The 121,896-nt window shown below is 40.9% G+C and overlaps 1 protein-coding gene and 1 long non-coding RNA gene across 4 annotated transcripts; one reads left to right on the top strand and one right to left on the bottom strand.

Annotated features, from left to right (window-relative positions):
* Positions 1-20,275: 20,275 nt before the first annotated feature.
* Positions 20,276-121,676, bottom strand: RFTN2 (raftlin family member 2). 3 transcript variants are annotated; one of them, XM_001169323.6, is made up of 9 exons: positions 120,962-121,676; positions 92,068-92,251; positions 89,745-89,859; positions 79,293-79,572; positions 76,581-76,790; positions 65,505-65,626; positions 63,591-63,694; positions 47,968-48,046; positions 20,276-21,756 (listed from the first exon to the last, which is right to left on the bottom strand). In XM_001169323.6, the coding sequence occupies exons 1-9, from the start codon at positions 121,098-121,100 to the stop codon at positions 21,484-21,486; spliced, it is 1,506 nt and encodes a 501-aa protein (XP_001169323.2). In that variant the 5' UTR covers positions 121,101-121,676; the 3' UTR covers positions 20,276-21,483. The 3 variants fall into 3 exon arrangements, with proteins under 3 accessions (XP_001169323.2, XP_054535167.1, XP_054535168.1); XM_054679192.2 differs by having other exon boundaries at positions 79,293-79,521; positions 120,962-121,230; XM_054679193.2 differs by lacking the exon at positions 20,276-21,756 and adding an exon at positions 37,382-37,498.
* Positions 28,252-62,087, top strand: LOC134808059 (uncharacterized). Its single transcript, XR_010150179.1, has 3 exons — positions 28,252-28,386; positions 42,494-42,585; positions 61,999-62,087. It is a non-coding gene; the product is annotated as an uncharacterized LOC134808059 (long non-coding RNA).
* Positions 121,677-121,896: the final 220 nt, after the last annotated feature.

Genomic DNA, 121,896 nt, shown 5'->3' on the forward strand with positions numbered 1-121,896 from the left:
CTGTCTTGCACGAGTTTTCAAATGAAATGCTTCCAGTTTTTACCCATTCAGTATGATATTGGCTGTGTGTTTGTCATAAATAACTCTTATTATTTTGAGATACATCCCATCAATACCTAGTTTATTGAGAGTTTTCAGAATGAAGAGCTGTTGAATTTTGTCTAAGGCCTTTTCTGCATGTATTGAGATAATCATGTGGTTTTTGTTCTGTTTATGTGATGGATTATGTTTATTGATTTGCATATGTTGAACCAGCCTTGCATCCCAGGATGAAGCCAACTTGATCTTCGTGGATAAGCTTTTTGATGTGCTGCTGGATTTGGTTTGCCAGTATTTTATTGAGGATTTTTGCATCGATGTTCATCAGGGATATTGGTCTAAAATTCTCTTTTTTTGTTGTGTCTCTGCCAGGCTTTGGTATCAGGATGATGCTGGCCCCATAAAATGAGTTAGGGAGGATTCCCTCTTTTTCTATTGATTGGAATAGTTTCAGAAGGAATAGTATCAACTCCTCTTTGTACCTCTGGTAGAATTCGGCTGTGAGTTGTCTGGTCCTGGACTTTTTTTGGTTGGTAGGCTATTAATTATTGCCTCAATTTCTGAGCCTGTTATTGGTCTATTCATGGATTCAACTTCTTCCTGGTTTAGTCTTGGGAGGGTGTATGTGTCCAGGAATTTATCCATTTCTTCTAGATTTTCTAGTTTATTTGCATGGAGGTGTTTATAGTATTCTCTGATGGTAGTTTGTATTTCTGTGGGATTATTGGAGATATCCCCTTTATCATTTTTTATTGTGTCTATTTGATTCTTCTCTCTTTTCTTCTTTATTAGTCTTGCTAGCAGTCTATCTATTTTGTTGATCTTTTCAAAAAACGTGCTCCTGGATTCATTGATTTTTTGAAGGTTTTTTTGTGTCACTATCTCCTTCAGTTCTGCTCTAATCTTAGTTATTTCTGGCCTTCTGCTAGCTTTTGAATTTGTTTGATCTTGCTTCTCTAGTTCTTTTAATTATGATGTTAGGGTGTCAATTTTGGATCTTTCCTTCTTTCTTTTGTGGGCATTTAGTGCTATAAATTTCCCTCTACACAATGCTTTGAATGTGTCCCAGAGATTCTTGTATGTTGTGTCTTTGTTCTCATTGGTTTCAAAGAACATCTTTATTTCTGCCTTCATTTTGTTATTTACCCAGTAGTGATTCAGGAGCAGGTTGTTCAGTTTCCATATAGTTGTGTGGTTTTGAGTGATTCCTTAATCCTGAGTTCTAATTTGATTAAACTGTGGTCTGAGCGACAGTTTGTTGTGATTTCTGTTCTTTTACATTTGCTGAGGAGTGTTTTACTTCCAACTATGTGGTCAGTTTTGGAATAAGTGTGATGTGATGCTGAGAAGAATGTATATTCTGTTGATTTGGGGTGGAGAGTTCTGGAGATGTCTATTAGGTCTCCTTGGTGTAGAGCTGAGTTTAAGTCCTGGATATCCTTGTTAACATTCTGTCTCGTTGATCTGTCTAATGTTGACAGTGGGGTGTTAAAGTCTCCCATTATTATTGTGTGGGAGTCTAAGTCTCTTTGTAGGTCTCTAAGAACTTGCTTTATGAGTCTGGGTGCTCCTATATTGGGTGCATGTATATTTAGGATAGTTAGCTCTTCTTGTTGCATTGATCCCTTTACTGTTATGTAATTTCCTTCTTCGTCTCTTTTGATCTTTGTTGGTTTAAAGTCTGTTTTATCAGAGACTAGGATTGCAACCCCTGCTTTTTTTTGTTTCCCATTTGCTTGGTAGATCTTCCTCCGTCCCTTTGAGTCTATGTGTGTCTCTGCACGTGAGATGGGTCTCCTGAATACAGCACACTGATGGGTCTTAACTGTTTATCCAATTTGCCAGTCTGTGTCTTTTAATTGGGGCATTTAGCCCATTTACATTTAAGTTTAATATTGTTATGAGTGAATTTGACCTTTTTTTTTTTTTTGAGATGGTTTCTCGCTCTGTTGCCATGCTGGAGGGCAGTGGCATAATCTCGGCTCACCGCAACCTCTGCCTCCCAGGTTCAAGTGATTCTCCTGCCTCAGCCTCCTGAGTAGCTGGGACTACAGGCACATGCCACCATGCCCAGCTAATTTTTGTATTTTTTAGTAGGGACGGGGTTTCACCATGTTGGCCAGGATGGTCTTGATCTCTTGACCTTGTGATCCACCCTTCTTGGCCTCCCAAAGTGCTGGGATTACAGGCATGAGCCACTGCGCCTGGTTGAATTTGATCTTGTCATTATGATGTTAGCTGGTTATAAATTGACTGAGACCTGGCCGGGCGTGGTGGCTCATACCTGTAATCCTAGCACGGAAATAAAAAATTGTGTACCCCAAATATCTGAAACAGGTCTCAGTCAATTTATTTATTTATTTATTTATTTATTTATTTATTTATTTATTTATTTTTGAGATAGAGTCTCGCTCTGTAGCGCAGGCTGGAGTGCAATGGTGCGATCTCGGCTCATTGCAACATCTGCCTCCTGAGTTCAAGTGATTCTACTACCTCAGCCTCTTGAGTAGCTGGGATTAAAGGCATGCACAACCATGCCTGGCTAATTTTTGTATTTTTAATAGAGACACGGTTTCACCATGTTGGCCAGGCTGGTCTTGACCTCCTGACCTCAAGGGATCCACCTGCCTCGGCCTCCCAAAGTACTAGGATTACAGGTGTGAGCCACTGCGCCCGGCCAGGTCTCAGTCAATTTATAAAGTGTATTTTACCAAGGTTAAAGACTTGCCCGTGACCCAGCCCGTGACATGTACCCAAGGTGGTGGGGGCACTGCTTGGTTTTAAACATTTTAGGGAGACATATCAATCAATATATGTAAGATGTACATTGTTTCGGTGTGGAAAGGTGGGACAGGGGAGAGGGCTTCCAGGTCATAGGTGGATAAGAGGCAAACAGTTGCATTGTTGTTTGTTTGTTTGTTTTTTGTTTGTTTTGAGATGTAGTCTTGCTCTGTTGCCCAGGCTGGAGTGCAGTGGCGTGATTTCAGCTCACTGCAACCTCTGCCTCCTGGGCTCAAGTGATTCTCCTGCCTCAGCTTCCCGAGCAGCTGGGACTACAGGCGTGTGCCACCACGCCTGGCTAATTTTGTGTATTTTTAGTAGAGATGGGGTTCCACCGTGTTGGTCAGGATGGTCTCTATCTCCTGACCTCGTGATCCACCCGCCTTGGCCTCCCAAAGTGCTGGGATTACAGGCGTGAGCCACCGCTCCTGGCCTAATTTTTGTGTTTTTAGTAGAGATGGGGTTACACCATATTGGTCAGGCTGGTCTGGAACTCCTGACCTCAGGGGATCCACCCACCTCGGCCTCCTAAAGTGCTGGGATTACAGGTCTGAGCCACTGCTCCTGGCCTAACAGTTACATTATTTTGAGTTTTTGATTAGCCTTTCACTGAATGCATGATTTATAGGAATAGTCATTAAGCCTTAGTCTGGCTTAGTGAAATAAGGCAAAGGAAGCAATCAGATATGCATTTGTCTCACAGGAGCAGAGGGATGACTTCGAATTCAGCCTGTCCTTTGTCCACAGTGAATTTCCTTGTGGGCAAATCATGAGGGAGGTATGTAGCTTTTAAAGGTCTTTGTAGCTAACTTATTTAGGAATAGAATGGGATGCAGGTTTGCCCCAGGAAGTTCCCAGCTTGACTTTTCTCTTTGGCTTAGTGATTTGGGGGAGATTTATTTTCGTTTCACAAAATCATTACTCAGGTACAATTAGAATGAAGCGTGAAAAAAGGCAAAGATGAGTGGCTTAGAAATGTAGTAGTGGTGGTGAAAGGGAGGCCAAGTAGAGGAAAACTGTTATAGATTTCTCTCTCTTTTTTTTTTCTCTAACATCCCCATGGACACCAGGCAAGGAATAGATTTCTTTTAATGCAAATGTTCTGTGGCCTGCAGAAGAATTTTTCATCCTTGTGAGTTCTCTATTGCTAGCCCCCTCCCAATGCCTGTGGCACCTTCTATCTACCAACAAGAAGCCCTCTGTACTCCCTGATCTTAGTCCTGACACAGCTATCTGCTGTTCTGCACACTCAGATCCTCCGCCCTGAACTTCCCCACTTCTTAAAATCGGACAATTTTAAGACGATTAAGACACACAGCCAGGCAATGTGGCTCACTCCTGTAATCCTAGCACTTTGGGAGGCCAAGGCGGGAGGATCACTTGAGCTCAGTAGTTCGAGACCAGCCTGGGCAACATGGCGAAACCCCGTCTCTACCGAAGATACAAAAATTAGCTGGGCATGGTGGCATGCACCTGTGGTCCCAGCTACTTGGGAGGCTGAGGTGGGAGGATTGCTTGAGCCCAGGGAAGTCGAGGCTGCATTGAGCCATGATTGTGCCACTGCACTCCAGTTTGGGTGACAGAGGGAGACTCTGTCCCCCCCACCAAAAAAAACTGAACAGTGTTTTCGTAATTGGTTTTTAAGAATTGAGCACTTGGCTGGGCGCGGTGGCCCACACCTGCAATCCCAGCACTTTGGGAGGCCGAGGCGGGTGGATCACGAGGTCAGGAGTTCTAGACCAGCCTGGCCAACATGGTGAAACCTCGTCTCTACTAAAAATACAAAAATTAGCTGGGCGTGGTGGCGCATGCCTGTAATCCCAGGTACTCGGGAGGCTGAAGCAGGAGAATCACTTGACGGGAGGTTGCAGTGAGCTGAGATCGTGCCATTGCACTCTAGCCTGGGTGACAAGAGCAAGACTCTGTCTCAAAACAAAACAAAGAATTGAGCTCTTGTTGGTCACTTGGTTTATAATTGGCCATGGTGTCTCATCAATACAAGCTGAGTATCCCTTATCTGAAATGCTTGGGACCAGGAGTATTTTGGATTTTAGATTTTTTTAAAATTTGGAATGTTTGCATATAGATAATGAGATCATCTTGGGGGTGGGACCCATGTCTACACACAAAATTAATTTATGTTTCATATACACGTATATAGATAGCCTGAAGATAATTTTATAAAATATTTAAAGAATTTTATGCATGAAACAAAGTTTGTGTTAAGTACTTATGTGTGGAGTTTTCCACTTGTGACACCATGTTGCTCAAAAAGTGTTGGAGGGAGCATTGTGGATTTTGGATTAGGGATGCTCTCAACCTTTATCACATAGTCTCTGGAATTCCTTTGAATTGAGAAAAGTTAAATCTACAAATTGTTTTCTAAATTAATGGTATTTTTGTGACTGTGACAGGGAATACTGTTGGTATATGTTATTCTATATAGCCATGTAATTTAAAATTTTAGTTTTACAGTTTTAATATTTTAGAGCCAACATATATATTTTTTACAACTCTCAATTCTTTTTTGGGGGCCCCTAAAAAATTCGTAGGTCTTCATGTGTAAAAATGATTAGTTCATAATTTTACAACACTGTTGGGGCTCAGAAAATGATACCTTAAAGTCTGGGGCCTTGGCATGCTGAGTTTTTTTTTGTTTTTTTTTTTTTTTTTAGACAGAGTCTCACTCTGTTGCCCAGGCTGGTATGGAGAAGCGCATTCTTGGCTCACTGCAACCTCTGCCTCCTGGGTTCAAATGAAAAATATCATTTACTCAGGGAAACCTTCCCTGACTTTGAGTACAGTAGGTTCTTCTATACGTGCTCCTGGCAAAATTTGCTTCCCTATACGAGTATTTCCATCAATGACATATGACATAATTATTTGTATAATCATTCACTTACTATTTTTCTCCTCTGGTAGCCTATTGATTCCATAAGGACAAGACTGTGTCTGGAAGAGCATCTGACTGAGAGCCAATAAACATTTGTTACATAAGTGAATGGATGAGAAAGTAAACCTGAATCCTATCACAGGGATTCTATTTCAGGATGAGGCCTTTATTCAGACCCTGAGCACTGAAAACTAAAAAGCATTCTTTTTTTTTTTTTTTTTTTTCCTCACTCTGTTGCCCAGGCTGGAGTGCAGTGGTGTAATCTTGGCTCACTGCACCCACCACCTTCTGGACTCAAGCTATTCTCCTGCATCAGCCTCCCGGAGTAGCTGGGATTACAGGTGCCCGCCACTACATCCAGCTAATTTTTGTATTTTCGGTAGAGATGGGGTTTCACCATGTTGGCCAGGCTGGTCTCAAACTCCTGACCTCAAGTGATCTGCCCACCTCAGCCTCCCAAAGTGCTGGGATTACAGGCGTGAGCCACCACATCCGGCCAAAAGCATTCTTAAGATATCTCTTCCTCCTCTGTCTTTTATTGAAGACGTGCCATTTGTGGCATTTGTGCCTGTAGTGATAGCAGCATGGTCTTCTGCAGATACTTTCACAGCATGGTTTGTTCTTGGCTGCTTAGCATCCAGTCTTGGCCCTTTGGAGACCCTATGAACTACCTAATATACCTGGCAAAGTAGCGATGAATCTTTTTACTAACCACATGGAAATAAATGTCTGTGGATATTATATTCTAATTTTAAAGATGCCTTGTATTTATTCTATTGTTTCCCCAAACATAATCTTGTTCTCTCTATGAAAAAGAACTTCTTTGCAAACTTAAAACCAGACCTTAAAAAAAAATAGTTTCAATTCATTGAGCCCCTAACCAGATGTCAGGAACTGTGTCAAACACATTCCCACATTATCTCATTTTATCCCCAAACAGTAACATTTGTTATCATCCCCAATTCATATACAAGTAAGTCAAGCTTCCAAGTAGCTGTGCAGTGTCCACAGGTTTAAGTAGCAGGGTCAGGATGAGAACTGAGTCCTGGCTCCAAAGCTCAGCTTCCTCTTTCTGCTATGCTGCCTCTTACGGTCCTGAACACTGCTGCTACCCATCTTTGGAAACCTCCCTTCTGTTTAATTTTATTTATTTATTCATTTATTTTTAAGAGATGAGGGTCTTACTGTGTCGCCCTGTTGCTACCCATCTCTGGAAACCTCCCTTCTTTTTAATATTTATTTATAAATAATATTTATAAATTTATAAATCATATTTATTATTTATTTATTTTTAAGAGATAAGGGTCTTACTATGTTGCCCAGGTTGGCCTTGAACTCCTGGGCTTAAGCAATCCTTCTGCCTCAGCCTCTCGAGTAGCTAGGACTACAGGCATGTGCCACCACACCCAGTTAATTTTTAAAAATTGTTTTGTAGAGGTGGAGTCTCACTAGGTTGCCCAAGCTGGACTCGAACTCCTGGCCCCGAGTGATCCTTCTGCCTTGGCCTCCCGAAGTGTTGGGATTACCCCACTGTTGCTAATAGGATGTTTTGCTGCAGAGAAGTTTTAAATGTTTTTGTAGTCTTAGTATTTACACAGTCTTTTCCTTTATGGCTTCTGGGTTTTGAATTATGCTCTAAATATTTACTCATATATTATTTCGGTTTAAAATCTTTTTATTTTTGTTTATTTATTTATTTAGAGATGGAGTCTCACTCTGTCGCCCAGGCTGGAGTACAGTGGCTCAATCACGGCTCACTGCAACCTCCGACTCCCTTGTTCAAGTGATTCTCCTGCCTCAGCCTCCTGAGTAGCTGGGATTACAGGCATGTACCACCACGCCCACCTAATTTTTGTAATTTTAGTAGAGACGCGGTTTCACCATGTTGGCCAGGATGGTCTTGATCTCCTGACCTCGTGATTCACCTGCCTCAGCCTCCCAAAGTGCTGGGATTACAGGCGCAAGCCACCGCGCCTGGCTCAGTTTAAAAAACAATTTTTTTTTTTGAGACAGTCTTGGTCTGTTGCCCTTTTTCTATTGCTGCTGCACAAATTAAAAACATTCTTTTTAATTTAAAAATTTTTTTAGAGTTGGTGTCTCACCCTGTTGCCCAGGCTGGAGTGCAGTGATGTGATCACAGCTCACTGAAGCCTTGAACTCTTGGGCTCAAGCGATCCTTCCACCTCAGCCTGTCAAGTAGCTGAGACTGCAGGTACGTGCCACCATACCTGGCTAAATTTTTTTTGAGACGGAGTTTTGCTCTTGTCACCCAGTCTGGAATGTAATGGAGTGATCTCGGCTCCCTGCAACCTCTGCCTCCTGGGTTCAAGTGATTCTCCTGTCTCAGCCTCCTGAGTAGCTGAGGCACGCACCACCACGCCTGGCTAATTTTTGTATTTTTAGTAGAGACGGGGTTTCACCATGTTGGCCAGGCTGGTCTCGATTTCCTGACCTCAGGTGATCTGCCTGTCTTGGCCTCCTAAAGTGCTGGGATTACAGGCGTGAGCCACTGTGCCTGGGCTTTATACTGGGCTAATTTTTAAATTTTTTGCAGAGACTGGGTCTTGCCATATTGCCTAGACTGGTCTCGAACTCCTGACCTCAAGTGATACCCCTGTCTCGGCCTCCTGAGTTGCTTGGATTACAGGTGTGAACCATCATGTCCAGCTATTTCGTATTTTTATAGCTTTTTTTTTTCACTTAAATCTAATTCATTTGGAGGATATTTTGGAATAAGGAGTGACCCTCATTCATTTTAACTTGGGTTCATGGAAGTAGCTCTTCACGTGAAGACGTGGGAAGAAAGAGAGAAACACACAGAATGTCAGGCTGCAGCTCTATGGTAAAGCTGGAAATTTTGAAAAATGGAATCCTAACTAATTAGGATTCAAAGGGCCTTAAAAAAGGAAGAAAAATCTTGAGACATATGGTTTCCTAGAAGAACAAATTCAAAAGGATGACATGTGGTTAAGGAACTAATGGTTACAGAAAAAATATGAAATGTTAAAACCCACTTTTTGTATGTGTGGATGAAATTACAGTTCTGACCTGGGAAAGAAAAAGGAAATGTAAATAAAAAGCCCAGATCTGGTGTGTTTCAGTTTTATGTTAATTACTGAAATTAAAAAACATGCTCTGCTTTGAGACATAAAAATCATTTTATCATATCTCTTACAATGATGTGAGTGGTTCTCTTTTTGAAACTTTAACATGTTGAAAATAACTCTTCCTGTGGATTTAGTATGTCCATTAAGGCATAAAGAAAATTATAAGCGTGGTGTTTTGTAGGTTTTTGCATAGCCAACAAAATAAATTCTTCCATTAGAAAGCCAGGAGGCCAGGTGCAATGGCTCGCGCCTGTAATCCTAACACTTTACGAGCCCAAGGCGGAAGGATTGCTTGAGCCCAGGAGCTGGAGACCAACCTGGGCAACATAGCAGGACCCCATCTCTACAAAAAATAAAAAAATTGGCCAAGCATTGTGGCGTGCACCTGTGGTCCCAGCTACTTGGGAGGCTGATGTGGGAGGATCACTTGAATCCAGGGTGTTAAGGCTGCAGTGAACCATGACTGTGCAATTGCACTCCAGCCTGGGTGCTGGGTGACAGAGGAAGACCTTGTCTAAAAAAAAAAAAAGCAAGCCAGGACCCGACCCAGATGCCCATTTAGGTGGTTCTTGGCCAGCCCAAGCCAGGGACCAGGCCTCCTCATGACTCATGGACAATGATGATTAGAGGGAGGACATGACGAACCCTTGATTGAAACTTTTATAATTGATTGAAACTTTCTTTCCATGCAGGCAAGTCTTCTTATTCCCCTCGCTGTTTTATTTAGTGATTCCATTTTTGATGAGAAAATAAGAATAACTCGATTTCCATTTTGTATTTTTTTTCATTGATTTTTTTGCCTTAGTGCACCCTTTGGAACTTCTTTTGCAGCAATTGAGATAATGTTTTGCAGGGAAACGACTCAATAGGTAGAAGAAGTGTCAACCTAAAAATAATCAGAAGGGTCAGAAGCTAGTTGAAAGAGAGTTTATGCAAGTGCAAAGTTTGAGGATGGCTGCCCAGGAAGCACAGGTTCCAAAGAATGGACATCAGTGTTCCAAAGTGTAGAAGTTTGGGATTGTTTATACAGACAAAGTTTCGGGAAGCTTAACAGAATTTCAACATCTTTTTATGTAAGGCTTGATGCATAGTTACAAGTTACAATGATCTGATTAGTTGAGGTGGTCTTTTTCTTTCAGGAAACACTGAGGATGTAACATCCACGCTGAGGCTGTAAAAGTCATGGGGTCTTTTGTGCATTCTGGTCTGAGATAGATACAGGACCGTGTAGGAGGCAGTTAATGTATAACAAATATCAGTGATTGGAAGGGAAGGATGTCTGGTCTCTGCTCTCTCTTAGTCACTCACTTAATAGAACAAGAAGTATTTAAGAGAGTAAATCTACAATCTAAGAAGCAGAAGTTGCAAACATGCTATGTGACTCAGTCTCCAAGGCTTACTTTCCCCTTGGCATAATAAATTTAGGGGTCTTGAAAATTTATTTTTTTTTCAGAAGTGAAAAAAAAAGCATTCTTGACCTTGCATGGTGGTTCATACCTGCAATCTCAGCACTTTGGGATGCTGAGGTGGGTGGATCACTTGAGCCCAGGAGTTTGAGGCCAGCGTTGGCAACATGGTGAAACCCTGTGTCTACTAAAAATACAAAAATTAACCAGGTGCAGTGGCGCACGCCTGTAATCTCATAATCCCAGCTACTTGAGGGGCTGAGGTGGGAGGATCACTTGAGCCCGGGAGGTCGAGGCTGCGAGCCATGTTCACACCACTGCACTCTGGCCTAAAAAAAAAAAAAAAAAGGCATTCTTATATTACTAGAACTGATTTTCCTTTGAAGTGGCTGTCTAGATATAGCAACAATAACAACTAAAGTGACAGATGCTGCATTTGTGCAATTATGAAATAGATACTGCTACCATCCCCATTTTACAGATAAAGTAAATCTCAAAGAGGTTAAGCAACTTGTCCAAGATCTCACATCAAAGACAAGGACAACTGGTCTACCATCACCTCGGAAGGATGTTCTTAGATGGTGATCTCCTTTTTCATTTGTTCCTATGTCTCTTTTTCCTATTTCCCAAATGTGAGCTTTCCTTCATTCTTTTCTTTTTACTGTTACGGAATGACCAATCACATTGTCCTTGAATTTCTCCCTAATCAACCAACAGTATTGGCAATCTCACTGTGTGGCCTGATGGTTTGTTAGCGAGCTGGAAGTAGACATGAAAAGAGTGTTGATATATAGACAGTTTTAGCATTGATATATAGAGTTTGGTAGCAGTCAGGTAGATTAATCAGTACTTTGCATTATCTATTGGATTCTCTCTCTAGCTTGAATGATTCCTAATTAAATGCTTGGAACAGAGAAGAACAAAGGAGAGATACTCTATTGAGTTGGAGCATCTAAGTACTTCTCAATGATCAGGGGACTTGGAATCAAGCCACATTCTGAGTTCTAGTTTCCCCACTTCAAATCTATGCATCATTAGCGATGTACTTAAACTTTCTGGGTCTGTTTCCTCATCTGTGAACTGGGATAAAGTCAACCTTAGCTGACTGTTTTGAGGATGTAACTGCGTGTGCAAAAGCTCATGACCTCGTATCTGGTAAATAGTAGACACTCAATAGTTTGTCTCCTTCCTTCCTTTAGGACTTGTCTTTTTTTTTTTTTTTTTTTTTTTGAGACGGAGTCTCACTCTGTCACCCAGGCTGGAATGTAGTGGCACAGTCTCAGCTCACTGCAACCTCCGCCTCCTGGGTTCAAATGATTCTCCTGCCTCAGCCTCCTGACTAGCTGGGACTACAGACATGTGCCACCATGCCCAGCTAATTTCTGTATTTTTAGTAGAGATGGGGTTTCGCCATGTTGGCCAGGATGGTCTTGATCTCTTGACCTCGTGATCTGCCTGCCTCATCCTCCCAAAGTGCTGGGATTACAGGCGTGAGCCAATGCGCTGGGCCTTGACATCTTTTTATTCTGCAAATTTTACAGGATTTAGTACAAATATTTTATAGCATACTTATTTATTTATTTTTTGGGATGGAGTCTCACTCTGTGGCCCAGGCTGGAGTGCAGTGGCGTGATCTCGGCTCACTGCAACCTCTGCCTCCCAGTTTCAAGTGATGCCCCTGCCTCAGCTTCCCAAGTAGCTGGGACTACAGGTGCATGCCACCACACCTGGCTAATTTTTTGTATTTTTAGTAGAGATGGAGTTTCACCTTGTTAGCCAGGATGGTCTCGATCTCTTGACTTCGTGATCCGCCTGCCTTGGCCTCCCAAAGTGCTGGGATTACAGGCGTGAGCCACCACACCTGGCCTATTTATTTTTTATTTTACTTTATGTTACATGCACAGAACGTGCAGGTTTGTTACATAGGCATACATGTGCCATGGTGGGTTTGCTGCACTTATCAATCAACCTATCATCTAGGTTTTAAGCCCCACATGCATTAGGTATTTGTCCTAATGCTCTCCCTCCCCCTTCCCCCACCCCCTGACAGGCTCTGGTGTGTGATGTTCCCCTCTCTGTGTCCATGTGTTCTCATTGTTCAACTCCCACTTATGAGTGAGAACATGGCGGTGTTTGGTTGTCTGTTCCTGTGTTAGTTTGTTGAGGATGATGATTTCCAGCTTCATCCATGTCCCTGCAAAGACATGAACTCATTGTTTTTTATGGCTGCAAGCATTTTTAATATCCTTAATGGTCCTTCTAACATGGTGTAATAAACAGGATCCGTAACCAAACTGGTGAAGATAAGCCTTATCTATGATACCATGTGTCTGTCCCTAAATGAGACCCAGGACCAAGACCTTCTAGGTCATGAGTTTGCTTTTTCTTTAAAGCAAATCTGATTGAAGGTCATTATTTGTAGTAAATATGTTGATATGGTTTGCATCTGTGTCTCTGCCCAAATCTCACGTTGAATTGTAATCCCCAGTGTTGGAGGTGGGGCCGGGTGGGAGGTGATTGATCATGGGGGAGGTTTCTAATGGTTTGGCATCATCCCTTGGTGCTGTTCTCATGATAGTGAGTGAGTGAATTAGCATGAGATGTGGTTGTTGTTGTTGTTTTTTGAGATGGAGTCTTGCTCTGTCACCCAGACTGGAGTGCAGTGGTGCGATCTTGGCTCACTGCAACCTCCGGCTCCTGGGTTCAAGTGATTCTCCTGCCTCAGCCTCCTGAGTAGCTGGGACTACAGGCGCCCACCACCACGCCTAGCTAATTTTTGTATTTTTAGTAGAGACAGGGTTTCACCATATTGGCCAGGCTGGTCTCAAACTCCTGACCTTGTGATCCCCCTGCCTCAGCCTCCCAAAGTGTTGGGATTACAGGTGAGAGCCACCGCACCTGGCCGAGATATGGTTGTTTTGAAAGTTTGTAGCACCACCCCACCTGCTCCTGCTCCAGCCATGTAAGAGGTGCCTACTTCCCCTTTGCCATCTGCCATGATTGAAGGTTTCCTGACGCTTCCCCAGAAGCTGAGCAGATGCCAGCCCGTACTTCTTGTATAGCCTGCAGAACCGTGAGCTAATTAAGCCCCCTTTCTTTATTAATTACCTAGTCTCAGGTATTTCTTTATACCAATGCAAAAACAGACTAATACACAGGTGTCATGTTTTCTGACTGACTGGTGACTTTTAAATATGTGTGCCATGTTTGGGGAATCTTGAGCCTGATGAGTTCTGCTTACTCAGAACCCAAAATACTCATATTCTGTGTATTCTGCATTCTGCAGAACGAGAATACTCCCAAGCTAGAGCTCAGGCTCCATCATGCAATACTCAGGTCCACAAGTGAGGCATGAGAGGAAGAAAGCTGCACAAAGGACAGCCATTTTGCTGGCCAGGGTGGCAACAGAAACATTTGAGTTTTGAGTGTTGGGGGTGTGTGGTCCTGCAAAGGAGCTGCAGTTTTAGACTGAACAGCTGGATTCCTGGCAGCTGTGCTTGGTGCAACCAACAGGCTTGTTCTCTTATGTAGGTGTGCACATTGTTCCTGGAAGCTTAGCATTGAGCTTGGTTACCTAGCTCTTCCAACAATTCTGTGAATTCCTCAATAAATATTTTTTAAATTAAGGTATAATTTATGTATAGCAAAATATACCTATCTTAAGTGTACAGAGTTCGATGAGTTTTGGCAATTGTATATACCGCTGTTCACTTTCAACCAAATAGATAGGACATTTCTATCACCCCAGAAAGTTCCCCTGAGTGCCTTTGCAGTCAACCAGCTCCCACCCACAACCCCCACAACCACAAGCAGTCACTATTCTGATTTCCATCACTATTGTTTTACTTTCCCAAATCTGTAAATTTATGTCTCTTATCAAATTTGGGAAGTTTTCAGCCATTAGTTCTTCAAGTGCTTTCTCCAGTCCTTCCACCATAACTCTAATGGTATGAATATTAGATCTTCTTTTGTTAACTTCTAATGGTGCAAGGTCCTGAGGGTCTGTTGGTTTTTTGTTTTTTTTTTTTGAGATGGAGTTTCGCTCTTGTTGCCCAGGCTGGAGTGCAGTGGCGCAATCTCAGCTAACCGCAACGTCCACCTCCTGGGTTCAAGCGATTCTCCTGCCTCAGCCTCCCAAGTAGCTGGGATTACAGGCATGCGCCACCACGCCCAGCTAATTTTGTATTTTTAGTAGAGAAGGGGTTTCTCCATGTTAGTCAGGCTGGTCTCAAACTCCTGACCTCAGGTGATCCGCCCACCTTGGCCTCCCAAAGTGCTGGGATAACAAGTGTGAGCCACCGCGCCCAGCCCAGTCGGTTGGTTTTTTGGAAGCAGCCTATTTGTTCTTTGTTGTACAGACTGGGTGATTTCTATATTGTTCTATCTCCTAGTTCATAGATTTCTTTTGTTCCCTCCATTCTGCTGTTGAACTTATCCACTGAGATTTTTATTTTGGTTATTGTATTTTTCAGTTCTAAAATTTCTACTTGGTTCTTCTGTTTCTCTGCTGAGGTTTTCTATCTTTTAATTTGTTTCATAATTATTTATTGAAGCATTTTTATCATAAGTACTTTAAAATTTTTAAAAGATAAGTCTAACATCTCTGCCATCTCAGTCGGTGTTGGCATCTCTTTATTGTCTTTATTCATTTAGTTTGGCATCTTCCTGGTTATTGGCATGAGTAATTTTCTATTGAAACCTGGGCATTTTCATATTACTTACGAGACTCTGGGTCTTATTTATGCCTTTTGTGTTACTTGGCTTTTTCTGACTCCACTCCAGCAGGGGAATGGGGCCTACTGCCTAGTTACTACCAAGTGGGGGTGGAAGACCCGTCTTCCCACTCAACATCTGCTGACAGTCTTCCCACTCAACATCTCCCTTAGGGAAAAGGAGGACGGTTCCTCCCTACTGTAGGCAGAAGTGGGCATGCTAGCTCTCTATCATCTCCATTGACACCTCAGTGGTAGTGGCAAGAATCAAAGTCCTGACTCTCCATTAAGCCTCCTCTGACATTACCCCCGTGGAGAGAAGAGGGGTGCTTCATTACTCTGGTGGGGGTGAAAGTTCAACCTCCCTGCACGATCTCCACTGACACTGTGGCATGAGGGTTGGGGGGCTTGCTACTGTCTAGCAAGGATGAAAGTCCCAGCTCCTTACTCATCCCTCTCTGTTACCATCTTGGTGGGGTGTTAGGGCCCCTTGTTATAGTGTCCTGAGGGTGGAACACTAGGCTCCCCACTTGGCTTTTGCTGGTGTAGGTGGGGATCGGCCACAGGTTCTTCTGTGGTATTTGGCTGGAGTAGAGTGGTTATTGTCTAAATATTTGCTCTTACTAGGCTTTTGCTGGAGATTTTTGGTCTGGAACATTGGTATTTCCAAGTTGCTGGCTTCTTCAGCTCCAAGTCTGAGATAAATGAAGCAAAAATAAAGCCAAGGAACTGACCACTGGTCTTCTTATGTTTGTTTTACATACAATGTTCAGGGTTTTTAGTTATAGATCACGGGAGGAATCTATTCCATCTTTCTAGAAGCAGAGGTCTGTATATTTTCTTATGTGAAGTGTCTATTTAGGCCTTTTGCCAATTTATAATTAGGCGCCATGTCTTTTTATGATTTTATAGGAGTCGTTTCTATATTTGTGATATGAATCCTCTGTCATATATGCTTTGCAAATATAGTCTCCCAGTCTGTGGCCTGCTATTTCTTAAATTAGGAGTGTTGATTAACAGAAATTTAATTTTTTTTTTTTTTTTGAGACAGAGTCTCACTCTGTCGCCCAGGCTGGAGTGCAGTGGGGCAATCTCAGCTCACTGCAACCTCTGTCTCCCGGATTCAAGCAATTCTCCCACCTCAGCCTCCTGAGTAGCTGAGACTACAGGCACATGCCACTATGTCTGGCTAATTTTTGCATTTTTAATAGAGATGGGGCTGGGCGCAGTGGCTCACGCCTGTAATCCCAGCACTTTGGGAGGCCGAGGCGGGCGGATCATGAAGTCAGGAGATTGAGAACATCCTGGTTGACATGGTGAAACCCCGTCTCTACCGAAAATACAAAAAACATTAGCCAGGCATGGTGGCGCATGCCTGTAGTCCCAGCTACTTGGGAGGCTGAGGCAGGAGAATGGCCTGAACCCGGGAGGCGGAGGTTGCAGTGAGCCGAGATCGCGCCACTGCACTCCAGCCTGGGAGACAGAGTGTGACTCTGTCTCAAAAAAAAAAAAAAAAAAAAAAAAAAAAAAATAGAGGTGGGGTTTTGCAATGTTGGCCACACTGGTCTCGAACTCCTGGCCTCAAGTGATCCACCCGCCTTGGCCTCCCAAAGTGCTGAGATTACAGGCGTGAGCCACTGTGCCCGGCCAGAAATTTAAAATTTTGATGAAGTCCAATTCCGGATATTTTTTTGGAGGTGGGTGGGTGGTGGCACAGGGTCTCACTGTGTTGCCCAGGCTGGAGTGCAGTGGTGCAATCTTGGCTCCCTGCAACTTCCACCTCCTGGGCTCAAGTGATTCTCCCACCTCAGCCTCCTTAGTAGCTGGGACCATAGGCACCAGCCACCATGCCCAGCTAATTTTTGTATTTTTTGTAGAACAAAAGTCTGGAACTGCTGGCCTCAAGTGATCCTTCCTCCTCAGCCTTCCAAAGTGCTGAGATTACAGGTGTGAGTGACTGTGTCTGGCCTCCAGATATCTTTTGAAATAAACTCCTTTATTGGGCTGGGTTCGGTGGTTCATGCCTGTAATCCGAGCACTTTGGGAGGCCAAGGCGGGAGGGATTGCTTGAGCCCAGGAGTTCAAGACCAGCCTGGGCAACATGGTGAAACCCTGTCTCTATAAAAAATACAAAAATTAGCTGGGTGTGGTGGCATATGCCTGTAGTCCCAGCTACTTGGGAGGCTGAGGATCGCTTGAGCCCAGGATGATTGATACTGCAATGAGCTATGATAACACCACTGCACTCCAGCCTAGGTGACAGAGTGAGACTGTCTCAAAAAAACAAAAAATAACAAAAACCAAAAACCCACAAAAAACCAAAACAACAAAAAACTCCTTTATTGCTAAATAAGCCAAGTTAAGTTCTGTTGCTTACAGGTAATAATGTGGCTTACATAAACCTTCAAAAACTCACCTTGGCTGGGCGTGGTGGCCCACGCCTTTAATCCCAGCACTTTGGGAGGTCGAGGTGGGTGGATCACTTGAGGCCAGGAGTTCAAGACCAGCCTGGCCAACATGGTGAAACCCTACTTGACTATAAATAGAAAAATTAGCTGGGTGTGGTGGTGTGCACCTGTAGTCCCAGCTACTCGGGAGGCTGAGGTGGGAGAATTTTTCTTGAACCCAGGAGGCAGAGGCTGCAGTGAGCCGAGATCATGCCACTGCACTCCAGCCTGGGCAACAGGGTGTGACTCTGTCTCAAACAAACAAACAAAAACAAACAAACAAACAACAAACTCACCTTGATACTTATACATTTATCTTACACATAAATGATTCATTTATTCCCTCTATTGATTTAATTACTTGGTATTTTTACATACAAAAATTTGAATGCTCAAAACATGTTTAGAACCCATTTCTTTTGCAGTCGTCTTCACCAAAACTTTATGAACCTCATCAAAACTGAGGCTCATCATTTTACAGTTTTGCCTAATTTTCTGCCTCAAACACCATCTCAGAACTTAAACATCTGACAGACCTGGTTCTGCAAACTTTGCACTATTACACAAATAAAATTCATTCTCAAGGGATGATAGATTACCAGCAAATGTTATTTAAATTGATATGTTACAAGTTCTGATGAGTAACATTTAGCTAGTTTTTCTATGTATCCACTAGTACATTTTTATATAATGTGTGCTTAGTTATATACTATCCCCATTGTTAGCAATTTCACTTCATTTGATTCTCCATCTGAATTTACACTTTCCATACAGTACTACTCTGGGGCTCTGAAGAGTTAAGAGAAAGAAATCCTCTTTAGCCATATGGGGAGGGAAAGGGCCACAGTCCTTCCAGCCAAGAAGGAATGGTGGTGAGGAATCAATAACAGGCAAGGGCGGGAAAACGGGACAGCTCCTCCGGCACTCCAGAATGAAAGAAATGAAAATGCATCTGTTACATTTATATTCAAATATATAAACACCTGCTCCTGATAACACAAATGATTTGGAGATAGTTGTGATTTGAATAGACTGTAGCTCTGTCTCCTGCTTCTCCTCCTCCTAAAAGCCCTAGAATCTCTCAAAGAGGGTGACCTTTCCTTTTCTCTGTTACTGAAATGAATTGTAATGACACTGATAGATCTGATTTCCCTGGTGATTAGGTAGGTGTTAAATGTGTCCATGAAAGATAACAAGGTGGTATACAATCCAAAGGGGATGGAATTAACACTTGGTATTGAAAACGAAGATGAAAATGCCATAGATACTACACCAAGGGGAATGGCAGATCTTCACCCAACATCTGGGATCTTGATACCTTTCATTATAACTTACAGGTTTTAAAAATTCACATGCCAGAGCCCCTAAGGAAATCATAGTGTTATAAAAAGAACTGAATATACAACTGGCAGATAATAAAATTAGACATATTTAACTCCTTAGGCACAGAGATCCCAAGTTTTTTTCTTTTTTTAAAATAATAGGCTTAGAGCTATTTACACACATTTAAAATACTGTAGAACCACTTGATCATAAATTATTCACTATCATACAAATTCATCACATAACTTAAGGGTAATTGTTGGAGCAAATGCTTCTAAAACAAGTTTTGAGGATATGACAGACTAGTAAGTTTATTTTAATAAAAGTTATTTTAATAAGAAGAAATAACTCATTAAAAATAAAAGGGAGGGGAGAAAAAAATAAACTGAGAAAGTATGCTTACACAAATTTTTTAAAAAAGCGATTGCTTGGCTGGGTGCAGTGGCTCACGCCTGTAATCCCAGCACATTGGGAGGCCAAGGTGGGTGGATTGCTTGAGGCCAGGAGTTCGAGACCAGCCTGGCCAACATGGTGAAACCCCATCTCTACTAAAATTACAAAACTTAGCCAGGCATGGTGGTGCAGGCCTGTAATCCCTGCTACTCAGGAGGCTGAGGCAGGAGAGTCACTTGAACCTGGGAGGCGGAGGTTGCAGTAAGCCGAGATTGCAGCCTGAGTGACAGAGTGAGGCTCTGTCTCAAAAACAAAAACAAAAAAAAAGTTATTGCTATATTTCTGAGTTTTTTCTTAGTCAAATATAAATTCCTATCTCTGTTTTTAATTTACTACTTCCAATCCCCTATGTATACGGGCTGAATGATAAAGAAGTCTCTACCTCTTGTAGACCCTGGAATTGGGAAAAACAGATCTTTCTGATTTGTTCTTTGTGCTTCCTAACTTCATTACGTTTTATGGACTCCTGAAGCAGTGATTGTTTCTACCAAAAATCCACTAACTCTTGATTATGGAACTCAAGTCCATCTAAAAGTCAAAACAAAAACCATTTCTGCAAATATTGTTGACAGCTATTGCTATAGAATAAGACTGAGAAGAATATTCTTAAATTCCTTTATACTGTACTTCTGGATGATAAAAGTGGAATAATTCCTGTTAATTTTATCAGCAATTAATGGAGATTGACTTAGTTTAGATACACTATATAATTGATAACATGTAATACATATCTGTTATATGTATAAAACATATTATATGAAGGCCAGGCATGGTGGCTCACGCCTGTAATCCCAGCATTTTGGGAGGACAAGGCAGGCAGATCATGAGGTCAAGAGATCGAGACCATCCTGGCCAACATGGTGAAACCCCATCTCTACTAAAAATACAAAAATTACCTGGGCGTGGTGGTGCACACTGGCTGTAGTTCCAGCTAATCTGGAGGCTGAGGCAGGAGAATCACTTGAACCCAGGAGGTAGAGGTTGCAGTGAGCTGCGACTGTGCCACTGCATTCCAGCCTGGGTGACAGAGTGAGACTCCGTCTCAAAAAAAGCCACAAAAAACCCCCAAACCAAACATATTATATGAATATTTGTGTTCAATAAAACAATAACACAATAAAAATGATGTTTTATTATTAAAATGATCTTACAGTGTCAACATCAATGTTAATAAAAATATATAACAGGCTGAATTCATCAATGATAGAGTAAGTTGTAATTCACTTGGAGGTTCCATCTTTCAAAGTAAGCCTTTCATAGATAAATGAAAATCCTCTATTTTGTAGAATTTTAAAGATCGTTAAAGGCTGGGTCAAGGCAAAGCCACCTCTATTAGAAGGGGGGAAAGAAAAGCAAGATGAAACAAAATAGGTTATCATACATATCGCGTGTGCTATGAGCATCTTTCTACTCCTGCCAGATTGAAAATTCTAGGTTTCAACATTCTTCAGGATTTAACAAGTCAAAATAAAAGCAGAATTCAAATCTAGACAGATGTAAAAGACTTCAGTTTCAAATTGAAGTTGATGTTTTTCCTCTTCATAGTATTTGGACTTTAAAATAAAAAAAAAATAAATCTTACTCTCTACTAAGGTATTTATGTATTGAGATTATGGGTTCTTTTCATATTGAATTTTAAGAGATGCTGCTTTGCTGTCTGCATTTTTAGGCTTTTAGGAGCAACAACATTTATGTGCAATGAATCAGTACAGGGTTGGTGACATGACCCTTTAAAAGCAAAGATATATAAAAAAGATTTTTTTCAAAAAATATTTTAATACATAGGGGCTTGCTTTGTATATACATGCTATAGTTAAAGACAAAATGTGGATTAATTATTATATTTGGGAAATAGATATTTATTTGCACTAATTAGCTGTGTGTGTGTATGAGAGAGAGAGAAAAAAAGAGAGAGAGAGGTTATTTTTCAGCTTAAATAAGACTGTAACTTCCTGAGAACTCTCTCTAATTAGGTAAAATACTGATTGAGATATTCAGTCTCCTTACCAGGAATTGTAACAAAGTCTACTTTGTACATTCATGAGAAGCTGAAATAGATTATTGTGTAATAACTGAATGGAACATCTGTTTAACCAGATGTTTTAGTTGAGAGAAGTGTAAACATGATTCTAAATGTATAAATATGTTGGTTATTCTTCCTTGTCTGGGAGGTTGTGCCAAAGTTCACATAGATTAAAGGAAAGGCTGGGTCTGGAAAAATTCAAAAATATTACATAAATGCAGAGAAAGCAATACAATAAGGTCAGTTGGCAATGATTTTAACAATTATTTACAGGGCCTTCCTTTGCTTCACCTCACGGCTCACATACAAGTGACCTGAGTCACTCCATCTTCCTGATCAAACTGTCCGTCGTCTAATTCCCGGAGGACGCTGTCACTGCTGCTGAACCCAGAGAAGCTGTTGTGCTGTGCCAGCCTTCCCTCCTTTGTCCAGCATTCCCGGGAGGGAGAAAGGCGGCACTCCTCAGGCGGGTGTCTGCTCTCTGCAGGTTGTGACGAGGTTGTGTCTAATCCGATGCTTCTACTAGTGGCTTTATTCTTGTCTTCACCTTTTATGTGGCGGCTGGCTTTCTTCTGAAACACAAGACATTGGCGACCAGGAGAGTTAAAAAGATGGGTGTTTCCTGTCCCTCTGGTCTAGCACATGCTGCCTTTCTGCCTCCAGGAATGTCTTTTTCCCCAGCTCTTCAAAATCCTGCTCATCTTCAACAACCAGCTCAGAGCCACCTCCACATTCCCCTCTCCACCCAAATACAAATGAACTCCCTTCTCCCTGTTTTGTAACTCTTTGTAGGTTCCTGGCACATCATTCTTATTGGTGGGTATGTTATGTACACATCTCGGCCCTCAGTGACATCTCTAAGGAAGGAAATTTGTTGAAATCATATTTTGGGAGAACAAAGCAAGGTATAAATAGTAATATATTTTTCTTCTTAGTGTTAGTTTGGATCTATAGAGCAGAAAAGGTGCTTTGATGGCCACCTTACACCCATGTCATGTAGGCACAGGCTGCACAGAAGAGTCACAGTGATATGGTTTTGCTGTGTCCCCACCCAAATCTCATCTTGAATTGTAACTCCCATATTTCCCATGTGTTGTGGGAGGGGCCCGGTGGGAGGTAGTCAAATCATGGGGGTGGGTCTTATTCCATGAATAAGTATCATGAGATCTGATGGTTTTATAAAGGGGAGTTCCCTTGCACATGCTCTCTCTTGCCTGCCACCATGTGAGACATGACTTTGCTCCTCATTTGCCTTCTGCCATGACTGTGAGGCCTCCCTACGTGGAACTGTGAGTCAATTAAACCTCTTTCCTTTGTAAATTACACAGTCTCGGGTATGTCTTTATTAGCAGGATGAGAACAGACTAGTACAGTAAATTGGTACTAGTAGAGTGGCGGGGGTGGGGGGTGCTATAAAAATACCCAAAAATGTAGAAGCGACTTTGGAACTGGGTAACATGCAGAGGTTGGAACAGTTTGAAGGGCTCAGAAGAGGACAGGAAAATGTGGGAAACTTTGGAACTGCCTAGAGACTTATTGAATGGCTTTGACCAAAATGCTTATAGTGATATGGACAATGAAGTCCAGGTTGAGATGATTTCAGATGGAGATGATGAACTTGTTGGGAACTGGAGCAAAGGTGTCTCTTGCTATGTTTTAGCAAAGAGACTGGTGGCATTTTGCCCTTGCCCTCAAGATTTGTGGAACTTTGAACTTGAGAGAGATGATTTAGGGCATCTGGCAGAAAAAATTTCTAAGCAGCAAAGCATTAAATAGGTGATTTGGGTACTGTTAAAAACATTCAGTTTTATGTATTCACAAAGATATGGTTTGGAATTGGAACTTATGTTTAAATTTGCAGACTGATGATACCATAGAAAAGAAAAACCAATTTTCTGAGAAGAAATTTAAGCTGGCTGCAGAAATTTGCATAAGTAACAAGGAGCCAAATGTTAATTGCCAAGGCAATGGAGAAAATGTCTCCAGGGCATTTCATGGCAGCCCCTCCCATCACAAGCCTGGAGGCCTAGGAGGAAAAAATGTTTTTGTGGGCCGGACCTAGGGCCTTGCTGCTTTGTGCAATTTTGGGACTTGCTGCCCTGCATCCCAGCCATGGCTATATGGGGCCAATGTAGAGCTCAGGCTGTTTCTTCAGAGGGTGCAAGCCCCAAGCCTTGGTGGCTCACATGTTGTTTTGGGCCTGTGGGTACACAGAAGTCAGGAAATGGGGTTTGGGAACCTCTGCCTAGATTTCAGAGGATGTAAGGAAACACCTGGATGTCCAGGTAGAGGTGTGCTGCAGGGATGGAGCCCTAATGGAGAACCTTGCTAGGGTGGTGTGGAAGGGAATTGTGGGGTGGAAACTCCCACATGGAGTCCCCACTGGGACACTGCCTAGTGGAGCTGTGAGAAGAGGGCCACTGTCTTGCAGACCCCAGAATGGTAGATCCACTGACAGCTTGCACTGTGCACCTGGAAAAGCTGCAGACACTCAATGCCAGCCTATGAAAGCAGCCAGGAGGGGGGCTGTACCCTGCAAAGCCACAGGGGCAAAGCTACCCAAGGCCATGGGAACCCATCTCTTGCATCAGTGTGACCTGGATGTTAGACAGGGAGTCAAAGGAGATAATTTTAGAGCTTTAAGATTTGATTGCCCCACTTGATTTTGGACTTGCATGGGGCCTGTAACCCCATCATTTTGGCCAATTTCTCCCACTTGGAATAGACGTATTTACCCAATGCCTGTACCCCCATTGTATCTAGGAAGTAACTAACCTGCTTTTGATTTTACAGGGTCATAGGCAGAAGGGACTTGCCTTGTCTCAGATGAGACGTTGGACTGTGGACTTTTGAGTTAATGCTGAAATTAGTTAAGACTTTTGGCCGGGTGCAGTGGCTTACACCTGTAATCCCCCCACTTTGGGAGGCTGAGACAGGAGGAACACTTGAGGTCAGGAGTTTGAGACCAGCCTGACCAACATGGTGAAACCTCGTCTCTACTAAAAATACAAAAATTATCTGAGTGTGGTGGCACACGCCTGTAATCCCAGCTACTTGGGAGGCTGAAGCAGGAGGATCACTTGAATCTGGGAGGTGGAGGTTGCAGTGAGCCAAGATCACACCAGTGCACTCTAGCCTGGGCAACAAGAGAAAGACTCCATCTCAAAAACAAACAAACAAACAAAAAACAACTTTGGGGAACTGTTAGGTAGGCATGATTGGTTTTGAAATGTGAGGACATGAGATTTGGGAGGAGCTGGGGCGGAATGATATGGTTTGGCTGTGTCCTCACCCAAATCTCATCTTGAATTGTAGCTCCCATAATTCCCAAGTGTTGTGGGAGGGACCCAGTGGGAGGTAATTGAATCATGGGGGTGGGTCTTTCCCATGCTGTTCTTGTAATAGTGAATAAGTCTCATTAGATCTGATGGTTTTATAAAGGGGTGTTCCCCTGCATGTGCTGTCTTGCTTGCCACCATGTAAGACATGACTTTGCTCCTCATTCACCTTCCGCCATGGTTGTGAGGCCTCCCTAACCATGTGGAACTGTGAGTCAATTAAACATCTTTCCTTTAAAAATTACCCAGTCTTGGGTATGTCTTTATTAGCAGCGTGAGAACAGACTAGTTTACACGGATAATTCAGACTGAGTTTATTTTGGGCGAGTGTCTAGAATGTCTTCAAGGGCGAAGTGGACCCTTTCCTTGTCCTGCTGCAAACTGCTTCTGCCTTACACAGTATAAATGCTCAACAATTCAATAGAGCTCATTCAGACTTTCTGATCAACTGTGGATGTTTTTGCTAATAAATATTTACTGAGGGCAGAGAATGTTCTTGGTTCAGTCCAGAATAAAGGGGACATGGTCTCTGCCCAGGCAACTTAAGTCAAAATAAGGTATCTAGCTGGGCAAAGTGGCATGAGCCTGTAGTCCCAGCTACTCAGGAGGCTGAAATGGGAGGATTACTTGGGCCTGGGAGTTCAAGGCCAGCTTAGGCAACATGGTGAGACCTCAGGTCATATATATATATATAAAATATATTTTATATATATAAAATATATATTATATATAATATATTACATATTTTATACACATAATATATTTATATATTATATATAATATATTATATATTTTATATATTTATATACATAATATATTTATATATATTATATATAATATATATAATATACATATGAAAAAATAAGATAGCTAAGTCAAAAAAGGGAAAGCACAACAAGGAGAATTAGCTGCTTAACTGGTGATGTTCAGACTCCTGATGAGATTTCATTATAGGAGCCTTTTGTTGTTGTTGTTGAGACAGAGTCTTGTTCTGTTGTCCAGGCTGGAGTGCGGTGGTGCAATCCCAGCACACTGTAGCTTCTGCCTCCCGGGTTCCAGCAATTCTCCTGCCTCAGCCTCCTGAGTAGCTGGGACTCCAGGCATGCGCCACCTTGCCAGCTAATTTTTGTATTATTAGTAGAGATGGGGTTTCGACATGTTGGCCAGCTGGTCTTGAACTCCTGACCTCAGCATTTTGCCCACCTCTGCCTCCCAAAGTGCTGGGATTACTGGTGTGAGTCAGTACCACTGTGAGTCAGTGGTGTGGTGTCTGGCCTTTAAGAGCTTATTTAATACTGATAACATGGCAGATATTAGAGAATATGATCATATCCTCCTAGGCACATAAAATTGAATATAGATTTAAAGATACATTTAAAAATCACAGTAATTTCCCAGTTTACAAGGAGCTCATTTACTGAAAATTCATTTATATGTTATTTGGGAACTAGGGTTGCATTTTTCCTAAATGTAAGAGGTAAAATTATAAAATTCTTAGAAAAATTGTAGAAATCAGATACCCAGACTGATCTTACAGAAGTTTGTTAATGATTCATCTGTTGAAATGCAGTGCATAAAATACCCGGGTATTTTCTACTGGTTTTTACAGCAAATATACAAAGCAAACAAACAGCTTTATTAAAGGGGATTTTGTGAGCTACTGTGGAAGGTAATACCATTTATGACACTTTGTACAGGAAGATGCAGCCCCAGCGGATTGCATAGAAAGGAGTTTATTGGCAGCTCAGAGGCAGCTCATCTTTTTCTTGGCCAAGTTACTGGAGTTGAGCAAGTTTAAGGGAAAAAGTTGTGAAAGGAAAATAACCCTTGGGGCCCCAAAATCACCAAGCTAAAAGGAAAAGTCAAGCTGAGAATGGCTTAGGGCAAACCTGCCTCCCATTCTATTCAAATTCACCCCTCTGCTCACTGAGATAAATGGATATCTGATTGCCTCTTTTGGAGAAGCTAATGGAAACTCAAAATAATGCAGCCAGTTTTCTGTTATCTACCCCTCCCCATTTGGAGTTGTCCCACTTTTAGTCCCATCTTTCTGGATGGAACCAAAGTTCATCTTATATATGTTGATTTATGTCTCATGTCTCCCTAAAATGTGTAAAACCAAACTGTGCTCTGACAACCTTGGGCACATGTCATCAGGACCTCCTGAGGCTGTGTCATGGGAATGTGTCCTTAACCTTGGCAAAATAAACTTTCTAAATTAATTGAGACCTATCTCATATATTCGGGGCTCACAAAGTCTACAGTAGGTCCTTTCTCAACAATGGCCCACCTTCGTGGCCCCAAGTTAGACACAGTTTGGTGGTTGTCACGTTTTCCATTGGCACCCTTGCATTCATCAAATGCAAATATCAGCTCTTCAGTTCTTTTCCTGTTTATTCCTATTCACCAAATTTATTGAAATTAATATATGCGGTGGAACCTGACAGATTTACTCTCAGAAAAGGTACAAAATTTGAGAATGGCACCTTCTTCCCTGCATTGGGGCATTGGTCAGCAAGGATACAGTCTTTTGGCTTCAGATACGGCTGATGAACACTGCCAGACTGCGCTCCTTTCTCAAGCCTGGCCAGTGGCTATCTTTCCCACATGCATAACGAATGCATTCACTCTTTTTTTTGAGACAGAGTTTCTCTCTGTCACCCAGGCTGGAGTGCAGTAGCACAATCTCCACTCACTGCACTGACCACCTCCCGACTTTTCAGAGTCATTACTATTTACAATTGCTTGACTACCTCCTGGGCTCAAGCAATTCTCCTGCCTCAGCCTCCAGAGTAGCTGGGATTACAGGAGCACCACCATGCCTGGGTAATTTTTCTATTTTTTATAGAGACAGGATTTTGCCATGTTGGCCAGGCTGGTGTTGAACTCCTGGACTTAAGTGATCTGCCTGCCTCAGCCTCCCAAAGTGCTGGGATTACAGGCGTGAGCCACCGCGCCCAGCCAGAATGCATTCATTCTTGAATGATGCTCTCAATGCTCTCAACATTGACAGAATCAAAATAGGAAGGTGGGGGTTCCTGGGGGCTTCCTGGGTCTTGCCTTGCTCACCAGCACTAGGGCCAAAGGTAAATTTTGCAATTAATTCCTCATTATATATCAGCTAATAGAGGCCAAGTCTCACATACTTAACAAGAATTTTCTTAATAAAAATGGGATGCTCTTCAGAATAATAAGACATTCACAGTAATTCACTTTAAAATAAGCATTAATAGGTAAACAGCCACCAAATGTAAATTTCAAATGTTAAAAGATGGCAAAATACTTAGCACTGCACCTCTAAAAAGACTTCTGTACCAACACACACTTTTTTCTTTTTTTACCACGTGACTGTTATGTCAGTCCTCTGAGCCCAAGCCTGCATGTATACATTCAGATGGCCCGAAGTAACTGAAGAATCACAAAAGAAGTGAAAATGGCCATTTCCTGCCTTAACTGATGACATTACCTTGTGAAATTCCTTCTCCTGGCTCAGAAATTCCCCTACTGAGCACCTTGTGACCCCCAGCCCTGCCTGCCAGAGAACAACCCCCTTTGACTGTAATTTTCCACTACCTACCCAAATCCTATAAAACTGCACCACCCATATCTCCCTTCGCTGACTCTTTTTTTGGACTCAGCCCACCTGCACCCAGGTGATTACAAAGCTTTATTGTTCACACAAAGCCTGTTTGGTGGTCTCTTCACACGGATGCACATGACATTTGGTGCCGTGACTCGGATTGGGGGACCACCTTTGGCAGATCAATCCCCTGTCCTGCTCTTTGCTCCATGAGAAAGATCCACCTACAACCTTGGGTCCTCAGACCAAGCAGCCCAAGGAACATCTCACCAATTTTAAATCAGGTAAGCGGCCTCTTTTACTCTCTGCTCCAACCTCTCTCACTATCCCTCAACCTCTTTCTCCTTTCAATCTTGGTGCCACCCTTCAATCTCTCCCTTCTCTTAATGTCAGTCCCTTTCCTTTTCTGGCAGAGATAGAGGAGACACACTTTATCCGTGAAAACAAAACTCTGGCGCCGGTCACAGACTCGGGAAGACAGTCTTCCCTTGGTGTTTAATCACTGCAGGGACACCTCTCTGATTATTCACCCACGTTTCAGAGGTGTCTGATCATGACAGGGATGCCTGCCTTGATCCTTCACCTAGTGGCAAGTACCACTTTCCCTGGGTGGTAAGCACCACCTTGCCTGGGGGGCAATTGCCCCCCACCCCTTCTCTCCCTGTCTCTACCCTCTCTTTTCTCTGGGCTTGCCTCCTTCACTATGGGCAACCTTCCATCCTCCATTCCTCTTTCTTCTCCCTCAGCCTGTGTTCTCAAGAACTTAAAACCTCTTCAACTCACACCTGACCTAAAACCTAAACACCTTATTTTCTTCTCCAATGCCACTTGACCACAATGCAAACTCAACAATTGTTCCAAATAGCCAGAAAATGGCACTTTCAATTTTTCCATCCTACAAGATCTAGATAATTCTTGTCGTGAAATGGGCAAACGGTCTGAGGTGCCTGACATCCAGGCATTCTTTTACACATCGGTCCCTCCCTAGCCTCTGTTCCCAATGTGACTTGTCCCAAATCCTCCTTCTTTCCCTCCTACCTGTCCCCTCAGTCCCAACCCCAAGCATCACTGAGTCTTTTCAATCTTCCTCTTCTACCGACCCATCTGACCTCTCCCCTCCTCCCCAGACTGCTCCTCCTCAGGTTGCTCCCTGCCAGGCTGAATCAGGCTCCAATTCTTCCTCAGCCTCCACTCCCCAACCCTATAATCCTTCTATCACTGCCCCTCCTCACACCTGGTCCGGCTTACAGTTTTGTTCCACGACTAGCTCTCCTCTACCTGCCCAACAATTTCCTCTTAAAGAGGTGGCTGGAGCTAAAGGCATAGTCAAGGTTAATGCTCCTTTTTCTTTATCCGACCTCTCCCAAATCATTTAGTGTTTAGGCTCTTTTTCATCAAATTAAAAAACCCAGCCCAGTTCATGGCCCATTTGGCAACAACCCTTAGATGCTTTACCGCCCTAGACCCAGAGGGGGCAAAAAGCCGTATTATTCTCAATATGCATTTTATTACCCGATCCGCTCCCGACATTAAAAAAAAGCCCCCCAAATTAAATTCTGGTCCTCAAACCCCACAACAGGACTTTATTAACCTCACCTTCAAGGTGTACAATAACAGAGAAGAGTGGCAATTACTTGCCTCTGCTGTGAGAGAAACCCCAGCCACATCTCCAGCACACAAGAATTTCAAAACTCCTAAGCCACAGTGGTCAGGCATTCCTTCAGGACCTCTTCCCCCAGGATCTTGCTTCAAGTGCCGACTAATCTGGCCACTGGGCCAAGGAATGCCCGCAGCCTGGGGTTCCTCCTAAGCCGTATCCCATCTGTGCGGGACCCCACTGGAAATTGGACTGTCTAAGTCACCCGGCAGCCACTCCCAGAGCCCCTGGAACTCTGGCCCAAGGGTCTCTGACTGACTTCTTCCCAGATCTTCTCAGCTTAAAGGCTGAAGACTGATGCTGCCTGATCACCTTGGAAGCCTCCTGGACCATCACAGACGCTTTGGGTAACTCTTACAGTGGAAATTAAATCCATCCTCTTCTTAATCAATATGGAGGCTACCCACTCTACATTGCCTTATTTTCAAGGGCCTGTTTCCCTTGCCTCTGTAACTGTTGTGGGTATTGAAGGCCAGACTTCTAAACCTCTTAAAACTCCCCAATTCTGGTGCCAACTTGGACAACATTCTTTTAAGCACTCTTTTTTAGTTATCCCCACCTGCCCAGTTCCCTTATTAGGCCGACACATTTTAACCAAATTATCTGCTTCCCTGACTATGCCTGGACCACAGCCACATCTCATTGCTGCCCTTCTTCCCAACCCAAAACCTCCTTCGTGTCTTCCTCTCGCATCCCCCCAACTTAACCCACAAGTATGGGACATCTCTACTCCCTCCCTGGCAACCAATCACACACCCGTTACTATCCCATTAAAACCTAATCACCCTTACCCTGCTCAATGCCAGTATCCCATCCCACAACAGGCTTTAAGGGGATTAAAGCCGTTATCGCTCACCTGCTACAGCATGGGCTTCTAAAACCTATAAACTCTCCTTACAATTCCCCCATTTTACCTGTCCAAAAACTGGACAAGTCTTATACATTAGTTCAGGATCTGTGCATTATCAACCAAATTGTTTTGCCTATCCACCCTGTGGTGCCCAACCTGTACACTCTTTTGTCCTCAATACCTTCCTCCATAACTCACTATTCTGTTCTTGATCTTAAAGATGCTTTTTTCACTATTCCCCTGCACCCATTGTCCCAGCCTCTGTTTGCTTTTACCTGGACTGACCCTGACACCCATCAGTCCCAGCAGCTTACCTGGGCTGTACTGCCGCAAGCCTTCAGGGACAGCCCTCATTACTTCAGCCAAGCTCTTTCTCATGATTTACTTTCTTTCCACCCCTCCACTTCTCACCTTATTCAATATATTGATGACCTTCTACTTTGTAGCCCCTCCTTTAAATCTTCTCAACAAGACACCCTCCTGCTTCTTCAACATTTATTCTCCAAGGGATATCTGGTACCCCCTTCCAAAGCTCAAATTTCGTCTCCATCTGTTACCTATCTCGGCATAATTCTTCATAAAAACACATGTGCTCTCCCTGCCAATCATGTCCAACTGATCTCTCAAACCCCAACCCCTTCTACAAAACAACAACTCCTTTCCTTCCTGGGCATGGTTGGATACTTTCGCCTTTGGATACCTGGTTTTGCCATCCTAACAAAACCATTATATAAACTCACAAAAGGAAACCTAGCTGACCCCATAGATCCTAAATCCTTTCCCCACTCCTCTTTCCATTCCTTGAAGACAGCTTTAGAGACTGCTCCCACACTAGCTCTCCCTGACTCATCCCAACCCTTTTCATTACACATAGCCAAAGTGCAGGGCTGTGTAGTCGGAATTCTTACACAAGGACCGGGACCGTGTCCTGTAGCCATTTTGTCCAAACAGCTTGACCTTACTGTTTTAGGCTGGCCATCATGTTTCTGTGTGGCGGTTGCTGTTGTCCTAATCTTTTTAGAGGCCCTCAAAATCACAAACTATGCTCAACTCACTCTCTACAGTTCTCATAACTTCCAAAATCTATTTTCTTCCTCACATCTGACACATATACTTTCTGCTCCCCAGCTCCTTCAGCTATACTCACTCTTTGTTGAGTCTCCCACAATTACCATTGTTCCCGGCCCAGACTTCAATCTGGCCTCCCACATTATTCTGGATACCACACCTGACCCCCATAACTGTATCTCTCTGATCCACCTGACATTCACTCCATTTCCCCATATTTCCTTCTTTCTTATTCCTCACCCTGATCACACTTGGTTTATCGATGGCAGTTCTACCAGGCCTAATCGCCACTCACCAGCAAAGGCAGGCTATGCTATAGTATCTTCCACATCTATCATTGAGGCTACCACTCTGCCCCCCTCCACTACCTCTCAGCAAGCTGAACTCATTGCCTTGACTCAAGCCCTCACTCTTGCAAAGGGACTATGCATCAATATTTACACTGACTCTAAATATGCCTTGCATATCCTCACCACCATGCTGTTATATGGGCAGAAAGAGGTTTCTTCACTACACAATGGTCCTCCATCATTAATGCCTCTTTAATAAAATAGGCCTCTTCTCAAGGCCTATTTACTTCCAAAGGAAGCTGGAGTCATTCACTGCAAGAGCCATCAAAAGGCATCAAATCCCATCGCTCAGGGCTATGCTTATGCTGATAAGGTAGTTAAAGAAGCAGCTAGTGTTCCAATTTCTGTCCCTCATGGCCAGTTTTTCTCCTTCTCATCGGTCACTCCCACCTACTCCCCCACTGAATCTTTCAGCTATCAATCTCTTCCCACACAAGGCAAATGGTTCTTAGACCAAGGAAAATATCTCCTTCCAGCCTCACAGGTCCATTCTATTCTGTCATCATTTCATAACCTTTTCCATGTAGGTTACAAGCCATTAGCCCGCCTCTTAGAAACTCTCATTTCCTTTCCGTCATGGAAATCTATCCTTAAGGAAATCACTTCTCAGTGTTCTATCTGCTATTCTACTACCCCTCAGGGATTGTTCAGGCTCCCTCACTTCCCTACACTTCAAGCTCGGGGATTAGCCCATGCCCAGGACTGGAAAATTGACTTTACTCACATACCCCGAGTCAGGAAACTAAAATACCTCTTGGTCTGGGTAGACACTTGAACTGGATGGGTAGAGGCCTTTCCCACAGGGTCTGAGAAGGCCACTGCAGTCATTTCTTCCCTTCTGTCAGATGTAATTCCTCAGTTTGGCCTTTCCACCTTTATATATTCTGATAATGGACCGGCCTTTCTAGTCAAATCACCCCAGCAGTTTCTCAGGCTCTTGGTATTCAGTGGAACCTTCATACCCTTTACCATCCTCAGTCTTCAGGAAAGGTAGAATGGACTAATGGTCTTTTAAAGACACACCTCACCAAGCTCAGCCTCCAACTTAAAAAGGACTGGACAGTACTTCTTTTTTTTTTTTTTTTAATTATACTTTAAGTTCGAGGGTACATGTGCACAACATGCAGGTTTGTTACATATGTATACATGTGCCATGTTGGTGTGCTGCACCCATTAACTCATTGTTTACATTAGGTATATCTCCTAATGCTATCCCTCCCCACTCCCCCACCCCACGACAGGCCCCGGTGTGTGATGTTCCCCTTCCTGTGTCCAAGTGTTCTCATTGTTCAATTCCAAACTATGAGTGAGAACATGTGGTGTTTGGTTTTTTGTCCCTGTGATAGTTTACTGAGAATGATGATTTCCAGCTTCATCCATGTCCCTACAAAGAACATGAAATCATCCTTTTTTATGGCTGCATAGTATTCCGTGGTGTATATGTGCGACATTTTCTTAATCCAGTCTATCATTGATGGACATTTGGGTTGGTTTCACATCTTTGCTATTGTAAGTAGTGCCACAATAAACATACGTGTGCATGTGTCTTCATGGCAGCATGATTTATAATCCTTTGGTTATATACCCAGTAATGGGATGGCTGGGTCAAATGGTATTTCTAGTTCTGGATCCCTGAGGAATCACCACACTGTCTTCCACAATGATTGAACCAGTTTACAGTCCCACCAACAGTGTAAAAGTGTTCCTCTTTCTCCACATCCTCTCCAGCACCTGTTGTTTCCTGACTTTTTAATGATCGCCATTCTAACTGGTGTATCTCATTGTGGTTTTGATCTGCATTTCTCTGATGGCCATTTTTTCATGTGTCTGTTGGCTGCATAAATATCTTCTTTTGAGAAGTGTCTGTTCATATGGCTTTGCCCACTTTTTTATGGGGTTGTTTTTTTCTTGTAAATTTGTTTGAGTTCATTGTAGATTCTAGATATTAGCCTTTTGTCAGATGAGTAGATTGCAAAAATTTTCTCCCACTCTGTAGGTTGCCTGTTCACTCTGATGGTAGTTTCTTTTGCTGTGCAGAAGCTCTTTAGTTTAATTAGATCCCATTTGTCAATTTTGGCTTTTGTTGCCATTGCTTTTGGTGTTTTAGACATGAGGACTGGACAGTACTTCTACCTCTTGCCCTTCTCAGAATTAGAACGTGTCCTCGAGATGCTACAGAGTACAGTCCATTGAACTTTTACATGGACGCACTTTCTTGCTCAGCCCCAACCTCATCCCAGACACCAGTCCTCTAGGGGACTATCTTCCAGTCCTCCAGCAGGCTAGACAGGAAATTCGCCAGGCTGCTTATCTTCTCTTGCCTATTCCAGATTACCAGCTATATGAAGACACCCTAGCTGGACGATCAGTTCTTGTTAAGAATCTGACCCCTCAAACTCTACAACCTTGATGGACTGGACCCTACTTAGTCATCTATAGTACCCCAACTGCCGTCCACCTGCAGGATCCTCCCCACTGGGTTCACCATTCCAGAATAAAGCTGTGTCCGTTGGACAGCCATCCTAATCCCTCCTCTTCCTCCTGGAAGTCACAAGTACTCTCTCCTACTTCGCTTAAACTCACTCGCATTTCTGAAGAACAGTAATAACCCTCATGAGCCTAATACATCCCTTCATTCTATTAGGACTATTCATCCTTACCCTACTTTTTGCAACAGGGCTTTATGCAATCACCCTCACTATTTGGACTGCACCCCAAAAACTTGTCATCCCTACTGTCTTCTGTCTAGTCATACTCCTATTCACCATTCTCAACTACTTGTAAATGCCCTGCCCTTGTTTACACTGGTGGTTTACACTTTTCCTTCAAACCATCATAACTGATATCTCCTGGTTTTACCTCAAACTGCCACTTTTAAGTCTCTCTTAAAGTGAATAGATGATCTTTGCTGACAGGGCACACTCCAATACTTTCACCCTGATGAAGTTCTGTTCTTTACTTTTATACTCACTCTTATTCTCATTCCCATTCTTATGCCACCCTCTACCTCTCCCCAGCTATCTCCACCACACTATCAATCTCACTCTCTCCTAGCCATTTCTAATCCCTCCTTAGCGAACAATTGCTGGCTTTGCATTTCCCTTTCTTCCTGTGCTTACACAGCTGTCCCCGCCTTACTTACAGACTGGGCAACATCTCCTGTCTCCCTACACCTCCGAACTTCCTTTAACAGCCCTCACCTTTACCCTCCTGAAAAACTTCTTTACTTTCTAGACAGGTCCAGCAAGACCTCCCCAGACATGTGACATCAGCAAGCTGCCGCCCTCCTCCGCACTTACTTAAAAAAACCTTTCTCCTTATATCAACTCTACTCCCCACATATTCGGACCCCTCACAACACAAACTACTATTCCTGTGGCTGCTCCTTTTTGTATCTCTCAGCAAAGACCCACTGGAATTCCCCCAGGTAACCTTTCACCTTCGTGATGTTCCTTCACTCTTCATCTCCAAAGCCCAACTACACACATCACTGAAACAATTGGAGCCTCCCAGCTCCGTATTATTGATAAGCCCTCTATCAATATGGGCAAACTTAAAAACATTAGCAGTAATTATTGCTTACGAAGGCACTTACCCTGTATTTCACTCCAACCTTGGCTACCTTCCCCTTGCTCGTCAGACTCTCCTCCCAGGCCCTCTTCTTGTTTACTTATACCCAGCCCCGTAAATAACAGTGAAAAGTTGTTCGTAGATACTCAACGTTTTCTCACACACCATGAAAATCGAGCCTCCCCCTCTACGCAGTTACCCCATCAGTCCCCATTAAAACCTCTGACAGCTGCCGCCCTAGCTGGATCCCTAGGAGTCTGGGTACAAGACACTTCTTTCAGCACTCCTTCTCATCTTTTTACTTTGCATTTCCAGTTTTGCTTTACACAAGGTCTCTTCTTCCTCTGTGGATCCTCTACCTACATGTGTCTACCTGCTAATTGGACAGGCACATGCACATTAGTTTTCCTTACTCCCAAAATTCAATTTGCAAATGGGACCGAGAGCTTCCTGTTCCCCACATGACACTGACACGACAAAAAAGAGTTATTCCACTAATTCCCTTGCTTGTCAGTTTAGGACTTTCTGCCTCCACTAATGCTCTCGGTACTGGAATAGCAGGCATTTCAACCTCTGTCATGACCTTTCGTAGCCTCTCTAATGACTTCTCTGCTAGCATCACAGACGTATCACAAACTTTATCAGTCCTTCAGGCCCAAGTTGACTCTCTAGCTGCAGTTGTCCTCCAAAACCGCCGAGGCCTTGACTTACTCACTGCTGAAACATGAGGACTCAGTATATTTTTAAATGAAGAGTGTTGTTTTTACCTAAATCAATCTGGCCTGGTGTATGACAACATAAAGAAACTCAAGGATAGAGCACCAAAACTCTCCAACCAAGCAAGTAATTATGCTGAACCCCCTTGGGCACTCTCTAATTGGATGTCCTGGGTCCTCCCAATTCTTAGTTCTTTAATACCTGTTCTTCTCCTCTTATTTAGACCTTGTATCTTCCGTTTAGTTTCTCAATTCATACAAAACTGCATCCAGGCCATCACCAGTCATTCTATATGACAAATACTCCTTCTAGCAACCCCACAATATTGCCCCTTACCACAAAATCCTCCTTCAACTTGACCTCTGCTATTCTAGGTTCCCACGCCGCCCCTAATCCTGCTTGAAGCAGCCCTGAGAAACATCGCCCATTATCTCTCCATACCACCCCCCAAAATTTTCGCCGTTCCCAACACTTTACCACTATTTTGTTTTATTTTTCTTATTAATGTAAGACGAAAGGAATGTCAGGCCTCTGAGCCCAAGCCTGCAGGTATACATCCAGATGGCCTGAAGTAATTGAAGAATTACAAAAGAAGTGAAAATGGCCGGTTCCTGCCTTAACTGATGACATTGCCTTGTGAAATTCCTTCTCCTGGCTCAGAAGTTCCCCCACTGAGCACCTTGTGACCCCCACCCCTGCCTGCCAGAGAACAACCCCCTTTGACTGTAATTTTCCACTACCTACCCAAATCCTATAAAACGGCCCTACCCCTGTCTCCCTTCGCTGACTCTCTTTTTGGACTGAGCCCGCCTGCACCCAGGTGATTAAAAAGCTTTATTGCTCACACAAAGCCTATTTGGTAGTCTCTTCACACAGACACGTGTGACATGTTAAGTTTAATAAATACATCTTCAGCAATCATATCACCTCTCCTACCCCACCCTCATTTCACATTAAATAATAACATTTCCAACAAACCAAACTGTGATGTTCTCATAACTTAGACTATAGAAGTCTGAAGCCCAACTAGTTCTTGGAGATTATCTACTTCAGTCCCCTTATTCTACAGAGGTGGGGCCCAGACCCAGAGAGAAAACAGGATTTGTCCAAGGTCATGGAATAGCTGGCCCGGAACTGTAGCCCGAGTCTCTTACCTTATTCTTTTCACACTGTCTTACCCACATCTGCAAAAATATGAGTAGATTTGCTGTAAAAGATTTGTGTGTTTCCTAAATAAAAATTTCATTCAATCATAAAAATAACACACATTTAATATAGAAAATGTGACAAAAACAAAGAAAAAAGCAAAACCCACCTATAATTCCATCTCCCAGAAATACAACTGTTAAAACCTCGGCATATTTTCCTATTTTTTTCTCTCTCTACATATATATGTTTGCATGCACACAGACGATGTATAGAAACAGTACATAAAACGTTTTTTTTGAGATGGAGTTTCACTCTGTCACCCAGGCTGGAGTGCAGTGGCACGATCTTGGCTCACTGCAACCTCTGCCTCCCAGGTTCAAGCGATTCTCCTGCCTCAGCCTCCCAAGTAGTTGGGATTACAGGAATGCACCACCACGCCCAGCTAATTTTTGTATTTTTAGTAGGGACAGGGTTTCACCATATTGGCCAGGCTGGTCTCAAACTCCTAATCTCAAGTGATCTGCCCACGTTGGCCTCCCAAAGTGCTGAGATTAATTACAGGTGTGAGTCATGATGCCCAGCTCATAAAATGTTTTATACCTCACTTTCCCATTTAGCACTGTATTGTGAATATTTCTCTATGTCAATAAAGAAATAAAGATTTCCCATGCTACATTTTTAGCCTTACTCATATACTTCCTCACTTTCTTTTGATATTTTCACTGTAAAATTGGAGGAAATTATACCAAGATTTGGATGCAGAACTAATAAAACCTTTGATAAAATCTACTAACTTTTCAGTCATTCCTATTTACAAAAAAAGGGTGACCCATTAAAAATACATGAAACCTAGTGACACATTAGTTGAATTTAGGGTGTCCTACCATTCTACCTTTCAGTTTTCACTGTTGGTATCTTAAAAGCAAAAGACTTAAGTCAGAATTTTACCAGCAATCATAAAACATTGTGTTGGACACAATCTTGGATAGCGTTATGATGGATACAATGGAAGCGTGGCTAAGAAATTTAGTTTATAAAGCGACAAAAACATGGAATGGACATTGAGGATTTCTTTCCTTCTTAAACCTTGCAATCCTAAGTGTAGCTCTTGGACCATTTGGAAGAGTTAGAGGTTTTGAAACACGCAGAGAGGTGCTACCCTTGCCTGCTCATAGAACATATTCCTGGATCTTCCCAGCTTGGGGCTGTCAAAATCATGGAAGCCTAGGAAGGGGGATGGGTATGGTGGACTTATTACTACCTTTCCAGCCAGCTTTCCTATCCATCTTCTTCTCTACTGCAGTGTGGGCAGGTGACCCAGTCAGATCTGACCAGAGTCATTCCCTGGGACTACTATACTGACTCTAGGATAAACAAGTTCTTTCTTTTTGATAAGGAGGCCAAGCTTACCTCCTAAGGAGCCCTCTGCACATACACACAACACACACAGAAGCCAAACAAACAGATGAGAGGAAACGTCTTGACCATGTGGAATCTCTGATGTCAGTAAGTGAGGTCTTCGGTTATTTTTCTTTTCCTTTCTTTTTTTTTTTCTGTCTGAGACAGAGTCTCACTCTGTAGCTTAGGATGGAGTGCAGTGGTGCAATTATGGCTCACTGCAGCCTCAACCTCCCAGGCACAAGTGATCCTCCCACCTCAGCCTCCAGAGTAACTGGGACTACTCTGGACACCTGTGCACACCAATCCATGTTCAGCTAATTTTTGTATTTTTTGTAGAGGTGGGGTTTCACCATGTTGTCCGGGCTCCTTCCTTCCTTGTTCTTTTTTTTTTTAAGATGGAGTCTCACTCTGTCGCCCAGGCTGGAGTGCAGTGGCGTGATTTCTGCTCACTGCAACCTCCACCTCCTGGGTTCAAGCAATTCTCCTGCCTCAGCCTCCTGAGTAGCACTTGCCACCAAGCCCGGCTTGCCACCACGCCTGGCTAATTTTGTATTTTCAGTAGAGACAGGGTTTCATCATATTGGCCAAGCTGGTCTCGAACTCCTGACCTTGTGATCCGCCTGCCTTGTCCTCCCAAAGTACTTGGATTACAGGTGTGATCCACCTCGCCCAGCTGTTCTTTTTTTTTTTTTTTTAAATGTTGTGAGCTATGCCAGTATAGCCTTCCCACCTAGAAACCAATAAATTCCCTTATATACATAGGCTAGTCTGAACTGAGTTTATGTCCCTTACAACCCAAAGAACACCAATAAGGAATATAGAAACAAGCTTGAGTGGCCAGAAGAGTGCTGCTCTCCCACCCTAAATCTGCCCTTATGGCAGCAGGGATCACTCTTCTGACTCAGCATAGCTACCATTTCCTCGAATCCATTTAGAGGCCTCTCCCCAAAATAAAGAGAAATAAAAATAGATAAAAGGAACAGCAAGATAAAAAGACTCTGGCCTTTTGGCATCACACAGAGAAAAGAGAAGTTAGCAACTTCACTAAGCTTCATAAGCATTCCATGACCCAAGGACACTCTTTACTGAAGGACAAAGGCATAGAAAATATAGTCTATATAATTTGTAGAGCAAATTGAGCTTTGACATTTTATTTTTTAAATGAACATCAGTAAAAGTGACTTTGGGGTGTACAATTCTATGAATTTTAATACGTGTATAGATTTAACTACATTTGGGACACGGAACAGTTCCACCACCCCAAAACACTCCTCTATATATCCCTCTATCACACCCTTCCACCACCCCTAATCCCTGGAAACCACTGATCTGTACTCCACACTATAGTTTTGTCTTCTTGAGAATGTCATTTAAATAGAATTATACAGTCTGTAATCTTTTGAGGCTGGCTCTTTTATTCATTAAAATGCCTTTGAGATTAATCCAAGTTATGTGCATCAGTAAATTCTTTCCTATTCATTTTTATTTTTTATTTGTAGAGACAGACTTTATCTTATTTTACTTTTTTATGAGATGGGGTCCCAAGTTGCCCCAGTTGGTCTCAAACTCCTGGCCTCACGGCCCGCCACCTGCCTTGGCCTCCCAGAGTGCTGGGATTACAGATGTGAGACACCATGCCCAGTCCTTTTTATTTCTGAGTATTTAATTGTATGGATGTACCACTGTTGTTTATTCATTCACTTGTTGAAGACATTTGGGTTGTTTCCAGTTTGAGGTGATTACGAACAGAGCTGCTACAAATACTTGTGTGTAGGTTTCTGTGTGAACCTAAGTTTTTATTTCTCTAGGTTAAACACCCAAGACACGGACTGCTGGGTCATATGGTAAATGTCTGTTTAACTTCCTGAGAAGCTGCCAAACTGTTTTCCAGGGTGGATGATATGGTTTGGTTCTGTGTCCTCAACCAAATCTCATCTTGTAGCTCCCATAACTTCCACGTGTTGTGGGAGGGACCCGATGGGAGATAACTGAATCACAGAGATGGGTCTCTTCTGTGCTGTTCTCATCATAGTGAATAAATCTCATGAGATCTGATGGTTTTAAAAATGGGGCCAGGTACAGTGGCTGACGCCTGTAATCCCAGCATTTTGGGAGGCCAAGGCAGGCGGACCACGAGGTCAGGAGTTTGAACCAGCCTGGCCAACATAGTGAAACCCCATCTCTACTAAAAATACAAAAATTAGCCAGGTGTGGTGCTACGTGCCTGTAATCCCAGCTACTCAGGAGGCTGAGGCAGGCAGAATTGCTTGAACCGGAGAGGCGGAGGTTGCAGTGAGCTGAGACCATGCCATTGCACCCCAGCCTGGGTGACAGAGTGACTCTGTCTGAAAAAAAAAAAAGAAAAAGGAGTTCCCCTGCACAAGCCCTTTGCCTGCCGCCATCCACCATCCACGTAAGATGTGACTTGCTCCTCCTTGCCTTCTGCCATGATTGTGAGGCCTCCTCAGCCATGAGGAACTGTGAGTCCAGTTAAATCTCTTTCTTTTGTAAATTACCCAGTCTCAGATATGTCTTTATCAGCTGCGTGAAAACGGACTAATACAGTGGATATACCACTTTGCATCCCCAGCAGCTGTGTATGAGGGTTCTGATTGCTCTCATTCTCCCCAGTTCTTGGTATTGTCAGTATTTTTTATTTTAACCATTTTAACAGGTGTATGATATCTCATTATGAGTTTTCATTTGCACTTCCCTAATGGCTAGTGATTTAAGCATCTTTTCATGTATTTACTTCTCATTTACATATCCTCACTGGTGAGGTGTTCCAGTCTTTTAATTATTTTTTACCTGGGTTCTTTTCTTACTCTTGAATTGTGAGAGTCCTTGATACCCCTTGGGTAAAATCGTTTGTCATGTATATGATTTATGAGTTTTTCTCTCCCAGTTTGTGGCTTGTCTTTTCCTTCTGTTAACAGTGTCATTCACAGAACAAAAGTTTTATATTTTGATGAATTATATTTTTTCAATTTTTAAATAGATTATGCTTTTGGTCTTATGTCTAAAAACTTTTTTTTTTTTGAGACAAGGTCTCACTCTGTTGCTCAGGCTGGAGTACAGTGGCGCGATCATGGCTCATAATAGCCTCCATCTCCCAGGCTCCAGCGATCCACCCCCCCTCACTCCCCGAAGTAGCTGGGATTAGCCATGTGCGCCACCATGCCCAGCTAATTTTTATATTTTTTGTAGACAGGGTTTTGCTGAGCTGACCAGCTGGTCTCAAACTCCTGGATTCAAGTGATCCTCCTGCCTCAGGCTCCCAGAATGCTGAGATTACAGGTGTGAGCCACCGCACCTGGCCCCTAAAAACTCTTTGCCTAACTCCACTTGACAAAGATTTTCTCCCATGTTTTTTCCTAATAGTTTTTTAGTTTAACTAAAATGAATTCTCTTAATAGCTTAGAGAAAACTGAGGTAGTAAATGAGGGTCTAAATATTTTGAAATGACATTTTTCATGTTTAAAAACAGTCACAAGTATCTAGAATACTGCAGAAGATCTGTGAAATATAAAACAAATTCCAAAAGTAAAGGTCTCCATAACTTCCGAAGAAAAAAATCCAATGATATGCTTTCTTCATTGTGCAATCTTCAATTTCCTCCCCCACAACAGGGGCATGAAATGGATTTGTTGAACATAACGTGTCCAGAATTGGTGGGTCCTTGATCTCACTGACCTCAAGAGTGAAGCCACGGACTCTCACGGTGAGTGTTATGGTTCTTAAAGGCGGCGTGTCCGGAGTTTGCTCCTTCTGGTGTTTGGATGTGTTCGGAGTTCTTCCTTCTGGTGGGTTCGTGGTCTCGCTGGTTCGGGAATGAACCCGCAGACCTCCACGGTGAGTGTTACAGCTCTTAACGTGGCGCGTCTGGAGTTGTTCGTTCCTCCCGGTGGGTTCGTGGTCTGGCTGGCTTCAGGGGTAAAGCGGCAGACCTTCGCAGTAAGTGCTACAGCTCATAAAGACAGTGTGGACCCAAAGAGGGAGCAGCAGCACAATTTATTGCAAAAAGTAAAAAAACAAAACTCCCCAAGTGGGGAAGACAAGCCCAGCAGGTTGCCACTGGTGGCTCAGGCAGCCTGCTTTTATTCTCTTATCTGGCCCCACCCACATCCTGCTGATTGGTCCATTTTACAGAGAACCAACTGGTCTGTTTTACAGAGAGCTGATTGGTCCGTTTTGACAGAGTGCTCATTGGTGAGTTTACAATCCCTGAGCTAGACACAAAAGTTCTCCACCTTCCCCACTAGATTAGCTAGATATAGAGTGCTCATTGGTGCATTTACAAACCCTGAGCTAGACACAGAGTGCTGATTGGTGCATTCACAAACCTTGAGCTAGATACAGAGTGCCAATTGGTGTATTCACAATCCCTTAGTTAGACACAAAGATTCTCCAAGTCACCACCAGATTAGCTAGATACAGAGTGTCAATTGGTGTATCCACAAACCCTGAGCTAGACACAGGGTGCTGATTGGTGTGTTTACAAACCTTGAGCTAGATACAGAGTGCGGATTGGTGTATTTACAATCCCTTAGCTAGACATAAAGGTTCTGCAAGTCCCCACCAGACTCAGGAGCTCAGCTGGCTTCACCCAGTGGATCCTGCACTGGGGCGGCAGGTGGAGCTGCCTGCCAGTCCCGCGCAGTGCGCCCATACTCCTCAGCCCTTGGGCGGCCCGTAGGACCGTGCACAGTGGAGCAGGGGGCAGCACTCATTGGGGAGGCTCCGGCGGTGCAGGAGCCCACGGCGGTGGAGAGGGGGAGGCTCAGGCATGGCGGGCTGCAGGTCCTGAGCCCTGCCCGGCGGGGAGGCAGCTAAGACCCGGTGAGAAATCGAGGGCAGTGCGGGAGGGCTGGCACTGCTGTGGGACCCGGCGTACCCTCCGTAGCTGCTGGCCTGGGTGCTAACAATGCCTGGGGCCAGCCGGCCGCTCTGAGTGTGGGCCCGCCGAGCCCACGCCCATCTGGAACTCGCCCTGGCTCTCAAGCACTGTGCACAGAACTGGTTCCTGCCCCGTGCCTCTCCCTCCACGCCTCTCCCTCCACACCTCCCTGCAAGCCGAGGGAGCCGGCTCTGGCCTCGGCCAGCCCAGAGAAGGGCTCCCATGGTGCAGCGGCGGGCTGAAGGGCTCCTCAAGTGTGGCCAGAGTGGGCGCCCAGGCTGAGGAGGCGCGGAGAGTGAGTGAGGGCTGCGAGGGCTGCCAGCACTCTGTCACCTCTCAATAACAGTACTGTTCTGTGCTCAGTGAAATTGGGTAGGAAAAGTCTTGATATTAGTCTTAGTAAAAGAAACAAGAGAAAAAAAATTTTTTTTTTGAGATGGAGTTTTGCTCTTGTTGCCCAGGCTGGAGTGCAATGGCATGATCTCAGCTGAGCACAACCTCTTCTTCCTGGGTTCAAGCAATTCTCCTGCCTCAGCCTCCTGAGTAGCTGGGATTACAGGCATGTGCCACCACGCCCAGCTAATTGTGTATTTTTAGTAGAGAAGGGGTTTTTCCATGTTGGTCAGGCGGGTCTTGAACTCCCGACCTCAGATGATCCGCCCGCCTTGGCCTTCCAAAGTGCTGGGATTACAGGCGTGAGCCACTGTGCCCGGCTGAAGAAATTTTTTTCAAAGGTCAGACTCTAGGTTAATTTCTATCAGCCCATGAAATCTATTGTTTAATGAAAACTCATTGACAATCCTAGGACAACATTTGTAATGTTTGAAATATCTACCAACTGTTTTTAAAACTAAACATCTTTGAAAAAATTCTTTGAAAGACTTTATAAACAAAGCAGTCTTCCCATCAACCCCTTCCAAACAATAACTGATTTCAGGGTATTAACAAAGAACAGTGCTATTATGGATCTGTGACTGCATAAATTTTTTCAAGGCGTATTGTAAATACAACTTTCACAAAATATATATGAGATAGCTAAATTAACATTTTGGTAATAAATTAACTCTATATTGATATTAATAGTTTACTGTCCTGAAAGTATTACTACCATTTTGAGATAAAGTAAGAAATTGTTTCCTTAAGTAAAAACTGAATTTGCAAATCAGCTTTCTGTTATAGCTGTTAGACACTTTGACTCCTACCTACAAGTTCTACCCTGAAATAATCTCAAGATCCTGCGGTTTCTTGCTAGAAAAATTAAGCATTTGTCAAATGAAGAAATGGTAAATCCATTTAGAAGAGGAATTGTAAGTTACAAAATATATTATTATTAGATTTGTCATTGATACAAGCCAATTATATATACTTCCCATTATATAAATGAACCAGTAATTTTACATTTCAGTGAAATATAAAGATTACCCAAAGAAAAGCTATGACTAGAGACTACTGGATAGTATCTAAAGCTAAACAAAAAAGAGCTTGGTACAGTGGTGAGCACCTGTAACCCTAACTACTTGGGAGGCTAAGGAGGATTGTTTGAACTCAGGAGTTTGAGACCAGACTGGGCAACACAAGAAGACCCTGTCTCATAAAAAAGTAAAACATGATCAACAAAAAGGGCCTGCATATTTTTGGGGAATTAAAAACCTTATATCTAATATTAAGTAAAAGAGACTGTGAGGTAGCTGGATTTGGGTCTTACATCTTCACAAACACAACTCCATGGCCCTCAGTAAATCAAAACCCCATGAGGCTGTGAATTCTGATGATTTTTTCCTAAAAATAATGGCCATTTGTAGAATGTTAAAAAGAAAGAAAGAGGCCGGGTGTGGTGGCTGACACCTGCAATCCCAGCACTGTGGGAGGCCGAGGTGGGGGGATCTCGAGGTCAGGAGATCAAGACCATCCTGGCCAACAAGGTGAAACCCCGTCTCTACCAAAAATACAACAATTAGCTGGGCCTGGTGGTGTGTGCCTGTAGTCCCAGCTACTCGGGAGGCTGAGGCAGGAGAATCACTTAACCAGGGAGTAGGAGGGTGTAGTGAGCCGAGATTGCGCCACTGCACTCCAGCCTGGCGACAGAGTGAGACTCCATCTCAAAAAAAAAAAAAAAGAAGAAGTAAGTTGTGACATGATGAGAAGTTTGCTTTGGGGGAAGAAGAAAGGACAACTTTTTCTGGCCATTCTCTGCATATACCCACCTTTGCTTCTTTTAGGCAGAATATTTCTTTCTTTTTTTTTTTTTTTGAGACAGAGTCTCACCCTGTTGCCGGGCTGCAGTGCAGTGGTGCAATCTTGGCTCACTACAACCTCTACCTCCTGGGTTCAAGCGATTCTTCTGCCTCAGGCTCCCAAGTAGCTGGTACGACAGGCACATGCCACCACGCCTGGCTAATTTTTGTATTTTTAGTAGAGACAGGGATTCTCCATGTTAGCCAGGATGGTCTTGATCTCTTGACCTCATGATCCGCCCAATTCCGCCTCCCAAAGTGCTGGGATTACAGGCCTGAGCCACCACGCCGGGCCAGAATATTTCTTTTATTTAATTAATTTTTTTTGAGACAGGGTCTCACTCCGTCACCCAGGCTGGAATGCAGTGGCATGATCACAGCTCACTGCAGCACTGAACTCCTGGGCTCAAGTGATCCTCCCACTTCAACATCCCAAGTAGCTGGGACTACAGGCATGTGCCACCATGCCTGCCTAATTTATTTTTTAATTTTTTGTAGAGACAGGGTCTGCCAATGTTTCCCAGGCTGGTCTCAAACTCCTGGGTTCAAGCAGTTCTCCCACTTCAGCCTCCCAAAGTGTTGGGATTACAGGTGTGAGCCCCTGTGCATGGCCTAGATGGAATATTTTTTAATAAACTCATGAACTTGAGTCATCCTCATTGTTGTGGAGGGTTGCAGTGCTCACTTGTGGGCTTTAATGTGGTTTCTAATTCTGTGTACTTGGTCATTCTATTCTCCTGCCTCTCCGTCTTCCCAACAACCTCTCTACCTCTCTACCGATTTACCTACTGACCCAGCCAGCCTCTTTCCAAAATTAATGTGAGACGATTTAGCATGACTGTATTATACATACAGTCAATCTAGCTCTTTGATAGTTTAGATAACTTTAAAATGTACTAAACAATGTTTTCTTTTTTCAAATCTCTGCAGCTTTGCCTGAAAACATAAAACAACGTTTTCTTGATTTAGATACAGAAAAAGAATCACTTTAAATAGTTTTCTGGTCCATTTTCAAATTTCTTGTTTTGCAAGTTATGCTTTATTAATGCACAGATTGCCTCATTCAATCATTGTATTCCAGCTGTGCATCCAGTAAGATCAAGGTGACTTGAGGATCAGAATAGCCCTTCAGCAAAGTGCTGAAAAAATATGAACTTGAGTAGATAACATAAAAGAAAAGTGTTGCCAAAGGTCAATATACCCAAGGTTGCATGGATGCATTGCAAGATCAGGCACATTCATTCACAAGATTTAGAACTGTAAGGGCAGAAAAAACTGTTCCTCTCTCCTCTTAGGTTCAGTAGCTGAGAACTACAAATTAAACTGACAAAAGACATATTAACAGGAGAAAAGGTTTATTTTCAATGCACACAGTCTCTTCACAGAAAAGTGGCAAAAACCCAAAGAGGCAGTTTGGTGTAGAAGACCTGGGAGTTTATATACCATTTTAACAAAGGGTAATAAGTTGTGGACAGGTGACTAGATGAGGGAAAAGGAGTTTGGGCTTCTGGGGAAGTAAATTGTGAGAAGGCAAATACATGGGGTAAACGAATGGAAGATCAAGCTTATTTTAGTAAGGTTTGTTTTTGCAGACTCTTCAGTGTGAATTGTCTCTGGTGATTAGACACGTTTACAAATGGAAATTTATGTCGCCTTTATAAAGTGACATGTGTGCCCTTGTTTTTCAGCAGAAAGGTGGAGGACAGAGAGTTCCTCCTGTGTCTGCTGTTTCTTAATTGCCTTCAGCTCAAAGTAATCCTCTTGCCAAAGTGGCATATTTTGTGATGGCATATTATAATCCCCTTTGGAACTATTTCATGTTGCCTGATTGCTAGCACATTTCCCTTATAGGTTGGTTCAGAGGACTGTTTCCATATCATGTCCACGCTTTCTTATTTGGAATTACAATGAGAGTTTAAGGATTAAATGCTTCAATATAACATTCAGTCAATAAAGCATCAATTTTACTCACATCTGGTGTTTGAGCAGCTGAATTCCACATAACTGGCCTCTGAAGGAATACGATCTGCTTTGTAGCCAAATTCCCTTCACTGCAAATTAAAACAATAGTATTAGTATTTGTGAGTTAGTAATTCTCTATATTTCATAATTGGCTAGAACATTCCATATGTAGTTTTGTAAAATAATCTTCTGACCAAAAATAATTATAAAATATAAATCTTTTTTTTCTTCCAGTGATGGAAAGAATGTAAAATATAATTCTATAAAAACCACATCTGGAAAAACAGGAAAAACCCCTAAAAACTGAATATGGTCACTATAAAAGGAAATAATTTTAATGTTTAAAGACACTTGTAATCTCACCAAGCTAACATCAATATTTTCATTTCTTTGTTTCCCCTCTTAGTCTTTATCAGCTTGTGTAATTTACATGTCTGTGATCACTGCACATTTATATTTTGTTTCTATGCCCTTCACTGAACGCTCTTTTCCTTGTTTGTACACTGTAATCCTATTTTTAATGGTTGCATAATAACTCAAAGAATTAAGATACCAAAATGTACTAAGCCTTTCTTTTATTATTGGAAAATAAGGTTGCTTCCAGTTTCTTGCCAGTTATAAATATATGATGCTATTATAAAAAATATGTATCGTATTCCTCTTATGAATTATTTTCTTGAAATGAATACTTAGGAGTGGGATTATTAGGTCAAATCTTATGATTTAAGCTTCTTGGTATGCATTGTCAAACTTGCCTTATAAACAGAAGAGACTAATTTAGGCTGCCACATGTGAGAAAATTTACATCCATTTTCAATTGAGGGACTTCAACTATAGCTAGATTTATTTTCAGATGCTTCTTTGTAGTCAGCTACTCAGTATTCTCCTTATTTAACTATCATCATGGCAAATTACCCCTTGCCAAAGACTACTTGGGGTTTGTATTCCTCTGAAATGCTTTTCACAGAGTCTCCATGGATTTATGGGGAGGAGTGTCTGTAGCTAATGTTGCTCAGTTACGACTTTTATTATGCAAAAAACCCCAACAAAACCTTACTATTAGCTGCATTTTATGCTGAGCCCTTTTTCTGGAAAATGAATGCAACACTGAAACTCTGGCTTTAGAGTTATATGTCAACTGCATACCATTTGAAAATCCCAGCCTTACTGATACCACTGAATTTTGAGAAATATCAAATCTTCCTCAAAGTGATAACAGGAGACTGCTTCTTTTTTATTTTTGAAAGGCTGCTTCTAGTCTAATCTCATTCCATTTTGACCTTATCTTTGATTGGAACAAAAAACTTTTATAAAATATGTAGTAACTTAGGGAACAAATCATCATGAGGCTTTGGTACACGGGCGGGATTAGCATGTGTACAGAAAAAGCTGGTCACATGCTTTGGGAGCATGAAGTGTGCTGGAAAAAGCCATGGCTTTGGAACCAGACAGTTCCTGGGTTCAAATCCAAACTCTGTCATAGTACCTAATAGCTGACGCCTTTAATCATTTAATCCGTAAATTGTGTTTTCTTTTTCTTTCTTTCTTTTTTTTTTGAGATGGAGTTTTGCTTTTGTTGCCCAGGCTGAAGTGCAGTGGCGTGATCTCGGCTCACCGCAACGTCACCTCCTGGGTTCAAGTGATTCTCCTCCCTCAGCCTTCCGAGTAGCTGGGATCACAGGCATGTACCACCACACTGGTCTAATTTTGTATTTTTAGTAAAGACGGGGTTTCTCCATGTTGGTCAGGCTGGTCTCAAACTCCCGACCTCAGGTGATCCGCCTGCCTTGGCCTCCCAAAGTGCTGGGATTACAGGTGTGAGCCACTGCGCCCAGCCTCTCTGATTTTTTTCTATCAGGGACCTCAATAAGTGATAAGTGAAGAATAAGAGTGCATGAAGAGCCTCCCATTGTGCTTGCCACAAGAAGGAACACAACAACTGTGATTTCCTTCCACTTTTCCATTCATTTAGTGAAATATAGGGTGCAGTTAAGGGAAGGGGAGAAAAGTTTCAGAATCAAGAATATCTTCCAGAGAGCAAATTCAAGGGACAGCAGGACATGGTGGTTCATGCCTGTAATCCTAGCACTTTGTGAAGCTGATGGAGGAGCATCCCTTGAGCCCAGGAGTTTGAGACTAGTCTGGGAAACATACTGAGACTCTTGTATCTACAAAATCATTAAAAGAAAATTATCCAAGTGTGGTGGCACATGCCTGTGGTCCCAGCTACTCGGGAGGCTGAGGTAGGAGGATCACTTGAGCCCGGAGGTTGAGGGTGCAGTGAGCTATTGATCACGCCACTGAACTCTACCATGGGTGACAGAAAGATAACCTATCTTAAAAGAAAGAAAAGTAAAGAAAAAAGAAAAACAAATTCAAGGGACAGGGTACGTGGGAATGCAGAAGAGACCTTCTGGGTAATGTTCCAGGTGTGTGATCCAGGCGGAGAATTACATGAAAGAACCAGGTCTGGAACGATCCGAAGATGGGAAGCAGGGATCAGGGTAGAATTATTCTTCTTGAAGAGAAAGCAGGAACGCATTGGGGTAGGGATTGTTGGAGACCTTACAGGGAGTTCTTTCACACTAACTGTGGATGGGGCAATTCTGAATGCACTAAGATCTGATGTTTGACCTACGGCAGGCTTTACAAACTTTACCGTGCATTCCAAACATTGAGGTGCCTGTTGATTCCAGGGTCCACTCCAGTTTTTTGGAATCTCCATTTCACCAGGCTGCCCAGGTGGCCCTGATGCACAGTAAATTTGGGAACCATCACCAGAAGAGACAGACTTGGAAGTGTGGACTTCTCAGGCCTTGGGGATTACTTGGTGATACTTGCTACTATCAAAGGCATTCACTGTTTTCCTTGAATAATAAAACCCACCAACAGTTCCTGTTGGTATGGAGTGTGGAAACAAAAAGGGCTTATTTTCTGGAAGCATCCTTGATGTCTATTTTACCATATTCTTCTTCTTCTTCTTTTTTTTTTTTTTTTTTGACGGAGTCTCGCTCTGTCGCCCAGGCTGGAGTGCAGTGGCGCGACCTCGGCTCACTGCAAGCTCCGCCTCCCGGGTTCACGCCATTTTCCTACCTCAGCCTCCCGAGTAGCTGGGACTACAGGCGCCCGCCACCATGCCCGGCTAATTTTTTGTATTTTTAGTAGAGACAGGGTTTCACCGTGGACTCGATCTCCTGACCTTGTGATCCGCCCACCTCGGCCTCCCAAAGTGCTGGGATTACAAGCGTGAGCCACCGCGCCCAGCCTTACCATAATTCTTCTAATGTGACTTGTGTCCTTAAATGTTTTGGACAATTTTAGCTGGATAGGCTGCCTAGAGCCATGCTGAGGACACATATTTTTCACCATCTTTAGTTTACCAATTTATTCCTGACCTGACTTGTCTAAAATATAAACGAATTTGGAATGTGGGCGAGGAGTTACTTACTCCCTCTGCTGTGTGACACAATTTCTGGCAGCAACCCCAAATTATGAAAGAGTATCTCTACCAGCGGATCCCGAGGCAGTGTGAGAAGGAGAAAGAGGAAGGAGGTGGCTTATCAAAGGCTCGGTGGGTTGGAGGTGGAGGTAGGTGGGTTAGGGGTGTATGTCAAGGAAAAAAGTCCTCAGATGGTGTGAAGTACACTGCTCGATCCTGGGTTGAGAATCATTGCCTGTATGTTTGAAATAGGATTCTCTCTGCCAGCGTTCTACTGGATATTTAACACAGTATGCAGAGAGGTGAAACATGTGGCACAGGGGAGGGCGAACCCTCCACAGCTACTTCAGTGAGGCAAGAGCACTGTCAAACCTATCCCTCCTGTGGTGTGAAGGGGAATTGCCTCTGAAAGGGCAGAAGCTTTTTAAGCACGAGCTTTATTTTATTTTATATTTTATTTTTTTTGAGGCGGAGTCTCCACTCTGTTGCCCAGGCTGGAGTGCAGTGGTATGATCTGGGCTCACTGCAACCTCTGCCTTTCGGGTTCAAGGGATTCTCCTGCCTCAGCGTCCCAAGTAGCTGGGATTACAGGCACACACCACCACATCTGGCTATTTTTTGTATTTTTAGTAGAGATGGGGTTTCACCATGCTGGCCAGGCTGGTCTTGAACTCCTGATGTCAGGTGATCCACCTGCCTCGGCCTCCCAAAGTGCCAGGATTACAGGCATGAGCCACCTCGCCTGGCCTAAGCACGAGCTTTAAAACTGTTCGGTTGAAACTGACGAGTAATGCCTTCCAGTGGCCCTATGGGGAGTGCTGTTTGGGGAGTCTAATGAGATAAAAAAGCAAACATGGAGATGGTTTGTCAAAGGCTGACAACTTTAGACAGCATCCAGATGCTCAAATAAGACTTTGGAAGGTCAGCATCTGCCTACCTCTTGGGGACGTCCTCATAGTCAGATCCTTAATTTGAGATATGTCGGAAACTTCTATGTCCCTGGTTTTCTGAGGGCCATTTTAATTTAAAATAGGTCCTGCTACTTTCAGACCAGCTGTGAGACCATGTGGAACTTGTTTTGGTTTCGAGGCTCTAATCATGGTAGACCTAAGGGAAAGAGGTCTGAAGCCTTATAGAGGGACGCCTATTTGGTAAAGCAAGTAAGTCCCTTATGGTTCTCAGTGGTTCCTGAGATAATTCTATTTACAGAATTGGGATAGAATATTTTTCCCTAAGCAAACTGGTGGTCATTATGGCACCTGAGAGGATGTTTCAAATGCCCTGGATGGTTTCAGAGGACAGAGCCCACATCTCTTATTCCCTACAAAAAGGTTCATCCAAAAGGTGCTGTTAGTTAAGTAAGTGACTTAGTATCTTCCTAAGAGGGATTTAAGAATCTTCTGGTTCTGTTTTAGACTTTAATGGACAGTCATGTTTGATGTATTAGAAAACAAAGGCAACTTTGGAAAATATGCTTGATTTAGAGATAGTAATTTAAATTCTGAAAAAGTTCTAGTACAAACTGTTTTGGTGACAAGTATAGAGAACAGTCTACAGAGAAGTGATGAGAACATTGACTAGTCCCTTCATCTCTGAGGGCAGCAGATGATCCCTGGTGCTGTGGTCAGCACGAGGGCACAGGCTACATGAAGGACAGGTCAGCCGGGGCAGGCTGAGTTCTCTGCAGGCAGAAGTGGTTGAACATTGTCAATGAGATAGTGGATGTAAAGTTCCTACACCCTGGATATGGACCCTGGAGCATAGGAGATGCTCAGAAATGTTTCCTTTTCTCTTCCCTGCCTTCTTCTATGCATTTCATAAGAAAGCACAAAGAAGATTCTATGTGAATGTCATTTGAGGGAGAGGGATTTGCTGTGACAACAGCATGACTATCAAGAAGACTGGGTCTTCCCACTAACAGAAGATCTCTTGGACTAAACTAATAAAAACAACTTTGACTCCTGTAGTGCTCTCAGCGTTCCAAGTCCTTTCTGTGTACATTAACATGCTTGTTTCTTATGATAATCCTTTAAGGTGTGCAGAGCAGACATTTTCTCTATTTTATGGATAGGGAAATTGAGACTCAGCTTTTAAGACCTTTGTCTTGGGTCTCCTCTAGTTCCCACTCTTTCTACAACACTGCATTAGCTCTACAAGCAAATGTAGAGTGACTACATTTGCTTGTAGAGCTCACTGAAGCCCTGACTACAGGAAGATGTGGGTTAGTTTAATTCTATTCTGACTAGAAAACTTTATAATTAGTGGATAAGTCTAAGCTTATTTTACCAAATTCCAGATTTTTATTTAGCGTCCTAAATTAAGCATTCCAGCTTATAATGTTCAGAAGTTATAGTGGAGAATAATGAAGAAAATAAACACAAATGTTCATTTTTCTTGGGCCAATTAGACTACTTAAGCAAACCACACAGGTCCTGATGTTAGTGTGGCAAATGGAAGAAGAGACAGGAGCAAGTTCATGATCCGTGGTATTAAAGTGTGACATAAAAGATTAATCATTGAAAGCTTTGCCTTAAAATTCCCCCAAATGAATTCAGTTTTGTGCAACAGTGACTAGTACTAGTTGTAAAAACAAACAAGCAACAAAAATGAAACTAAAAAAAAGTTCTATTTATAGTTTGACACTATCTTTTTATTATTATTATTATTATTTTGAGATGGAGTCTTGCTCTGTCACCCAGGCTGGAGTGCAGTGGCATGATCTTGGCTCACCGCAACCCCCACCTTGTGGGTTCAAGTGATTCTCCTGCCTCAGCCTCCCAAGTAGCTGGGACTACAGGCGTGCGCCATTATGCCTGGCTAATTTTTTTTTTGTATTTTTAGTAGAGACGGGGTTTCACTGTGTTGCCCAGGCTGGTCTCAAACTCCTTACCTCAGGTGATCTGTCTGCCTTGGCCTCCCAAAGTGCTGGGATTACTGGTGTGAGTCACTGCCCCCAGCTGATAATTAAATTTAAAAATTTTTTTTGTAGGAAGTTACAAGGACAACTTGAACTTATTTTTGGTTCAATATGTGCCCATAATTTCAAGCATCTTTGAGAGCTATAGTACTTAGAATTTATGGATAGGTGGGAGAAAGTTGTTCTACATTCTTTAAGATATAAAAACCAAGATCTTTTTTTTTTTTTTTGGTGAGATGGAGTCCTGCTCTGTTGCCAGGCTAGAGTGCAGTGACGTGATCTTGGCTCACTGCAACCTCTGTCTCCCAGGTTCAAGTGATCCTCCTGCCTTAGCCTGCTGAGTAGCTGGGACTACAGGTGCACGCCACCACCATTTGACCCAGTCATCCCATTACTGGGTATATACCCAAAGGATTATAAATCATGCTGCTATAAAGACACATGCACACGTATGTTTATCACGGCACTATTCACAATAGCAAAGACTTGGAACCAACCCAAATGTCCAACAATGATAGACTGGATTAAGAAAATGTGGCACATATACATCATGGAATACTATGCAGCCATAAAAAATGATGAGTTCATGTTCTTTGTAGGGACATGGATGAAACTGGAAATCATCATTCTTAGCAAACTATTGCAAGGACAAAAAACCAAACACCGCATGTTCTCACTCACAGGTGGGAATTGAACAACGAGAACACATGGACACAGGAAGGGGAACATCACACTCTGGGGACAGTTGTGGGGTGGAGGGAGGGGGCAGGGATAGCATTAGGAGATATACCTAATGCTAAATGACGAGTTAATGGGTGCAGTACACCAACATGGCACATGTACACATATGTAACAAACCTGCACATTGTGCACATGTGCCCTAAAACTTGAAGTATAATAATAATAATAAAAAAGCTTTCATTTATAGTTCCAAAATTCATTAGACTAGAAGAAATAGAATTGTTAATTTGTATTTTATGTTAACTTTTGCTTCATCTTACACATTAATTAATTGTCGTGGCTTAACATTTGCAACTCAAAAGTAAATGAGTTAATTCTTGCTTTTGAAAGCTGAAATAAAATTTTGCTTTTTAAAAGGAAAATTATAAAATTAAATTTTGGCTTCCAACTTTGCAGCTATGTGCTTAGTCACAAAGTTCCTTTGCCTATGACCCTGAATTTGTTTCTCAGGTATCAGTATGTGTTAAAAACAAAGAAAAGGGCACTGCTACAGTTTAGTTGTCCCAACTCCTCCTCACCCCACAAAATGTTTAACATTTATGTTCAGATGAGAAAGAGTGATGGTAACTGGAAGTATATATAATAGACAAAATTGATTATTTTAAGAATGTGGCCTTATCAAAATACTGCTCACAGCAAGATTACTATGAGTTTAACTCATGATGGAATTACATGACACTGTTTCTGCAAAATTTAAATTAGTAAGAGCAGAGAACTGCATTAGAATGGGCCAAATCCTAACCTCTCCCTCAACTGCATGTATATAAATGTGCAACATCTGCTTTGGCTGCCACATGAAGATTGAGATTGAGATTGGGACTCCACAGACTTCCAGTGCTTCTGAGCTGTGATGCCCATGAGGCTGTTGGGCCTGTTCTACAGGGGCTGCAGAAAATGGAAGAGGGGAGCAGAGCTCAGCATCACAGTGAGAAGACCAATTTCTCTTGTTATTCACATCTTGTCCTTAGGGACCAGACTTTTTTTTTTTTTTTGAGACAGAGTCTTACTCTGTTACCCAGGCTGGCGTGCAGTGGCATGATGTTGGCTCACTGCAACCCCTGCCTCCCTGGTTCAAGTGATTCTCGTGCCTCAGCCTCCTGGGTAGCTGGAACTACAGGTGCACACCACCACGCCCAGCTAATTTTTGTGTATTTTTAGTAGAGATGGGGTTTCACCATGTTGGCTAGGCTGGTCTCAAACTCCTGAGCTCAAGTGATCTGCCTTCTTTGGCCTCCCAAAGTGATAGGATTACAGGCATGAGCCACTGTTCCTGGCCGGGACCAGACTTTTTTTTTTTTTTTTTTTTTTTTTAAATACTTTAAGTTCTGGGGTACATGTGCACAACGTGCAGGTTTGTTACACAGGTATAAGTGTGCCATGTTGGTTTGCTGCACCCATCAAATCATCATTTACATTAGGTATTTCTCCTAATGCTATCCCTCCCCCAGCTCCCCACCCCACAATAGGCCCCAGTGTGTGATGTTCCCCTCCCTGTGTCCATGTGTTCTCATTGTTCAACTCCCACTTATTAGTGAGAACATGCGATGTTTGGTTTTCTCTTCTTGTGTTACTTTACTGAGAATGATGGTTTCCAGTTTCATCTGTGTCCCTGCAAAGGACATGAACTCATCCTTTTTTTATGGCTGCATAGCATTGCATGGTGTTTATGTGTCACATCTTCTTTATCCAGTTTATCATTGATGGGCATTTGGGTTGGTACCAAGATTTTGCTATCGTGAAGAGTGCCGCAATAAACATATGTGTGCGTGTGTCTTTATAGTAGTATGATTTAGAATCCTTTGGGCATATAACCAGTAACGGGATCACTGCGTCAAATGGTATTTCTACTTCTAGATCCTTGAGGAATTGCCACACTGTCTTCCACATGGTTGAACTAATTTACACTCCCACCAACAGTGTAAAAGCGTCCCTATTTCTCCACATCTTCTCCAGCATCTGTTGTTTCTTGAATTTTTAATGATCACCATTCTAACTGGCATGAGATGGTATCTCATTGTGCTTTTGATTTGCATTTCTATAATGACCAGTGATGATGAGCATTTTTTCATGTTTGTTGGCTACATAAATGTCTTCTTTTGAGAAGTGTCTGTTCATATCCTTCACCCATTTTTTGATGGGGTTGTTTGTTTTTTCTTGTAAATTTGTTTAAGTTCTTTGTAGATTCTGGATATTAGCCCTTTGTCAGATGGATAGATTGCAAAAATTTTCTCCCAATCTGTAAGTTGCCTGTTCACTCTGCTGATAGTTTCTTTTGCTGTGCAGAAGCTCTTTAGTTTAATTAGATCCTATTTGTCTATTTTCGCTTTTGGTGTTTTAGTCATGAAGTCTTTGCCCATGCCTATGTCCTGAGTGGTATTGCCCAGGTTTTCTTCTAGGGTTTTTATGGTTTTAGGTGTTACATGTAAGTCTTTAATCCACCTTGAGTTAATTTTTGTATAAGATGTAGGGAAGGGATCCAGTTTCAGCTTTCTGCATATGGCTAGCCAGTTTTCCCAGCACCATTTATTAAATAGGGAATCCTTTCCCCATTGCTTGTTTTTGTCAGGTTGTTAAAGATCAGATGGTTGTAGATGTGTGGTGTTATTTCTAAGGCCTCTGTTCTGTTCCATTGGTCTATATATCTGTTTTGGTACCAGTACCATGCTGTTTTGGTTACTGTAGCCTTGTAGTACAGTTTGAAGTCAGGTAGCGTGATGCCTCAGCTTTGTTCTTTTGGCTTAGGATTTTCTTGGCAATGTGGGCTCTTTTTTGGTTCCATATGAACTTTAAAGTAGTTTTTTCCAATTCTGTGAAGAAAGTCATTGATAGCTTGATGGGGATGGCATTGAATCTATAAATTACCTTGGGCAGTATGGCCATTTTCACGATATTGATTCTTCCTATCCATGAGCATGGAATGTTCTTCCATTTGTTTGTGTCCTCTTTTATTTCCTTGAGCAGTGATTTGTAGATCTCCTTGAAGAGGTCCTTCACATCCCTTGTAAGTTGGATTCCTAGGTATTTTATTCTCTTTGTAGCAATTGTGAATGGGAGTTCACTCATGATTTGGCTCTCTGTCTGTTATTGGTGTATAGGAATGCTTGTTATTTTTGCACTTTGATTTTGTATCCTGAGACTTTTCTGAAGTTGCTTATCAGCTTAAGGAGATTTTGGGCTGAGACGATGGGGTTTTCTAAATATACAATCATGTCTTCTGCAAACAGAGACAATTTGACCTCCTCATTTCCTAATTGAATACCCTTTATTTCTTTCTCTTGCCTGATTGCCCTGGCCAGAACTTCCAACACTATGTTGAATAGGAGTGGTGAGAGAGGGCATCCTTGTCTTGTGCTAGTTTTCAAAGGGAATGCTTCCAGTTTTTGCCCATTCAGTATGATATTGGCTGTGGGTTTGTCACAAATAGCTCTTATTATTTTGAGATATGTTCTATCAATACCTAGTTTATTGAGAGTTTTTAGCATGAAGTGCTGTTGAATTTTGTCAAAGGCCTTTTCTACACCTATTGAGATAATCATGTGGTTTTTGTCATTGGTTCTGTTTATGTGATGGATTACATTTATTGATTTGTGTATGTTGAACCAGCCTTGCATCCCAGGGATGAAGCCGACTTGATTGTGGTGGATAAGCTTTTGAATGTGCTGCTGGATTCGGTTTGCCAGTATTTTATTGATGAGCTTCATATCATTGTTCATCAGGGATATTGGCCTAAAATATTCTTTTTTTGTTGTGTCTCTGCCAGGTTTTGGTATCAGGATGATGCTGGCCTCAAAAATGAGTTAGCGGGGAGTCCCTCTTTTTCTGTTGATTGAGATAATTTCAGAAGGAATGGTACCAGCTCCTCTTTGTACCTCTGGTAGAATTTGGCTGTGAATCCGTCTGGTCCTGGACTTTTTTTGGTTGGTACGCTATTAATTATTGCCTCAATTTCAGAACCTGTTAGTGGTCTAGTCAGAGATTCAACTTCTTCCTGGTTTAGTCTTGGGAGGGTGTATGTGTCCAGGAAGTCATCCCTTTCTTCTAAATTTTCTAGTTTATTTGCATAGAGGCGTTTATAGTATTCTCTGATGGTAGTTTGTATTTCTGTGGGATCGGTAGTGATATCCCCTTTATCATTTTTATTGCGTCTATTTGATTCTTCTCTCTTTTCTTCTTTATTATTCTGGCTAGTGGTCTATGTATTTTGTTGGTCTTTTCAAAAAACCAGCTCCTGGATTCATTGACTTTTTGAAGGGTTTTTTGTGTCTCTATCTCCTTCATTTCTGCTCTGATCTTAGTTATTTCCTGTCTTCTGCTAGCTTTTGAATGTGTTTGCTCTTGCTTCTTTAGTTCTTTTAATTGTGATGTTAGAGTGCCAATTTTAGATCATTCCTGCTTTCTCTTGTGGGCATTTAGTGCTATAAATTTCCCTCTACACATTGCTTTAAATGTGTCCCATATATTCTGGTATGTTGTGTCTTTGTTCTCACTGGTTTCAAAGAACATCTTTATTTCTGCCTTCGTTTTGTTATTCACCCAACAGTCAATAAGGAGCAGGGTGTTCGGTTTCCATGTAGTTGTGCAGTTTTGAGTGAGTTTCTTAATCCTGAGTTCTAATTTGATTGCACTGTGGTCTGAGAGACAGTTTGTTGTGATTTCTGTTCTTTTACATTTGCTGAGGAGTGCTTTACTTCCAAACATGTGTTCAATTTTAGAATAAGTGTGATGTGCTGAGAAGAATGTATATTCTGTAGATTTGGGGTGGAGAGTTCTGTAGGTGTCTATTAGGTTCACTTGAGGATGAGGTTTTTTAATGTTCTTGGTATAGTACAACTTGATTCAGCTGGACCAAAAGTCCCCTGCCTTTAAATTCTGCCTGCTGGATATAAAAGAGTGCATGTCTTTCTTCTATCCTGTGTTCTAAAGTTCTCTCTCTCTCACCCCCTCCCTTACCCTCATTTTCTCTCTCTCAGTGTAAGGTTAGAATTCAGTGTTTCTGAAAGTGCATAAAAATTGCTTTGGGATTCCTGTTACAATGCACATTCCTGCCCACACTCCAGAAGTGGAGAGGAGAGCCATGCTGCTGTTTTGAGGTAGCCAAACAGAGGGAACTTTGGCTCCTCCTTCTCCTTTATTTTGGTGGTTTAACAATATTAGCTGCTAACTCAGCTGGTTTGGTCCTCCACCAAATTTGCTCTGAAGAGTTACTGTCAACTTTCACCTTGAACTCTTGAAGGAAAAAGGATTGAGCCCATTGGTATTATTAATAGTGATAACAATTAAGAAGGGATTCTGGCATGTTTTCAGGACCAACAACAATAACTCTGGAATAATGTGGTGATATAAGATTACAGCATCATGACGTTTCCATGGTAATGCAGCTTTAAACCCTAGTGGTGTGATATTGCCTAGGGTAATTGAAGCAACAACTTTAACCTAGGGACGTACTGTATCTATGTAATCCAATAACAGGATATATTTGAGTGAGGGAAAAACAGCTTATATATAGGCCATTCAAGTATGGCTTAGGTGACAGAAGAGTAGGGAAAATGTTGAAATTACTTAAGACTCTGTTGTTGCATATAAGACAAACACATGTAAGGAAGAATGTTTTCACTGACAGTAATTTTAAGTTATGTTTTCGACATGTGGGCCGCAAAAAGAAGATGATGATAGACATTCCTTTTTCTGGGTGTGAGAATATGTGTAAGCAGATATCTTAATAATGTCATTATGTATTTCTGTTGCTTTTATTATCTTGTCATCTTCAGTGCTGATTTTGTATATAGTGAACTAGAGTATTTACATTTTCTGAAACATCCTGATTTAGGACAGGCCAAGCTATCATCCCTGAACACTGGTTTCAACTTATCAGAAATTTTGGTTCTGCTAAGGATTGCGTCCCAAAACATTAGCCCTAATTCATTAGCTTAATATGCCCAGCCCCTGTATAGGTACTTTGCATGTATTATCTTAGTCATAGTGATAATCCACTAAAGTTGATATTATTGTCCAATTTTTCAGATAAGGAAATTTATCTTAAAAAGGTTAGATGACTTGCCCAAATCATACAGCTAAACAATGATGAAGCTATAATTAAAACAAGATCTGCTTAGCTCCAAAGCCTGGGCAGCTCATAACCATTCCTCTAGTGTCAGAGACTAAAAACTTCGGGCTCTATCCTCTATTTTGACCAAGGTCAACTGTATATAACACTTTTCTTTATTTGTAAAGATGACATCATTGACCATGATTACTATCATTGTGTGTACTGAAGCAGCTAAGAACAGCATGTGACTTGTCACAGGGACAGTATATTTGCACAAGAATAAAAAGGCGGAGAATAAACAAGATTTACCAACAATCCTTGTTACCAAATGACCTTCATCCTATATTTCCTGTGTTGCAGGCACTTGGCAGGACTCAAATTACAAAATGCAAAGGAACAAAATAAACACCAATATTGCACAATGCTCCTTGGCATACAAAAGAAGAGTAGACATTGAGAGTTGTAGTGAGCCTTGTTGCATAATGGCAATTAATGTTAAAATTACATTTTTCTGCTATCTTCTATACAGAGTTAGTAGCATCTTCCTAAATGGAAATCTGCTAAATAGTGATGATGCTGCCCTCTAATCTCTTTAGTATTTGATGATCTCATCCAACTTTGACAGTTTAAAATGTCTCTTCTTTTTAATATTCCTACAGAACCTATAGACTAAGACACCTCATCTAGCCCTTGATTAGTTACTGTATTATATTACACAATACATAAGCTTGATCTGCCCTGACCAGAATGTAAGTCCCTTGTTTTGTACATATGAAACGTAAGCTTAACCAGCTCACAAGATCCTTCAGGGCCAGAAACCATGTACAGCTTCCACATATTTTTATTTATTGATTGACTTTTTGCCTGTTAAATTTGATTTTTAAAATTTAAAATTCAGAATGGCGTGGCAGAGATAAGAGAAGGAGCATCTGAATGCTGAGAAGAGTTTGGCTGGAGATGGTTGGAGAGGAGATCGGCTGCTGGATGGTCAAACTCTGGAAGATGATCATCTTCCCACTGCATCCCACCTCTACCCTCAATAAAACCTGCACAATCACTGTCCTCAATTCCCTGTGCAACTTGGTTCTTCCTGGACGCTGGACAAGGACCTAGGTACTGAGAGGACACTAAGCTGGCTAACACTTAAGCCCTCTGCAGATGGCAAAACTAAAAGATCACTGTAACGCATGCCTACTTGGGCTTTGGGAGTCACAGGGACCCACTCCTAGACGCTACCATGGGGCCGGAGCCCCACAGCACTCACCCCAGCTCCTGCACCTGCCCATCTGTGTGCTTCCCCTCCTGTAAGTGGTTTGAGCATGCAGAGGGTGAACAAACAAGCCACACCCCTGTCACACATCCTGCAAGGTTGAGGGCGGGGGTGTCATGGAATTCTCCTGTTTCGTGAAGACTGAATCTTGAGAATTATTACTATTCTGTTATTTGACAGATATGTCAGAGTACAAAAGGCTGGGAAATCATGCTTCAAGGAGTCATCACTCAATTTGAGAACAGTTACTATAGAGCTCTGGGAAGAAAAGTAGATTAATTGCTTTGCTTACTTCAAACATTCCTTTTTTGTTCTTTAAACTTGAGTTTCTTTACTTTATATCCACCTTAATTCCTTTCCCTACCCGAAGAAGGTGTGGCTTTTCAGATAAAGCCATGCCAATCAAAGGTTTTTAAATGTTGTGGGGTACTGGGATACTGGACAGGGCTAAGTTGCTAAACCGGGAAGGCCAGAAAAGGTGAGTGAAGTGGGTTAGACTAAGGAAGGGGAAGTTGCTTTCCTTAGTCACACCTGCCAATCACTCAGAATGTTGAACCATAATTGACTCTGCTAAAAGGGAAGGCCTAGTTGGTACTGTGCTGTCCTCTGCAGGTAGTCACCTGCCCAGGCAGGACAGCCTTAGCAGTCAGTCATTTCCTGGATGCCAAAGTGGGCAGAGGACACATCTCTGGGTCCCAGGAATAGCAAAGCATTTTACATAATGACTTACTTGGTCTCTGTTTCCCTCTCTCAAAAAAGTAAGATTCAATTTTTCCTTTCCAGGAAAGTTAGTAAAAGGAGAAAAGGAAAAGGAAAGTTAGTACTTACAAAATATTGGCATTTGGTTCTAATGTAGGTATTTATTTTAATGGAAACAGCTACCAAGTCCATGTGCCAAGGGGAACTAACTCACCACACTGGAGGGGAGGTGGCAGAAGCGCTCCTCCATCCTGCTCACTCTGGAACCCTACTGTGTCCTAAACCTGGCTGTGGGCTGGGGTGAGAACAGTTTTGGATATGTGCTGCAGAGCCTAACAGCTTATACATCTATAATGCCAAGGACTATATTTACTAACCTCTAAGGTCCATAAAATCAAATTAGAAGCTCAGTGTAATGTTTTCTGTAGGCATTAAACAAATATTTGTTGAATTGAACTATCTAACAGATGAAGTTATATATTAGAATTAAATGATAGCATGTAAGGATACTTTTGCCTTACCTGTCATGTCTCAATACAGGTGTGGGCAACACACTTGTCAGAAGCCATCCGAATTCAGCCAGAGTGTGCAGCAGAGGGCCATAATCTGTTTTGATTTCACATCCCTGCATGAATAAGTATAAGAGCTCATAGTCTAATGGCAAAGACAACCAACTACACAATTACAACAAAGGGTGATGCGTGTTAGGATGAGGGGAGTTCACTTTCATCCGCTGCAGCCTTCCTGGGCTTCATGTTCTGCTCTGCTTCCTTCTGATAATTGAACCAAGTTAGAAACACTAGTAATGGAGAGAGGTTTCCATCCCGTTGTCCGAAGTTTGGGCCTTCCTTTGGTCTTGTTAGGGCAGTGGTTCTCAAAATTTAATACATGGGGTTGGGGAGCTGGGAATCTGCATTTTATTTTATTTTATTTTATTTTATTTTAAAGAGAAGGTCTCATTCCTACATCCAGGCTAGGGTGCAGTGGCACAATCATAACTCACTTTAACCTCAATCTCCTGGGCTCAAACTATCCTCCTGCCTCTGCCGCCTGAGTAACTGGGACTACAGGTGCATGACACTATACCTGGTTAATTTTAAAATTTTTTGTAGAGATGGGGTCTCACTATGTTGCCCAGGCTGGTCTTGAACCCCCGGGCTCAAGTTATCCTCCCATTTCACCTTCCTAAAGTGCTGGGGTTACAGACGTGAGCCACTGTGTCAGGCAGAGGCTGCATTTTAACACGAGTTCCTTAGCGGATTTGGATCCAAGAAGTTTCTAGAACACATTTCAGAAACATGGGTCTAGGGACCAGGAAGTGAGGACAAGAGTGGAGAGTGACAATAGTGGTATTGAAGATGAGAGGCGCTTGGGTGTGGGGAGTCTTTTCACTGCTTTTTTCTTAATTTGGAATTGAGTTTTGCTAGGAGCTCTACCTCTTTCCTCAAATCCTTTTTCCCCACTCAATGGGTTTTCTAGTTTCTTTGAAAATGGGCTATGTCTCTTTAACCTGTATAAGGTCAGAAAGGTAAAAGTATCCCTGAAACAGCCTGTCAGGGAGGGCCTCAAACACAAAACAGAATATACCTGAATTCAGTGTGTACACCTCAAAGACAGTCCATTCAGTGACATCTGAATTCAGGGTGCACAACATCAGCAGCAATGTCATCTCTGTTTGTGAAGGACAATGCTGTGTGTACATATTTGGCCTGGCGAGAGAGAGAACATCTTTTGGATATTTTTGCCTTTGAAAGTCATTCATAAGGTTAAAAAAAACCTCAGTCACATTGGTTGATTGGAGATAAAACACTAGTTGAGTGACCGAATTTTTTTCTTTCAATCAGTTGTCACGGAATGCTGTAAAGAGAAGCTCAGTGCCAGGAGATGTTTTTTGGCTTAAAATTTTTGGGAACTTACTGCTGCTTATGCATAGTTAATTATTTCTCTGTCTTGCAAAAACATTTAACACTGGATAAAGCAAATTACCTTTTCACAAATCCGAAAGAAGTTTGTTCATGCATTTGTAATGAGATTCTAAACACTAAACAAATATGTGTTTAAGGATACTGCATGTGCCAGGCACTGAAGATCTTTAACATGTAAAATAAAATATATATAGCCTGGGCAACATGGCGAGACCCTGTCTCTACAAAAAATACAAAAAAATTAGATGAGTATGGTGGTGCAGGCCTGTAGTCCCAGCTACCTGGGAGGCTGAGGTTGGAGAATCACCTGAGCCAGGGGAAGTTGAGGCTGCAGTGACCTGTGATGGTGCCACTGCACTCCAGCCTGGGTAACAGAGTAAGGCCCTGACTCAAAAAAACAAAAACAAAAACAAACAAACAAACAAATGAAAAACCCAAACCAAACATATATATATATTATATATTATATTTATATATGTAAAGCTAAATTGTCAGAAAACTGCAGCTCACCTCAATAACAGTCCATTGTTCTACTACGATGGCATCATTTCCTTTCCTACTAGAACCTGGAACTCCAGAACCTTCTTCTTCATAGATAAAAAATCCTTCCAAAGATTTAGGCAAATGTTCCCCTGTGAGGAAGAGGGTACAATTAAGAAGGGTTGTAAATACTAAGTGGCTCATAAAACCATCTAAATCCTTAAATAACTCATATAGGAAACTGAAGGAAAAACATTTCAATTAAAAAACATTTGTTTTGGCTGAATCAATAATCTCCTCCTCCTCTTGGAAAGTTTTCTTTCTCCCCAAAGATCAACACTTTTTTTTTTTTTTTTACTTCACTGAATTAAAATCCAACTATACATATAAAAACTACAATAGCAAAAACAAGGTAAAATAGTGTGGCACAGTGAGAAGCGAGTGGAAAATCAATCTAAAAGGCATCTGGATGTGATCTTCATTTTGAAATCAAAATTTGGTTTCAGATCTATACATTGTATGCATGTTAATTATAACCATTAAGAGAAACAGCATAAAACTGTTAATATTTGAAATTAAAGACATAATATTAAAATTAATGCTAGGTAAGATTACTTCAAAAGACCTAAACACAGAACAATTCTTTACCTCAATGATGGGTTAAAAAAAAAAATAAGAAAAACAGGGACAGGAAGACCCTAAACAGAAGTCATTGTCAAAAGAATTCCTGCTGGGAAGGAAGTTTTAAGGGAGGGCCTCTCTGCCTTTTTCTTGAATAGTTGACAATAACCAGCTGGCCTACACAAACTGATTTTATGGAAGTTCTTTTGTCTCCTATTTTGCTATAGGAGACATTTTTCCCATGGTCATGTGCTGCTTAAACATTTCGGTTTTTGTGTAGCACAATGTCACATTAAAGTTTCCCTGGTTGACAGCTCTCTAAATTCTAAAGGCCTGCAAAGTTTTCAAAGGATCTTTTAAGCTTAAAGATAAAAAAGACAAAAGTAATTTTAATGTAATTTTCTGTTTTAATTTTCATTATCAGGCTATAAATTTTAAGAGATAAATCATCATTATTATTTTTTTGACATCATTCATGGTTAGGGCAGAACACCATGAAGAATTTGCATTGTTCAGAGTGGTTCCCAAGAACCCAGTAGGCTGGGCGCAGTGGCTCACGCCTGTAATCCCAACACTTTGGGAGGCCGAGGCAGGCAGATCACCTGCGGTAGGGAGTTTGAGACCAGCCTGACCAACATGGAAAAAACCCATATCTACTAAAAATACAAAATTAGCTGGGCATGGTGGCGCATGCCTGTAATCCTGGCTACTCGGGAGGCAGAGGCAGGAGAATCGCTTGAACCCGGGAGGGGGAGATTGCGGTGAGCCGAAATCGTGCCATTGTACTTCAGCCTGGGTGACAGAGCAAGACTCCATCTCAAAAACAAAACAAAACAAAACAGAAAAATGAAAAACAAACAAAAAACCCAGTGAAGTTTAGTTTCCTAGTTCAAGCTGGTTTTCTAATTGCAGTGTCTATTTCATTTCCTTTAAGTGTACTTATTTACTGTCACACTGAAGTGACCAGTGGAATCAAATTTGTTTCTTATTGAAAGTTTAGGGCATCACTACATCATCTACAATTGTGCATGCCCCAAGTTCCCTTTTAGAGGTATGTGTTTTAAAATTAGTTGTATCCTGTGATAATTACATAGTTAATTATAATCTCCTTCTTTCTTACTTTGGGATTATATAATGTGAAAACTCTGGGCTTTGTGGCTCCAGGTGTGTTTTCTTGCTCTCAATATTGGGAGGCACTAGCACAGTCCCACCTTGCTTTATTGTGCTTTGCTTTACTGTGTTTTGTAGATACCGGTTTTTTTTTGTTTTTTTGTTTTTTTCAAATTGAAGGTTTGTGGCAATCCTGCATTGAACAAGTCTATTAGTGCCATTTTTCCAAAGGTGTGTACTCACTTCATGTGTTGGTGTCACATTTTAGTAATTCTTGCAATATTTCAACCTTTTTCATTATTATTCTATCTGTTACGGTGGTCTGTGATCAATGATCTTTGATGTTACTATTGTAATTGTTTTGGGCCACCGGGAACCATGCCCATATAAAATGGTGAATTTAACTGATAAACGTTGTGGGGGTTCTGACTGCTCCACTGACTGGCCCTTCCCCCATCTCTCTCCCTCTTCTCGAGCCCCCCATTCCCTGAAATTAGGCCAATTAATAACCCCGAAATAGCCTCTAGGTGTTCAAGTGAAAAGAAGAGTCACAAGTTTCTCATTTTAAATCGATGGGAATTATTATTAAGCTTAGTGAGGAAGACATGTCAAAGCTGAGACAGGCGGTAAACTAGGCCTCTTGTGTCAGTTAGCCAAGTTGTGAATGTAAGGGAAAAGTTCTTGAAGGAAAATAAAAGTGAATGAATGATAAGAAAGCAAAACAGACTTCTCGATGATGGAGACAGTTTTAGTGGTCTGGATAGAAGATCAAAGCAGCCACAAGCAGTCCCTTAAGCCAAAGCCTAATCCAGAGCAAGATCCTAACTCTCTTCCATTCTATGAAGGCTGAGAGAGGTGAGGAAGCTGTGGAAGAAAAGTTGGAAGCCAACAGAGGTTGGTTCATGAAGTTTAAGGAAAGAAGCTGTCTCCATAACATAAAATTGCAAGGTGAAGGAGCAAGTGCTAATGTAGAAGCTGCAGCAAGTTATCTAGAAGATCCAGCTAAGAGAATAGATAAAGGTGGCTACACAAAACTACAGATTTTTATTTATTATTTATTTATTTATTTTGAGACAAGGTCTCACTCTTTCACTCAGGCTGGGGTGCGGTGGCATGATCTCGGCTCACTGCAACCTCTACCTCCCCAGGCTCAAGCAATTCTCCTGCCTCAGCCTTCCAAGTAGCTCAGATTATAGGCACACACCACCAAACCCAGCTAATTTTTGTATTTTTAGTAGAGGCGTGGTTTCACCATTTTAGCCAGGCTGATCTCGAACTCCTAACCTCAAATGATCCAACCTCCTCAGCCTCCCAAAGTGTTGGGATTACAGGCGTGAGCCACTGCGCCTGGCCTAAAACTATAGATTTTCAGCGTCAGTAAAACAACCTTACAGTGGAAGACGTCATCCAGGACTTTCATTGCTAGAGAGGAGAAGTCAATGCCTGGCTTCAAAGCTTCGTAGGACACGCTGACTCTCTTGTTAGGGACTAATGCAGCTGGTGACTTTAAGTTGAAGCCAATGCTCATTTACTATTCCAAAAATCCTAGGGCCCTTAAGAATTATGCTAAATCTACTCTGCCTGTGATCTAGACATGGAAAACAAAGGCTGGATGACAGCACATCTGTTTATAGCAAGGGTTACTGAATATTTTAAGCCCATTATTCAGACCTACTGCTCAGAAAAAAAGATGCCTTTCAAAATATTATGCTTATTGACAATGTACTTGGTCACCTAACAGCTCTGATGAAGATATACAAGAAGATTAATGTTTTCATGCCTGCTAACACAACATCCATTCTGAAGCCCATGGATCAAGGAGCCATTTTGACTTTCAAGTCATATATTTAAGAAATACATTTTGTAAGGCTATAGCTGCCATAGATAGTGATTCCTCTGATGGATCTGGGCAAAATAAATTAAAACCTTCTGGAAAGGATTCACTATTCTAGATGCCATTAAGAACATTTATGATTCATGGGAGGAGGCCAAAATATCAACATGAACAGGAGTTTGAAAGAGGTTGACTCCAATTTTCATGGATGACTTTGAGGGGCTCAAGACTTCAGTGGAGAAAGTAATTGCAGATGTGGTGAAAATAATGAGAAAGCCAGAATTAGAAGTGGAGCCTAAAGATGAGACTAAATTGCTGCAATCTCGTAGTAAAACCTGAATGGATGAGTTGCTTCTTATGGATGAGCAAAGAAAGTGGTTTCTTTCTTTTTTGTTGTTGTTGTTTTTTTGAGATGGAGTCTCACTCTGTCTCCCAGGCTGGAGTGCAGTGGCACGATCTCAGCTCACTGCAACCTCCACTTCCCAGGTTCAACTGATTCTTGTGCTTCAGCCTCTTGAGTAGCTGGGACCGCAGGCGTGCACCACCATGCCAGGCTAATTTTTGCATTTTAATTTATTATTTATTTATTTATTTTTGAGACAGAGTTTTGCTTTTGTTGCCCAGGCTGGAGTGCAATGGCATGATCTTGGCTCACTGCAACCTCTGCCTCCCAGGTTCAAGTAATTTTCCTGCCTCAGCCTCCTGAGTAGCTGGAATTACAGGCGTGTCACTACGTCTGGCTAATTTTGTATTTTTAGTAGAGACAGGGTTTCACCATGTTGGTCAGGCTGGTCTTGAACTACTGACCTCAAGTGATCCACCTGCCTCGGTCTCCCAAAGTGCTGGGATTACAGGTCTGAGCCACCACGGCTGGCAAATTTTTGTGTTTTTAGTAGAGATAGGGTTTCACCATGTTGGCTAGGGTGGTCTCGAACTCCTGACCTCAAGTGATCCTCCCGCCTCGGCCTCCCAAAGTGCTGGGATTACAGGTGTGAGCTACTGTGCCCAGTCTAGAAAGTGGTTTCTTAAAATGGAATCTACTCCTGGTGAAGATGCTGTGAACATTGTTGAAATGACAATGAAGGATTTAGAATATTAAATAAACTTAGGCGATAAAGCAGTTGGAGGGTTTGAGAGTATTGACTCCCATTTTGAAAGAAGTTCTACTGTGGTTAAAATGCCGTCAAACAGCATCATATGCTAGAGAGAAATCTTTTGTGAAAGAAAGAGCTGGCGTGGCACGGTGACTCATGCCTGTAATCCCAGCACTTTGGGAGGCTGAGGCAGGTGGATCACTTGAGTTCAGGAGTTCAAGACCAGTTTGGGCAACATAGTGAGACCCTGTCTCTAAAAAAATAGCCAGCGTGGTGGTGCACACCTTGGTCCCAGCTACCCAAGAGGCCAACGTGGGAAGATTGCTTGAACCTGGGAGGCGGAGGTTGCAGTGAGCTGAGATCACATCACTGTGCTCCAGCCTGGGTGACAGGGCGAGACTCTATCCCCAAAGAGAAAAAAATTAAATTAGAAATTGCTACAGCCACCCCCAACCTTCAGCAACCACCACCCTGATCAGTCAGCCACCATCAACACAGAGGCAAGACCCTCTACCATCAGGCTGGTCTCAAACTCCAGGCCCCCAGGGATTCTCCCACCTTGGCCTCCCAAAGTACTGGGACTACAGGCATGAACCACACTGTGCTGGCCCATTCTTTTCAAATATATTCATCTTACATAAAAGCCACTCAATCTTAAAGTAATATTGACACTCCAGGAAGAGTTATATTCTGCAAACTTGTGAACTTGTGTACTCCTTGGCACAAGGCTGCATATCCTGAGGGTACTTGAACCCTGGTTTGAAAAGCACACGTTTGAAGGGCTCCCAGGGAATGGTTTACTTTTCTGGACATGTCTTGTCTTTTAGCTGGATGTGATATTGACATTCCTGTAAAGGTGCAGAGAGGTAACACTCCATTTTAGTTTTTTTGGTTCCCCTGTCATTTTTGGTATTCAACTGCCCAGAGGTGGGCCCGGGAGCATCTTTGAAGTAGAGGGCAGGCACATATGGTAACTCTAAAAAGAATCTTAGCCTATCCACTTCTTTCCATCTCCACCATCATCTCTCTAGGGACCACTGCAACAGCCTCTTAACAGCCTCCCCACCACACTTCCACTCTTGCCCTCTGTGATCCATTTCTCATAATGAGGGCAAAGAAATTCCTCTCTCCTCTCCTCTCCTCTCCTCTCCTCTCCTCTCCTCTCCTCTCCTCTCCTCCCCTCCCTTCCCCTCCCCTCCTCTCCCCTCCCTTCTCTTTTCTCTCCTCTCTTTTCCTTTCCTTTCTTCTTTTTTTGAGATGGAGTCTCACTCTGTTGCCCGGGCTAGAGTGCAGTGCAGTGGTGTGATCTCGGCTCACTGCAACCTCCACCTCCCAGGTTCAAGAGATTTTCCTGCCTCGGCTTCCTGAGTAGCTGGAACTACAGGCGCCCACCATGCCCGGCTAATTTTTGCATTTCTAATAGAGACAGCGTTTTGCCGTGTTGGCCAGGCTAGTCTTGAACTCCTGACCTCAAGTGATCCACCTGCCTTGGCCTCCCAAAGTGCTGGGATTACAAGCGTGAGCCACCGCACCTTGCTAGAAATTCTTTAAAAATTGCAAATGAGATCATGACTCCCTGTTTAAATCTTTAATGAATGAATTGGAATAAATATCTTGGTAAAAGCACACACTCCATCTAGGTGGCTCTACCACTTTCTAGTTGTGTGAATGCAGGCACCTTATGTAAAATCTCTGTGCTTCAGTTCCTTCATATGTAAAAGGAGAATAAGCATGGCCTGGCACGATGGCTCACACCTGGAATCCCAGCACTTGGGAGGCCAAAGCTGGAGGATCACTTGAAGCCAGGAGTTTGAGACCAACCTGGGCAGCAAAGTGAGACCATGTCTACAAAAAAATTTAAAAAATTAGCTGGGTGTGGTGGCGTGCATACAGTCCTGGTTACTCGGGAGGCTGAGGTGGGAGGATTGCCTCGGCCCAGGAGTTCAAGGCTACAGTGAACTATGATTGTGCCCTTGCACTCCAGCCTGGGTGACAGTGAGACCCCATCTACAAATAAATAAATAAATAAATAAAGTTAAAATAAAAAAAAAAGGAATAATCTTCTTTTTTTTTGTTTTTTTTGAGATGGAGTCTTGCACTGTCGCCTGGGCTAGAGTGCAGTGGTGTGATCTCGGCTCACTGCAACCTCTGCCTCCTGGCAAGCAATTTTCTTGCCTCGGCCTCCTGAGTAGCTGGGACTATAGGCGCCCGCCACCACATCCAGCACAATTTTTGTATTTTTAGTAGAGACGGGGTTTCACTACGTTGGCCAGGCTGGTCTCAAACTCCTGACCTCGTAATCCGCCCACCCCAGCCTCCCAAACTGCTGGGATTACAGGCGTGAGCCACCATGCCCAGCCATAATCATCTTTACCTCACAGGTTGCTGTGGGGACTAAATGAGTTAATGAATGCAAAATGCTTAGCACAACGCTGGTGTATAGCAAGTACAAAATAGATGTTAGCTGCTGTCATTGCATTCTTCCTGTTTAGGACCCTGTAGGGACTGGCTGCTGCCTACCTCTTCCATTGTGTCCAGAGCCATACTGTTGCTTGCCTTGCTCCAGAAACACAGACCTTTTCCCAGTTCCTCTTTCCTGCCCTAAGGTCTTTGTACATTTAGATGTGTTTCTCCGGCCTAGAATGGCCTACTTCTGGTTCTCACAGGTCTGCTCCTCTCCAGCTGCCCAGTGTCAGTGTGATTGCTGCCTTCTCAGAGGGGACCTCCCGACCACCTCTTTAAGTGAGTTCTTCCCTGGTACTCTCGCCATAATATCCTCTATGGTCATGTTACACAATTTTCTTAGTTTTGAAATTAGATATATATGTTTTGACACTTTCACTGCCTGACTGCCCGATGCCATACGGCTAGTGCCTTGTAAGTAGGGAAGAGTATTAAAAACCCAGTGCTTGGCATGGGTCCTGGCATATATGAAATGAGTTTCAGTGTTATAACTCCATCCTCACTCTTCATTGTGCTACCTCTCCTCTACTAGTGCCACACAAACATTTTTATAGGAGTGGAAAGATTGAAATGAATAACAAGTGAAGTCTGAAAAGAATTCTTAAAAAATCAAAATGTAGCCTTAAGATGTGGTATCCTAAGGTGGAGAAAGACTATGCTCTGGCGGTGGTGTGGCATTTGGAGGCTGGGGAAGTGTAGGAACCTCGAGGCTAATTGTGTGTGTGTGTCCCAGGGTGTGCTTCACAGCAGAAAAGGCTGTTAGAGTGAGTGTGGAGGGACACTGAGAAGGAATTTCACAGATCTTACAACTTTTACACTCTGCTGAAGTAGAAAACTTTTTGAACATCTGTCCCCCGCCTCCCCCCCCCACCCCCCCCGTGTTTCTGGAAGGAGGTATTTTATTCAGTGTGATTTGTGGGGTAATATATTTAAATTTCTGAGCGCTGTCTGGTTTTGTTCTTCCATTCCTCATGGTGGGCTAACTTCTGACAATATTTTGCAAGAGGACAGAAGCAAGACCAAACAAAATATGCATTGTCTGCCCCCACCACCCTCCCCATGTGCTTTAGATGTCAGGCATCAAACATACCAAAACAAAGCGACCAATTCAGCCCTGCTTCCTCTGAATGCTTCTCACAGTGACACAGATATTGGTCACAATTTCCCCTTGGCAACTTCCCTGTGTACTCCCAGGAAAGTCCCAAATGACATGCTCAGTTGCCAGACCCCATAGACTGACGTGGCTCGTGAGGGGCTTGCCATAGCCTGCAATGTCAAATGTCTAATGAGACATTCCAGAGCTGCTGAGAGGGGAAGATTCTGCACCCCCGTCTCCGTGACCCCCTCCACCCCATGAGCTGCTGAGAGAGGGAGTCTCCCTGGGGCTCTCTAAATAGCTTCTGAGGCTTTAAGAACAAAAGCCACACAGAGCCTGGCTGGCAACTGCTGTGGCTAATTTTATTTTCATCAGGCAAGACCCAAGGCAGGGATGCCTGAGAGAGATTGTGAAAAGCGTATGTTTTGTTTTTCTGTTCAGCAGTTAGTCACACACCAAAATTTGAAATGGCTTCAACTAAACTTTTTGGAGAGAAGAGAAACAAGAGAGAAAGAGAAAGAGAGAGAGAGAGAGATATTATGAAGCATAAACCAACCTCTAAATAGATGATCCACACTAAAAGTACTGTAATTGCACATAACAAGTGGCAGGAAAGAAAACTAACACCAGAAAATGAACTCTGACTGTAGGCTAGGCATTCTGGGAGTCACTTTACATTTATTATATCTTGTTACATCATCACAACAGAAAAAGTAGGAGTATTTTTATTCCTCTTTAAGAAACTGAGACTCAGTGAGCTCAACTAACTTCCCAAGATGACACAGCTAATAAGTAGAAGACATAGGATTTAAACCTTGGTCTGTCTGATTCTAAAGCCCATGTCCTTCCTATGAAACTTTGCTATTGCTATAAAAGACCAAGTGGATGGGACTGTAAACTAGTTCAACCATTGTGGAAGACAGTGTGGCAATTCCTCGACGATCTAGAACTAGAAATATCATTTGACCCAGCCATCCCATTACTGCGTATATACCCAAAGGATTATAAATCATGCTGCTATAAAGACACACGTACACGTATGTTTATTGTGGCACTATTCATAATAGCAAAGACTTGGAACCAACCCAAATGTCCATCAATGATAGACTGGATTAAGAAAATGTGGCACATATACACCATGGAATACTATGCAGCCATAAAAAAGGATGATTTCATGTCCTTTGTAGGGACATGGATGAAGGTGGAAACCATCATTCTGAGCAAACTATTGCAAGGACAGAAAACCAAACACCACATGTTCTCACTCATAGGTGGGAATTGAACAATGAGAACACTTGGACACAGGGTGGGAAACATCACATACTGGGGCCTGTCGTGGGGCAGGGGGACGGGGGAGGGATAGCATTAGGAGAAATACCTAATGTAAATGACGATTTGATGGGTGCAGCACACCAACATGGCACATGTATACCTATGTAACAAACCTGCACATTGTGCACATGTACCCTAGAACTTAAAGTATAAAAAAAAAAAAAAAAAAGACCAAGTGGAAGAGGCTTCCAATAACCAAAAAATATGAAGAAATATTTTTAATTTTTATACACACACACACACACACACACACACACACACATTTATTTTATTTTATTTTATTTTATTTTGAGACAGTGTCTTACTCTGTCATCCAGGCTAGAATGTTGTGGTGCAATCATGGCTCACTGCAGCCTTGACCTCCCTGGGCTCAGGTGATCCTCCCACATCAGCCTCCTGGGTAGCTGGGAATACAGGTGGCTGCCACCATGCCTGACTAACGTTTGCATTTTTTGTAGAGATGAGGTTTCGCCATATTGCCCAGGCTAGTCTCGAACTCCTGGACTCAAGTGATCTGCTTGCCTTGGCCTCCCAAAATGCTGGGATTACAGGTGTGAGCCGCAGTGCCTGGCCTACTGAAAAATACTAAGAAATGTTTATTTAGCACCTGCTATGTGCTAAGCATTACGCAAGGTATTGTATTTCTGGGTGCTCCAATTCGTTTGGTCCTTAATACTGCTAGTTAAAAGGGCCTATTGGAACATGACTCCTGATAATTTAAAATATCATCCAAAGTCTGTAGTTGGATCAGTTAAGGTAATACTAGGCTGATTTAACAATAGTAAGGTATAGGGAGATCTTATTTGCTTTTCATTCTTTCCTCTAACCTCATAGATTTAAGAGTTCCTAATTATCCTGGATTTCCTAAACTTCACCTTTCCTAATGCATTTTTCTAGTCTCATTACTACCTTTCCTTTTTCTTTTTTTAACCCTCATCTCTTAAAAAAACTTCCTAGAAAGTCATTTTTGATAATATTTTATAGTTTGTCTTTATTTTTGTGATAGACACAAATAATTACATACTCCACTGTAACTAAATGAGGAAGGCTAGAGAGGGATGAAAGACAAGGTGAAGACAGAAGTAAGAACAGAGCCAACGTCACTTTCTAAACCAAAGATGATTTTTCTGTACAAATTATAGAAAGAATCAGGTATAGACTGACTATATACATGGTAGATAGTGTTCAAAATTGGGATAATGTAATAAATATGAATAGTAACCACGAAATGCCATCATAAACCTCCCGTTTGGACTATTATAGTACATCTTATTTGGAAAATTCTCCTAGTCAATCACACAGTGGTTTCCCAATTACAACCCAACAGTGAACATTTTACGTTATATTTCTGCCCACACTCCTTAAGTGTCCATTGTGCTGAAGGAGCTTTAAGCTTTTAAATTAAAGCTACATATCTGTGTAACAGCTGGAATTTATTTCCTTAGGAATGGTATCTGTCCTTTCAGCCATAGAACTTGAGAGGTAAAAACATTTTCACTGATTTTGATACAAGTTCAAATTCTTCAGATATAAAATATCATTAACATAAAACTTACCTTTAGATGTTTCCCAGAATACAAAAGAATCAATTAAAGACAAGCCTTGTTTATAATAAAAGGTAGTTAACTCCAGCCAATCAGCATCAAGTGTACTAATGACTGATCCTTTTCTTGTTACTTTCATTGACAGGATGCCTTCCTGATAGGCCCAGGAGGTTGAATCATCATCAAAAGCATTGAAGACTGTATACAATTTGTTATCTGAGGCTAGGCATTCAGAAGGAGAAAAAAGGGGAAAATTATAATTTTGTTGATCAAAGATTCTTAATTTTTTCACTAATCATGAGATATTCCAAGCATACAAACAAGCACTCAGCTTAATCAAATGTCAATAATATGCTATATTTGTTTCAGACTATTTTTTCAAAGAAATGAGAAATGGATACGGTTGAGGCTACTATGTGGTATCCTCTAATTCTATTCTCCAGAAATAAGTACTATAATGAAGTTGGTGTTTATCATTCTCATGCAAGCTTTTAATCTTTTAATACACACTTATATAACCATAAATGATGTGTAACATTTTACAGTTTGAAAATTTTTTTAAAAATGGTATCCTACTGTAGATATGAATTGACCTTTTGTTCAACATGCCTTTGAAATGTAAATAACCATATAGATCTTATTCATTTATTTTAACTGCTACATAGTATGCCAATGTTCTAGTCTCCTTTTGGTGGACATATGCAATATTTCCAATTTTTCTGTTATTACAAACTTTGTATCTCTTTGGACATGTGTGAGAGTGACCCTAGAACAGACATGGAAATGCTGGATCATATCTTCTGCTTTACTAGGAATTGGCAAATTCTTAACGTGGGGTCAGTGGATCCACACCTATGTTTGTGTTTTAGGAAGCTTAACATCACTGGTATGACAGACAAAAGTATCTGGATTCCATGGATTTCACCAGGTACTCAAAGAGGTCTTTTGTGAATTATTGCAACCCCCATTCTCCCTCTTCTAATTAAAAACCACTGCTACAGAAAAGTTATTGAGAAGTACATACTTTAAAAATACTGAGAGAGAGGAATCTAAAGATTGATAGTTACATTAAGTACTATATTGGATTTAGAACTTAAAGGAATAGAAATAGACATCTGATTTGCTCAAAGTAAGGGTGGGAACTCACATGGAGTTTAAAGGTAGGAATGGGTGGAAGATAGTGAATAGCTCTCTGACCATAATTCCGATACCTCTTGTTCACTTTTACATTCTGATACGGTTTGGCTGTGTCCCCACCCAGATCTCATCTTGAATTGTAGTTCCCATAATCCCCACATGTTGTGGGAGGGATCAGATAGTGATAGTTGAATCATGGGAGCGGTTTCCCCCATCCTGTTCTAATAACAGTGAGTTAGTTCTCACAGGATCTGATGGTTTTATAAGGGGCCTCCCCCTTTGCTGGGCTTTCATTCTTCTCTCTCCTGCCACCATGTGAAGAAGGACATGTTTGCTTTCCCTTCTGCCATGATTGTCAGTTTCCTAAGGCCTCTCCAGCCATGCTGGACTGTGAGTCAATTAAATCTCTTTCCTTTATAAATTACCCAGTCTAGGGTATTTCTTTATTTGCAGCATGAGAACAGACTAATACACATTCCTATAATTTTTACATTGCAGAAAAATCAGGGACATTGTTAGCTAGGAAATGGGTGAGAAAAGAGGAGGATGGTGGTGATGATGGTGGAGATGGGTGCGATCTAAGTTGGTAAATGCTCCCAGTTATTTCTTCAGGAGGTGGAGCTTATGTGGCTAAATGAATCTCTGCCATGTATAGGATGCTAAGCACATCAAAACATAACCCAGAAAGCCTGACACCAAGGCGTGCTCCTCCAGTGCCAACACAGATGGAAGGATCAGTTAATAGCAGTTAATATAGAGTTTATTCTGTACCAGGCACTGGGTCAAACACTTTGTAGACATTTCTTATTTACTTCTCACAACAACCCAATGAGGGAGTTCTTACTATTACCCCTTTTTATAAAGAAATTGAGGTATCTGATTCCAGAGCCCATGTTGTTAATGCTAAGGTATATGTAGCCTTTGCTTTTCTCTGATAGTGCTTTTTTAAAGCATGCCCACAAAGGTATCAGAAAACTTTGAATTGTCCCAAATGCATGAATAAAATACTCTCAGTTTCTTTGGAAGACTTGCTAGCTGGCACAGAAGAATACAACTGTTGTTCAAAGTTATTTTAGGATGCAGGCACTATTGTTATATTAATTGTTTCATTATGATGTGCCAGTTTCACATTCTAGTTGATGATCAAAGAAAGCCAATTAATTTCAAAGGTGAAAACCATCCATGAAATGGGAAAGGCCAAAACGAAAATTCTCACATGCTGTTTATTAGTACAAACATAAATCAGAACAGCTTTTTAGACTTAATAGACTCACTTATTTGGTACACATGTACAGCCTCCAATTTATGAGGGAGTTTTGGATGACTAAATAGAAACCAATCTTCAACACAAAGTTTCATTATGTGGATGGCATTTTATGTTCTGCCAGAGACAACTGTCTAAAAAACTGCCCTGCCTTATTGCTAGCTGTAATAACTTTTAAAAATCATGAGGTTTGTATTAGTTCATTTAGTCATTATAATCTTTAGCAATTTACTTTGACTCATATTTCTAAAAAAAACCTCAAAAACTTATTTTGCTTAATTTAAACTATAGTATATTCTCTTTCTACTAATCTTGTCTATTACCTTCTCCCTTTCTTGATTTAGAGGAAGTAGGGCTGCCATTTTGTTCCATTTGATACTGTCCACTTTCATGATGAAGTTCTTCCTCAATTCCGCTTTCAGATGATTGCCCACTTAACGTCCCTTCATTCCAACTTCTACAGTTTTCATCTGAACCGTGTCTCACATGTAGCATCGATTCTATATCTCCATCATGGTTGGTTCCATTGCAGAATTTAGATGGAGAATAATGCTGTGATATGAATCCAACAAATTTCATTCCTCTTTTAGCAGCGACATTAATCTGATATTTAAAAAGAGATGGCAGAACAAAATGTAAACTCTATTTTCATTGATTACTTTATCAATTAACCTTTAGGCTTATTGAGGAAATCCACTAGAAGATGGAGTAACTTGACCAGTGACAAGACTCATTCATAAACTAATGAATCACCTGTAAAATAGCACTGCCCCCAAGACCATGCCACATGATCATCATGACCTTCAAACAAAACCAAATATACTTTAGAAATTATGAAAACAGGAATTATTTTTCCCTGAAGGGCCATTGTTTGGGAAGAACTAATAATTCTGTAGCATGATTTTTGCAGACCGTTTAACAATGGTGTCTCCAGTTGGAGCAAAATTAAAACCTATTCCAAGAAATTCCTAAAAATAACATTACCAAATACATCTTCATTAATAAAGGTTTATTAAATTAAAAGCAAAATACATATAGTTTTGCTTGTTTGATGGTATCAAAGAAAAATGTTAAAAGACTGATTCTTGACGAATGTGTAGGTATAAAGCACAAGCCCAATTTATACCACTACTCTTACAAAGCTTTCTGATCGGCTTATGTCTTTATGGTATTGTCTCCTATGTGGGCCAAACACATAGGATTAGATTAAATCCTATCAGTTAAAGAATAGGATTCTGAAGCATATGATATAATATCAGTGAAATAATTTTTGGGAACTTAAGAATGCTTATTTTTTATTTTTTCATTTTTTTTATTTTTAAGGATTATTTATTTATTTATTTATTTATTTTTATTATACTTTAAGCTTTAGGGTACATGTGCACATTGTGCAGGTTAGTTACATATGTATACATGTGCCATGCTGGTGCGCTGCACCCCCTAACTCGTCATCTAGCATTAGGTATATCTCCCAATGCTATAGCTCCCCCCTCCCCCCACCCTACAACAGTCCCCAGAGTGTGATATTCCCCTTCCTGTGTCCATGTGATCTCATTGTTCAATTCCCACCTATGAGTGAGAATATGCGGTGTTTGGTTTTTTGTTCTTGCGATAGTTTACTGAGAATGATGATTTCCAATTTCATCCATGTCCCTACAAAGGACATGAACTCATCATTTTTTATGGCTGCATAGTATTCCATGGTGTATATGTGCCACATTTTCTTAATCCAGTCTATCATTGTTGGACATTTGGGTTGGTTCCAAGTCTTTGCTATTGTGAATAATGCCGCAATAAGCATACGTGTGCATGTGTCTTTATAGCAGCATGATTTATAGTCCTCTGGGTATATACCCAGTAATGGGATGGCTGGGTCAAATGGTATTTCTAGTTCTAGATCCCTGAGGAGTCGCCACACTGACTTCCACAACGGTTGAACTAGTTTACAGTCCCACCAACAGCGTAAAAGTGTTCCTATTTCTCCACATCCTCTCCAGCACCTGTTGTTTCCTGACTTTTTAATGATCACCATTCTAACTGGTGTGAGATGGTATCTCATTGTGGTTTTGATTTGCATTTCTCTGATGGCCAGTGATGATGAGCATTTTTTCATGACTTTTTTGGCTGCATAAATGTCTTCTTTTGAGAAGTGTCTGTTCATGTCCTTCGCCCACTTTTTGATGGGGTTGTTTGTTTTTTCTTGTAAATTTGTTTGAGTTCATTGTAGATTCTGGATATTAGCCCTTTGTCAGATGAGTAGGTTGCAAAAATTTTCTCCCATTTTGTAGGTTGCTTGTTCACTCTGATGGTAGTTTCTTTTGCTGTGCAGAAGCTCTTTAGTTTAATTAGATCCCATTTGTCAATCTTGTCTTTTGTTGCCATTGCTTTTGGTGTTTTAGACATGAAGTCCTTGCCCATGCCTATGTCCTGAATGGTAATGCCTAGGTTTTCTTCTAGGGTTTTTATGGTTTTAGGTCTAATGTTTAAGTCTTTAATCCATCTTGAATTGATTTTTGTATAAGGTGTAAGGAAGGGATCCAGTTTCAGCTTTCTACATATGGCTAGCCAGTTTTCCCAGCACCATTTATTAAATAGGGAATCCTTTCCCCATTGCTTGTTTTTCTCAGGTTTGTCAAAGATCAGATAGTTGTAGATATGCGGCATTATTTCTGAGGGCTCTGTTCTGTTCCATTGATCTATATCTCTGTTTTGGTACCAGTACCATGCTGTTTTGGTTACTGTAGCCTTGTAGTATAGTTTGAAGTCAGGTAGTGTGATGCCTCCAGCTTTGTTCTTTTGGCTTAGAATTGACTTGGCGATGTGGGCTCTTTTTTGGTTCCATATGAACTTTAAAGTAGTTTTTTCCAATTCTGTGAAGAAAGACATTGGTAGCTTGATGGGGATGGCATTGAATCTGTAAATTACCTTGGGCAGTATGGCCATTTTCACGATATTGATTCTTCGTACCCATGAGCATGGAATGTTCTTCCATTTGTTTGTATCCTCTTTTATTTCCTTGAGCAGTGGTTTGTAGTTCTCCTTGAAGAGGTCCTTCACATCCCTTGTAAGTTGGATTCCTAGGTATTTTATTCTCTTTGAAGGAATTGTGAATGGGAGTTCACTCATGATTTGGCTCTCTGTTTGTCTGTTGTTGGTGTATAAGAATGCTTGTGATTTTTGTACATTGATTTTGTATCCTGAGACTTTGCTGAAGTTGCTTATCAGCTTAAGGAGATTTTGGGCTGAGACAATGGGGTTTTCTAGATATACAATCATGTCGTCTGCAAACAGGGACAATTTGACTTCCTCTTTTCCTAATTGAATACCCTTTATTTCCTTCTCCTGCCTCATTGCCCTGGCCAGAACTTCCAACACTATGTTGAATAGGAGCGGTGAGAGAGGGCATCCCTGTCTTGTGCCAGTTTTCAAAGGGAATGCTTCCAGTTTTTGCCCATTCAGTATGATATTGGCTGTGGGTTTGTCATAGATAGCTCTTATTATTTTGAAATATGTCCCATCAATACCTAATTTATTGAGAGTTTTTAGCATGAAGGGTTGTTGAATTTTGTCAAAGGCCTTTTCTGCATCTATTGAGATAATCATGTGGTTTTTGTCTTTGGCTCTGTTTATATGCTGGATTACATTTATTGATTTGCGTATATTGAACCAGCCTTGCATCCCAGGGATGAAGCCCACTTGATCATGGTGGATAAGCTTTTTGATGTGCTGCTGGATTCGTTTTGCCAGTATTTTATTGAGGATTTTTGCATCAATGTTCATCAAGGATATTGGTCTAAAATTCTCTTTTTTGGTTGTGTCTCTGCCCGGCTTTGGTATCAGAATGATGCTAGCCTCATAAAATGAGTTAGGGAGGATTCCCTCTTTTTCTATTGATTGGAATAGTTTCAGAAGGAATGGTACCAGTTCCTCCTTGTACCTCTGGTAGAATTTGGCTGTGAATCCATCTGGTCCTGGACTCTTTTTGGTTGGTAAACTATTAATTATTGCCACAATTTCAGCTCCTGTTATTGGTCTATTCAGAGATTCAACTTCTTCCTGGTTTAGTCTTGGGAGAGTGTATGTGTCGAGGAATTTATCCATTTCTTCTAGATTTTCTAGTTTATTTGCGTAGAGGTGTTTGTAGTATTCTCTGATGGTAGTTTGTATTTCTGTGGGATTGGTGGTGATATCCCCTTTATCATTTTTTATTGTGTCTATTTGATTCTTCTCTCTTTTTTTCTTTATTAGTCTTGCTAGCGGTCTATCAATTTTGTTGATCCTTTCAAAAAACCAGCTCCTGGATTCATTAATTTTTTGAAGGGTTTTTTGTGTCTCTATTTCCTTCAGTTCTGCTCTGATTTTAGTTATTGCTTGCCTTCTGCTAGCTTTTGAATGTGTTTGCTCTTGCTTTTCTAGTTCTTTTAATTGTGATGTTAGGGTGTCAATTTTGTATCTTTCCTGCTTTCTCTTGTGGGCATTTAGTGCTATAAATTTCCCTCTACACACTGCTTTGAATGCATCCCAGAGATTCTGGTATGTTGTGTCTTTGTTCTTGTTGGTTTCAAAGAACATCCTTATTTCTGCCTTCATTTCGTTATGTATCCAGTAGTCATTCAGGAGCAGGTTGTTCAGTTTCCATGTAGTTGAGTGGTTTTGAGTGAGATTCTTAATCCTGAGTTCTAGTTTGTTTGCACTGTGGTCTGAGAGATAGTTTGTTATAATCTCTGTTCTTTTACATTTGCTGAGGAGAGCTTTACTTCCAACTATGTGGTCAATTTTGGAATAGGTGTGGTGTGGTGCTGAAAAAAATGTATATTCTGTTGATTTTGGGTGGAGAGTTCTGTAGATGTCTATTAGATCCACTTGGTGCAGAGCTGAGTTCAATTCCTGGGTATCCTTGTTGACTTTCTGTCTCGTTGATCTGTCTAATGTTGACAGTGGGGTGTTAAAGTCTCCCATTATTAATGTGTGGGAGTCTAAGTCTCTTTGTAGGTCACTCAGGACTTGCTTTATGAATCTGGGTGCTCCTGTATTGGGTGCATATATATTTAGGATAGTTAGCTCTTCTTGTTGAATTGATCCCTTTACCATTATGTAATGGCCTTCTTTGTCTCTTTTGATCTTTGTTGGTTTAAAGTCTGTTTTATCAGAGACTAGGATTGCAACCCCTGCCTTTTTTTGTTTTCCATTGGCTTGGTAGATCTTCCTCCATCCTTTTATTTTGAGCCTACGTGTGTCTCTGCACGTGAGATGTGTTTCCTGAATACAGCACACTGATGGGTCTTGACTCTTTATCCAATTTGCCAGTCTGTGTCTTTTAATTGGAGAATTTAGTCCATTTACATTTAAGGTTAATATTGTTATGTGTGAATTTGATCCTGTCATTATGATGTTAGCTGGTGATTTTGCTCGTTAGTTGATGCAGTTTCTTCCTAGTCTCGATGGCCTTTACATTTTGGCATGATTTTGCAGCGGCTGGTACCGGTTGTTCCTTTCCATGTTTAGCGCTTCCTTCAGGAGCTCTTGTAAGGCAGGCCTGGTGGTGACAAAATCTCTCAGCATTTGCTTGTCTGTAAAGTATTTTATTTCTCCTTCACTTATGAAGCTTAGTTTGGCTGGATATGAAATTCTGGGTTGAAAATTCTTTTCTTTAAGAATGTTGAATATTGGCCCCCACTCTCTTCTGGCTTGTAGGGTTTCTGCCGAGAGATCCGCTGTTAGTCTGATGGGCTTCCCTTTGAGGGTAACCCGACCTTTCTCTCTGGCTGCCCTTAACATTTTTTCCTTCATTTCAACTTTGGTGAATCTGACAATTATGTGTCTTGGAGTTGCTATTCTCGAGGAGTATCTTTGTGGCGTTCTCTGTATTTCCTGAATCTGAACATTGGCCTGCCTTGCTAGATTGGGGAAGTTCTCCTGGATAATCTCCTGCAGAGTGTTTTCCAACTTGGTTCCATTCTCCCCATCACTTTCAGGTACACCAGTCAGATGTAGATTTGGTCTTTTCACATAGTCCCATATTTCTTGGAGGCTTTGCTCATTTCTTTTTATTCTTTTTTCTCTAAACTTCCCTTCTCGCTTCATTTCATTCATTTCATCTTCCATTGCTGATACCCTTTCTTCCACTTGATTGCATCAGCTCCTGAGGCTTCTGCATTCTTCACGTAGTTCTCGAGCCTTGGTTTTCAGCTCCATCAGCTCCTTTAAGCACTTCTCTGTATTGGTTATTCTAGTTATACATTCTTCTAAATTTTTTTCAAAGTTTTCAACTTCTTTGTCTTTGGTTTGAATGTCCTCCCGTAGCTCAGAGTAATTTGATCGTCTGAAGCCTTCTTCTCTCAGCTCATCAAAGTCATTCTCCATCCAGCTTTGTTCCGTTGCTGGTGAGGAACTGCGTTCCTTTGGAGGAGGAGAGGCGCTCTGCGTTTTAGAGTTTCCCGTTTTTCTGTTCTGTTTTTTCCCCATCTTTGTGGTTTTATCTACTTTTGGTCTTTGATGATGGTGATGTACAGATGGGTTTTTGGTGTGGATGTCCTTTCTGTTTGTTAGTTTTCCTTCTAACAGACAGGACCCTCAGATGCAGGTCTGTTGGAATACCCTGCCGTGTGAGGTGTCAGTGTGCCCCTGCTGGGGGGTGCCTCCCAGTTAGGCTGCTCGGGGGTCAGGGGTCAGGGACCCACTTGAGGAGGCAGTCTGCCCGTTCTCAGATCTCCAGCTGCATGCTGGGAGAACCACTGCTCTCTTCAAAGCTGTCAGACAGGGACATTTAAGTCTGCAGAGGTTACTGCTGTCTTTTTGTTTGTCTGTGCCCTGCCCCCAAAGGTGGAGCCTACAGAGGCAGGCAGGCCTCCTTGAGCTGTGGTGGGCTCCACCCAGTTCGAGCTTCCCAGCTGCTTTTTTTACCTAAGCAAGCCCGGGCAATGGCGGGCGCCCCTCCCCCAGCCTCGCTGCCGCCTTGCAGTTTGATCTCAGACTGCTGTGCTAGCAATCAGCGAGACTCCGTGGGCGTAGGACCCTCCGAGCCAGGTGCCGGATATAATCTCGTGGTGTGCCGTTTTTTAAGCCGGTCCGAAAAGCGCAATATTTCGGTGGGAGTGACCCGATTTTCCAGGTGAGTCCGTCACCCCTTTCTTTGACTCGGAAAGGGAACTCCCTGACCCCTTGCGCTTCCCAAGTGAGGCAATGCCTCGCCCTGCTTCGGCTCGCGCACAGTGCGCGCACCCACTGACCTGCGCCCACTGTCTGGCACTCCCTAGTGAGATGAACCCGGTACCTCAGATGGAAATGCAGAAATCACCCGTCTTCTGCGTCGCTCACGCCGGGAGCTGTAGACCGGAGCTGTTCCTATTCGGCCATCTTGGCCCCTCCCCCAAGAATGCTTATTTTTACACTCAGCACTTTTCCCATTGACATATCGGTAAGAGTTAGCTTTTGTTGAAATGTAACAGCCAAAAACCTAAGGCCTGTTTCTCTCTGCTTTTACTTCGTTTCTTTGTTCTATTTTCTTCATGTGTTCAACTGGCAGCTCCTTTGAAGGCTGACGGCTGACGTAGGGGACTATGTCTTATCCTCCTTTGTATTGCAGTGTTTTCTACTCATAGGTGCTCTATAAGTACTTGTTAAATTAGTTAAATGAAGAAATAGCAATGTCTTTTATATGGCTACTGTTTTAAACATTTAAATTAAATGTTGTAAATGTCACCTGGGAGGAGAAGAAAGAAAAAGAATTATGATGGAGGTTGCAAATGCAAACATTTAGAGTCAGAATGAAATGGAGTGAGAAAAGCCAGGAAGAACTGGGGCAGAACAGAGAGCAATGCCCAGTCAATGGGGGCAACTTAATTCACTCAGCTCCAGCTTGTGAGGCGGGAGAAATCTGAGAGCGGGGAGAGAGTGTGGGTGTGTGGAGCTAGGACAAGGGACTGGAGCTGGTGAAACAGCATTTGTTCCTATGAATTAACATATTGAGATTGTAACCATTTAAAACAACCACAAATTTTCCTTTATATCAGTTGTCCTGGGAGAGAAGAGGGAGGGATAGAGATATGGCATATTCTGCAGGTAGAAATGGGTGAATTTATCGTCAGTGCTTCCTCTAGGTCTTGTTAGTTGATTTGAGTGAAAAGATGCAGAAAAACTTTTTTCTATTACTAGGAACTTTTATCTGGAAAGGACTGGTAACAAATAAAGTATTAATTTTTTTTCCATTTTTAAGTTGGAGGATTGATATTTTTAAAATGTTATTTTTAGTTTAAAATTCTGAGAAAAATACTTACAAACTGAATTTTAAAATTAGAGTGAACACTGGTATAATGTTAGAACTTGACTTAAAAGTTAGCTGTTCAACAACCAACTCTTTACACAAGGCAGCCGCTCAAAAATAATATTTGGCAATTCATCTATGGCTCTTGTTCATACCCGGAGCAATGCTCAAATATTTCATGTGCTATGTTTCCTGAAGCTTTTCTCTTAATGAAATAACCCCGTTGCTCTAATTGCTGAAATAACAGTACTTTCCTGTTTAAATAGATCTTTAACTGTGTCCAGGAAGTCAAATGCAAAACAAGGGCTCTGATGGTGATCTATTAAGACTAAATTAGTAGCTACATTTTTGTTTTCAAAAGAAATTTGCTGGAGTGGATTTATTACCAGAAAAAAAATTTCCCAGAATAGTACTAATAAACAATATGAGTAGTTTGTTTATAAAATTTAGTCTCAAAGACTAAAAACCCTTATTGAATAGTGACTTTGTGCCTAAATGGGAAATAATCATTAGCAACTATAACTGACTATCCCCAAACCACAGATATTCTTACATACATAGTATTTAACGCTTGGAAACAACTAGAGAAACAAGTGAACACATTTCAGTTTCTTACCTGAAAGGAAATGCTTTAGATTTTAGCTGTATGTATTTAAATAAAAAGTAAAACCTTATAAATATGTCAATGCAGTGGAAAAGAAACACCTTTCACCATAAAATCCCATCAATTTAGAATATTTATGAATGTACAACTTTTTTGTTTTAATCAATGCATATACAACATTTAACTTTTCATTTAAGTTTCAATTAAGTTATATTGTATAGACTTTTCTCTCTTGACAGTCAATATAGTTGTCATGTTTAATGCCTATAAAATATTCTATTATATTAATCCATCATTGTCTTTTTCAAAGTCTTCCAGTTATTGAGAATTTGGACCCTTATTCACTGTTGGTTAAATATCTTTGTATAAAAATTATTTCTTCCCTTTTTCAATTATTTTCTTAAAATCAATTCCTAAGGAGGGGATTAAAAAATAAAATGGGATTTATGGCCAGGCATGGTGGCTCACACCTGTGATCTCAGCACTTTGGGAGGCCATGGCAGTAGGATCGATTGAGCCCGGGAATTTAAGACTAGCCTGGGCAATACAGACTCCTGTCTTTACAAAATAAAAAAATTGGCTGGGCGTGGTGTCCCATGCCTACAATCCCAGCTACCAGGGTGGCTAAGGCAGGAGAATTGCTTGAGTTCAAGAGTTTGAGGCTGCAGCGAGCTATGATTGTGCCACTATACTCCAGCCTATTTTCTTTAACAACAACAACAAAAAAAGACAAAACGGGATTTATGATTCTTCTTACTAAATAGATATTCAGGAATACTGCATTAATTTGTTACAATGCCAGTTGTATTATGAATGTTAGCTTTTCTTTGTTTTTATTATTGTTATTATTATTAGAGATAGAGTCTTGCTCTGTCACCCACGCTGGAGTGTAGTGGCTTGATCACAGCTCACTGCAGGCTCACTTCTAGGCTCAGGTGATCCTCCTGTCTTACCCTCCTGAGTACATGGTACTACAGGCATATGCCACCACGTCCTGCTGATTTTTTTTTCTTTCAGGTTTTGTAGAGTTGGGGGTCTTGCTATGTTGCTTAGGCTGGTCTTGGAACTCCTGGCCTCAAGTGATCCTCCTGCCTCGGCCTCCAAAAGTGTTGGGATTACAGGTGTGAGCCACCACACCTGGCCTTAACTTGTCTTAAAGCTTTGCTAATACTGGATTTTAATTAAATTTCCCGGTTTAATACTGGTGAGGTATTAGTTCTCAGTTTTTATTTACATTAAACATTATTAGGTTGAACCTGTTACCAACTGTCTCCTAATTATTGACGTTTCTTTCTTTTATATTTGCTGTCCATTGTCTCTCTCTGTCCATTTAAGATGGCATATTACTTTCATGAATTTGTATTCCTTTCCTGTAATGTATATTTTGAAAACGAACCTCCTATAGGACATGTCTGTTGCAGATTTCTCTTTGATTCTTCTTTTTTAAGCTTAGTTTTCCTAGTACAGTTAAGTTATATTTATATACTCAAACTCCTTAATCTATTCATTGACTATATTTACTCTTCCATTTTCTTTTGTTTTTTTATATTAAAAAATTACCTCTTTATCTCATCTGAAATGTGGAATTTATTCTCTGCAGAACAATTGCCTACTTTCCCAACAGCATTCATTAAATAATGGTTGTTCCTCCATTTTATTTCATCAGGTTTGTCATTAAACTTCTTATATTTGTTTAAATTTAGTTCTGGTTGTCCATTTTGTTTCACTGGCTTGTATTTCTGTTTTAAACGCTTTACCATTTGGCACAAGTACTTCGATATGTTTTAAATTCTGGTAGAAAAGTTACCTGTCATTTCCTTATTCTTTTTAGGGTAAAAAAGGAAATTGATGAAGATGAAATACCAAATGTTTGTCAATATCCCATGAAAAAGTGCATAAATTTAGTACCTTTTCTATCAGTTCTTTTGCTGCGTCATTTGTTTGTGCCTCAGAAGTTAGGGGACATTCCTCAATCACAAGCCTTGGGCGTCTTTGTCCACTGGGTGCTGCCGAATTCTTTGGGCTGTAACAGAGGGAATATGTTTATGGTTGGAGTCCAATTGCTGCTTTTCAGCTAATATGCTCATGTGAAAATGAGTGAGCAACTCACAAACAGGGTCAAGGTAATCATTTTTTATTATTTCAAACCTGATGGCTATCTTCTTATATAAACATACCAGAAAAGCACAATAACTTCTATTAATTCAAATTTCCTTAATTTAAACTGCTATTAATTTAATTTGTAATTTAGAAAGAAAGGAAAGCTTCATGTCTGTAGTTTTAATAAACTTATAAGAAATAATTTTAGATTGTTGTTATATCTTATCGAACAAAAGCAGAAGTAAAAATTCCATTTAAATGCAAATAAATATTGCCCTTTTCCCTTTTTCTTCTTTTCTGATCTTTTTTCTTTGCTTATTCTTCGGCTTGCCAGGGTACTGCTAAATCTGTCTGAAGTAATCCTAAAAGCAGAAAAGATAATTCACACATGGTTGATAAGATTTGTAATTAGGACATAAGCAATCCTACTATGCAAAAATGTCATGTTTGCTTAGTAATGCTTAAACTAGTAAATATCTGATGAGGCTTCATATTCCAGTGAAAGCTGAAGCCTGTACACACCCTGCCAGACATGTTAAAGTAGGCAATTACTCCATGGGAGATAGTGTTTCTTAAAATCACACCTGGAATTTTTTTAAGTCTCTTTCTTGTTTTTTGAAATTTTCCTATTTTCTTAGTTTTCCTCTACTTTCATTTTTCCTTCTCTGCTTAGCCCTCTCTTAAAGTGATTGTTGTTGATCCATCACTGTAAAGAGAAAATGCAGTTTTTTCCCTGGTCTTTAGGATGGTTTTGATATACACTCATGCACTGCATAATGATGTTTCTGTCAACAATGGACTGCATATACAGCGGTGGTCCCGTAAGATTATAGAGTAACGTATTTTTACTGTACCTTTTCCATCTTTAGGTATGTTTAGCCACACAAATACTTACTATTGTGATACCATTGCCTACAGTATTCAGTCGGTAACAGACTATACAGGTTTGGAGTCTCAGAGCAATGGGCTATACCATATAGCCTAGGTGTATAGTAGGCTATACCATCTAGGTTTGTGTAAGTACACTCTATGATGTTCACACAATGACAAAGCAGCCTAAGGACACACTTCTTAGAATGCATCCCTGTCATTAAGCAACATATTAATTAAAGGGTTGTGTAAAAAAATTTAATGTGTTAATCTAAGATATTTGTCTGGTTATTTTTATTCTTAATTGGAAAGAACAACAGTATTTTACCATGAAAACTATCAAATTTACAATCTAGGCTGGCAAAAATGGTTGCAGTATTGTTTGGAAAAGTAGCTATTAAAATAAAAAACACTACAATGGTTAGCTTTTAAATTCGATTTTGGAAAAAGGTTAACAAGAGGTCTATCTAATTTGTTAGAACTTGTCATAGTAGGTCTTTCTGTCGTTAAAAGTTTTAGAATGGGCTGGGTGCAGTGGCTCATGCCTGTAACCCCAGTACTTTGGGAGGCCAAGGTGGGTGGATCACCTGCGGTCAGGAGTTCGAGACCAGCCTGGTCAACATGGTGAAACCCCATCTGTACTAAAAATACAAAAAATTAGCTGGCTGTGGTGGCAGGAGCCTGTAATCCCAGCTACTTGGGAGGCTGAGGCAGAAGAATCGCTTGAACTCGGGAGGCAGAGGTTACAGTGAGCTGAGTTGGTGCCATTGCACTCCAGCTTGGGCAACCAGAGCAAAACTCTGTCTTGAAAAAAAAAAGTTTTAGAATGTAGAGATAGTTTCTGTTGCCACTATTAATAAAACAATGTAGGACAGTCAGAAATCTCAGTGAAAGTGGACTTGGTAGGTCTGGTCAGCTCTTTAGCCTAGTGATAGTATCTGTAGCTCACTGCTTCTCCTGCATCTGCTGAAGTGGCTACAGGAGCTTCCAGGTGCCTCTGGAATCTATTTTGCTTTCCCTTTGTTCACTGACATCCTCACTTAGGACACATTTGTCTGCGAGAAGCAAAAATCAATCAGGAGTTTTAAGGAAGGAGGTGTAACATTTCCTTGCTTCAATCCAGGTTCCACTGCTGGAAAATGTGTTTAAACTAAAACCCCCATGTGTCCTTTATTCTCTGCCACTTGATTCAGATTTTTTTTTCTTTTAGACAAAGAGAACTGTCACCCTCACCTGCCTCTTTCTTGAATAGTGTGCTTACCTTAATTTCAAGCGCGATAGCACCACTCTGTATAGGTAACTTGCAGGTAGGTGTTTTCGCTGCCCCACAGGTTGTATAACAGGATGAATAGCCCCGACAATATATCCTTTGAGATAATAGTTTTCCACTTTTGTTACTATATCCAGAATTGAATTTATCTTGATGACTTCTGGGTTTGATGAAGCTGAAATATCAAAAGCAAAGAGAAATTTGCATATTCTTAAGATTGAATTATACATTATTTCTACCTATGGGTGATAATACTAATGAATAGGAAAAGATCTTGGCCAGGTGCAGTGGCACATGCGTGTAATCCCAGCACTTTGGAAGGCTGAGGCAGGGGGATTGTTTGAGCCCAGGAGTTTGAGACCAGCCTGGGCAACATAACAGGAACATAGTAGGAATTGTCTCTACAAAAAAAAAACAACAAAAAAACAAAACTCCAATGGCTTAATCTCAGATAAAGTTACATTAACATGTATTTATACATTTTTAAAGTCATTTCAGAAAAAAGGAAAAGTGACCTTACAAATTAGTAGATACATAATCTCACCAATACGTCTAAAGCAGAAATACAATGTCTTATGAGTTTTTTCAATTAGGTCAGTTTCATTTTTTAGGATTTCATTTGAGTGACTATATTTCCATTAATAGATATTGAAGACATACATAGGAGATACAATAATTTGAAGAGCCAGTCATTTTTATGACTGAACAAGATGAGATGCATAATTTCTTTTCTTTTCTTTTTTTCTTTTTTGAGAGAGGGTCTCACTCTGTCCCCCAGGCTGGAGTGTAGTGGCACAATCGTGGCTCTCTGTAGCCCCCACCTCCCGGGCTCACACAATCCTTCCACGTAGCTGGGACTATAGGTGCATGCCACCACACCCGGCTGAGTTTTGTATTTTTTGTAGAGGCGAGGTTTTGCCATGTTGCCCAGGCTGATCTCAAACTCCTGAGCTCAAGCAAGCCTGCTGCCTTGGCTTCCCAAAGTGTTGGGATTACAGGTGTGAGCCAGCGCTCCCAGCCGAGATGCATAATTTCTTAAAAATAAAATTCATACCAATCTAATAACTAAAAATGGGAGAAATGGCATTTATTAGGCAGCACTTGTCAAGGCTTTCTTATTTCTAATTACTCTTTCAAAGCACTGTGTTTTAAGTTTATCTGGGAAGCTAAACATATAATTTCTCATGGTGCTTATGTAAATGCTTGAGTAAAGGTGAATGAAAAAGTACAGATATCCAGTAGTCTCTTTAATAAATAAAAATTCTAAACGTAGTGGAAATTTAAATGCAAAATTGATTTGCAATTAAACCATTCCTTGAAGTATAGCAAATCTGTAGAAACTATAGAATAGCACTATCTGTACAGACTTTAGAATAGTGAAAGGAAAAGAGTGTGTTATTTGAGAAAATGTTCTTAATGATCCAGCAGTATTAATTTAAATAACAACTTTATTTGCTACAACAATATTTCTCATTGTATGAAAAACAATCAAGAAGTAATACCTAGAAATAGACCTGCATTTTGATTATCTCTTAAGTAACAAGACATATGAAATTAATTCCAGATATGAGCCTAGTTGGCTGTTGACCTCTGTCAGTGTGGTGAGTGGTGTCTGGCAAAGAACTGCGGCTGATTGCCTGAGCACAGGAAGGAGGTTAAGAAGCAGATGAGGAGGAAGGGCCAGAGGAAATCCCCTCCTCCCCTTACATCAGTATCCACATGATGAGACAAATCCACCATCAGTGGGTATTCATGCCAACTTCAAAAACTAAAATAAGCGCTCAACAGAAAAGTTATATAAACCAGGAAGGGTCCACTTCCTCCAATTTTCACCCTCTTTTGGATTTAAATTAATATTTTATTTACAATATATTTTCTTCATCATTATGAATAGGAATGAAAACAAAGAGAATGATCTTGGACTTTGAAGAAACAGCTGGGCTTCCTTGTAAACAGCCCAGCTCTGCTTGTGGGTGTGGCAATTCTGTGATTCATTTGGTTTTGCTCTTTAGTATTTTGACTACCAACTCTGATTTCTAAACAAAGGAACTGAAAAACTATAACAAAATGGAAGCAACTCTTAACACTAAGGAATGAAACATAACCTAAACTTATTTTTAGAACTATATACTAATCTTAAAAAAATTTAAAGAAAATCGTTTACTGCAGGAAGTGGAAATGTCTTAGTGTAATACAAAAGAATCTTCATAGTCTGGCCTCTGCCTCTTGATTCAGCCTCCACGCGTGTTAGTCTTTCTCTTACGTGTCTTGCTTTGGGATGCTGGAAGGACTTGGTGTTTCTGAACCTGCCACTCTGTTTCATGCCACCAGGCCTTCATTTCCTTCCCTGTTCTCCCAGCCTGAGTTAATTATTCCTTCCTCTGGGCTGCATGTCCTTCTATTAGTGCGCTTATCAGATTGTATTATAGTTATTTGTTTATATGTCTTGGCTGTTAGACTGAGAATTCCTTAAGGGAAAGGAACCTACTGTATTCATGTCTTTCTATGTCTAGCATGTTCCTTAGGTCACTATCTTAAATTGGAAATACTGCTCATAAGGGGAATTAAGAAATGAAGTTATTGCATAAAAAAGGCAAGCAATCAAGATTAGCTAGTGGAAATAAAAAAAGTTAGGTTAGCAATTTCAGGAACAATTGTTCACATTATCTAGGCCTTGGAGAAGAGAGACAAAACAGAGAAAAACATAGGCAGTGACGTGGAATTTGTAAAAATTCTTTTGATCATGGAAGTGGGGATGGTTAAGAACATACTGAGAATCCAAATAAATAGAGGTAAAGGTCATATTTACTTCAGGAGTCTCTAGCATAAGGCTTCACCACATGTTCCTCATTTTAATGATATTACAATGAGAAAAAGCCATGTTGCAAATGAAGAAAAAATACTTAGAGGTGGAGCTAATGGGATTTAATTAGCTCCATCTTTGAATGAAATCCAGAAAGAAATTTGGGAGAAGATTGTACCACAAATAATGATTTAATGAAGGGGAAGAATGTGGCTTTTATTCAGAAAAGTTCACATGAGCTTGTGGGCTTGGGAGAACTTCTGGATACTGCTGGCCTTGCTGCTCTTGCTGACTTGGTTGGAGTCACTGTCAGGGCACATGTTGCCTCATGTTGCCTACCTCGTCTACCTTAGCACCACTGATTGGAAGGAAACCCCAGAAATCAAGAACTCAGGGTTGGGAAAAGTCCACCCTCCCAGAGCTTTGGGTTAGACTTCAGGGAAATTTAGGCAGCTCAACACTCTGTTCTTTGCAATCTTGCTGTCATCCCAGATAGTGAAGAACGGCAGAAGCCCACACAAAAAAGGCACCTACGAAGTTCAAAGAGGCACTTAAGTTGCTACTACATATAGATTATTTGAAAGTATTTCAATGGTTCTGTATTTTTACCAGATACTCAGCAGTTAGTAATTAATTTTATTTTAGTTCCATAATACCCCCTTCACTACCCAATTAAATGTCATTTGGAGTTGGATTGTAGTAATGGCTGCACAACAATATGAATGTACTTAATGTCACTGAACTGTACACTTACTGATAGCTAAAATGGTAAATTTCATGTCATGTATGTTTTACTACAATAAAAAGATATATATATATTAAAATGTATAAAAATTGTAGGAAAAACAAAAATTTGCCATTTTAACCATTTTTTAGTGTACAGTTCAGTAGTGTTAAGTATACACGCATTATTGTGAAACAAATCTCCAGAACTTTTTCAGCTTGAAAAAATAAAACCCTATACCCATTAAACAACTCCCCATTCCTTCCTGTCAGACCCTGGTAACCATCATTCCACTTTCTTTTGCTATGAATTTGACTACATTAGATACCTCATATAAGAGGAATCATATTGACACAAAATCATATGGACACAAAAGTCCGTAGATTGTGGTTGATAACTTTAAAAATATGAATAGAGGTGAGCACTTCATTTTTGTGAAAGTGTGTCCTTTGTAAATTGTAAAATTCAATCTAAGAATAAGGGATGTGCCTTGGCTTGGGAATCTTCCTCGTATCTTTACAACACTGTAGGCCTTTTTGTGACTGGCTTATTTCACTTAGTGTAATGTCCTCAAGGTTCATCCACGCTGTAGCATGTTACAAGATTTCCTTCCTTTTTAAGATTGAATAATATTCCATTGAATATATATACCACATTTTGTTTATCCATCTGTCTATGAACATGTGGGTTGTTTCCACCTCTTGACTATTGTGAATAATGTTGCTATTAATATGGGTGTGTAAATATATCTTTGAGATCCTGCTTTTGATTATTTTAAATATATGCCCAGAAGTGGGATTGCTGGATCATATGGTAATTCTATTTATAAGTTTTTGAGGAAACTCCATATTGTTTTCTATGATGGCTGAACTATTTTACATTCCCACCAACAGTACACAAGGGTTCTAATTGTCCGCATCCTCACTAACACTTGTTTTTTTGATAGTAGCTATTCTAACAGGTATAAGGTGATAACTTATTGTGGTTTTGATTTGTATTCCCCTAATTATTAGTGATATTGAGAATCTTTTCACATCTTATTGGCCATTTGGAGAACTGTCTGTTCAAACCCTTTGCTCATTTAAAAATTGGGTTGTTTCTTTGTTGTTGAGTTGTAGGAGTTATTTATATATTCTGGATATTAACCCTTTATCAGATATATGATTTGAAATTATTTTCTCCCATTCCACATATTGACTTTTCACTCTGTTGACTGTGTCCTTTGATGCACCAAAGCTTTTAAGTTTGATATAGTCCCATTTATCTATTTTTACTTTTTTTGCCTGTGCTTTGGTGTCATATCCAAGAAATCATTGTCAGGCCAGGCGCAGTGGCTCACGCCCATAATCCCAGCAATTTCAATGGCCAGAGCGGGTGGATCACCTGAGATCAGGAGTTTGAGACCAGCCTGGCCAACATGGTGAAACTCTTTCTCTACTAAAAATACAAAAATTAGCCAGGCATGGTGGCGGATGCCTGTAATCCCAGCTACTTGGGAGGCTGAGGCAGGAGAATCGCTTGAACCCGGGAGGCGGAGGTTGAAGTGAGCTATCGTGTCACTGCATTCCAGCCTGGGTGATAAGAGTGAAACTCCATCTCAAAAAAACAAAAACAAAAACAACAACAAAAAAAGAAAAATCATTGCCAAGTACAGTGTCATGAAGCTTTTCTTCTGTTTTCTTCTAGGAGTTTTATAGGTTTATTTCTTATGTTTAAGTCAACAATTTTTAAAAAGTACAATGGCATCTATTTTTTGGTTAAAAAGGCATATACTTTCTTCCTCAAAAATGATGCAAGAAAAATAAAGAACTTTGATACTTTCCTGGCAGTTTTACTTGATTATCCAGCAACGTAGGTTGCAAAATGAAAACCTAAAAAGCAATGATGGTGTAAGGAATTTTAAGGCTTATTTAAAAAATAATATTTACATGACTAAAGTGAAACACAAAAGTCCATAGATTGTGGTTGATTACAAATATAAGTAGAGGTGAGCATTTCATTTTTGTGAAGGTGTGTCTTTATAAATTGTAAAATTGAACCCAATAATAGGTCTTGGAAATCCTCCTGGTATCTTTCAATACTGTAGACCGGGTGGTAATTATGATGTGCTTGTCAATACCTGTGCAAAGTTGATTGTTTTTCCATGTGGCATGGCTGGACAACCCAGAGTGCTTGAAGTTTCAGTCAACAAACTGTTCAAGGATCACTTAAGAAAAGAATATGAGTCCTGGTGGCTGCTTGAAAACTTTCCATTGGTAGCCTCTGGCAATATGAGGAAAGCCCCAGTCTCAAACTTAGCAGAATGGGTGTCAGCTACTTGAAAGAAAACCCTAGCACTTGCTTAAGAAATGCAGCATTACCAATACTCTTGACCGCTCATAGGAAGATTACGTGGAAAAATGGGGAAATGAGGGCTCTAAGTTCTAAAAGTGATTCAGAAGAGTCAGGTCTTAAGTGTGAGGAACTTTTAGAAATATCTTCATTTCACTTAATTTCCTTTTCTTATGTATGTAAGAGAGATATATAATGAAATACTTATGTTTAAAATGTCTAAAAGAGCTTTTGCCATGGGTAAAAACTAAAATTACTGAAAGAAAATAGTTATAGTTTAATTGGTGCATTTTTCTTTCTTAATGGTACATAAAATAATAGTGTGTTTTATAATCAATGGTGTCTTAGAGTTAATTATATAGCAAAGAAGGGATGGTGTATATATTAGCTAAGAGAATGAAGATTTGAAGAGCTCTTTGTTTGGTGGTACAAAGGTCTCCCAAACAAAAAAATCTAATAGGGATAAAGTCTAAGTTCAAAACACAGAGTGACAGAATTCTGATTTAATATATTTTCACTGAAGGGGGCAGGGGAAATCCTGTGGTCTGTAGCTGACTGCAAACTAATTATAAGCCAAGAGTTAATCTAATGTGATCGTTGGCTATCTGGAAAAAAATTACCTCCAAAGGCAGGAGGCTCACTAAGTTCTTTATTGAGCAGACCATCTCATTAGTATATTCCTCGCTTTAGCATTAATAACTATCCAAATAATAATAACCAGAATATACTATTTACCTAATTATATTATTAATATCTGCCTCCCCCACAAGGGCAGGATGAAAGCTCTGTGAGGGCAGGGATATTCATGCTTTGTTCAGTGCCATATCTCTATACTTAGAGTATTGCCTAGCAGACAGATGTTCAATTAATATCTGTTGAATGGATAAGTAAACTGTTTTCAATTTAGGGGTGAAATTAGAGACATTCAGTAACAAGCTGGAGTACATTCAAAAGAAAGTGCTCAGGATAATGAGGGGTCTGGAGACCCTGACGGGTGTCTTTCAACTGTGCAAAATAATATGTGAGGAACAGGGCACCATCTGGATATATCTGAAGGGCTGTCACACAGAAGAGGCTGGCAGGTAGAACACTGACTAAGCAATGGAAGACTCAGTTACCCATGGGAATACTCCCCCAAACTGCATGTGGCAGGGCAGAGTGAGACTCTGACATGCTCATTAAAAAATATCTATCTGGTTAGTTAAAAAAAAAAAGGCTAAAACAATAGAGGTGAAAGAGATTTTTGTTCAACTTTACTAGAAAGCAGACAGCCAGCAACTTCAAAAATCTATTGGGTTGGTGCAAAAATAATTATGGTGTTTGCCATTGCTTTCAATGGCAAAGCAATTACTTTTGCAATAACAGAACAGTAGAAATAACCTCAATTTACCAAAAAAAAGTTCTGAAAAAGTCCATCCACTTTTTCCGTAAGAAAGGCATGGAGCCGCCTCCCCTTAACAACTCTCTCAACCAACTGCTCATTGAACTGGGGTGGTGTTTCCCAAACTTTAGTTGTCTAAGTACACTTTCACAATTTTGGTCATATCCTTAAAATTTTCTTCTAATTTTAATTTTTAAGCAAAATAAATTTATTTCAAAAAGAATTTATATCACTCATATAACATAAAACCAGGATCATTTATCTTAAGTAGAAAGCTGTCATACAAATAAATACAATGAAAAGAAAACTTATTACATTCTAGCTAGATAATGTTATTTGCCAAAGACTGAGCCACAGGCCTGGCCAAGGAAAATTAGGCTGGGCATGGTGGCTCATGTCTGCAATTCCATCACTTTGGGAGGCTGAGGTGGGCGGATCACTTGAGGCCAGGAGTTTGAGACGAACCTGGGCTATAATGAGACACTGTCTCTACAGAAAATTTAAATATTAGCTGAGCGTGATTGCACATGCCTGTAAGTCCCAGCTACTTGGGGGCTGAAGTGGGAGGATCGCTTAAGCCCAGGAGTTTGAGGCTGCAACTTCTTGAGTAAGCCATGATAGCACCACTGCACTCCAGCCTGGACAATAAAGTAAGCCTCTGTCTTAAAACAAACAAAAAAATCAAAAACAAAAAAGGAGAAAAATTAGCCATTAGAGGGGTGTTAAAGACATATTAACTGCAAACTGATGGGAAGGCTTAAATAAGATGGAAAAGGGCATACTCTTCTGTTTAAGTGATCCAATGTTTAATTCTGTGTCTGTATATACAGCCGAAGAGCATCTCATGTCCAGTGCCTTTTGGTGGAAGCTTGGAGACCCACTGGGTTAGAAGTAGCAAGGACACAATGATAATAGCAAAAGAGACAGATGACACCAGAGGGAATAAAATGAATTACAAAACTGGATAAAATAACTATACAAATATAGGCTGGGCATGGTGGCTCATGCCTGTAATCCCAGCACTTTGGGAGGCCACGGTGGGAGGACCACTTGAGGTCAGGAGTTAGAGACCAGCCTGGCCAGCATGGTGAAACGCCAACTCTACTAAAAATATAAAATTAGCCTGGAGTGGTGGTGCATGCCTGTAATCCCACTTACTCTGGAGGCTGAGATACGAGAATTGCTTGAACTCAGGAGACGGAGGTTGCAGTGAGCCAAGATGGGGCAACTGCACTCCAGCCTGGCCACAGAGCAAGACTCTGTCTCAAAAAACAAACAAACAAACAAGCAAACCAATAAAAAAACAAAAACCTATACAAACATTAGTCTGGGGCCACTTAAAGGGCTTTACATATGTCATTAGTTTAAACCAATAACAATAATGAAGTCATCCCCCTTTCATTCTGTTGTTTCAGAACAGTTTTTAAAAGCAGAATTATACAACATGTTAAAATAATCACCAAGAAGATAGCTATAATCGAATAAAATTGATGCTTAAAGAGGTTCCTGTTTAGGTGCAGAATGTGTTCCCAAGAAATACCTCGTCTTTGGTGATGTCAGAAAAATTTTGCATCATTGGAATAAGTTCTGCTTTTCTGGTCTAATCCACATCTTCTTGCACTCTCAATAAAGTAAGGATATTGTCTTAAGTCTTACCATAGTAGAAATGTTAATGCAAGAAACACACACACACACACATAAAAGTTTCAGGAGGAATTACAAACTGAGAAATCCAGAAAAGTTAGAAAGGGAGAACAAATGTTGTACATCAGTGCTAATAAACATATTTGAACATAAGCTTATGTAAAGATCATGGGGCCAGGCTTGGTGGCTCACGCCTGTAATCCCAGCACTTTGGGAGGCCGAGGCAGGCAGATCACGAGGTCAAGAGATCGAGACCATCCTGGCCAACATGGTGAAACTCTGTCTCTACTAAAAATACAAAAATTAGCCAGGCATGGTGGTGTGTGCCTGTAGTTCCAGCTACTCAGAAGGCTGAGGCAGGAGAATCGCTTGAACCTAGGAGGTGGAGGTTGAAGTGAGCCGATACCATACCACTGCACTCCAGCCTGGGAACAGAGTGAGACTCCGTCTCAAAAAAAAAAACAAAACAACTCATATTTGTTTTGGGCCCACTGCTTTACATTAATATTCAACTGTTTCAAGTGTGCATGTTCTCCTATCTGGAGGTCAATGTCTTTTGATAAAACTGTAGCACCAAGCACAGAGATGACATTACGGTAAGTACCTAAAAATACTTATTAAAAGACCCACTGAAAGAAAACTTGGGCGTACTATTAATATATTTCACAAACAGAGCTCCAGGGTACTCATGGAGCAGTGGTTTAGGCCATAGACTCCAGCACCAGACTTCCGGGATCCAAATCCTAGCTCTGCCACACCTAGTAAGGTATTTCCCTTCTGTGTGCCTTAGTTTCCTCATCTGCAAAATGGGAATAATCAGAATCCTCCTTATATGGTTGTTAGGAGGATTAATAAATTAATCTTGGTTCCTAGAGAGTGTCTGGCACACAGTAAGTGCTCTACAACCATTGGTTGCTTTGTAATGAGGTCCTCTTATGTAGAAAGAGAGGCAGTACACTATTCTCTTTAAGAGCATTAGGCTCTGGAAGCAATTCACCTGGGTTTGAATCCTGATTATGCCATTTACTAAGCATGTGATCTAGAACAAGTTACCTTTCCTTTCTGAAACAAGAATAAAGAATAATATTAACTTCATAGAGTTATTATGAAAATAACTGTAAAACATGAGCCCAGGGCCTGGTGCAAGTAAACACGCAAATAGACATCGGTGATTTGCCCATTTGTTGATGGTCCAGCTCTGAGAAGATAGTTTCAAATGAAGTTGCCCTTAAAGATAAGTCATTGTTGGTTTAAAAAATCTCCGGGAAGATCATGGTAGGGATTTGAATATATTCCAAAAATATGGCCTCGTTCCCAAACTACAGAACTCTGGATTAGAGGTCTCTAACTCACTTTCTAGAGCAGAAATCTTGAACTCATGCTCTAGATCTTGGGTCTCTGAGACTTAGATCAAGAGTCCCTAGATCTAAGATCAGTGGTCTCTAGCTCACACTGATCTACTACATAGAGTCCTTGACTCAAATGCCTCACAGGTACTAGGCTGATAAAACAAAGAAAGGAGCTACACAGGAGGAGGCTGCAGGACCTGGAGAACACTCAAAGCCTCATCCAAAGAGTGCACCATCCCTGGGCCCAGTGCTGCCATGTGGAATTGTGGGCCCAGGTCACTGGACCTTCTCAGTTAAAAAAATTAAAAAATATATATATTTTTTGGTAGAGATGGGGTCTTGCTATTTGGCCAGGCTTGTACTGAACTCCTGGCCTAAAGTGATCTTCCTGCCTCGGCCTCCCAAAGGGCTGGGGTTACAAGCATGAGCTACTATTCCTGGCCAAGCATCTTCTAATTTTTAAGAAAACCCCTAAATCCAATTCTTATATAATATTTCCCAGTTTAAAAAAAGTGACAATTAATTAAAATATTTAATACTGTCCATCCCAAAGGAGACCTGTCTGAAGGCTAAATACAGCCTGAGTCTCATTAGTTTGTAACTTCTGCCCTGGGTCACCCCAGGGATTCTGTAGACCAGAGCTTGCCTAGACCATTTGAGACAGTGTTCAGCCTTCTAGGATACAGAAAAAGTGATCTAGTTTTCCTAGACTTGGCCTCAAACACTGAACCTATCGTGGAAACATAATTATTCACTCTGGTGAGCGCTGATGAAAATTCCTCACTCTATAGGCACAGCTCTCCCCTTCTTCACATCTCTAAACTGAAGCAGGTTTGAATACCTAGCAAGTTCCTAACAGCCCTCCAATCTCATTTACACATGGTTTTAAACATTATGTTATTTAAACATTTTTCTAATTTTCCTCATTTGTAGGGATGGGAGAGTGATGGTAATGGGGGACTGAGGTTCACTCTATAAGAAAGTTGTCCTCATTATTGGGACCTGATGTAAACAAAAGGAGTGTAAACATTGGGAGTTGTAATGTAAACACTGGGAGTTGCTGTAAACATGCCATCATCATTCAAGGAAGGTAAACCCAGGAGCAAGAAGAGGAGCAATAAATGTGGGAATTTTGTTGAGAACTTTCTTTCATGTAATTCCTCTGGTTCTTAATAATGTTTAAAACCGTGCAGAAATGAGATTGGAGGGCTGTTAGGAACTTGCTAGGTATTCAAACCTTCTTCAGTTTAGAGATGTGAAGAAGGGGAGAGCTGTGCCTATAGAGTCAGGAATTTTCATCAGAGCTCACCAGAGTGAATAATTATGTTTCCACGATAGGCTCAGTGTTTGAGGCCAAGTCTTTGATTTGATGTTCTTATGCTGGGGCAGTAATATCAGAGCCTCTATTATGTTTTTTCCCCCTCATGCTACCTTGTCTAAGACTATTTTTAAAAAATATTTTTTTTTTTAGAAAAAAAAAAAAAGTATCCTTTAAGGACTTGGATTTGACTTCCTTCCAATGCCTGGTTTTCATAAACCTTACTTATGAGGGATGTGTGACCCCTAAGCATGCACATAGTCGGTTTTTTTTTTTTTTTTTTTCGAGATAGTGTCTTTCTCTGCTGCCCAGGTTGGACTGCAATGGCGCCATCTTGACTCACTGCAGTCTCGACCTCCTGGGCTCAGGTGATCCTCCTACCTCAGCCTCCTGAGTAGCTGGGACCACAGGCGCATGCCATGACACCATGCTAATATTTTGTATTATTGTTTTTTTTTTTTGGCAGAGGTGGGGTTTCTCCATGTTGCCCAGGCTGGTCTTGAACTCCTGGACTCAGGCTATCCTCGTTCCTAGACTTTCCAAAGTTCTGGGATTACAGGCATGAACCTCTGTGCCTGGCCCCTATTACTTTTTAAACAGAGGAAATTAAGGGAGAGGTAATGGTAGTTTGGCTAGAATTTGAACAGCACAGGTGGTTAGCAGTAGCTGCAAGCCTTCTTCTCTTCTTAGCTCCCCAACCACCAGCAGTTCTTTCTCAGTTCTTTGGGGGAAGAAACAAATGGGGTTGTTTACAGCTTTAATGAGTGTGGTTGGTTACTGTTAAATTGATGCTACATTATTTGTAAGAGCTTTATATATCTTGCAAGGCTATCATGAGGAACTCATGAAAGAAAGCATTTTGCAATTACTTTGAAAACTGTGCAAAGTGAATGTTATTATTAAAATTAAAACATGCTGAATGTTAAGTAACATTTTTCATTTATTCTTATAGTTTCTAAAATAAACATCAAAGACTTCTTATGCTCTTTTGCTTAAAAGCTTCATAGACAAAGATCAAATTTTTAAAAATAGAAGAAGTCATATACTATGACTTTAATATAAAGTCAAATATTAAAGCTAAGACTTTGTTCAGTGCTAAAAGTTTTGCTCTGATGATGTAACTCTATGAAAATAGTCCAAGACATACATATGTTCTTTCCACCAATTTACCTCTGATGATTGGTGTGTATTTTTGAAATACTTATGAAATATTAGGGCCGGGCATGATGGCTCACACCTGTAATCCCAACACTTTGGGAGGCTGAGGCAGGCAGATCAGGTGGTCAGGAGATCGAGACCATCCTGGTCAGCATGGTGAAACCCCGTCTCTACTAAAAATACAAAAATTAGCCCGGCATGGTGGTACACTCCTGTAGGCCCAGCTACTTGGGAGGCACCAGGAGGCAAAGGTTGCAGTGAGCCGAGACCGTGCTGCTGCACTCCAGCCTGGCAACAGAGCAAGACTCCATCTCATTAAAAAAAAAAAAAAAAAAAAAAAGAAATATTATTTCCTCAGATAAAAATACAATGTACAGGCTGGGTGTGGTGGCTCATGCCTGTAATCCCAGCACTTTGAGAGGCTGAGGCGGGTGGATTACTGCAGGTCAGGAGATCAAGACTATCCTGGCCAACATGGTAAAACCCTGTTTTTGCTAAACATACAAAATAAACCTGGCATGGTGGCGTGTGCCTGTAATCCCAGCTACTTTGGAGGCTGAGGCAGGAGAATTGCTTGAACCAGGGAGGCAGAGGCTGCAGTGAGCTGAGATCATGCCATTGCACTCCAGCCTGGGCAAAAAGAGCAAAACTCTGCCTCAAAAAAAAAAAAATGCTATGTATAAACACTAGCAAGTCCACATTTTCAAAAGGGAATAGACTGTCAATCTCCATATTTTATCTAGCAATTATAGTAAAAAATAAGTAACATAACAAGTGCATATTTTGTGCCAGCCAATATGTGAAGTGTTTTATGTGCCAATTCTTAATTAATCATTACAAAAATCATATAAGGTAAGTATTATCATTATTTTCAGATGAGGAAACTCAGGAAGAAAGAAAGGGACTAGGTAACTGGCCCAAACTGCTAGTAAGTGGTGAGGCTGTGATTGAACCCAGACAGAGTGAGTCCAGAGCCAGTGTGCTCTAGTGCCTGCAGAGAAGCAAAACTTCATTGATCTGGATCATATTAATTCAGAATTTGTGAAAATAAAATTCCGACATGAGAGCTGGGTTAAAGCTTTTAAACCATAATAAATTGTTAAGCAATTTAATGTATGGATATTAGAAGGAGTGTCTAATTTATGTTACTTATCAAAATGTTTTCAATAACTTAGAAATATAAACTACTATATAAATAACATCTGAATTATTATTGTTTATGTTTTCCATGAAAGCTTCCATCCTTGTAGTCACTCATTTATGTATTAATTGAAGTAATATAACTGCAGTTTTAAAAATTAATTCATAGTATTTTACATATTTATGAAGTACATGTGATATTTTTTTACAATCACAGAATGTGTAATAATGAAGTCAGGGTATCTGAGGTATTCATTACTTTGAGTATTTATCATTTCTTTTTTCTTTTTCTTTTTTTTTTTGAGGCAGTCTTACTGTGTCGCCCAGGCAACAAGATGCAGTGGTGCCTCCCAGGTTCAAGTGATTCTCGTGTCTCAGCCACCCTAGTAGCTGGGATTACAGGTGTGCGCCACCACCATGCCTGGCTAATTTTTGTATTTTTAGTAGAGACGGGGTTTCTCCATGTTGACCAGGCTGGTCTTGAACTCCTGGCCTGAAGTGATCTGCCTGCCTTGGCCTCCCAAAATGCTGGGATTACAGGTGTGAGCCACTGCGCCCGGCCAAGTATTTATTATTTCTATGTGTTAGGAACAATTTCAAGTCCTCTCTTACTGCTATTTTAAAATATACAGTATACTGTTGTTAATTAGAGTCACTTTATTCCACTGTTGAACAATATTACATATTTTTTATCTAACTGTATGTTTGTACCTGATAATCTACATTTCTTTATCCCCTGCTCACACCCACTCATCCTTCCCAGCCTTTGGTCACCATCATTTAACTCTCTACCTGTATGAGATCAACTTTTTAAGCTCCCATATATGAGTGAGAACATGCCATATTTGTATTTCTGTGCCTGGATTATTTCACTTAACATAATGTCCTCCAGCTCCATCCATGTTGCTGCAAATGACGTGATTTCATTTCATTTCATTTTTTTTTTTTTTGAGACAAGACTCCAGCTCTGTTGCCCAGGCTGGAGTGCAGTGGCACAATCAAGGCTCACAGCAACCTCCGCCTTCTAGGCTCAAGTGATCCTTCCACCTCAGCTTCCAGAGTAGTCGGAACTACAGGTGCATGCTACCATGTTTTGGTAGTTTTTAAATATATATATACATATATATTTTTGTAGAGATGAGGTCTCACAATGGTGCCCAGGCTGGGATTTCATTCTTTTTTATGGCTGAATAGTATTCCACCATGTACATATGTATCATCTTCTTTATCCATTCTTCTGTTGGTGTACACTTAGGTTGACTCCATACCTTTGCTTTTGTGAATAGTGCTATGATAAACAGGTGAGTGCAAGTATCCCTTTGATATACTGATTTCTTTTCCTTTGGATAGATACCTAGTAGTGGAATTGCTGGATCATTTAGTAGTTCTATTTTTAGTTTTTTGAGAAATCTCTACACTCTTTTCCATAGTGGTTTTACTAATTTACATTCCCACCAACGGTGTATAAGAGTTCCCTTTTCTCTACATCCTCATCTCCACAGGATCTCTTTTTGTCTTTGTAGTAACCACCATTCTAACTGGGGTAAGATAACATCTCAGTGTGGTTTTTCATTTGCATTTCCCTGGTGATTAGTGATATTCAGCATTCTTTCATATACCTGTTGGCCATTTGTAAGTCTTCTCTTGAGAATTGTCTATTCATGTAATTTGCCCACTTTTTAACGTGATTTTTAAAAATTGTTGACGTGTTTGAGTTCCTTGTGTATATTCTGGATGTTAGTCCCTTGTTGGATGAATAGTTTGCAAATATTTTCTCTTATTCTGTAAGTTTTCTCTTCTTTCTGTTGATTGCTTCCTTTGCTGTGAAGCTTTTCAGTTTAGTATAATCCTATTTGTCTATTTTTATTTTAGGTGCCTGTGCTTTTGAGGTGTTAGCCATAAAATCTTTCCTAGGCCAATGTCCTGAAGTGTTTTTCTTACATTTTTATCTAGTAGTTTTATAGTTTTGGGTCTTATGTTTAAGTCTTTAGTCCATTTTGAGTTAATTTTTGTAATGGTGACAGATAGATAGTGGTCTGGTTTCATTCTTCTGCATATGGATATCCATTTATTGAAGAGGGTGTCCTTTCCCCAGTGTATGCTCTTGACACTTTTTTTGAAAATCAGTTGACAGTAAATATGCAAATTTATTTCTGGGTTCTGTATTCTGTTCCATTGGTCTATACCAATACCATGCTGTTTGGCTACTATAACCTTGTAATATATTTGAAAGTCAGGTAGTGTGATGCTTCCAGCTTTGTTCTTTTTTTCCTAAAATTTTTTGGCTATTCTGACTCTTTTGTGGTTCCATAAAAATTTTGGTATTTTTTTTTCTATTTCTGTTAAAATGACATTGGTATTTTGATAGGGATTGAATGGAATCTGTAGATTGCCTTGGGCAGTATTTTAACAGTATTAATTCTTCCAATCCATGAGCATGAGATGTCTTTTCATTTGTTTGGTGTCCTCTTCCATTTCGTTCTTTAAAATTTTTTAAATAAAAATTTAAATTTTTTCTAGAGATGGGTTCTCACTATGTTGCCCAGGCTGGTCTCAAACTCCTTGAGTCAAGTGATCCTCCCATGGCCTCCCAAACTGCTGGGATTACAGATATGAGCCACTGCACCTGGCCCCCTTCCATTTATTTCCTCAGTGTTTTGTAGTTTTCTTGTAGTTGTGGGTTTGTCATATATGGCCTTGATTATTTTGTAGTATGTTCCTTCTATGCCGAGTTTGTTGAGAGTTTTTGTCAAGAAGGGATGTTGAATTTTATTAAATGTTTTTTTCTGCATCTATTGAGATAAGCATATGTTTTTTGTCCTTCATTCTGTTGATGTGATGTGTCATGTTTATAGATTTGCATAAATTAAACCATGTTTGCATCACTGGTATAAATTCCATTTGATCATGGTGTATTATCTTTTTGATGTGCTATTGAGTTTGGTTTGCTAGTATTTTGTTGAGCATTTTTGCATCTATATTCATCAGGGATATTGGCCTGTAGTTTTCTTTTTTTGTTGTGTTGGCCTTACAGAATGAATTAGGGAGAATTCTCTCTTCTTCAATTTTTTGAAATGGCTTGAGGAGGATTGATATTAGATCATCTTTGTATGTTTGGTAGAATGTGGTAGTGAATCTGTCCAGTTCTGTGGTAGTGAATCTGTCCAGTTTCTTTGTTGGGAGACTTTTCATTACTGATTTAATCTTGCTATTCATTACTGATCTGTTAAGATTTTCTGTTTCTTCCTGATGCAATTTTGGTAGGTTGTATGTGTGCAGGAATTTATCTATTTCCTCTAGGTTTTACAGTTTGTTAGTGTATAGTTGTTCATAATAGTCTGTAATGATCTTTTGTATTTCTGTGGTTATCAGTTGTAATGTCTCCTTTTTCATTTCCGATTTGGGTCTTTTCTTGGTTAGTCTAGCTAGCAGTTTATTAATTTTGTTTATCTTTTTGAAGAAGCTGCTTTTTTTATTGATCCTTTGTATTGTTTTTGTCTGTATTTTGTTTAGTTCTACTCTTTATTATTTTTTCCTTTTACTAATTTTGGGTTTGGTTTGTTTTGCTTTTCTAGTTCTTTCAGGTACATTATTAGACTGTTTATTTGAAATCTTTCTACTTTTTGATGTAGGCATTTATTGCTATATACTACTTAGTATCACTTTTGTTGTATCCCACAGTTTTTGATATGTTATATTTTCATCTTCATTAATATCAAGACATTTTTAAATTTCCTTCTTAATTTCTTCATTAACCCAATAGTCATTCAGGAGTATGCTGTTTAATTTTTATTTATTTGTATAGTTTACAAAGTTCTTCTTGGTATTGATTTCTAGTTTTATTCCATTGTGGTCTGAGAAGATATTTGATATGATTCCATTTTTAAAAAAAATTGTGGCTGGGCATGGTGGCTCATGACTGTAATACCACCACTTTGGGAGGCTGAGGTGGGCAGATTGCTTGAGGTCAGGAGTTCAAGACCAGCCTGGGCAACATGGCAAAACCCAGTCTCTACAAAAAAAAAATTCAAAAATCAGCCAGATGTGGTGGTGTGTGCCTGTAGTCCCAGTTACTCAGGAGGCTCAGGTGGGAGGATTGTTTGAGCCCAGGAAGTTGATGCTGCAGTGATTCATGATTGTGCCACTGTACTCCGGCCTGGAAGACAAAGGGAGACCCCATCTCAAAAAAAAAAAAAAAAGTTGGCTAGGTGCAGTGGCTTATGCCTGTACTCTCAGCAATTTAGAGGCTGAGGCAGGATTGCTTGTCCCAGGAGTTTGAGACCAGCCTGGGCAACAGAGTGAGACCCCTAGTTCTACAAAAGTTACAAAAATTACAAAAAAAAAATTTAGCTGGGTGTGGTGGTACATGGTTGTGGTCCCGGCTACTTGGGAGGCTGAGGTGGGAGGATCACTTGAGCCTGGGAGGTCAAGGTTGCAGTGATCCATGATTGTGCCACTGCACTCCAGACTGGGCAACAGAGTGAGAACTTATCTCAAAAAAAAATTTTGTTGAGACTCATTTTCTGGCCTAACATATGATTTATTCTAGAGAATGTTCCATGTACTAATAAGAATGTGTACTCTGAAGTTGTTGGATAAATGTTCTGTAAATGTCTGTTAGGTTCATGTGGTCTAACGTCCAGTTTAAATCCAGTCTTTCATTGGGTACTCATGGACACAAAGATGGCAACAATAGACACTGGGACTACTAGAGAGAGGGAGTGGGGCAAAGATTGAAAAATTAACTGTTGGGCACTATGCGCACTACCTGGGTGACAGGATCAGTTGAACCCCAAACCTCAGCATCACGCAATATCCCATGTAACAAACCTGCACATGTACCTCCTGAATCTAAAATAAAAATTGACATTATTTTAAAAAGTTACTAATCAGGGAAATGGTGGTGGGGGGAGCAGTGAAGAGATATGAGGGAACCTTCTATACTTTCTGTTCAATTTTTATGTAAAACTAAAACTGCTCAAAATTAAAATCTATTGGTTTATAATAAATAAATCCAATGTTTCTTTGTTATTTACTGTCTGGATGATCTGTCTAATGCTGAAAGTGGGTTGAAGTATTCTACTAATCTCACACTGAAGTCTATCTCTCTCTTTAGATCTAGCAATATTTGCTTTATGAATCTGGGTGCTCCAGTGTTGGGCGCATATATGTTTAGAATTGTTATATCCTCTTGCTGGATTGATTCCTTTATCATTATGTACCTTGCCTTTTTTTTTTTTTTTTTTTTTTACTGTTTTTGACTTACTGTTTTGACTGTTTTAGCTGATATAGGTATAGCTATACCTGTTCACTTCTGGTTTCCATTTACATGGAATATCATTTTCTATCCCTTTACTTTCAGTCTGTATGTGTCTGTATAGGTAAAGTGCATTTCTTATAGGCAGCATGTAATTGGATCATATTTTTAAGTCCATTCAGCCAGTATATATGTTTTAAGTGGAGAATTTAATCTACTTACATTCAAGGTTATTACTGATATGTGAGTTTTTGTTCCTATCATATTGTTAATTGTTTTCTGTATGTTCTTTGTTCCTTTGTTTTGCTCTTCCTGTTTATCATTGTAGCTTGGTGGTTTTCTGTAGTGGTGCTATTTGAGTCCTTTCTCTTCCTCATTTATGTGTTTACTTTACCAATGTGTTTTATACTTTTGTGTATTTTCATGATGGTAAATGTTGTCCTTTCATTTTCCAGGTTTAGAACTCCCTTGAACATTTCCCATAGGGCTGGACTAGTGGTTGTGAATCCCTCAGCTGTTGCTTGTATGGGAAAGACTTTGTTTCTTCTTCTTTTTTTTTTTTTGAGATGGAGTCTCACTTTGTCACCCAGGCTGGAGTGCAGTGGTGTGATCTTGGCTCGCTGCAACCTCTGCCTCCCAGCTTCAAGTGTTTCTCTTGCCTCAGCCTCCTGAGTAGTGGGGACTACGGGTGTTTGCCACCATGCCCAGCTAATTTTTGTATTTTTAGTAGAAACAGGGCTTCACCATGTTGGCCAGGCTGGTCTTGAACTCCTGACCTTAAGTGCCTCGGCCTCCCAAAGTGTTGGGATTACAGGCATGGGCCACTGTGCCCAGCCCTATTTCTCCATTTATGAGGCTAATTTTGCTGGATGTAGTATCCTTGGCTGGCAGTATTTTTCTTTGAGCACTTTGAACATATCATTCCATTCTCTCCTGGCCTGTAAAGTTTCTGCTGAGAAATCTGCTGTTATTCTGATGGAGGTTCTTTTATAGGTGACTAGACACTTTTCTCTTGCTGTTTTTAGAATTCTCTCTTTGTATTTAACATTAGACAGTTTGAGTATAATGTGCTCTGGAGAAGATCTTTTTGCATTGTATGTGTTTGGGGATCTCAGAGTCTCCCATACCTGAATGTCTAAATCTTGGGAAGTTTTCACCTATTATTTCATTAAATAGGTCTTCTAACCCTTTCATTCTTGTTTTGCCTTCTGAGATTCCAATAATTCGAGCATTTGGTAACTTCATGGTGTTCCATATGTCATGAAGACTTTGTTCATCCTTTTAAATTCTTTTTTTTCTTTACTTTTGTCTGACTGGGTTATTTCAGAAGACTTGTCTTCAAGTTCTGAGTTTCTTTCTACTGCTTGATCTAGTCTATTGTTGAAGCTCTTGAATGTATTTTGTATTTAATTCAATGAATTCTTCAGTTCCAAAATTTCTGTTTGGTTCATTTTTATTTTTATTTTTTGAGACAAGGTCTCACTTGTCCAGGCTAACAGGCTGGAGTGCAGTGGCACTCGGCTCACTGCTTCCTGGGTTCAAGTGACTCTCCTTTCTCAGCCTCCTGAGTAGCTGGGATTACAGGCATGTGCCACCATGTCCAGCTAATTTTATTCTATTTTTTCCAGCAGAGACGAGGTTTCACCATGTTGGCCAGGCTGGTCTCAAACTCCTGACCTCAAGTGATCTGCCTGCCTCACCCTCCCAAAGTGTTGGGATTACAGACATGAGCCATGACACCTGGCTGGGTTTATTTTTATATCTATCTCTCTGGTAAATTTGTCATTCATATCCTGAATTGTTTTTCTGATTTATTTGTATTATTTTTCAGAATTCTCTTGTATTTCACTGAGCTTCCTTAGAGTTAATAATTTGAATTCTCTTTCTGGAATTTCATGAATTTCTTTTTGTTTGTGATCTGTTGCCTGAGGATTATTGCAGTTGGAGGTGTCACATTTCCTTGTACTTTCATGTGTCCTGCATTCATATGTTGATATCTATGCATCTGGTGTAACAGCCACTTCTTCCAATTTTTTGAACTGCTTTTGTGGAAAAGGTTTTTCCTGAGGATGTATCTATGGTGTCGGTTGGGTAGGATGCTTTGGTTTTGATTCTGGGTGCATGGAATAGTGTAGTCTCTGTATGACTTATTTGGCTGTAAACAACATCAGTTGTAGCTGTGATTTCCATGGAGGCTTACAGTATGGTTATTAGTGGATGCTGTGGTGAGGTTTTCTTGGGAACTGGGATGCCAGGTAGGCCAGTCTTTGGGCCCCAGTGGTGGCAGCAGTGGGTTGAGCATGCCTGTCTTTGGGACCCAGTGAGGCACATGTTGGCACTGGTGTTAGCAGGTCCAGGTGGGCCAATTCTTGGACTTCTAGGTAACTTAGTTTTGCCAGTAGTGGTAGCAGTGGGCTGGGTGGGTAGGAGGGTCCTTGGCCCCCTGGGGAGCCAGTGTGGCATGGGTGATTTCAGTGATAGTGATGGGACAACCTTTGGGTTGCAAGCAGTGCACCCTGGTGTTGGCAGTGTCTGTGGTGTGCTGTGTAGGCCAGTCTCTAGGCCTGCAGGTGGGTGCATGCAGATAGGTGCCAGCTATGGTGGTAGCAGCCAGGTGGGTAGGTCTCTGGAAGGAGTGTTCAGGTAGCAACGGTGGTGAACTTAGCTGAACAATCCCCTGACCTCTGGGCTGTGTGCTCTGGCATGTTGAGGGGAGTGAAGCTAGGCTAGAGGGGCTGTCCTCTGTCCTCTGATAGCATGAGCAGGCACCAGTCATGGTAGGCAGGAGTGGGATGTTCCCCAGGCCAGCAGTGGAATGTTCAGATTGGGGGCAGCAGTGGCCATGCTGCTGTCCTGCCACTGGGGAGGGAGGTGCTGCCTTCAGTGGTAGCAGCCTAGACAGGTGGGGAACATATGTGATGCTTGTGCCTCGGCCTCTGCTGTGATAGCCTATGCCTTGGTAGCACTTCAGCCCTGGGCGTGGTAGCCTGTGGTCATTGATGCCTCAGCCCAGAGGCATGTACCTGCACCTGGCAGTAGCCTGCACCTGGGTTGTACCTCAGGCCTGGCTGCAGTAGCCTGCATGCAGTCGCTTGTGCCTCAGTCGTAGGGCAACAGTCTGCATTTCTCTTGTGGCTCAGCCCTAGCATCACTAGATCTAGGACAGTACTCAGTCTCTTAGGGATGGGGCTCTAAAATGGTGCCTTGCTGTAGCTGCCTAAGTCTCGGGAAGTGTTTGGGACCCAGTATGCCCTTCCTCCCTGGGACAGTCCTGTGGCACAATCTCTTGGCAGCTCCCTCTGTTAGTTTCAGGGCCCTCAAGGATTGAGGAACTCTCCCATGGTTAGAATTGCAGGGGTCCACAGTGGGAAGGTGAAGTACTGAGGGTCTCTCACTTAACCTTTCCCCATACTGGGGAGTCTCTCTCAGGCCTCAGCTGATCCCAACTGAACAGGCTGCCTCACTTCCTTCTCCTTCCTTGTTTTAGATATTTCTTGTCACTTTTCTGTGGAATTCCAGTGTGCTCTCTTGGATGATCTACTCAATGTGTGATTATCTACTCACTGTTTTGGTTCTTCCTAACTGCAGTTTTAAAATACAATAAAATTCTATTGAACTATGTATTTCATGGTTATAGGCAGATATATGAAGGACCAAATTATGACCAAACTCCCGAAGTCTTATGTTTCACTGCTATCTTCTTAATATGCTACATTCCTACCATTCTGTTTTATTTTCAGTTTCCAGACAGACCACAAAGTTTTCTCTCTCTTCTGAGTATTTGTATATCTTGTCTTTCAGCCATGTTTGCCTTATCCCTACTCACTTCCTATTCAGCCTTTTTTTTTTTTTCAAATTTTTTTGGGGTTGGGGTGAGTGGAAATGTAACATATAAAAGAAAAAGACACAAAACATGCTTAAAACTACTAACACTAGGACAGCGGTCCCCAACTTTTTGGCACCAGGGACTGGTTTCATTGAAGGCGGTTTTTCTACAGATGTGGGTGGGGAGTGGACGGTTTGAGATGAAACTGTTCCACTTCAGATCATCAGGCATTAGTTAGATTCTCATAAGAAGTTTGCAACCTAGATCCCTTGCACGCGCAGTTCACAATACATGCTCCTATGAGAACCTATGAGAATCCAATGCCGTTGCTAATTAGGCAGTAATGCTCACTGGCCTGCTGCTCACCTCTGGCTGTGTGGCCCTGTTCGTGACAGGCCACAGACCAGTACCAGTCTGCAGCCTAGGGGTTGGGGACCCCTGCACTAGGGTAACCACTATCCATTCAAAAATTAGAAAATAGCCAGCACTTCAGAAGCCTTTACCCTTTCCCATCACAATGCTCCTGTCCCCTCTGTAATACCCTGATTTTTATGATAATGACTTTTTTTTGCCTTTCTTCTTAGTTTACTTCCCGGAATGCAGCCCTAAACACTATACTTCCGTTTGAGCATATAAAGGGAAGCATATAGCATGGACTTGTGTGTCTGTCTTCACTCAATATTATGCTTGTGGAATTCATCTTGTGTAATTGTAGTTCCTCTGTTTCCACTGCAGTGTGCTAAGAGTTGACGAACTGTGGCCTGTGGTCTGTTTTGTTATATATTGTCTATGGCTGCTTTAGCGCTACAACAGGAGAGTTGAATAGTTGTGACAGAGACCTCATATTTACCATCCAACCCTTTAAGGGTATTTGCTGATTTCTGCGGTATTGTGTGAGTATACCACAATTTATTTTTCCATTCTTTTGTTTTTTGGAGTTCCGGGTTGTTTACACCTTTGGGCTATTACAAACAACACTTCTATGAACATTCTTGTAGTGCCTCATGATGCACATGTACACTCATTTCTGTTGGGTATATCTTTAGCTAAGTAGATAATGCCAAACAATTTTTTTCCTCAATGATTCTAACAGTTTACCCACACTGGTGTTTAAGACCAGTCTGGGCAACATAGCAAGACCTCCATCTCTACAAAAAATTAAAAAATAAGCCAGGCATGGTGGCACATGTGTAGTCCCAGCTACTCCAGCAGCTGAGGCAGGAGGATTGCTTGAGCTTGGGAAGTCATGTCTACAGTGAGCTGTGACTGAGTCACTGCACTTCAGCCTGGGTGACAGAGTGAGACCCTGTCTCAAAAAAAAATCTATTTCAATTCCTTCTTGAAATTTTCACAGTCAGCTGTGCATCTATAACTGCCTCTACTAAGATCTTCCACTGCCACCTCAAATGCAACATGACTGCAATGAAATTGCTCTTTGACCACAGACGGACTCCCTTTGGAGTGCCCCTCCTTCTGTAAGAGGACTCATTATTTCCATAGCCACTCAGGCTCAAAACTGGGAAGTCATCCTGGATTCCTCATTCTTTCTGTCCCTTCAAATCCAGCCAGTCACAGGCTAAGTTCCTCCTTCATAATATCTGTCATATCTACCCCTTGTATCCTATCCCTGTTACTGCCCTTCACCCACAGGTCCTCATCATCATTAGCCTTGACTTCTTGCCTCCATCCCTTCTCACTGCAATTCCACATGAATCTTCTTAAAACACTCTTCTGCATCTATCAACTACTTGTTCAAAAAGCCTTTACTGCCATTTATCTTCCATAGAATTAGGTCTTAACTCCCTAGCTAAGCCAGAACCTTCCCATTTCCCATCAGTTTAGAATCTTACTTTCTGCTTCCTCCCTAGAAAACCTCCTTTAGCTCACTGCTCTGTTCACTAGCCCTTGAACTTACTCCAATCTCTTAATCTTTTTCTGTTTAAGCCACTTTCTTCAAGGGTCAGTTAAAGTCCTAACTCTAGTTCCAACTGATCCTACTCAAAATTGATTTCTCCTTTTTCTGATACTTGTTGTAGCACACTATTTCCTCCACATGTACCTTGTATTGTAATTTTTTGTTCATTCACTCATTCAACAAAGAATATTGACCATCACTCATATTCCAAACATCGTGCTGGACACAGGGTGTACAAAGATGGAGATGATATAATTCCTAACCTTGATGAGTTCATGACCTTGTCCAGTTTGACGGAGTTGAATACAAAATATCCGAGGGCAGAAACTGTCTTATTCTTTTTTATATTTCCAATGCTAATCAGCATTTTTTACAGAGTACAATTCCTGTTAATGGTGATGATGAAAGACAAATAGAATTTCTTGTTCTAATAATAATGAAGCAAGCTAGAGGCTAGCAAAATTTCACTCACATTTTATGTAATTCTACCAGAAATTCAGATAAGGAAGCTACCATCCAATTTTCTGTTGGGTTTTAGTATTGTAGAACCTCTTTTTACTCATAAAGCTATAAATGCTGTAAAAATTCTTAAGGCTACTATTATTCAGATTGTTTCCTGGAATTATACAAGGAGGTAAATTAATCCTTTTGGATCACTTGTAGAGTTATTTTAACTTTTTGTTAAGAAACCCTGTAACATACTCATATACATACATCATATGCTCTCATAAACACATATAAATGGATATACTATAAGAAATCTCTAGACTATTTTGAATTTTCACTAATAAGCAGGAATAATGAATTGTTACTTTATCATAATACAGTGAAAGAAATCATTACTATACAATAATCCAGAAAAATATCATAAACATTTTACCGAAACCTCATTAGTGCAGTTGGTAGACTTGGCATAAAGTTCCAGAAAAATCCGGCCTACCTAGATGAAACTTTAAATTTCTTGAAAGAAGGGGCTATGTGTTTTATTTCTTTTATAGTACCTAAGATACCCAGCATAGCAGCGCAATCAGGAGCTACTCCAAACACATTTGTCGAGTTGTAGTTGCACAAACTAATAATTTTATGGCCAGAATAAGAAAAATGTGTATGAACCTTTGAAGAGAACATATAAGTAACCAATACTTGATGATTATGTATCAGAGGGGAAATGCAGGAATTATTTTAATGACCTCAATAGGTTGGTCAAAAAGCATCCTGCAGGAGCTGGGTTTAAAGGAGGAATGTGGAGACAGAGGGTATTCTCAGAGGAAGGATCATAACAGTTAATCTTTATCAAGTGCTTACTAACTGCCAGATACCTTTCCAAGTAGATCATCTTATATTAGCTCCTTTGATCCTTAAAACAACTCTGTGACGTCAGCACCATGAGAATACCCATTTTATAGATGAGGAAACTGAGATAGAGCAACATTTACAAATTTGCCACAGTTTTCAGCCTAGATTCAGGACCCCAAAACTATGACTCCAGAGTTTTGTATGCTTCAAGTCTATGCTATGATTTCTCCTATAGAGATGTAAATAATGATTCAAAGGCCAAAAAGAAAAACTGTGGGGAAGGGAGAGGGAGAGAGACAGAGACAGAGAGATAAGGAGAGAATGGGAGGTGTAAGTTGTTTTGTTTTCTGGGTGGAGCTTTGAAAGTGATATATAATTGAATGGAAAATAAATAAGTTGTTCAAGAAAGTTATAACCACCATAATGCAGGACAGGGCACTGTGGATTTTCAGAGGGTCTCCTCCTCCTGCCCCCATTGGATCTACTTTCTGTGCCATGGCCTCTATTTGGAAAAAACAGAGGAAAATAATGTAAGAGACAGGCTCATGATGAGCACACACAGCTGTCACCAGGCCATTTTATTTCCTGAAAGGTTGCTCATTCCATGGTGGCCTCTGACAGGCAGGAGGTGCCACTATTCAAGCCTCCTCCCAGCAACCCAGGACAGAATTACCGGTGCCAAACAGAAAGCTGGCATGTTTTAACCCACCCATGACCCACTCCTATATACACTGGAGTGGCAGCCGGAGGTCAGAGACAACAGAAGAGCAGCAGGGAAACTATGACCTGGAAGGTAGTTTGCGGAGCTGGGCTGATGCTGAGTCCTGGCTTCTGAAGCAAAGGCAATGGGGAAGACAGAAACAAAGAAAAAACTAAAACAAAAACATGGGGAAAAATTGGAGCGCAATGGGGCACCAGGAGACTAGGCGCCTGTACCAAATAGGATCCAGGTGCAGCTTTAAAGTATGTGCCTGCTTTGTGTGTTAACATTTGCACACTCTGCCCATACTTAAACTTTTACAGTGTAATACTCTGTTATCTCTTCTAAGCACCTAGAGTGGAAGGTAGAAATTATACTCCTTTCACAGAGAGAAGGGCTTCTGAGAATAACAAAACCCAAATGACTTTTGAATAAAGCTGCAGATCTTTCTGATTCAAGGATGACTGCATTTATACAAATTTGTTTGAGATGTTAACATTGTTGGAAGGAAATGAATCAGAAAAACTTTTCAAGTTACTTTAAACCCTATGATCCTACAATGGATTGTGCAGAGAATCCTAAAGTACAGATCAAAATGGTTCTGACCTAAATTCATGAATACACAGTGTTTCAAGGTTAAGGAGAGTATGTGTCTGTCTCCTATGGATGTACAGAAACAAGTCCTAAAAAAAAATTGATGAGGAAAATCAATGGTGTGAACATAGCACCACATTACAAATATTTTCTCAAATGAAGGTTTTTGAAAAAGTATAGAAAAAATTCAAACGGTTGTTTGGTTACTTCTCTGATAATTGCTATTATCTTAATCCATTTTTAACATTCATAATTTAAAAGAAAATTAAGAAATTAAGAATATTAATTTTTTTCTTTTGGTAGCCTTAGCTTTAAACAAAAATAGGATATGAACATGTTAAAAGTCTATGTACAGATTTTGTGTATGTCCCTGGAAGGGAGTTTGTTTGCTGGCCAGCTTAATTTTTGACAAAGAAAAATGGGCTGCTCTTGCTTCTTGCACAAAGATGCACTGTTTCTAGAGCAAAGCAAAAAAAAAAAAAAAAAAAAAAAAAAAAGAGAATGTGTGTAAACAAAAAATTTGGAAAAAAATTAAGATAATATTCAACATGATAATTTAGTATAAACTTTTTGTGAATTGATAAAATGTGTGGCTCATTAGAATTAAAAATATAACTATAATAAGAATTTTACTAATATCTGATAACTTTAACAGCAAGCAAAGCACTCTAAATTTCATTTTTACTACTTCATAATTAAAGATATAGCTTTTTAAAAAAGCTGCTTTGTCTGTGCAGTTGTACAGTACTCTAAAGTTTCCAAAAGAAATGAGGCAAAGTATTTGTGAAATCGAGCCACCTCGATTCCTTCCACAGAGCTGCCATCTGGGCTTGTTTATTTGTGTTTCCAACTTTCTGGAACAGAGAGTTTCTCTGTTAGGGACAGGGCACTGAGCAAAGGAAGTGTCTTACAGAAGGCTATCTTTTTTTTTTTTTAACTACATTTTCAAAACTTATAGTTTAGTTTGGTCAAAAATATCAAATGACTACCATAATCACAGAGTCTAACACAATTGGAAGCCTCAGAATTGTCTTAGCAAACACTCTTCCACGATATGATGCAAGTAATATTTCCTACATAATACCTTATTGTGATTTTCAAATCTTTTTCAAAATACAAACTGTCACTAAGGCTATATAGCTATTTGTCCTGGAAATCAAGCATTTTTCATAAATCCTTCTATAAATAAGTATTTGATTTAAAAATGAAAGAAGTATTTCCAAGCAATTTCCCTAATTTTAGAAGGTACATATGAGCCATGTTACCAAAATACGAAGCAATCAACAAAACAAAAATCTTACAAAGCATAATTAAGAAGCGAAGCATTATTGTTTGAATATACAATCTCATTATGAAGAACAGTTTAAAAATTTATTAAGTCAACACTTAAAAATGACTAGTAGTCTCATCTCTGAAACATTTAACAAACAAAATAGAAGGAAAAAGTACCTTGTAGAGTAAAATCCAGCAATACATATTCGTAAGCAAATTCTGTCTTTGTTTCCACTTGCGGTCTCTTCAGGGTAGAAAATATTTTTCCAGGGCTGCTATCATCAGGGTCTTCTAGCTTTCTAAGTCCGCACCCCATGGCAAAATCTGTAAGGAATTAAATTGCAGGAAAGGGGAGGGAGAGCAGCAAATTCTGTTGTTTAAGCTGCAAAAAGAAAGTTACAGACTTAACTGCTTTGATTTTGTTTTCAGCTAAACTATAGATAACCAAAAAAAAAAAAAAAAAAAAAAACAAAAAACCAAAAAAAACCATCTGGGTCCAAAGAAAGGAGTTGAAGAATTTTTCTATCCATTTTTCTGTAAAGTCATTGAACCCATGATTAAGCTACAGCTCCAGGAGGCTGGGCTTGATCTTAGAGAAACATGCAAGCTGCTACAACTTAGCGGAGAATTTCCATGCCACGTCAATTTACAGCCAGCCCCCTACCAGAGTTCTGTCGCTCAGGGCACCAGCGGTGCTTTGTCTATCCCAGTTGGCTGGATGATAAAAAGAGATGTCCAAAAACGGAAATAAAAAGGCAAAAGGGCAACTTGGATGTAATTATCTACAAGTAGAAGATATATTCAGACATAGTGGCACACAATTCTTTTTCTGTTTTCCCTCTCCTCTCTGTCCTGCGCCTACCCTCCTTCCTCTCAACTACTACCAAGAAAGAAAAAGGAGAGAGAGAGAGAGGCAGTAGGGGGGTGGAGAGAGAGAGAGAGAGAGGGAAAAAGAGAGAGAGAGAGTGAAAGAGAGAGAAAGAAAGAGAAAAATGAAAAGAGTGGATTCTTAACATAATTAGAAACAAAAATCATTTCCAGAAAGGAAGTCAGCTTTATGAGGAAACTATTTCTGGAGTCTAAAAGGAGGAAAGTAAAGTTTAAAAAAACAG

The sequence above is a fragment of the Pan troglodytes genome, chromosome 13 (assembly GCF_028858775.2).
Source record: "Pan troglodytes isolate AG18354 chromosome 13, NHGRI_mPanTro3-v2.0_pri, whole genome shotgun sequence".
NCBI classification, from domain to species: domain Eukaryota; kingdom Metazoa; phylum Chordata; class Mammalia; order Primates; family Hominidae; genus Pan; species Pan troglodytes.

Excerpts from the sequence above, each read along its gene's own strand:
- RFTN2 (XM_001169323.6), bottom strand. The coding sequence starts at position 121,100 with ATGGGGTGCGGACTTAGAAAGCTAGAAGACCCTGATGATAGCAGCCCT. Across the intron at positions 48,047-63,590 it reads CCTGTATTGAGACATGACAG|TGAAGGGAATTTGGCTACAA; the intron begins GTAAGGCAAAAG and ends TTTAATTTGCAG. Across the intron at positions 21,757-47,967 it reads CAGCTGCTCAAACACCAGAT|AAGAAAGCCAGCCGCCACAT; the intron begins GTGAGTAAAATT and ends CTTGTGTTTCAG.